We start from the raw sequence: 143716 nt of genomic DNA, 5'->3' as shown, positions 1-143716 counted from the left end.
TGTTGGAGAGTGGTCCCTGGTCAAGTGGTTCCTGGTCAAAATAAGGTTGGGAACCACTGGCATATACATACAGACAGAGCCATCTATCCTATTCCTTCTCTATAAGTCTTGTTTTCTCTCTTCCTTCTACCATCATTACTTCTTCCTTCCCCCTCAGCCTCCCTTTCCTTAGAAGCAGTCTCTCCTTTGGAGACCTCTCTGGTTGCCTAGAGAAATTCCTCTCCCTCCCATTTTTGGTTGAATGACCAATACCTTTTTTCCTTAAAGAGCGGTCTGCTTCTCATCCACTTCACTTCTTCCTTCTTCTCCTCCCTTGGAACAACATGCCCTCACTATGTAAACTGGCCCCACCTCATCAGCCTAAATCTGCCCAAGGAGGTGCCCAATCTGGCCAGAGGAAGCTTTTCACTGGGAGAACCTGCTGGCAGGATAAGTGCTCCAGGCCTCCCACTCAACTTCAGCAATTGATGGGTTCTTCTAACCTGCTGGGCAGGATTAGCCCTGTAAGAGAACCCAGGTTTCCAAAACCCAAATGTCTTCACAGGGTTCCTACTTTTTTCTCTTCTCAGCCCCCATATCTCAACTTCAGGTTGCCAGTTTAAAAACTGGACAGGGCTCCTGTTCCTTTCATTGTGTACAATAGGGACTTTTAGCAAGTTGGAGATAGCTTATCAGCTTTCCTCAGGGCATGTAAGACATATCTGTTTCGACAGGCCTTTGATCTTTGATATTGCTGTTTTTAAATTGTTTTTAAATTGTGTTAGATTTTAGCCTGTTCTTGTAAGCCACTCCGAGCCCCAGGGGAGTGGCAGCATATAAATTTGAATAATAAATAAATAAAAATAAATCAGTGCTGCTTCTCATGCCATCAGATAACACATTCAGGTTGAGTATCCTTTATCCAAAATACCTGGGACCAGAAATATTCTGGATTTCAGATGCTTTGGGGGTTTTTTGTGAATATTTCTTTTGCATATACGTACATGAGATATCATGGAGACAAGATCCAAGTCTAAACACAAAATGTGTTGCCTTCCCATGAACAAATAGGAATTCATCAGAAATTCTGTATAACATAGACAAGAATCGATGACAACTGTGTGTAAGAAGATAAGGGAAATATCTATGAGTTAATTAAAAATGATGACAACTACAATTTTAATGTCAATCAGAGGGTGTGTGGGGTCATACATACATACATACATACATACACACACACATATTTATAAGACCCCACACACCCTCTGATTGACATTAAAATTGTAGTTGTCATCATGTTTAATTAACTCAGAGATATATTGTTCTGTGAGTGTGAGTGTGTGTGTGTGTGTGTGTATACGCACACACATACACACACATATACATACTCACAGAACTATATATATATATATATATACACACACACACACACACACACACACATACTCACAGAACTATATATATATATACACACACACACACACACACACACACACTATTCTGTGAGCTTGTTCTGTGAACTTCCACACAGTGACATCATGAACAAATTGACTTGGAACAAAACACATTTCATTTTGATTGAGCTCACCTCCGAGTAAATATGCATGAAATGGGAACCACCTAAGAGAATCTCTGGGGCAACTTGACATTTTGTATCATAGCTTGAGCAAATTATGCAAGGCAACTGTTGTATCACAGTGGTTCTCGAGTCCAACTTACAACTGTATAAATCTTCATTATTATTATTGTTTGAAACACAACAAGATGAATCCACAGCAGACACTCTTCTGGCTGTTGTATTGGATCACACATATGGACACTTCCCAAGCGTCTAGATCTGTGTGATGTATCAGAAAAATTATTATTATTATTATTATTATTATTATTACTATTATTATTATTATTTGTACTCTTACGCAGGTCAGAATTTTGTACTGACCTCAGACAAAAACCAACCTCCTCTCTTTTTGCTCCACGAATATGGCAATTTACTGGGTAGTACAAACAACAACAACAACAACAAAACTTTATTTATATCCCACCCCATCTCCCCGAGGGGACTCAGTAATGTGGGAGAGTGGGAGACAAGTATATCCAACTATGTTCCCATAGCTGGACTTGCAGAATGGATGTCATCTGCCATAAGGCTCCAGACAGATCCCAGGAGATGCATCCAATTATAAGGATATAGGTACAACTTTATTTCTAGTCCCTTGCTCTCCACCAGTAACATTAGCATTTTGGGGAAACTGCAACAAATAAAAACTGGATTTGGGGGTATGAGATGGCAAACATTTCATCATCCTATCATAAAACAGAATTGGAAAAGACCTCAAAGGCTATCCAGTCCAACCTCATGCTGCTATGCAGGAACACACAATCAAAGCACCTCTGACATATGGCCACCCAGCCTCTGTTTGAAGTGCTGTTGGAGCATGTAAAAATCGGTTGATATTTGTGTGTGTTGAGGAGCCCCCGGTGGCGCAGTGGGTTAAAGCACTGAGCTGCTGAGCTTGTTGATCGAAAGGTCACAGGTTCGATTCCAGGGAGCGGCGTGAGCTTCCGCTGTCAGACCTAGCTTCTGCCAACCTAGCAGTTCGAAAACATGCAAATGTGAGTAGATCAATAGGTACCGCTCCGGCGGGAAGGTAACGGCGCTCCATGTAGTCATGCCGGCCACATGACCTTGGAGGTGTCTACGGACAACGCTGGCTCTTCGGCTTAGAAATGGAGATGAGCACCACACCCCAGAGTCAGACATGACTGGACTTATTGTCAGGGGACTACCTTTACCTTTTATTTGTGTGTGTTAATTGAAAATGCAAGGCACAAAGCTGATTGGTTGGGCCACACCAAGGAACTAGCTGAGCTTGGGAATTTTGGCAACAGTTACATATTCAGGCTGCTAGCTGTGCCTGCAAACAGTGAGAGAGACTGATTTCATTCTGAGGTGCTAAAAGAAGGTCTCTCGAATGGACACAGAAAGGACCATTTTAAATCTCTCTAAAAGGACATCGTGTGAGTCAGTGTTGCTCTGCATTATGAAGAGTAAACTTCTTATTCTTTATTATCTGTGTGTCTCTGGCAAGACTGTGTGTGGACTTTTCAAACGTGGATGATTTTCGCATGATTTTCATTTCATCACAGACTCCACCACCCTCCCAGGCAGCCTATTCCATTGCTGAACATCTCTTACGATCAGGAAGTTCTTGCTAATCTTTAGTTATTGAACTTTGCAATATGGCTCTCAGCTGAGGATCTTGGCCCAAATCCATTTGGCAGCTCATGATAGATTCTCATAAAAACAACAGCAACAAGCTTAAAACTTGTCTAGCCAAGAAAAATATAGTGTTCATCTCCTCAAGATAACTGTAGAGAGGATGTAAAGTATGAGTAGATCTTTTTTATATTTTCTTTTTAGGATGTATTCGCTGTTGTTAGAAATTTATTTTTCTTGTTTATTAATGCAGTATCACCATGACGCCTACATTTCCCACCGCTTTCTCAACCCTGGAACTCAAGGAAGCTTGCAAAAGTTAGAACAAGTCATAATAGTTAAAACTAATGGACTTGTACAACTGAGGAAAAGGAGGCATTACATTGCTGCCAGGAGTGACAGTGGTGGTAGTCATTGCAGATTATCTGATATACTGACTTTTGCAAGGAGATAGAGCCTTAATCGTAAAGATGAATCAGTAAATGCATTTCATGAAGGTTGCTAATGAAACAGGTCTGCCATGTTTTTCTGCACCTGGTCTGACTCTTGCCAATCCAAGCAATATAGCAGTGTTTCTCAACCTGGGGGTTGGGAACCCTGGGGGGGGGGTTGTGAGGGGGGCTGTGAGGGGGTTTCAGAGGGGTCGCCAAAGAGGGGTCGCCAAAGACCATCAGAAAACATATATTCCTGATAGTCTTAGGAACCCCTTTGGCAGAGAAGGCTGAAGACCTCTCCATCTAGCCTTCTCTTCCTTTTTGGAAACAGATCGTAAACCGTCCCACCAAAAGCCCTCCTCCACTGTGATTGGCTGGCCTCTCAGCCAAAGGGAGGGTTGTTTCGGATATGCTCAATGCATGGCAGTGTGGTCCATGCTACTCTGCTGCTGGGTATGCATGCCCAGTGTGGAACACATCTCACCACGCTAAAACAGTGGATGTGGCTCTTAATGAGACATGCCGCATTATCACAGGGTGTCTGTGCTCTACACCACTGGAGTAATTACACTGTCTAGCTGGTATTGCACCACCTGACATCTGCCGGGAAGTAGCAGCCAATAGTGAAAGGACCAAGGAAGTGACATTTCCAGCTCATCCCTTGTTTGGGTATCAGCCAGCATGTCAACGACTTAAATCAAGAAATAGTTTTCTAAGATCTACAGAGACACTTGTCGGAACACCCCAGCAAGCGAGAGTCCAAAAGTGGCAGGCTCAAACCCAGAGCCTCAATCAATGGCTGATACCAAATGAGAGACTCCCCACTAGGCACACAGAAGACTGGGCGACTTGGAAGGCACTGAACAGACTGCACTCTGGCACCACGAGATGCAGAGCCAACCTTAAGAAATGGGGCTACAAAGTGGAATCCACGACATGCGAGTGCGGAGAAGAGCAAACCACTGACCACCTGCTGCAATGCACCCTGAGCCCTGCCACATGCACAATGAAGGACCTTCTCACAGCGACACCAGAGGCAGCAACACCAGAGGCACTCCAAGTGGCCAGATACTGGTCAAAGGACATTTAGTCAACTACCAAGCTTGCAAGCTTTGTGTTTTGTCTGTTTGTTTGTTTGTTTTGTTAAAAATGTAATACAACTGTCTGGTTGCTCCTGACATGATTGATAAATAAATAAATAAATAAATAAATAAATAAATAAATAAATGGCAGTGCGATGCAATTTTCCTAGTTTCCAACAAACCTCACAACCTCTCAGGATGCTTGCCACAAATGCAGGTGAAACATCAGGAGAGAATGCTTCTACAACATGGCCATACAGCCCGAAAAACCTACAACAACCCAGTGATTCCAGCCATGAAAGCCTTCGACAATACATTGAAGACAATGCCAAGTTCTGCATCAGGGATCAAGGAGAAATCAGGAACCTGGCCTTGGCAATGGACCAGGGTTTTGTTGTAGTTACAGATAAACCGGTTTCGGAGACCTGCAGAAGCTTTGATCTCTGCTCAGGTATTGTGTCGGCCACATTCCTTGAATGTATTCCATCAAAGACATTTGGCAATTGGTTGCAATCAAAATGCAGGCAGCAAACAGAGCTGGCCAACCCCAGCTAATCAAAGGCAATCAGAGAGTGAGAGCCAGCCCTTGTTAACCAATTAATCCTTGAATGCTCGCTCTTGGTTATTGTCCTTTATCTACCAGTCAGTCCTTTTTCTCCAGCAGTTTACATGCCACTTCTCCATGCAGTGAGAGTATTCATATTTTTGATCTTTGGAATCTTATGGAGAATTGTGTCATCATCAAAGTCATATTGGATGGGACTCAGACTTACATGTTCAACTGGATTGTGGGGTATTCTAAACCCCCTGAAGGCACCAGGTCTTACCTGATATTCGAAGCTAAGCAGGCTCAGGCTTGATCTGCACTAACATTTAATGCAGTTTGAACTGCATTATATGAGTTGACACTGTCCATATAGTGCAGTTCAAGCTGTATTACATGGCAGTGTAGATCCAGCCTACGTTAGCACTTTGACGGGAAATTGCCAAGGAATATCTGGGTTGTGGGAAATATTTCAGAGGAAAGCAATGGTAAACCATCTGAGTATTGTTGAAGGCTTTCATGGCTGGAATCAGTGGGTTGCTGGGAGTTTTCCAGGCTGTATGGCCATGTTCCAAAAGCATTATTTCTGACGTTTCGCCCACATCTATGGCAGGCATCCTCAGAGGTTGTGAAGTCTGTTAGGAACTAGGCAAGTGGCGTTTATATATCTGTGGAATGTCCAGGGTTGGAGAAAGAACTCTAGTCTGCTTCAGGCAAGTGTGAATGCTGCAATTTACCAACCTTGATTAGCATTGAATGGACTTGCGGCTTCAAAGTCTGTCCCAGGCATGTGGACAATTTCAACAGAATGGTGGATTCTTGGAGTTATTAACATAAAAAGCAACTTTTTATGCTTCTGGAACATGACTATGCAGCCCAAAAGTCATACAGCAACCCAAAAGCAACTTTCCTAAACTTGGGATGTTTTTTTCCTCATAATGAATGCACAGAGAAGTGGTTTTAGCAGGCCAACTCTGAATGTGAGTTTGTTCAACACAAGTCCTTTGCTTCTACTGTTTTGCTTCAGCTTTCTTTTCTGTGGCCATATTTCCTGTAGGAAAAGCAGCCGCACCCTTGATGATCTTCCTCAATGGAAAATTGCTTTCCAAGACCATTTTTAATAGTTCTACAACAACACTTGTTAAACCCTCAGAGTCTTCTGGCTTACTTGTTTATTGGCTCAATTTGCCGCAGCATGCCTAGCAGGCAATCTACAATGAATGTTTAATGTGTGGATAGTCCAGAGCATTATGCTGCAGACTGACTTCAAATCAAACGTATTCTGGAGTAGCTGTGTTGACAATGCAAGAAAATACAACACAATCGAAATCCATAAAACAGTGATGCCTTTATTGACCAATCAAAATGCACAAAATACATCACACAGGCTTTCAAAGCTTGACTGGCTTCTTCAGTCAGGCAAAGATGTTTTTTAAAAAAGGAGAAGAAAAAGGACCGTGTTAGAGTCAAAGGCCTACATTTTGTCTCAGTTGTTACTTCTCTTCTCAGTTAAGACTGGAAGGATATAAATACAAGCCATGTTACTATTATCATTAGTTGTTAATATTGTACAGAAGGAGGCAACCAGAAACCACTTCTGAATGTGTTTTACTGTGCCCTCCCCAACCCCCTGACAACGTAATCCAAGTGATAGTGATAGAAGATGAGATGCTCAGGTTGGAAGCCATTCAACCAGTTAGTGGGAGAGAGCGAAAGATAAATACATGTAGCATTGTGTCTAATAATGCAACTGGGCTCAAGGTGAAAAAATGTTCAGCTGTTGACATGCAGAGAGATGAAAGGAAAGTCCAAAGCTGAACAACACTTATAATGAGCTTGCAAAATTTGAGCAGGGTGGTAGGTGGTCTTTCATTCATAGACTGTCCATAAGTAGCGTTTCTCAAACTAGGGGTCGGGACCCCTGGGAGGAGGTTGTGAGGGTGTGTCAGAGGGGTTGCAAAAGCCTATCAGAAAACACAATATTTCTCTTAGTCACAGGGGTTCTATGTGGGAAGTTTGGCCCGATTCTATAGTCGGTGGGATTCAGAATGCTCCTTGGTTGTAGGTGAACTTTAAATCCCAGCAACTACAACTCCCAAATGTTAAGACTTATTTTCCTCAAACTCCACCAGTGTTCACATTTGGGCACATTGAGTATCCGTGCCAAGTTTGGCCCAGATCCAGAGACGTGGATGTAGGTAAACTACAACTCCAAAGCTTAAGGTCAGTGCCCACCAAACTCTTCCAGTATTTTCTGTTGCTCATGGAGTTCTGTGTGCCGAGTTTTGTTTGATTCCAAGGTTGGTGGCATTCAGAATGCTCTTTGGTTGTAGGTGAACTATAAATCTCAGCAACTACAACTCCCAAATAACAAAATCAATCCCCCACCAACCCCACCAGTATTCAAATTTGGGCATATTGGGCATTTGTGCTAAATTTGGTCCAGTGAATGAAAATACATCCTGCATATCAGATATTTACATGACAATTCATAACAGTAGCAAAATTACAGTTATGAAGTAGCAATGAAAATAATTGTATGGTTGGAGGTCACCACAACATGAAGAATTGTATTAAGGGGATATAGCATTAGGAAAGTTGAGAACCACTGTCATAAATCAAAGCCAACTCAATTGCAAATTGACTACAACAATGTACTCATGATGTGCTTCAGTCAAATATTCCTTTCATAACAAACCACCCTTCATGGAAAGGTGCATTTTAGTGACCCTTTCCAGCACACCTGCCGTTTCCAAATACTTCCCTAGTCTGAGTTGATGGGAAGGCAACTCAACCCAAGGCTAATCTGATCATTGTATGAGAGTGGCCTCTATCTAACATCACTTATATTATAGGCAGTTAAATGGGGCAGAATTTGTGCGATTGCATTCAAGCATTGCTTCTATAGTCCTGCTCAGTTTCTAAGAAAAGACTTACGATGTCCATCACACAAACATTCAGCTGGATAGGGGCTTACTCCACATGACCTCTTAAGGTACCATTTCAATGCTCCTGGCACTGAAGGAGAATCAGGGGGGCAGCCCACTTAAAAGGTGGGTCTTGGAGGTGATCTTGAGCATTGGACGATTGCAGCAAATTTCTTACCACAGCCACAACACGGAGTACTAAGCGCCATACAATCATGAAATTTCTAACTTGCAGTGACCAACCAAGGGTGTTACAAAAGTGTAAGTTGCACACACGCCATAGTAACTTCCTAAGAAGATACTAGTGCCTAGTTTTTCAGGTACCATGAAACTCTTAATTGGAACACAGTTAACTACCTCTGAAGAATGGGATATCAGATCCAGGAACCCTTTAAACACTGCAATTCCTGACTCTGAGATTTCTATCAGATTGTGGGTGTCCTGAAGTAAGAATACTTAAGCCCTGACCAAAGAAAAAAATTTTGACAGCCAGTAACATTCCAGTGATGTGTTTCAGCGGACTAAAGGGTGGCACAAGGCAGAGGTTTAACTATGGGAAAGAGAGCAAATTAAGGACATAGTCCCTCAAATAAGAATTCTGGCACCAATGAAGTCTTGCAACAGTCTCCAAATTTCTAACATGGCAGAGAGTGAGACACTCAAAATGGTTCATACCTAGACCTTTTCCATTTGCTGTGCTTGCATTCCCTCAGTATCTTTGCCTGATCCTTTCCCCCCTGAATACTGAAAGTTACTGCAATGCTTGACATTTTGGGGACTGAAAGAAAAAGAGTGGGATATTATTTATTGTTGTTGTTAGGCTGAATTCTCATCTAGATAAGACTTCCCCTCATTTTGCCCCATAATTATACTCCTGGCAGAAGGGTGGCAGATCTTTCCCACCCACCCGCACCCATCAGATAATGGGAAGAGATGAGTGAAGTCTATGCATCTTTAACAAGAAGCCAATTTGTATTGAAATGGAAATCAAAACTCTTTCACCCTCAAGATGTACTAAATTATGTTACTTAATCAACTTTCTCAACTGCCACTACCTGACTCTGTTTCTCCAAAGATTCCCATTGGCCAGGAAAATTTAGGGATATATATATATGGTATTCCCCTGACATTAAGTCCAGTTGGGGGTTGGTGTTCATCTCCATTTCTAAGCCAAAGAACCGGCATTGTCCATAGACACCTCCAAGGTCATGTGGCCGGCATGACTGCATTGGTAGAAGCTGGGGCTGATAGTTCTACCATTGGTAGAAGCTGGGGCTGATAGTTGAAGCTCACACCACTCCCCGGATTCGAACCTGCGACCAACAGGCTCAGCAGCTCAGCAGTTTAACCCACTGCACCACCGGGGGCATATATACACACACACACACACACACACACATACAGACACAGATACATGCATACATACAGATATACACACGCACATATCCATACATATATATATATATATCAAGTGTTTTCATCTTTGCTAAAACCGCAGGTTCAGGTGTCCAACATGTTAAGCTTTCCAGAAGGCTGAATGTTAGGAATTGTGGGAGTTGAAGTCTAAAACAGGGAGGGCCCAAGTTTGCCCATGCCTGGTTTACAGCCTGGCCACATTTACAGCAGCTTACCACCAGGCCCGTAGCCAGGATTTCGTTTCGGGGGGGGCTAAAAAATTTTCAGGGGGGGTTTCGGGGGGGGCTGAGTTTCGGGGGGGGCTGAGTCTGAGTGAAAGAGGGTCTAGCCTAGCAAACCTTTTGTATCATTACCCCAATACCCCCATACATATGGGATATATTGAGAATGGTGATCAAATCATGATATTAATAAACATAACAGTTTAAAAATGCACCAGTAAGGCCTTTTCGCGAACCACCATGAGAATTTCGGGGGGGGGGGGGCTGAAGCCCCCCGAGCCCCCCCCCCCCCCCTGGCTACATGCCTGCTTACCACCATTGGTTGATGAGCTCTGTTTTATCGAGTCTTATATTGGTACTGGTAATTGATTATATATATTTTTGGTGCTAGTAATTGACTATATATATATATAGAGAGAGAGAGAGAGAGAGAGAGAGAGAGAATTACAAGCACCAAAAAATGTACAAATGTCAGAAGAGGAACATATGCTAGGTGGTAGAAACACAATGGACACTTAGGACTTTAACCCACAAGCAGGGGGAAAGTGGGGGGAATCATCTAACTTTGTTCCCTACCCCTTTTCTTTGTCTTCTGGAATGGTCATCCACCCCTACATCCTTTCCCCCCTTTTCTGCCCATCTTTCCCTGTTTTAAGCTGTTTGAAGTTGAGTAACAGCCAACTCCCAAAGATGGACATTTGGTTCCATTTCCATGCACTGCAGTCAGACCAGAAGTACCCTCACATCATGTGTTGGCTTCTGTGGGACTTCTGTGGGACTCCATTTCTGCAGCACATGGAAACAGAGCTAAATGTTGATTTGATGATTTCGTTAGAAAATTAAGACTCTTACTACATGACTGCAAAAGGTATTTCCTTCACAACATCAGCAACATAAACAAAACACAAACATGTATTTCAGCAGGTCAGAGGAGGGCTCTGCGGTGTTTGCCACTTTTCTCTCTGCACTGTTTTCTGCAACAGATGACAAGATGGGTTAAGTGCAGGGCATGACCATTGCAACCAGCAATGAATCATCACTTCCTCTAGGATTCTCCCTGCGGCCAAGGGAGTGTTTCTGGGAGGGAACGTAGCTGGATTCCTCTCTGCAGCCACAGGCCAGACGCTGTTTCTAAAATCTGAGAGACACCTGATCCCACTGTCCACAGGCAAAAATGTCTCCAAAGGAGAGCCTGCCAAACATTTCACCTTCTAGGTCAGGAAAGCTCAAACATTGAGTGAAACAATCCTGGTGCCCTCCAGATAGGATGAGTTGCATCAAGCCCAGTCAGGATAGCTGCTGCCATGTTGTTGGGGGATGATAGAAGTTGTGGTCCAGCACTTCTCAAAGGCACCAGGTTGGGATGAAGCACCAGATAATTCTTTTTGGCATCTCTTACTTTTTACTTTCTAGGTAATCTGGCTGGAAAGTAAAGCTCCTAGGTGTTCATAATAATAATAATAATAATAATAATAATAATAATAATAATAATAACAACAACACTTTATTTATATTCCGTCCTATCTCCCTAAGGGAACTCAGGGTGGATCACAGTACACATAAACAGCAAAAATTCAATGCCTTTTGGACAGAAAGGAGCGAAACAGACAGAAAGGAGGCATGTTGTGTCAACGTCCAACTTTTTGGCGCTTTGGAAGTTGTGCTTGAATCCAGCCACGGTGGGTGCTGTCACTCCATCCTCTATGACAAAGAGCCATTAGGACTTCCTCCTTCCTTTTGGTCACCGGACATTTTCTGATCTTTTCCTTTTATGGTATCGTAAAATACCTCCCCCGCATTTTAGTGGTATCTAATTTCTCTACTTAAAGCTCGAACTGCTCAGGTAAACCATGAGCTGGGCTGACAATCGGGTGCTCACGTCGACCTGGGGCTTCAAACTGGAAACCTTTTGTTTGGTAGATCTGCTGGTTATTTACGAGCTGTACTAAAGCCCAGCCTTTTAAATTGAGGCCCTTTATTTGAGGGCAAGAAAGCTTATGTCTGATATGGCTGTCAGGTATCATTTTTAATAAGGACTATACTTGAGAATGGAAAACTTTTCCTTTTCTAGAAACAGTACGATTATTTATTTATTTTCTCTTCTGCCTTTCTCTCATATAAGGACTCAAGGCGGCTAACAGCAACATGGCACAATACAAATGCAAAAATACACAAACGTTAAAATTCAACCAAATATTCTGTGTCAGCAAGCATTAAAAACAATAATACAAGTAAAATAGTGGTTTAAAAACTACATTTACAAATCCAGCATAGTGTAGCCGTTGAACTATTATTTGACTTGCTATTGAAACCCACTGAGTGACCTTGGCAAGCCACACACTCTCAGCCTCAGAAAGGCCCATGATAGATCCGCCTTATGTTGCCATAAGTCATTAATGACCTCGTCATGGAACGACAAAAACAATCTGGACAAAATGCCAAAAGATCCCATATTTTGACGTGTGGGTGGATCATAAAGACAAAAATAGGTGCATTGTGTTAATTCATGAATGTGGGCAATGTTAATTTTACAGAAGAACACATGGCTATAGCTACATCACCCAGAAATTATTGCTTGTATTTCATTTGGAATTTAGGTACAGTTGAAACTTGTTAGTAGCTACTAGGCATGTGCAATCCATTTTAAAAAAATGGTTCTAAACTGGCGCTTCATTTCTAAAGTTATTTCCGAATTTCAGGCGTAAAACTTTCAGAACGCGAATGAAACTTAAGATTCTTGATTCTTCGTAAGTACTTTGTTAATGGCAGTCGTGATTGCGCAATAGGGAAGACTTCACTGGCAGCGGGGAAACTTCAAGGACTCCTCTTTCCCTCATTTTTGAGCTATCCTGATGAAACTTATTACAGTGGTAGAACACATTTATGACTGTTAGCCCACCAAATTTCAAAATGTTTGACGTATTCATGGATTTTTGGCATTTTTTTTACGTTTTAAAAAACATTGTTTTAAAAAAAATCAAGAAGAGCTATCTCCTTGAATTTTCTATCCAAGATAAGAGGGGATCATGCCCCACCCCCCAACTAGTAACTAATTCCAGATTGTAAATTCTGCAGTATCGTACACTCAAAATAATAAACAACTCGTTCTATCATTTTTTTCCCCAAAAATATATGCATATCAACCAAAATATTTGAATTGTTGTGTGGTTCTGCATTTGACAAAAATGTGCGGATGTGCACTTGCCTGCAGCAAGCAGGATCAGGGCATGCATCTTTCTGGGTTACTTTTTTCTCCCTCTCTTTCTGTTGTTCTCACAATTTCTTCTTTCCTGGTGGTATTTCCTTCCCCAAAGGGAGGCTGCAATTGACTCTTTTCTCTTCTTCCTGTCCGCATGCACTGAAAAGGCTGGCAGGAAAAAGCTTTTGGCTCACTGCCGCAGATGCCGGACTCAAAGGCTAGGAATAATTCAGAGCCTGTGACAGTCGAAGAGGGAGGGCTGCAGAGAAGCCTTTCATTTTCTATCCCCACAACAAGTGGTTTAGGAAACCCAACAAATTTTAACAACCGGTTTGGATGAATCAATGCAAACTGACTGAATGACACCACTGCGCTTACTGCTGTTTTGATAAACTGGTGACACTGCTGGAGAGCCAAAATGCTGCTCTTACTTTCCATTTGTTTCAATTAGGGTGGGGGATCTCGGACCCTGCATGTGGAGCCACTCTCTCGAGGCCTTTTGGATGCCTCCTTCCTCATGGTTCAACTGTCTGGTGGTTTCCCGACACTCATATGGGCTTTTCCAATACTAAAAGACTAAAACAGTTTTTAAAAGGCTTAACAGTTGGCAGTAAGAGCTAAGCAGAAAAAGATTTATTTTTTTTGTTGTGTCATGAGTGACTTGTGAAACTGCAAGTTGTTTCTGGCGTAGGAGAATTGGCTGTCTTCAAGGATGTTACCCAGGGGGCGCCTGGATGTTTCACCATCCTATGGGAGGCTTCTCTCAGACCCCCACATGAGAAGCTGGAGCTGACAGATGGAAGCTCACCCACTCCCCAGATTCAAACCTCTGACCTTTTGGTCAGCAGTCCTGCTGGCACCCATTGAACCACCGGCCGGCTCCATAATGCCAAACAACATCAGAGTGTAGTCAATATTGATCTACTCACATTTGCATGTTTTGAACTGCTAGGTTGGCAGAAGCTGGGGCTAACAGCGAGAGTTCACCCTACTCCCTGGATTTGAACCTGCAACATATGTGTGTTTGCATATGTGTGTGTGTGTGTGTGTGCGTGTGTGGTTTTGTGCATGTAATTTGTAATGTAATTTTTGGTTTTTGTCTTTTTAAGTTCCTTCTGCTGTGTTTTTCAATGTTTTTATGAGTGATGATCACTCGTTGGCCTGATAGGTGTATTGTGTCCAAATTTGGTGTCAGTTTGTCCAGTGGTTTTTGAGTTATGTTAATCCCACAAGCGAACATTACATTTTTATTTATATAGATGTCTGACTTTTGGCACAGAGTCCCTTAAGTAGCTCTTAGCATTCACAAAAAGTCAACCAGTCATTTAAAACAGAACCAAGGAAGGAAGGTCATGAAGCAAAAAGGAAGAATGTCGAGTACAAAAACAGTGGATTTCAACATATTGGACCTGATAAGAAAAGTGATTCCAGAGCTTTGAGAACTTTTCATTAAACTGAATCCAAAGAGCAGATATCTCTGGATAATCTACTACTTCCATTGTTTTTGTGTGTCACCACCCACACTGGTGTCTTTCACGTTCTGCCTTTTCTAAATAGTTTCCTCTGTTTGGTTATTTCCTATGGCACGGGGAAAGTCTCACTGCTCTGAGGAGAAGGTAGGCAAGGCAAGCAGCTATGTCGACCATTGCTGTGAAGGCCAAGGCCCACAATGCCACCTGCTTGTCAGCTTGCCCTGCCACGACACATTCAAGCGCCTTGGGACATGTCTGCGCTCCTGGAAGACACAAGAAGGTGGCTTCAGACACCGATGGGACCTGCAGAAGTATCACAACCCAGAGGAAGCACACCTCCATCGCCAAGAGGAGAATGACACAGAAGACAAAGGCCACTGAATGCCAGGTACAAGGAGTCTTGGACTCCAAGGGAGTTGGGTCAGTCTTGAAGGCAGTCATGGCAGGTGTTGGAGCAGGTCCTGCCGCAGTTTTGATTCCAGCAGCCATATTTTGACTCAGGCCAATGCTATCCATCAGCTCCTCATTCACTACCCTCGCAACCTTCCTCTCATGCTTTTGCCCAGCCCTTATGAGCTTCATGAGTCCCACCGGGAGAAGGGCAGCCAGAAAGGCAAACCCCCACATGGAGGACACCGGTGAAGAGAAGCGCTGGTTGAAGCAGAGGGCACTGCAGAATGGCTGGGTGTTGACATCTGCCAGGGTCCAGTTGCAGGCCAGGTCAGGCTGGGCAGAGGACCAAGGTCCGTCAGCAATAAAAAGGGCTACCAGACGAAGACCCAGAAGGAGGTACCAAGGGGCTAAGCCTTGGCCACCAGATCCACCTCCAGGGAGTGCCATGGCGGGCTGAAGCAACCGAGCCAAGCCAGCAACAACAGCAGCCATCTGGGGAAAAAAAAGGAGAAAACAGGATAAGGCAGTGTTTCTCAACTTGGGGGTTGGGACCCGGGGGGGGGGATTGGGAGGGGTGTCAAAGGGGTCACCAAGGACCATCAGAAAACACAGTATTTTCTGTTGGTCATGAGGTTTCTGTGTAGAAAGTTTGGCCCAATTCTATCGTTGGTGGGGTTCAGAATGCGCTTTGATTGTAGGTGAACTATAAATCCCACTAACTACAACTCTCAAATGTGTTCATATTTGGGCATATTGAGCATTTCTGCCAAGTTTGGTCCACATCCATCATTGTTTGGGTCCACAGCGTGGGCACGAACCCAACATACTTTGGATGGCTGATCCAAATGTAAGGAACGTTTCAAATATTTAACCATAGCTATCATGTCTCACCTTAACCATCTCATCGCCAAGGCAGAAATGTTGTGATGTCGTAGGTTCATACTGTATAGATCACCCTTGGGCAAACTTGAGCCCTTCATGTGTTTTGTACTCCAAGTCCCACAATTCCTAACAGCCTCAGATCCATTTCATTCCCCTCACAGCCGCTTAAGCCAAAGACCATCAGAAAACACAGTATTTTCTATTGGTCATGAGGATTCTGTGGGAAGTTTGGCCCAATTCTCCCATTGGTGGGATTCAGAATGCTCTTTGATTGTAGGTGAACTATAAATCCCAGCAACTACAACTCCCAAATGTCAAGGTCTATTTTCTCCAAACTCCACCAGTGTTCACATTTGGCCATATTGAGTATTCATGCAAAGTTTGGTCCAGATCCATCACTTTTTTGAGTCTACAGTGCTGTCTGGATGCGCACAGACGACATTGTCATCAGCATATTGGAGTTCTATAACAAATATTATTGTAACCTTGGTTTTGGCTTTCAGTCTGCTGAGGTTAAATAGCTTGCCATCTGTCCAATAGATGATTTCCATTCCGATGGGCAACTTCCCATCAACAAGATGAAGTATCATAGCAATGAAGATGGAAAATAAAGTTGGGGCAATAACACATCCCTGTTTGACACCTGATTCTACCTTAAATGGGTCTCTTTGGGAACCATTGCTGTCCAAGGCTGTTGCCATCATGTCATCATGGAGGAGCCACAAGATGCTCACAAATTTGTCAACATATGTCAACAGAGGACTTGAAAGCACATATACAAAGAAGATGGGGGAAGTTGTGGTCATTCAGATGCTGTTGAACTGCAACTTCCATTAGCCTTTGAAGTCCAGCATTCTTAGGAAAGGCAAATCATTCAAATCTCAGGTGCAGGAGCATATTTTAGGGGAGCTGGGGTTCCTCCTCTGTTAGAGAAACAGAAGTGCTTTGAAAGTGCCGAACAATGGGATTTTTTCAGCGTCACCTCTTTAGTGAAGCAGCTTGCCAGGGCTTGTTCCTCTTTGATTCTTGATTTTATTTTGATGTTCTTATCTAAAAACTTCCACGGTTTTCAGACCAGAGGTATTTAAGGGATCAGGCAGGGATTGTCTTTAGCAATTACAGCATTTGTTCCATGATTTTTTAGATATTAACTCATGCAATCTTGATCACTGGTGGGACACTTCAACACAAGATATTTTTCATAAGCATGATACTATCTCGCTGCCAGGCCAGGCACTTATTATCTCACTATTGTAATCCTCATCTGAATTTTCCAGTCTCTCCCTGCCTTGGTGTGTTTGGCTCCGCTTTGTGTTCCCCGCCTTCATTTCCATCTGGAGTCCGGACTCCAGATTCCAGACAGGCCTCTGTGCCAAGGCTATTCTTTAAAGAGATTATTTCTCTTACAAAGAAAACAGACCTGCCTATCTCCAAAGGAAAAAACAACCACAACGAGAGATCGGGTTCCTTGTATCTTTCTGTCTTTCCTGGAAAAATAACCACCAACGCCAGGGAGTTCCAGAGTTTTCTCCAAAATCATCATGAGCAAAACCTCAATATCTATTGGTTCCCAGGCTTCTGCAAAGATTATTCCACCTACTTCTCCTGCATTTGTCCACTTATAGATAATATCTACTCTTTTATAAATGCAAAAAAAAAGACATAATGCCATTTTTGGGGGGATCAGGAGCAACTTGAGAAACTGCAAGTCACTTCTGGTGTGAGAGAATTGGCCGTCTGCAAGGATGTCTGCATTCCATCTGAACATGAGGAAGAACTTCCTGACTGTGAGAGCCATTCAGCAGTGGAATTCTCTGCCCCAGAGTGTGATGGAGGCTCCTTCTTTGGAAGCTTTTAAACAGAGGCTGGATGGCCATCTGTCAGGGGTGATTTGAATGCAATATTCCTGCTTCTTGGTAGGGGGTTGGACTGGATGGCCCATGAGGTCTCTTCCAACTCGATTCTATGATTCTATGACATTGCCCAGGGGATGCCCAGATGTTTTACCATCCTATGGGAAGCTTCTCTCATGTCCCCACATGGGAAGCTGGTACTAACAGATGGGAGCTCACCCTGCTCCCCGGAGTTAAACCGCCGACCTTTCGGTCAGCAGTCCTGCCGGCACCCATTGAACCACCGGGTGGCTCCATAACGCCAAACAACATCAGAGTGTAGTCAATATGTCAAAAGCCATTAATACAGAAGAAGTAGGAGGGTGTTGCAGCAGTTTGCTTTTTCCTGAGTCTACTGGGAAGGGTAAAATTCCCTTCCATAATGGAAGGAAGCTGAAGACAAAGGGAGAAAATGAGAGGAGAGAGTATTTTGAAAGCTGGAAAAAGTAGGACAACAGAGAATTGATTCACTGTCACTGTTGAATGACTGCCAAGTTAAGGCATTTATAAGATATGCTTTGTAGTCATTCAACAAGTTATGAAAATAGCTCAATGAATGCTCAAGAAACAAGAAATGGGAGCTGTAGCTTGGTGAGGACTTATAGTACTGTCTGGATGAGAAGGCTAGGGACCTTGTAAAACTACAATTCTCATGGTCACATACTATTGAGCAATGGTGTCAAAACCTCATTCATTCTACAGCGTGTGCGCCAGAAGACATTGGATTGTTTTGTTTTGTTTTTCGTGTCAGGAGCGACTTGAGAAACTGCAAGTCGCTTCTGGTGTGAGAGAATTGGCTGTCTGCAAGGACATTGCCCAGGAGACACCCAGATATTTTGATGTTTTATCATCCTTGTGGGAGGCTTCTCTCATGTCCCCGCATGGGGAGCTGGAGCTGGAAGAGGGAGCTCATCCATGATCTCCCCAGATTCAAACCTCCGACCTGTCGGTCTTCAGTCCTGCCGGCACAAGGGTTTAACCCATTGCGCCACTGGGGGCTCCTATTGGATTGTCATGCCCTCGATGGATTTAGTTTTGGTGAAGGATAGATATGGTTAAAAGCAGGAGGAGGATTTCACGGGAGTGATGAAAACTCTGGATACCTTGTAAAACTCAGTGACCTGGGACAGAGCAGTTGCATGAAAAGTCCCACCCAAAGAAACAAAGCAAGAGCAGCAAATGTTTGTGCAAATGAGACAGCATTGGGATAGGAAAGAATTTTGCAGAATTCCACAGCTCCATAACAAGGGAAAGAGAATATTTTTCTGCCCTGTCCTGAGTAATAATTCCATCACTTGCTTTCACTACATTATGACCCTTTTTCAGAAAGAAAAGCAAATTACCTCGAGGGATAAAATACTTTGGAAATGCTGTTTGGAGTGTCCCTTGCTTCTCCTTCCACAGCCTCTTTTCCTTCACCTCTTAGGATGCATCGTAAGTAAAGGTAAAGGTTTCACCTTGACATTAAATCTAGTTGTGTCCAACTCTGGGCGGTGGTGCTCATCTCCATTTCTAAGCCGAAGAGCCGGCATTGTCAGTAGACACCTCCAAGGTCATGTGATCAGCATGACTGCATGGAGCACTGTTACCTTCCCGACAAAGCGGTACCTATTCATCTACTCACATTTGAATGTGAGTAGCTCACCCCACTCCCCGGATTCAAACCGCCCATCTTTCAGTCAGCAAGTTCAGCAGCTCAGTGGTTTAACCCGCTGCACCAGCGGGTGCATCCTACACTGTAGAAATAATGCAGTTTGACCTCACTTGAATTGTCATGGCTCAATACTATGGAATTACGGGAGCTGTAGTTTTTTGTGGTCTTTAGCCTTCTCTGCCAAACTACAGCTCCTTAGATTGCATAGCATTGCACCAAGGCAATTCAAGTGGTGCCAAACTGTATTCAATTTACTGTCCAGATGCAGCCTTACTTACCACTTCTTAAAACTATCAAATCCAGCCAGTGGCTGTTTCGAAATCTGCATAAGTTGCCAGATCTATTCTAACTGTTTGCAAGCCTCTTGATAAATATATAGTATGATAAGAATTGAAATCCGCCTCCCCGTGTTATTTTATTTACCTTTTGTCTTCTTTTAGGTTTTCTTGCTGTCTTGTTGCTCCTCTTGTTGGTCCACACTCTTCGCTTTCACGCTGCTCTTCCTATCTGGTGCTGCCTGATGCAGAAAAGGGAAACTAACTTTTTGTTCCATCACACCAGAAACTCCCTGCACACTCACACAAAATGCAGGCCAACCACTCAGAAACAGAAAAAGCTGAAATGAAACCCCCAAGACGCAGGAACAGCTGCCAGCACTACCGCCTCCTCCCAGCTGTACATGAGCTGTCACCATCCCACTACACACAGAGACACAAACACACAACAATCCCCCCTTTCATTAGATTTCCCCTCTCTCCTTCCAATAGCCTTTATTCGAGATTGGCTGGACTATAGCTCCCATCCTCCCCACAATGAGGGTAATCTTTCTCGTTAGGGGGACATACCGTATATCAAGAAGGCACCAATTATCACCCAGCAAGAGGAGAAACCTGTACAAAAATTCAGAATATCTGAGTCATGTGTCATCCTGATTTACGATGCAGTTCCTGTCCATTGTACGAATTTTAGCCAACACATTTCTGTTAAAACTTGTAGAATGGACAGGAACTATCTTGTAAATGACATGTTCCACTGAAGCCCCATATAACCTGCCATTATAATGCAGATTGAACTTAATTATATGTCAGACTCATACAATCCAGTTCAATCTGCATTATATGAGTCTACAGTAATCATATAATGCAGTATCAAACTGCATTATATGGCAGTATAGTTGTGGGTGTAATCTGTGTGCAGAGACCGGAGTTTGAATTATCACTCTGCCATAGAAACCCACAGGCATGGAAACTCACAGCCCCCCAAATACACTGCCATAGAATGCAGTTTGAAACTGGATTATATGGCAGTGTAGACTCATATAATATGCTAATAATATGTGCTAATAATATAATATATTGTATATACATATATTATTGATAATATTATAATGTAATACAATATAATATTAATAATAATACAATATAATAATTTTATATTTCATATTACATGTAATATTACTAATAATATTACAATATAGTAGTATAATACAATATAGTAATATATAATACTAACATTGTGCTATGCTAACAATATAATATATTGTATGCACATTCTAGGGAAGTAATGCTACCCCTCTATTCCGCTTTGGTTAGACCACACCTGGAATATTGTGTCCAATTCTGGGCGTCACAATTCAAGAGAGATATTGACAAGCTGGAATGTGTCCAGAGGAGAGCCACTAAAATGATCAAGGGTCTGGAGAACAAGCCCTATGAGGAGCGGCTTAAGGAGCTGGGCATGTTTAGCCTGAAGAAGAGAAAGCTGAGAGGAGATATGATAGCCATGTATAAATATGTGAGAGGAAGCCACAGGGAGGAGGGAACAAGCTTGTTTTCTGCTTCCCTGGAGACTAGGACACAGAACAATGGCTTCAAACTACAAGAAAGGAGATTCCATTTGAACACGAGGAAGAACTTCCTGACTGTGAGAGCCGTTCAGCAGTGGAACTCTCTGCCCCGGAGTGTAGTGGAGGCTCCTTCTTTGGGAGCTTTTAAACAGAGGCTGGATGGCCATCTGTCAGCGGTGATTTGAATGCAATATTCCTGCTTCTTGGCAGGGGGTTGGACTGGATGGCCCAGGAGGTCTCTTCCAACTCTTTGATTCTATGATTCTATGATTCCATGATTATACATATAACTTGTAAGCCACTCTGAGTCCCCTTTGGGATGAAAAGGGCAGCATAATAATAATAATAATAATAATAATAATAATAATAATAATCCAGTTCAAACAGATAATGTGGATTATCTGCTTTGATAACATTGATTACATGGCAATGTAGAAGGAGCTTGTGCTGTGCAAAGCCAAGAGTGATCTCTATGTGAAGGCATCCTGTTGATCCTGTGGTACCAATCCTATGTGTAGCCTCATCTACACCGCCTTATAATGCAGTTTGACACTGTGTTATATGATCATTGTAGGCTAATATCATGCCATTCAATGCAGTTTAACTGCGTATATAAGTCTGTTATATAAGCCAGTAGAATGTTAGGAATTGTGGGAGTTGAAGTCCAAAACACTGGAGGGCTGAGTCTGCCTGTGCTTGGTTTGTTGTTGTTGTTGTTCGTTCATTCAGTCGCTTCCAACTCTTCGTGACCTCATGAACCAGCCCACGCCAGAGCTCCCTGTTGACCGTCACCACCCCCAGCTCCTTCAAGGTCAAGCCAGTCCCTTCAAGGATGCCATCCATCCATCTTGCTTGGCTTACCCTGACCATATAATGCAGTGTAGATGGGACCCGACTTTACCCATGAGAAAGCCTAATTAAATGCAATAGGATTTATCAGTCACAAGACAATACATTGAATGCTATGTTACTCAGATAGAATATTTATTTTTCACAGTTAGTACCAATAGCTATGTTTGTAGTTGAGTGCCTTCATGACATTTACGACTTATGGTGACCCTAAGGTGACCCTATTATTGAGCTTTCTTAGATTTGTTCAGGAGTAGTTTACTTTTGCCTCTCTCTCAGGCTGAGAGAGTGTGACATGTCCAAGGTCATCCACAGCTAAGTGTGGATTTGAACTCTGATCTCCTGAGTCATATTCCAATGCTAAAATCACTATATCACTCTGGCTTTCCAACATATAGTAAAAGTAAAGATTTCCCCCTGACATTAAGTCCAGTCGTGTCCAACTCTGGAGGTTGGTGCTCAACTCCATTTCTAAGCCAAAGAGCCGGCGTTGTCCGTAGACAATTCCAAGGTCAAGTGGCCAGCATGACTGCATGGAGCACCATTACCTTCCCGCTGGAGTGGTACCTATTGATCTACTCACATTTGTATGTTTTCGAACTGCTAGGTTGGCAGAAGCTGGGGCTGGCAGCGGGAGCTCACACCGCTCCCCGGATTTGAACCTGCCACCTTTCGGTCAACAAGTTCAGCAGCTCAGTTCTTTAACCCACTGCGCCACTGGGTATATGTATTATCTATTTTCTGACATAGATATGGGTGAAATTTCATTCTCCATCTGCGGATCTGAAGAAGCAGACTGATGATCGATATCTACAAATGCTAAAATGAGTTTGTCTTAGGGCCTTTCCACATAGTTATATAACCCAGAATATCAAGGCAGAAAATCCCACAATATCTGCTTTGAACTGGGGTATCTGAGTCCACACTGCCATATATTCCAGTTCAAAGCAGATAATGTGGGGTTTTGATTCAACTGTGTGTAAGGGGCCTTATAAGTGTTGCTTGATTCCTCCCTTCCTCCTTCCATTTTAGAGTTAACACAGATTCCCTTTGGTGTTTTTTTAACCTTTGAAAAGAGCACAACAATGTGAAGAATGTTTCCTGGAGCATTAAGGCACATTCCTTCCACTTGCAGGCAGCAAGCAAACATTATGCTCCCTTTTCAGATCCTTCTGGAAAATAGATTCGTAGCATAGGCTGGAGCAAAAGTGAGGATTCGGTGCATTTGTGGGACTCAATCGCTGCAATTTGTGGACTAGACTAATAATAAGACCTAACTGCGATGCTTCTTTTAAGAAGGTGAAACCCTATAACCCCCACCCCACCCCCAGGATGGTTTTCAGTGAGGCACTGGGAGGCAGAGGAGACAGAGATATGAAAACCCTTTATTTACAAATAGAGAGATCTGCCGGTAGCAGTAAAAAACAGAAGTGCCACCCCGAGATGCAACTCAGTTGGGGCTTTATAGGATTTCCAAGGACATTTCACACCTCTTACATCACCCTCAACAAACATCCTCCTTCTCATGCTTCTTTCTTTTCATCTTCCATATAGGAGCCACCAGTGGCACAGTGGGTTAAACCCTTGTGCTGGCAGAACTGAAGACCAACAGATCTCAGGTTCAAATCCAGGGAGTGTGCGGATGAGCTCCCTCTGTCAGCTCCAACACCCCATGCGGGGTCATGAGAGAAGCCTCACACAAGGATGGTAAAACATCAAAACATCTGGGCGTCCCCTGAGCAACTTCCTTGCAGATGGCCAATTCTCTCACACCAGGAGCAACTTGCAGTTTCTCAAGTCGCTCCTGACATGAAAAAAAAACCCTTCAATATGATACCTTTGATCAGTAGTTTTGTCAAAACAGTTCAAGTAAACAATTCCCCCACAATTTCCTGATTACAATCATTCAGTATATCAATATACCACCTGGGCCTTTTCCGTTCCTTTGAGGCACCCATTTGGTCCACTCCATCAAACACTATTTTTGTTTGAACTGTCTAACATCTTGTGAGTTCTTTGGCTTGATGTTCCCAGACCTTCAATTGATTCCCTTTTGCATATCTAGAGAAGGTGATGGACTGTTTATTGCTGGGTTCTGTTTCCTTGTTTGTTTTTTATTGCCCTACCAGCCTGTGTTTTGTCATAGTGTACTTCTTCAATTGATTCCTTCTAAGGCTATTTATTTAATCAAACGTATTCTTCATACTCTTTTATTCATACGCCAACCTTAAAAGCTGTGGCATAGACATCGAAAACTGGGAAGCCCTGGCCCTTGAGCGCCCTGGCTGGAGGTCAGCTGTGACCAACAGTGCTGTAGAATTTGAAGAGGCGTGAATGGAGAGTGAAAAAGAGAAACGTGCAAAGAGGAAGGCATGTCAAGCCAACCCTGACCAGGACCACCTTCCATTTGGAAACCGATGCCCTCACTGCAGGAGAACATGCAGGTCAAGAATAGGGCTTCACAATCACCTACGGACTCACTGCCAGGACACCGAACTTGGAGGACAATCTTCCTCAGACAACGAGGGATGGCCTAAGTAAGTAATTTATTAATCAAATTGAATGTAAATAAAGTCCTTGTTTCTTGTTCCCTTCACTAATATATTAGTTAGGATGTACTCTGGGTGCAGAGACCAGAGTTTGAATTATCACTTTGCCATGGAAATCAACTGGGTGATCTTGGACAAGTCACAGCCCCTATCTACACCACCATTTAATGCAGTTTGAAACTTTTAGTGAAATATTTATTTATTTATTTATTTACGACATTTATATGCCGCCCTTCTCACCCCGAAGGGGACTCAGAACGGCTTACAAGATATATAAAATATATTATATTATTAGCATAGTACAATATCAGTATTAAATATTACTATATTGTACTATACCATTATAGTGTAATATTATTAGTAATATTAAATGTAATATAAATATATAATTATAATATCATATTATTATTAGTAGTATTATATTGTATTACATTATAATATTATAAATATTATATATATATATATATATATATATATATATATATATATAATGTTATTCGAATAGCACAGGAGACCAATAGACCAATATATCTTTTTGAAACCATCTATCAGATAGATAGACACTTGTTTGACCGAGATGCAGTTCTTAAAAACTCCTAATGTAATCGATTGATTTAATTCATCACCCATTTGTTTATGTTATCAGTTTGGTTCCATTGATTCCATATTTTATGTACTTGCCCATGATGAAAAGAGAAAACAACCCTAGCACACAGCAGACATGATAAGGACATAATAGAAAATGTCTGGACTGTTATTAATAGTGTTCCTGGTCTCCATTCTGACAAGATTTGGCTCCGAAAGAAAGATCCGACAAGGAATAATGTGCCCAAACTAGATCCTGAAGGGGCATTATCCTTGGAGGCTGAGATTGGACCCCATAATGAAGCCGCAGCGGATACTTGGATATACTCTCCAATTGTCCCATGCCAATTTTATATAGATTGTAGGCAGGCCTGTAGCGAGGGGGTGGTTTTAGGGGTTCAACCCCCCCCCCCCCGAAATGTTTCAGATTTTTTAAAAAAACCTGGTTTACTCATGAATTTTAACTGGTTAACCAAATCCCCCTGCTAAGTCTATGAGATGCAAAAAAAATTAAGAGTCCCTCCAGAACTGTAAGCACTATCTCACGCAAATATTGACAATTTATTCACACTGTCATTACTTGCAGCAATAGCCGATGTAGTGAAGCAACCAAGTTGGGTGTGTGTGTGTTGAATGCTCTCATTAAGGAGGCCAGACTTGGTGGAGGTGGTTGACAGGGGCGGAGCTGCAGGCTATTGAAGGTTGCTCTGCCTTCTGCTGTGCTCTTTGCTTCAGCGTGAGCTAGGAGGCAGGTTTCAACACCCCCCCCCCCCCAAATTTTCAACCCTCCCCAAAATTTTCAACCCGCCCCCCAAAATTTTCAATCCCCCCCCCCAAATTGTCAACCCTCCCCGAAATGTTTTTCTGGCTACGGCCCTGATTGTAGGTCCCATTTGTACTCTTTTAGGGGACAATGTACTAGCGGTTCCCTAAAATATCCCAAGTTCTGATCAATACCAGCTTTTAAACAGAGGCTGGATGGCCATCTGTCAGGGGTGCTTTGAATGCAATATTCCTGCTTCTTGGCAGGGGGTTGGACTGTATGGCCCATGACGTCTCTTCCAACTCTTTGATTCTATGATTGGCATAAACTCATTCCAGTATCTAGGAGATATTAAGAAAGCAACAGGCGCAATACAAAAACTGAACAGTAGATGGCAGCAAACACTTTCTCCTGAAAGTAATGGGCAAAGTAAAGAGTGATGAGAACAGGAGGGTAAAACAGAGAGAGAGATAAATTATTCAGGATTATTGAGGGATGGTGCCAATCTGAGTCCATCCCACCAGGGCCTCTTTTGCCCAGTATGGTATGAAGGGATTTGCAAGAGGATGAACTTACAGGCCCAAGATGGACAATAATGGAAAAGTCAGGGACAAGTGTATGGTCCATTCAATCCAGTTCAAAGATATGTGTATTCCATGGCACACAAGCGTCCTCCTAATCCAGGCATGGGCAATGTTGGGCCCTCCAAGTGTTTTGGACTTCAACTCCCACCATTCCTAACAGCCTCAGGCCCCTTCCTTTCCCCCCTCAGCCGCTTAAGCGACTGAGGGGAGAAAGGAAGGGGCCTGAGGCTGTTAGGAATGGTGGGAGTTGAAGTCCAAAACACCTGGAGGGCCCAACTTTGCCCATGCCTATCCTAAACTATGGCAAGTGCATACTTTCAACATCTATATCCCTTCACAGAGTGGACATCTCTTTGGAAAGTGAAACTTTTGTGTTTTAAAGCCGCCGAAAGTTTGGGGAAGTTCTTTCTTTTGGCTGGCATCACCCAAAATCCCCCAACTGGCCATGGCTGGCTGGAGGAACTCCCCCAAGTCCCGATGCAGCTTGAGCACTGAACATAGGAGGACATTTCCAACCACACCTCTCCCTGAAATGAGTCCACAAGAGTGTTGTGTCACCTTTGGGCTCACAAGTGAGCAGCAAAACATATTTTTCGTCTGCAAATAATCCCAGTGTTAGTGAGTAGGTAGAATGAGGTAAGTGTAGACTTTGGACTTCACGGTCAAATACAGCCACCAGACATGGGAATGTCTATTGCCTCATTTGATTCCAAATATGGTCAGTCAGTTCTTGCTGTGCTTGCGGGCAATCCTACCCTTGCTATTGGGAGAAATTGTGTAGACAATCCATGGTTAGTCAGTGCATCTCAAGGGTTGGAGGAGTGATTATCTTCTTCTAGGAATCACTCTCTCATGTTTATTCCCATTGCCTATAATTGTCTTTTAATTCCCTTAAGACTCTCCAGGGATGGGTTGCTAATGACGGAGGGTGAATCTGCACCTCAGTTTGACCCCACTTTAACTGCCCTGGCCCAATGTTACGGAATCTCGGGAGTTGTAGTTCTACAAAGTCTTTAGCATTCTTGGCCAATGGGTGTTGATGATGCCGCATTAAACTACAAGTTCCATGTTTACATAGCATTGAGCCCTGGTAGTTAATGCTGGATCAAACTACATTCATTCTACAGTGTAAGTGCGTCCTGAATAGAATCATAGAATCATAGAATCAAAGAGTTGGAAGAGACCTCGTGGGCCATCCAGTCCAACCCCCTGCCAAGAAACAGGAATATTGCATTCAAATCACCCCTGACAGATGGCCATCCAGCCTCTGTTTAAAAGCTTCCAAAGAAGGAGCCTCCACCGCACTCCGGGGCAGAGAGTTCCACTGCTGAACGGCTCTCACAGTCAGAAAGTTCTTCCTCATGTTCAGGTGGAATCTCCTCTCTTGTAGTTTGAAGCCATTGTTCTGTGTCCTAGCCTCCAGGGAAGCAGAAAACAAGCTTGCTACCTCCTCCCTGTGGCTTCCTCTTACATATTTATACATGGCTATCATATCTCCTCTCAGCCTTCTCTTCTTCGGGCTAAACATGCCCAGCTCCTTAAACCGCTCCTCATAGGGCTTGTTCTCCAGACTCTTGATCATTTTAGTCGCCCTCCTCTGGACACATTCGTTTGTTAATATCTCTCATGAATTGTGGTGCCCAGAATTGGACACAATATTCCAGGTGTGGTCTAACCAAAGCGGAATAGAGGGGTAGCATGAATTCACTAGATCTAGACACTAGGCTCCTACTGATGCAGGCCAAAATCCCATTGGCTTTTTTTGCCGCCACATCACATTGTTGGCTCATGTTTAACTTGTTGTCCACGAGGACTCCCGAGAACTTTTTCACAGGTACTGTTCTCGAGCCAGGCGTCCCCCATTCTGTATAGCACTGAGGCTGGATCTGCATTGTGCTATATCCGAGGATCTGATCTCAGATTATCTTATCCCAGATTATCTGACAGTATAGACTCATATAATCCAATTCAAAGCAGATAATCTAGAATCAGATCCTGGGATATAGGGCAGTGTAGGTCCAGCCTGAGTTGAGCGTACCAATGTATATTCTGAAGGGTAACATTGTAGGTAAGAATTTGAAGAAAATTCAAAGGCTATCTAGTCCATCCCCTGATATAGATAGATACAGAAAACCCATAGTTTAGGGTTCCATTTTTAAAATAATGCTGTCATTGTATTTTAATGCTGTTTTTCTGTGTATAGTGAAAAGAAATGATGTTTGGGTTGTTTTGCCTTTTGCAATACAGCCGGCCCTTCACTTTTACGGGTTTGGATTTTGCAGGTTTGGTTATTCACTGATTTTATTAAAATGTTTGTTTGTTTGTTTGTTTGCATGTTTGCAAGTTGCTTCTGGTGTGAGAAAATCAGTGGTCTACAAAGACGTTGCCCAGGGGACACCCGAATGGGCTACGATCCTGTGGGGAGGCTTCTCTTATGCCACTTTATCACAGGATGTCTACGTCCCACACCACTAGAGAAATTATACTGTTTAGCTGGTATCGTACCACCTGACATCCACTGCGAAGTAGCACCCAGTAATGAAAGGACCAAGGCACTGACATCTTTGGCCCATCCCCTGTTCGGATATCAGCCAGCACAACAATGCCTTAAATCAAGAACAGCTTCCTAAGATCTACAGAGACACTCACAGAGACATCTCAGCAAGCCAGAGTCCAACAGTGGCAGGCTAAAACCCAGCACCTCAATCAGTGGCTGAGACCAGATGAGAACCTCTCTCTCAGAAGAGTGGACGACCCGGAAGGCACTGAACAGACGGTGCCCTGACACCTCGAGATGTAGAGCCAACCTTAAGAAATGGGGCTACCAAGTGGAGTCCATAACATGCGAGTGCAGAGAAGAGCAAACCACAGACCACCTATTACAATGCAACTTGAGCCCAGCCACATTCACAATGAAGGACCTTCTCACAGCGACACCAGAGGCAGCAACACCAGAGGCACTGGAGCTCCCGGTGGCACAGTGGATTAAACCCCTGTACCGGATTCACAGGTTCAAATCCGGGAGAGCGTGGATGAGCTCCCTCTGTCAGCTCCAGCTCCTCATGTGGGGACATGAGAGAAGCCTCCCACATGGATAACACATCAAAAAACATCCAGTCATCCCCTGGGCAACATCCTTGCAGACAGCCAATTCTCTCACACCAGAAGTGACTTGCAGTTTCTCAAGTCGCTCCTGACACAACCAAACAAACAAACAAACAAAACCAGAGGCATTCCAAGTGGCCAGCTTCTGGTCAAAGGACATTTAGCATAATGCCAATTTTTAAAAAACTTTGTGTCTTTAAATGCATTTTAACAGTACCCTCAACTTGCTTCTGACAAGATAAATAAATAATTACATTTAAATGTTTTCTCTAGGTACCTCTGGGTCCTCCAGTGTGATTATATGGCTAACATCTGGTGGAAGCTGACCATAAACTCATGCTAGGAATCAAGAGATCCCTAGGTAAGTGTTCTCTTGGGTAAAAAAATATATAGCAGTTTTTTAATGTGTGGGTTTTTCCTTTTCATGGGGTTCCTGTATCCCTAACCCCAATGAATATGGAGAACTGGCTGTGATATATTTTTAGCAAATACCACTATTTAAAACTGTGTACGCCGCCTTTGTTCCCCTTTCAGGAGAAAGTCACTCTACTTAGTGGCAGAGGCACAGAATTCTTTTAAAGATTAATCCACCCATTTCGCCCTCCAATCTCCAATAGGTATGAGGACAGGTAAGGGAGGCACACTTTCTTCAAGCCATAATATGGAAAGCACCCCTCACCCACAGATTCCCCATAGAGGCTTTGGCAGGCAGAGTCCTGCCCCTTTTCACTGCAGGAGGGAAATTCCTGCATTGCACAACCCTTTCTCTCAGCATGTCCTATCTATTGCAATTCTGGGCATTTCGGTCTAGTAGCACGGATTTGGCTAGCAAACAAAAATGTACAGACGGACGGCACTCTTTCCGGTGCGACTCATGAGTCCCTCTCAGAGGCTGTGAAAAAAATATATCCCTTACCAAGTTAGGATTTTTTAATGGTTCGGAAGAGAATCTATGACATTATCAAATCCTTTCTATCCCCCAACACAGACCCCCCATGCGAGTTGAACTACAACTCCCACCAACCCCAACTCACCTGGAAGAGCTGGTAGTGGTTAAGGGGAGATGTAATGCAACCTCCCTGGAGTGGCTCATTGGACCTCTCAGTAAAACAGAAAACTGCAAAGACTCTGTCACAAGCCAGTAAAGGTGGTCCCAGTAGTGGTTGGCACACTGGGTGCAGTGCCTAAAGACCTTGGCCTGCACTTAAAAACAATTGGCGGTGACAAAATTACCATCTGTCAGCTGCACAAGGACACCCTACTTGGATCTGCACTTATTATTAGCCTATACATCACACAGTCCTAGACACTTGGGAAGTGTCCGACATATGATCCAATACAAAAGCTAGCATAGTGTTGTGTATCTAAATAATAATAATAATAATAATAATAATAATAATAATAATAATGGCTGTGGGATCAGGCCTTTGCAGACTACACTGACTTGCTGGCAAAGTTACGGTTTTAATGGACTATGATGGACTGCTTTTAGGATTACGACTGAATTTGGCGTTGTATTCTATTGTTTTTCTATTGTTTTAGACTGTTTTTATTATATTATGTATTTATGCTTTTATTGTGGACACTATGCTGTGCCAGTTGTTAGCTGCCCTGAGTCCCTCTGTGGAGGTGAGATAGGACAAGATATAAATGCCCTATATAAATAAATAAATAAATAATAATAATAATAATAATAATAATAATATGCTTAATGTAGACCTCTAGCAATACCTATTTTATCCTGTCTATAATGTTGCAATGCAGAAATGCTTCTTCTTTAATCTCAAGGGCAGATTTCAGAGTGATGGATTTCCCTTTGGTATGTAAAGGGATATTGTGGTACCTTTGATATGATCTACTCCATCAGATGCATGGAGTGAAGTGCCTCTATGAGCATGCTCTATGTGACTAGTAATAGAAATGCAAATTTATAGCTATGTTGACCTGGTGACAAGTTCAGTTTTAACTAATGGCCACAAAGATAGGAGCAAAGATGTGAGTAAATAACTGTATGAGTGGCAGAAGGAGTTATTAAAAGGTATTTTAATGCTGTGTAACGCTGGCTGGGAATCAGGAAAGAGATACAATAAACTGGCCAAGGAAACTTCCTGAGGCTGGGATGTTAACTAGTGTTATAATATGAATTTGCCCCTTCATCACCACACCCACAAGTTTTGCATGTCTGTCCATAAGCACCCCAGCCCATGCATCTCATGAAGATGAAATTAGTTTACAAAAGCTTATGTTATCTCAAGTTGATCTCAATATGGAGGGTTCTTTTGCATATTGATCTGGATTAAGACAACTCATGTAGTTGTATTCCAGGTTGGGTGTTTTGTTTTTAAAATCAATTTTTAAAAATAGTTAAACTAATTTAGTAGCTTCATTTAGAATTATAGAGTTGGACCTCATGGGCCATCCAGTTCAACTCCCTGCCAAGAAGCTGGAAAATCACATTCAAAGCACCCCTGACAGATGTCCATCCAGCCTCTGTTTAAAAGCCTCCAAAGATGGAGCTTCCACCACACTTGGGACAGAGGGTTCCACTGCTGAACAGCTCTCACGGTCAGGAAATTCTTCCTAATGTTCAGGCAGAATCTCCTTTCTTGTAGTTTGAAGCCATTGTTCTACATCCTAGTCTCCAGGGCAACAGAAAACAAGCTTGCTCCCTCCTCCGTATGTCTTCCCTTCACATCTTGATACATGGCCATCGTGTCTCATCTGAGCTTTCTCTTCTGCAGGCTAAACATGCCTAGCTCTTTAAGCCGCTCTTCATAGGGCTCCAGGCCTTTGATCATTTTAGTCGCCCTCCTCCAAGGCAGGATAGAGGGGTAGCATGACTTCCCTGGATCTAGACACTAGACTCCTATTTATGCAGATCAAAATCCCATTGGCTCTTTTTGCTGCTGCATGACATTGTTGGCTTATGTTCACCTTCCTGTCCACGAGGACTCAAAGATCTTTTTCACACATGCTGCTGTTGAACCAAGCATCTCCCATTCTGTATCTTTGCATTTCATGTTTTTTTCTGCCTAAGTGGAGTATCTTGCATTTGTCTCTGTTGAACTTCATTTTGTTAGTTTTGGCCAATCTAATCTGTGAAGATTGTTTTGAATTCTGCTCCTGTCTTCTGGGGTTTTAGCTATCCCTTCCCAATTTGGTGTCGTCTGGTTAGCTTGAAGTCTGACCACTCTGAGCAAAGGACCAGTTTGTTTTTTTCCTCTCTCCCCCACAGAACTTAATAGAGAACTCTCCCAGACAGTAATCCTAGAACCATTAAACTCCTAAAAGGAAGCATGGAATAATGAAGTCAAGAGTACCACTAGGTATGTACAGAGTGTTTTTCCACCATCATAGCCAGCATCATGAGTTATAGATGGCTGTTTCCAGAAGCTAATGTTGCTTGGCTTCAAGACCAAAATAAATAACACAACTTCTTGTTTTTAGGAGATGTCATACCAGCCCATCCTTCTTAAGGCCATTAGAAGGTATGTTTCTCTCCTCTCGGCTCAAATATTTCTGCCATTTCCAAAGCCAATCCTATCATCAGACCCAGTCAGGCAGACCCCCCTCAAAAAACTTATTTCTGACTTCTCTGTACTGTGTTGAATGTCTTACTAGCAAGGATGGGAAAAGAGGCTTCTGGGATTTCCTGCTTCCTGTGCCAAAGTAACTTGGCCAGCTTTGGACACTTTGCACTGCGTCTACAAGGAGGGGAAGGGAAGGACACCGTTTCCTGCTGTGCCTCGGGCGGCAAAGTGTCTTGTGTTGACTGAAACTGGTTTTCAGTTTCCACTTGCTCTTTTAAATCCCAAATGTGTGTCTCATTCCACATGCATATGGTTCCATTCATTAAGGAGTGGAGTGAAAACCCTTCTTTGAGACCAGACGGACCCGGAGACTTGTCTGCCTCCCCGACTCCTCTTTGGTTTTCCAAAGCAGCCAGACGTCCCAGTCCTTTGCCCAAGTCGAGCCCACTGGGAGCCCCTCCAAAACCTCAGAGGTTCTGGTCACCTCCTTCATGTGCGCAGTCTTCCACAGGGGCTCTTTGTGCGCACTCATTCATCCGGTATGGACCACTTTTTGGACAAACACCTTATGGGGAACCCTGTAAACAAGTCGCCAACAAGAGGAGCAGTCAGTTCGGAGCTAAATCTGGACACCTCCCTCTCCCTGCCCTATTTAATTGCTATCATATGTCTGTGTGCCTATATGTCTACCTCTTTCTCTCTGTCTAGATGTGGTCACAGAGGGGCAAAATGAAGGCACTGACAAAAACAGTGTGAACTCTTGTTGTCTTTGTGTGCCTTCAAGTCATTCCCGACTTATGGCAACCTTAAGGCTAACCTATCAGGGGTTTTCTTGGCAAGATTTGTTTAGAGGGGATTTGGTGTTGCTGTCGTCTGGGGCTGAGAGAATGCAACTCACTCAAGGTCACCCAGTGGATTTCCAGGGCTGAATGGGGATTTGAACCCAGGTCTCCAGAGGTGTAGCCCAACAAGCAGGTCTAGTATAGTCACCATGCTAACGCCTGGATACAAATTATCACCTCCCTTAAAGCAATCTCCTTTCACTCCCCAAATTTCTATCAGTGCAGTAACACTAAATTTAAATAACTTAAACTTGAGGGTTGATAAAAAATAGTTTTAAGTATCCAAAGTAAAGGGGCAGGAAAAGTTACCAAGGGAACATGAACTTGGCAAATATTCAAGGTGTGAAAGATTTTTAATATTTCAAAACATTTGGGAAGTGAGTAACTGCACTTGGGAGGCAAATTTTGTATTTTGCAACCCATCATTGCGATACCAATCAATATAGAGTGATGTTTATGTGTTTTCTTTCTTTCTCTCAAGGACAAGTTGAGTATCCTTTATCCCGAAATTCAAAAAGTGTCTACAAGGGTGGCTGACATAGAGACACCATTGCTTTCTTGTGGTTCAATGTAAACAAACTCTGTTTCATGCACAAAACTAATTAAAGTCATATATATAAAATTATCTTTAGGTGATGTGGCTTTAGGACACACACACACACACACATATATATATAATATTTTGTGTTTAGGTTTGGGTTCCCCATCTCAGTGTGTATATAGAAATATTTCAAAATCTAGGGGTTTTTTTCGTATCAGAAGTGACTTGAGAACATTCTGCAAGTCGCTTCTGTTGTGAAAGAATTGGCCATCTACAGAGACGTTGTCCAGGTGATGCCTGCATGTGTTGCCATCCTTCTGGGAGGCTTCTCTCATGTCCCCTCAAGCTTGGGCTGACAAACAGGAGCTCACCTCATCTCACAGATTCAAACTGGCAACCTTCAAGTCAGCAACAAGGGTTTAACCCATTGCACCACTGCAGCTCTTTCAAAAACTGGTGAAGCAATCCAAAATCTCAAAGCATTTTGGAGAAGGGATATGCCAATTGTAGAGTTGGCCGTCTATATCCACAGATTAAACCATTCATGGCTTGAAAGCATTCTTTTTTTTAAAAAAACCCACAAATATATCTAAAAGCAGACCTTGACTACCATTTAAAAAAACACATTATATAAAATGAGACTCAAGGATCCATGGATTTTGGTATCCACAAGCTGCTGGAACAAAATCCCAGTGGATACCATAGACCCACCGTATTTATATATACCATCTTTCAAATTTCTCAGATTGGTTTACACATAGAATATATACAGATAAACTAAAAATCAGATTTACATTATCATCATCATCATCATCTTGATTTTTAGGCCTCTTCCTAGATACTGTATGTAAAATGGCTAGAAAGTTTCCACATGTATATATTGGTAGACTTTCAGATAGTACACTTTTATTTCGATTTTAATATGTTTTCTTCATGCTTAAAATATATTAATTTAAACACGACAGTAAAATACCCAGATTTTTGTAGTGGTAGATGGCATATGTCCTGTATCTCAGAAACTAGAGCTGATAGTGAGAAACTGGTGCCATTTTTGGAATCAGCAGGTGAAATACATCCAGAAACAGGTCTAACATTTGGAGCACCAAAATATTTATTACCCAGGGTTGCTGTTGTTATTACACTATATAACAGGATTATTGTTCCTGTGCTATAAACGTCATTTCCTAATTAGTTCTATCATAAAAAAATGAGCGCCCGGATAATGGAACAGTACCGGGAAAAGCTTACTAAACTGCAAAAACATTGTTTTTGTGGGACATCCTGCAGCACGTTTTGCTATAGTTTTCAATGAATATCTCATCCAGTCTCAACCAATTCAACATAGTTTGTGGCAGACACAAAAACAAAGTTTCTGGTGTAGAACAACGACTTTCAAAAGTAAGTACTACACAATTAAGCAGGAAATAACACTTTCATGCTAGGAATAGAACATTTTCAAATTTTGTTACATAGTGTTATTATTGTTATTGTTAACAATAATAACACTATGTAACAAAATTTCAAAAATTTTATTGTTAACAATAAGTCCCTCCGGGGAGAGAGGGAGGGGTATAAATAGAGCTTTTATTATTATTATTATTATTATTGGAAAGTGTTCGACGTGTGATCCAATACAACAGCCAGCAGTGTCTGCTGTGGACCCACCTTGTTGTGTTTCAAATAATAATAATAATTATAATTATAATTATAATTAATTATAATTATAATTATTTGTGCCATCGAATTTAATGCGCACCTGAATTTTCAAAACCCTGAAACCAAAATAAGTATTTGCTGACAAAGGTAATGTGCAGCAGGAAAAGCCGCTCTCTTTGTAACATACCTATTACAGTCGCTAACCCTAAAACAAAAGAGTTAGAACACCAAAACTTTCAGCAGTGGAAAAGAAAACTCTATGCTGTGGAATGAATCCACTTTAATTGTCTTGGTTCAATGCTATGGTGCAGGCATGGGAAAACTTTGGCCCTCCAGGCGTTATAGGGGCTGTAGGTTTTTTACAAGGCCTTGAGCATTCTCTGACATAGAGTGCACACCAAACTACTGTTATGAATTGTAATGTAAATATCTGATATGCAGGACATATTTTCATTCACTGGACCAAATTTCGCATGAATATCCGATATGCCCAAATTTCAATACTGGTGGGGTGGGGTGTTGATTTGTCATTTGGGAGTTGTAGTTGCTGGGATTTATAGTTTACCTAAAATCAAAGAGCATTCTGAACTCCACCAATGATGGAATTTAACCAAACTTGGCTCACAGAACTCCCATGACCAAAAGAAAATACTGGGATTGGTGAGCACTGACCTTGAGTTTTGGAGTTGTAGTTCACCTACACCCAGAGAGCACTGTGGACTCAAACAATGATGAATCCAGACCAAACTTGGCACAAATATTCCATATGCCCAACTAGGAACACAGATGGAGCTTGGGGGAAATAGACTTTGGCATTTGGGAGTTGTAGTTACTGGGATTTATAGTTCACCTACAATCAAAGAGCACTCTGAACCCCACGAACGATAGAATTGGGGCAAACTTCCCACACAGAACCAATAGAAAATGACCAATAGCAAACACTCAATATGCCCAAATGTGAACACTGGTGGAGTTTGGGGGAAATAGAACCTTGACATTTGGGAGTTGTTGTTGCTGGGATTTATAGCTCTCCAACAATCAAAGAGCATTCTGAACTCCACCAATGATAGAATTAGGCCAAACTTCAGAGACAGGAACCCCATGACCAACAGAAAATATTGTGTTTTCTGGTGGTTTTGGCGACCCCTCTGATACTCTCTCACAACCCAACCAGGGGTCGCGACCCCCAGGTTGAGAAACACTGTTATAATGATGATGATAATGATGATGATGTATTGTCGAAGGCTTTCATGGCCGGAATTACTAGGTTGTTGTAGGGTTTTGTTTTTTGGGGGGCTATATGGCCATGGTCTAGAGCAGTGGTTCTCAACCTGGGGTCCCCAGATGTTTTTGGCCTACAACTCCCAGAAATCCCAGCCAGTTTACCAGCTGTTAGGATTTCTGGGAGTTGAAGGCCAAAAACATCTGGGGACCCCAGGTTGAGAACCACTGGTCTAGAGGCATTTTCTCCTGACGTTTTGCCTGCATCTATGGCAAGCATCCTCAGAGGTAGTGAGGATGCTTGCTACATCTGAGGATGCTTGCCATAGATGCAGGCGAAACGTCAGGAGAAAATGCCTCTAGACCATGGCCATATAGCCCGAAAAAACCTACAGCAACCCAATAATAATAATAATAATAATAATAATAATAATGGTCAGCACAATAATAATACTTCCAAACTTCTCTTAGCTAATCAGGCTGGAAGTTGTAAACTTTTTTTCCCAAACCTCTATACTAGGGAGTCTTACAAGTTGTAGTTTCCCTTACGAGTTGTAGTTTCCCAAGGTCTTCAGCCTTTTGGGCTTAAAAGAAAACTTTTAAGGAGGGAGATCACTTTCTAGAGGACCCAGGCAACCATCCCCTACATTTCCTTTCCTGGTGGAGAGAAATAATAATAAGCCCTTCTGGATTCCTGACTTCTCATGGGTCTGGCTGTTCCTGCTCTGACTTGCAACCCCCCCCCCCCAACCCTTCCTCTTCCCAGATCAAAGGCTCTTTCCTTGGCTCTTTGCCCTCCAATGGCAGGCGCCTGGATTGGCGGGGGCGTCTCTCTTTCTCCAGCCACCGGCTCGAGAGGGAAAGGAAGGGCTTTGGGACTGAGTCAGAGGCAAGAGCGAGTGGTTGGGCACTCAGCCTTTCAGCCTGGATCATTGGTAGCAGAAGCAGGAGCTGCCGCAGAGATGCTCGCCTGCCTTTTCCTGGGACTCGGGCTCTGCGCCTTGGCCTGGAGGGTCGCTCAAGGGGAGCCCCTGACAGGTAAAGTGGCCCAGGGGACTTTTGGGGAGACCCCTTTGAAGATTAAGCAGTCATGGGCAAAGTTGGGCCCTCCAGGTGTTTTGGACTTCAACTCCCACCATTCCTAACAGCCTACTACAGCTCCCAGAAGGTCCCCAGCCTGCATTCGCAGGCTGGGGGCTTCTGGGAGCTGTAGTAGGCTGTTAGGAATGGTGGGAGTTGAAGTCCAAAACACCTGGAGGGCCCAACTTTGCCCATGCCTGGTCCAGAGGGACAAGAAAGGGGAAAGTGAATGGGAAAGGAGCGAGTGAGAATGATGAGTGAATGAATGAATGAGTGTTAGTTCCATCCTTCTGTACTTTGCTCGTCCTTTGAGTGGGAGATGGCATGAGACAAGCTAAGGGGCATCTACACTGTAGAATGAATGCAGTTTGACAATAAATTAAATTGCCAGGGCTCTATAATAAGGAGTCGTTACGAGTTGTAGTTTCCCAAGGTCTTCAGTCTTTTGGGCTCTCTACTAGGGAGTCTTGTGAGTTGTAGTTTCCCAAGGTCTTCAGCTCTTTGGGCTCTCTACTAGGGAGTCATGTGAGTTGTAGTTTCCCAAGGTCTTCTGCCTTTTGGGCTCTCTACTAGGGATTCTTACGAGTTGTAGTTTCCCAAGGTCTTCAAACTTTTGGGTTCTATGCTAGGGAGTCTTGTAAGTTGTAGTTTCCCAAGGTCTTCTGCCTTTTGGGCTCTCTACTAGGGATTCTTACGAGTTGTAGTTTCCCAAGGTCTTCAAACTTTTGGGTTCTATGCTAGGGAGTCTTGTTAAGTTGTAGTTTCCCAAGGTCTTCTGCCTTTTGGGCTCTATACTAGGAAGTCTTGCGAGTTGCAGTTTCCCAAGGTCTTCAAACTTTTGGGTTCTATACTAGGGAGTTTTGCGAGTTGTAGTTTCCTAAGGTCTTCTGCCTTTTGGGCTCTCTACTAGGGAGTCGTTACGAGTTGTAGTTTCCCAAGGTCTTCAGCCTTTTGGCCTCTATACTAGGGAGTCGTTATAAGTTGTAGTTTCCCAAGGTCTTCTGCCTTTTGGGCTCTCTACTAGGAAGTCTTGCAAGTTGTAGTTTCCCAAGGTCTTCTGCCTTTTAGGCTCTCTACTAGGGAGTCTTGCAAGTTGTAGTTTCTCAAGGTCTTCTGCCTTTTCGGCCCTATACTAGAGATTATGAGTTGTAGTTTCCCAAGGTCTTCTGCCTTTTGGGCTCTCTACTAGGGAGTCTTGCAAGTTGTAGTTTCCCAAGGTCTTCGGCCTTTTGGTATCTATACAAGGGAATCCTACGAGTTGTGGTTTCCCGAGGTCTTCTATATCTCCCACTGTATTTCATGACCGGAACACTGGGTTGCCGTGAGTTTTCTGGGCTGAATGGCCATGTTCCAGAAGCATTCTCTCCTGGCGTTTCGCCTGCATCTATGGCATCTATCTGAGGATGCCTGCCATAGATGCAGGCGAAACATCAGGAGAGAATGCTTCTGGAACATGGCCAGGCCATTCAGCCCGGAATAGTCACAACAATACATCTCCCACGTTTCCATAGTAGTTCAAGTGCTCCTAAACTGTGTTAATTCGACAGTGTAGATGCACCCCTAGAGTCAGTCTCTAAGGACTTCGACAGGTGCAGCATTCCTTATCATTGCCGCCTTTCATAAGAGGCCGAGCGCCATTAGATAAGCCTGACGGTGATGATGCACTCTGCACATGCCCCGGAGGGGCCTCGCCTGCACACGCGCTGAGGGCTAAGCCCCGCCCCCGCCGCCTGGGTCTCAGCCCCGCCCACTTCTGACGCAACGCCAAAGCAATCAATGGGGAGGGGAGTCCTCTGCGGTTGGAATGTTCATGAATGCGAGGCCACGCCCCCTCCGCGAAGCCCTCTTCCTCATTGGCTGACTTTGAGAAAGGGGCGGGGAAGAAAGGTTTCTGATTCCTGCAATTGAGAAACTTGTTGGGAACTAAAGGATAAGAAGGGAGGGGAGGGGGGAAAGAGGGGGAGGAGGAGGAGGAGGGGGTGACGTATGCGTCATGCGACCCACACAGTGACTCACTCGCCCCCCCTCCCTCGCTCCCCAGTTTCTGGGCCTCGCGCCATCTGTTTGCTGGCACGAGGGCATATTTTCTCAATGAAGTCACTTGAAAAGGGAAGGAGACCTAATCCACGCCCCCTCGGGGCTCAGGAGTTGCCTTTGGGGGTGCACTACAAGTCCCAGAATCCCCCCAGGCAGCATGGTTGCTCTTGGGAGTTATAGAAAGCTGAGAGAGTTGGTGGACTACAGCTCCCATCATCCCCCATCAACTGATGAGATATTCTTACAGTTATAGTCCACCCAATGAAACTTCCTGACAACTGTGAAGCTTCCTTTTTGGTGAACTGCAACTCCCAACACTCCCTGTCAGTTGATGGGGGATTCTGGGAGTTGTAGTCTACCTAGAAGAACTTCCCACCAGAACTGAAAGACTTCCTTTCGGTAGGACAACATCTCCCAGGATCCCAACATGGGGGATTCTGGGAGTTGTAGTCCACCAAAAGGAACTCCCCCTGAGAGAGTTCCTTTTGATGGACTACAGCTCCCAGCATCCCCATTCTGGACAATAGGCAGAATTCTGGGAGATTATGGGAGTTGTAGTCCACCAAGAGGAACTCTCCCTGAGAGAATTCCTTTAGAGGAACTACAGATCCCAGCATCCCCTATTCTGGACAATAATCAGAATTCTGGGAGTTGCAGTCCATTTGATGGACTACAGTTCCCAGAACCCCCTATTCTGGAAGATAGTCAGAATTCTGGGATTATGGGAGTTGCAGTCCAGCAAAAGGAACTCCCCCTGAGAGAGTTCCTTTTGAGGGACTACAGCTCCCAGCACCCTCATTCTGGACAGTAGTAGGGATTCTGGGAGTTGCTGTCCAAAGGAATTCCCTCTGAGAGAGTTCCTTTTGAGGAACTACAGATCCCAGCATCCCCCATTCTGGACAATAGTCAGAATTCTGGTGGATTCTGGGAGTTGCAGTCCACTAAGAGGAAACCCCCCTAGAGAGTTCCTTTTGATGGACTACAGCTCCCAGCACCCCCTATTCTGGAAGATAGTCAGAATCCTAGAATGATGGAAGTTGCAGTCAACCAAAAGGAACTCCCCCTGAGAGAATTCCTTTTGATGGACTACACCTCCCAGCATCCCCTTGCTAAATGATAGTATATTCTGGTGGTTATCTATCTAAAGGAATTCCCCATTAGAGCCAAGAGAGATTAATTTGGTGGATCACAATAGAATTCTGGGGGGATTTTGGGAGTTGCAGTCCAAAGGATTTCCCCCTGAGAGTTCCTTTTGATGGACTACAGCTCCCAGCATCCCCTTGCTAAATGATGGTATATTCTGATGGTTGTCTATCTAAAGGAATTCCCCATTAGAGCCAAGAGAGCTTCATTTGGTGATCACAATAGAATTCTGGGGGGATTTTGGGAGTTGAAGTCCAAAGGAATTCCCCCTGAGAGAATACCTTTTGATGGACCACAGCTCCCAGCATCACCTTACTAATTGATGGTATATTCTGGCAGTTTTCTACCTAAAGGAATTCCCCATTAGAGTCAAGAGAGCTTCTTTTGGTGGATCACAATAGTCAGAATTCTGAGGGATTCTGAGAGTTGCAGTCCACCAAAAGGAACTTTTCTTCAAGCTCTCCCTCTCCTCCACCCACTCACCCACCATGTGATGCTCCTCAGCGGTGACCCCTTTTCTGCTCTCCTCCTGTTGCTGCTTGGGCCTGGTTCGGGTTTCGAAACACGACACCCCCTTCTCACTGACGTGGCCCCTCTGAAAATAGCCCCTCATGTCATGGGGAGGGGGAGAGAAGAGGTCCGCCTGTGGGCTACGTGCAGTGGGCCCACATTTATGGGATTTCTTTCCTCCATCCTAGTCCTTTTGTTCAGCTGCCCATCCGCTTCATGTCCCAGCTTGCTGTTTGTTTACTTCTCTTCTTACACGCTTCATTCATTTCTTCATTCCACTTCTTTCTTCCCATTTTCTGAGTTGCTGCCTTTCTGCCCATTTTGTTTCTGGATTTCATCCAGTTGAGCTCCTTAAAGTCATTTCTGATTGATGGCAACCCAATAATGAGCGGTGTGAGCTCCCGCTGTTAGCCCCATCTTCTGCCAACCTAGCAGTTCAAAAGCATAACAATGTGAGTAGATCAATAGGTACCGCTCCGGCGGGAAGGTAACGGCACTCCATGGAGTCATGCTGGCCACATGACTTTGGAGGTGTCTATGGACAACGCCGGCTCTTCGGTTTAGAAATGGAGATGACCACCAAACCCCAGAGTCGAACACAACTAGATCTTTACGATTACCTAATCGTATAATGTTTTTAGGCAAATTCTGTTCAGAAGAGGTTAACCGTAGCCTTCCTCTGAGGCTGAGAGAGTGTGACAGCCAAGTTGACCCAGGAGTCATCTACACTACCATATAATCCAGTTCCTGAATCCAAATTACATGGTCCTGTGAACTGGGATATGTAACAGTGTAGACATAATCCAGTTCAAAGCGGATAATCTGGATTAAATAGTAGTGTAGATCAGGCATAGGCAAATTTTGGCCCTCCAGGTGTTTTGGGCTTCAACTCCCACAATTCCTAACAGCCAAGTTGACCCAAGAACCATCTACACTGCCATATAATCCAATTCCTGAATCCAAAATGATCTGCTTTGAACTGGATTATGTAACAGTGTAGATATAATCCAATTCAAAGCAGATAATCTGGATTGTATAGTAGTGTAGATCAGGCATGGGCGAACTTCGGCCCTCCAGGTGTTTTGGACTTCAACTCCCACAATTCCTAACAGCCTACCGGCTGTTAGGAATTGTGGGAGTTAAAGTCCAAAACACCTGGAGGGCCAAAGTTCGCCTGTGCCTGGTGTAGATTCAGCCTCAGTGGGTTTCATGGCAGAAAGGGTATTCGAAGCCTGGTCTCCCAGGATGTATCTGCACTATATAATTAATGCAGTTTGGCACCACTTTAATGGACATGCCTCAATATTTATAGCACCAGCGCTCTTTGGGAGAGAAGGCTTTGAAAAACTACCAGGATTCCCTAGGTTTTGAGGCATGGAAGTTAAAGTGGTATCAAACTGTGCTAATTCTGCAATGTAGATGCCTCTGAAGTCCTCAAATGAACCAGTTTAGCCTGCTGCACCATGGTGTTAAAACTCTCATTTCTCTTTTTTCTTTCCCATCAGCTACTGCCTGCCCTGGAGGCCAATCCTGGAGTCTTGATTTGGAGAAATGTATGGATTGCGCTGTGTGCCGATTCCAGAACATGAATGACTTCTGTTCTTCGTGTGAGTGGCTACCACCAAACCATCATCCCCTGGGCATGTAGAAGAGAACGCTGAGAGAAGACATGATGAGGACCATGTATAAATATGGGAGGAGAAGTCATAGGGAGGAGGGAGAAGGCTTGTTTACTTCTGCCCTTGAGACTAGGATGCAAAACAATGGCTTCAAACTATAGGAAAGGAGATTCCACCTGAACATTAGGAAGAATTTCCTAACTGTGAGCGCTGTTCAGCAGTGGAACTCTCTGCCCCAGAGTGTGGTGGAGGCTCTTTCTTTGGAGCCTTTTAAGGAGAGGATGGATGGCCATCTGTCAGGAGTGCTTTGAATGCCCATGATTTCATGGCATTGAAACATGGTAGCTAAAGTGAAGTCAAACTGGAGTAATTCTATAGTGTGGATCAGCCATGGGCAACTTTGGTCCTCTTTGTTGCTTTGGACTTCAACTCCCATCATTCCTAACAGCCTCAGGCCCCTTCCTTTTCCCCCTCAGCTGCTTAAGCGGCTGAGGGGGAAAAGGAAAGGGCCTGAGGCTGTTAGGAATGATGGGAGTTGAAGTCCAAAGCACGAGGGCCAAAGTTTGCCCATGCCTGGTGTAGATGCACCTCAATTTTCAAGAGTTGCTGTACCATGCGTGGGGTGGGTATTTACAACATGGATACATTTGGCAAAGGGACGATCGAATCCGAAATGACGCACATCTCTGTATAAAAATGGAATTTTTGAGTCCTGAGTGTTTTTCTCTTTTTGTGTTTCCGTTCATATGGGTACACACCCAATTCATGACGTCTGGGTTAATTCCTTTGGCCCGACAAATCAAATCCACATGTTGAAAGGGGGGGGGGGCATTCATTCTGTCTGTCTCAAAAATCAGAGCTGGAGATACTTTATATGTGAGTGCGTGTTTGGAACATGTGTGTTTTGTGCCTTTGAGTTGCTTTTGGTCCATAGCAACTCTGGGAAATCTCTCATGTGGTTTCCTTGGCCACGATTTGCATTGGCAAAGTGCCTTCGCCATTGCCTTCCTCTAAGGCTGGGGAAGTGTGGCTTGCCTAAGGTCACCTAGTGGGTTTCCTTAGCTTAGTTAGGATACAAAACCAGATCTCCAAGAGCCCTAGGGTGCCTCTACACTGTAGAATGAATGTGGTTTAACACCTCATTCATGGTCGTGACTCAACGCTATGAAATCACACTGGTTGTAGTTGACAAGAGAAGAATTTGTAAAGCTACAGCTGCCAGGATTCCATAGCATTGTGCCATGGCAATTAAAGTAGTGTCAAACTTCATTAATTCTTCAGTGCAGATGCTCCCCTAGTCCATCTCTCAAACCACTGGCTCTCACTCTGTGTGTGTGTGTGTGTGTGTACCCAGTGGTGCAGTGGTTTAAACCGCTGAACTGCTGAACTTGCTGACTAAAAGACCGGTGGTTTGAATCCGGGGAGTGGGGTGAGCTCCCACTGTTAGCCCCAGCTTCTGCCAAATTAGCAGTTCGGAAACATGCAAATGTGGGTAGATCAATAGGTACCGCTTCGGCAAGAAGGTTATGGCGCTCCATGCAGTCATGCTGGCCATATGACCTTGGAGGCGTCTATGGACAACGCTGGCACTTCGACTTAGAAATGGAGATGAATATCACCTCCCCAGAGTCTTACACGAGTCTTACATGGGACTTAATGTCAAGGGGAAACCTTTACCTTTGTCAAAGGCTTTTATGGCTGAATTCACTAGGTTGTTGTGTGTTTTCTGGGCTGTATGGCCATGTGCCAGCAGCATTCTCTCCTGATGTTTCACCTGCATCTATAGGTCAGGCATCCTCAGAGGTTGTGAAGTCTCTCACAACCTCTGAAGATGCCTGCCATAGATTCAGGTGAAACATCTGGAGAGAATGCTTCTGGAACACGGCCATACAGCCCCAAAAACACAACAACACAATCTTTACCTTCCCTCTCTGTCTCTCTATATAAAGAGACGTGCGTGTGTTTGTGTTCCATTTTTTTGTAGTGGAAGATCTACCCATTTTTGGTTAAAAGTCTGGCAGGAAACACCGTTTTTCAAAAATAATGGATCTATGGAAATCTGGTTCAGATTAAGAGACTGGCTAGGCAGGTTGAGAAGAGGAGTGAATATATTTGGGGTTCATTTTTTGGGCACTCCACTGAGTTTAACCAATTTCTCTCTATTCCAGGTAGAGACCCTCAACCTCCAGACACATTCAATTTGTGGCTTTTTGTGGGAGTGCCCTTGGCAGCTGTCTTTCTGATGAGTCTTATTGTGGGCATAGTAACCTATGTCCGCTGTCGGCGGCGGGAAAAGTTCACCAGTAAGTGCTAATAGATTCAAGCTTCGGGACCAAAGCTCCATCTCCTTCCCAATGATTATGTAAACTACATTTTTAATAACTGTTCTCTCTTTTGCAATGTTTGCAGCCCCCATTGAGGAGACCGGAGGACACTCCGCTCAGGAATCGCTGATACACTGAAGGTGAGGATGGGTGTTTCTGATCTTAGGCTATAGTTTTGTCCTGCCCTGACCTTTCATTGGTTAACTGAACATTACACTTTTCCTATTTTTAAAAGGAGCCAAGTTGTTGTCAAAAACCTCCCAACACATTGCAACATCTCTATGCCTTCTCTTTCCTGTTCTAGTACACACCAAAATGTTGTTGACCCCTGTCCATTTGTAGAAGACATGTTTGTTGGCCTGAGCATTAATTGGCATGACTGATCACAGCAGAATGTTTTTCCCCCTTTTGACACAGTGTATGCTAAGTCCCAAAGCACCGAGTGAGTGAAAAGGTTTCCAATCATGAAAGTAAATCCTATTGAACTCAAGAGGACATACGTGGGAATAAAAATATAGGCTTAGGAAATATCTACACCAAAGATTGCCAAACTTTGGTCCTCCAGGTGCTTTGGACTTCAGCTCCCACAATTCCTAACAGCTAGTAAACTGGCTTGGATTTCTAGGAGTTGAAATCCAAACTACCTGTAAGACCAGATGTTGAAAAACAATTATCTACACTATTGATTCAATGCAGTTTGAGACCACTTTAACTACCCTGGCTCAAAGCTATGAAATCCTGGGAGTTGTAGCTTGCCAAAGTCTTTATCTCTCTCTGTGAAAAGTGCAATTGGCTCACAAAACTGCAGCTAAAATCGATGTAGTTAACTTTCTACTTAAGAAATTTTGGGGAATCTGGTTTCCTCAGGTCTACTCCAACACTTTAAACCAGGGGTCCTCAAACTAAGGCCCGAGGGCCGGATACGACCCTCCAAGGTCATTTACCTGGCCCTCACTCAGGGTCACCCTAAGTCTAAAATGACTTGAAAGCACACAACAACAATAACAATGCTATCTCATCAGCCAAAAGCAGACCCACACTTCCCATTGAAATACCAATAAGTTTATATTTATTAAAATTGTTCTTTATTTTAATTATTGTATTGTTTTTAAGTGTTTGGGGGGGTTTTTTTACACTACAAATAAGATATGTGCAGTGTGCATAGGTATTCATTCATGTTTTTTTCAAATTATATAATCTGGCCCTTCAACAGTTTGAGGGGCTGTGATCTGGCCCCCTGTTTAAAAAGTTTTAGAACCCCTGCTCTAAATCATTAGTTCCCATCCTTTGATCCTCCGGGAGGTTTGGACTTCAACTCACTGGACTCTTGGTTGTTGGCTGAGATGGCTGGGGCTTCTGGGAGTTGAAGTCCCAAACTCAGAGTACCTACAACTTGGAACAAAGACTACTAAACCAGTGGTTCTCAGTCTTCCTAATGCCATGACCTCTTAATCCAGTTCTTCATGTTGTGGTGACCCTCAACCATAACATTATTTTCATTGCTACTTCATAACCATGATTTTGCTACTGTTATGATATTTACTGTTATGTAAATATCTGATATGCAGCATGTATTTTCATTCACTGGACCAAATTTGGCACAATTTGAATACCGGTAGGTTTGGGAGGGATTGATTTTGTCATTTGGGAGTTGGAGTTGCTGGGATTTATCGTTCACCGACAACCAAAGAGCATTCTGAACTCCACCAATAATGGAATTGAACCAAACTTGGCACACAGAACTCCCATAACCAATAGAAAATATGGAGGTTTCTGGTGGACAATGACCTTGAGTTTGCGAGTTGTTGTTCACTTACATCCATAGATGACTGTGGACTCAAACAATGATGGATCTAGAACAAACTTGCCACAAATACTTAATATACCCAAATGTGAACACTGGTGGAGTTTGGAGAAAATAGACCTTGACATTTGGGAGTTGTAGTTGCTGGGATTTATAGTTTACCTACCATCAAATAGCATTCTGAATCTCACCAATGGGAGAATTGGGCCAAACTTCCCACACAGAACCCCCATGACCAACAGAAAATACTGTGCTTACTGATGGTCTTTGGTGACCCTTCTGACACCCCCTTGCAAGCCCCTCAGAGGTCCCGACCCCCAGGTTGAGAAACATTGCTCTAAGCCATTCTCACTCAAATATATAAATCACAATGGCAGTTCTGGCTGGGGGTTATGGGAACTGTTATCCAATACACATGTTATGGCATCCTCTGAGTGACATATATGCATGTAAGTTGACCTTACGTCCATATTTATGGACATATTTCAAGGAGCAAGTGCCTGGCACTTTGCACTCTTTCTGAAATGTAACACCCCTAAGTAAGTCCAGTTTTTTCCCACAACCTTAGTCCTCTCCTTTCATATTCCTCCTTTTTTCCTCCCTCTTTTGCAGATCTTTCCCGCAACATTTCAAACGAAAGAAGAAATGTCAACTTTCATTACCTCTGGCTTTTCCTGAAGATACCAGGAGGACATTTTCCTCTTCCCTGGAGTTCAGGGCCTTGCATTCATTTGCGCTCATAGATGGGCACATGAGAAGGTGATGCTCTGTGAGGGCAACTGCTCCGGTGCCTTGTAAACATTTCAGGAAAAACAAGACAAAAAGTATTGGTGGTCCCTTTTGTAAAGGCACATCAGCCTTCCCCATCAATTTTTTTTTTTTTTGGCTTCTGGGAAGGAGCAAAAGGGATCAGTTAAATCTTCCAGGATCTAATGCCTCATACTGAGGTGCTTGATTTTTCATAACTGGGATACAGCTGTAGGGAATCTTGCAGCTCCCACATCCTGGAAGACCACAGATGCTGCTGTGACATTTCCCTTTGGGGAGCAGCTTAAAGCAAATATAAATGTGATTTCCTCCATGATTTATATACAGCTGGCCCTCCACATGAGTGGGTTTAACTTTTGCAGGATTATCCGGAAGTTGACCATAGCTAGAGATTCCTAGTGAAAACATTTCTCTGGGGTCCTTCAGCACAAGACTATAGTCAGTGCCTGATGGATGTTGACATTAAAGTCATGATAGAAGACCTAGAGCAGTGGTTCTCAACCTGTGGGTCCCCAGATGTTTTGGCCTTCAACTCCCAGAAAGCCAAATAGCTTGTAAACTGGCTGGGATTTCTGGGAGTTGTAGGCCAAAACACCTGGGGACCCACAGGTTGAGAACCACTGCTCTAGGTCTTCTATCATGACTTTAATGTCAACATCCACCAGGTGCTGTCTCTAGACTTGTGCTGAAAGACAAACACTTCTGTAGATGTTTGTAGGTCATCAAGTCCATGTCCGTAGTCACCATCTGGTGAAAGTTGGCCATAGAGTTACAATAAAGGACCTAGGGATTCCTAAATAGGTAATCTCTCTTGAGTATTTGTAGGGCCTCCAGGTCTGTGGTCAATGTTTGGTACAAGTTGACCTTAGAGCAGTTGTTCTCAACCTGTGCATCTCAGATGTTTTGGCCTTCAACTCCCAGAAATCCTAACAGCTGGTAAAACTGGCTGGGATTTCTAGTATTTGTAGGGCCTCCAGGTCTGTGGTCAACATCTCATAGATGTTGATCTGGTAGAAGTTGACCTTAGAGAAGTGGTTCTCAACCTGGGGGTCCCCAGATGTTTTTGGCCTTCAACTCCCAGAAATCCTAACAGCTGGTAAACTGGCTGGGATTTCTGGAAGTTGTAGGCCAAGACACCTGGGGACCCACAGGTTGATAACCATTAACTCAGAGATTCCTAGTGAAAACACTTCTGTAGATGTTTGTAGGTCATCAGGTACATGTCCATAGTCACCATCTGGTGAAGTTGACCATAGAGTTACAATAAAGGACCTAGGGATTCCTAAAGAGGTTACCTCTCTTAAATATTTGTAGGGCCTCCAGGTCTGTGGTCAACATCTGGTAGAAATTGACCTTAGAGGACTGGTTCTCAACCTGTAGGTCCCCTGATGTTTTGGCCTTCAACTCTCAGAAATCCTAACAGCTAGTAAACTGGCTGGGATTTCTGGGAGTTGTAGGCCAATATACTGGGGACCCACAGGTTGAGAACCACTGCCTTAAAGTGACACTGGCGAACCTAGAAATTTCTCAAGATATGTTCTTTCAGTTTTAAAAAAGTGTTTGTTTTTAATTGTGGCTTTTCCACTTTTGCGTGGGTAGTGTACCCCAACCCCAAACAAATGTGGAGGGCCCATTGTATATATTTAGAGAGGGAGAGAGAAATAGTGTGTTAAGGCTCTCTAGGGGCCCTTTTGACACTACACAGCGATAGCACTATGGTTCCACTGTAAACTGCATTGGCTCCATCCTGTTGAAATTCTGACACTGGCCATTGAGAATTCTCAGTCAGGAAGCCTTAGTGGAGGCATGGGCCAACTTTGGCCCTCCAGATGTTTTGGACTTCAAACTCCCACAAATCCTAAGCTGCTGGGAGTTGAAGTCCAAAACACCTGGAGGGCTGAAGTTTGCCCATGCCTGGCTTAGCGGCTCCTCAAACTACAACTCCCAAGAGTTTATAGGGGAACCATAATGTGACCCCTGTGTAGTGTGACAGAGTCCTGGGAGAAGGACAAGATGAGCCACTTGTGCAGTTTTCTCTTTGCAGCGGCTGGGCCATTGTGAAGTCGGAAAAAGAAAGGTCACAAGTTAAATAGGAACTACGTTGATGTGAGTTCCCCCCTCCTCCTGCTCCTCTTCCTCGGTGCTCATGCAGAGAGGGTGCTATTTATGTCTTCAACTATCATAAAGAGAACTTTTAATTATCTAAGTGTGTGTTTTCCAGGCATGTCAGAATGAATTAGAGTTGGTGAGTTTAAAATAAAGTTTAATTCTTGATGAAACCAGAGGGTGTTCTATTTTTATATGCAAATGTGGTGGAAGTTTTCACTCCATGCCTTTCAATGGCATTCGACAAACACTAGCATCTTATGCATTGGCAAGTTCCCTTCTACTTGTAAGTACAGGTAAAGGTTCCTTCTTGACATTAAGTCTAGTCGTGTCCGACTCTGGGGGGTGGTGCTCATCTCCATTTCTATGCCAAAGAGCCGGTGTTGTCTGTAGACACCTCCAAGGTCATGTGGCCAGCATGGCTGTATGGGGCGTCGATACCTTCCCACATAAGTGGTACCTATTGATCTACTCTCATTTGCATGTTTTCGAACTGCTAGGTTGGCAGAGGCTGGGCCTAACAGTGAGAGCTCACCCTGGTCCCTGGATTTGAACTGCCGACCTTTCGGTCAGCAATTTCAGCAGCTCAGTGGATTACCCCACTGCACTACCAGGCGTTTCTACTTGTAGTAGTGCTTTTTTGGCCAAAGCATAATTGCATTTGGTTCTGCAATTTCTTATTAAAAGGGATTGAGGGACAGCTCATGAGAAAAGCCTGTGTTCAAAAACCCCAAAGGCTGTTGCTCATCCAATCAGACATTATAAGCCTCCATAGATAAAAGGTCTGACACAACCCAGCAGCCTAGTTTCCAAGCTTAACCACTATGCTATGTTAGAAAGAACTAGGAGGTGATAGGGCCTCTGCAAGGAGTAGATAGCATAATGCTGACAGGGGATAGGGAAAAGGCAGAACTACTGAATGCATTCTTTGTTTCAGTCTTTTCATAAAAACAAAGTCATCTTCAATTTCAGCAACATGGAGCGAATGAAGGATTGGGGGAAATCCAACCCCAAATAGGGAAAGAAGTCATTCAGGAATACCTAACTACTCTAAATGAATTCAAGTCCCAAGGCCGGATCAACTACATCCAAGAATATTGAAGGAAATAGCGGAAGTTATTTCGGAACCACTGGCAATCATCTTTGAGAGTTCTTGGAGAATGATCAAGGGTCCGGAGAACAAGCCCTATTTTATCTATCTATCTATCTATCTATCTATCTATCTATCTATCTATCTATCTATCTATCTATCTATCTATCTAACTAACTGTTATGTCAGGAGCGAACCAAACAGTTGTATTGTATTTAAAAACAACACACAAAGTTTGCAAACTTGGCATTCTATTAAATGTCCTTTGACCAGAAGTGGCCACTTGGAGTGCCTCTGGTGTTGCTATAAGAAGGTCCTCCATTGTGCATGTAGCATTGGAGTAGGTGGTCTGTGGTTTGCTCTTCTCCACATTCGCATGTGGTGGATTCCACTTTGTAGCCCCATTTCTTAAGATAGGCTCTGCATCTCGTGGTGCCAGAGCGCAGTCTGTTCAGCACCTTCCAAGTCGCCCCGTTTTCTGTGTGCATAGGAGGGCGTCTCTCATTTGGTATCAGCCAATGATTGAGGTTCTGGATTTTTAGCCTGCCACTTTTGGACTCTCGCTTGCTGTGCTGTGGTGTTCCAGCGAGTGTCTCTAGATCTTAGAAAACTATTTCTGATTTAAGTCATTGGTGTGCTGGCTGATACCCAAACAGGGGGTGGCCCCGTTGCTACTTCCCAGCGCATGTCAGGTGGTGCAATACTGGCTAAACAGTGTAATTTCTTCAGTGATGTAGGGCGCAGACACCCCATGATAATGCAGCATGTCTCATTAAGAGCCACATCCATTGTTTTAGTGTGGTGAGATGTGTTCCATACTGGGCATGCATACTCAGCAGCACAGTAGCAAGGGCAGATGTCTTCACTGTATCTGGTTGTGATCACATAGGGATCACAAGCCCTATGAGGAGCAGCTTAAAGAGCTGGGCATGCTTAGGCTGCAGAAGAGAAGGATGAGAGGAGACATGATGAGGGCCATGTATAAATATGTGAGGGGAAATAATAGGGAGGAGGGAGCAAGCTTGTTTTCTGCTGCCCTGGAGACTAGGAAACGTTACAATGGCTCAAAACTACAGGAATGGAGATTCCACCTGAACATTAGGAAGAACTTCCTGCCTCTGAGAGCTGTTCAGCCATGGAACTCTCTGCCCCAGAGTGTGGTAGAGGCTCCTTCTTTGGAGGCTTTTAAGCAGAGGCTGGATGGCCATCTGTTGGGGGTGCTTTGAATGCGATTTTCCTGCTTCTTGGCAGGGGTTTCCCACCATTCCTAACAGCCTCAGGCCCCTGAGGGCTCAAGTTGACCCATGCCTGTTCTACATCCTCTGTTTTCTAAGATGTGGTTTTTTTGTCAAAGGCCTTTTCAAAGCAATCTCACAAAATCAAAGATCTGCTTTAAACAAACCCTCCACAAATGAGAGGTTGTGGGATTTCATCTCGCCTGGAACCATTTCCTCCGGCTCCAGATGTATGAAGGACAACAGTGGCGATTCATGTGGTTAAGGAAAATATACTCTGACCATGTTCAACTCATTCACAAGTTCCATGGTGGAAGGTCATCATTTACTACCAAACTCGTTGACACTCATTTCTGTTAATCAGAATCACAACATTAAAAGAGACCCCTGGGCTCATCCAGCCCAACCTCATCCCACTATGCACCATCAAAGGACTCCCAACAGACGGCATCCAGTCTCTATTTAAAACCTTCAAAGGAGACTCCGAGACACTGGATTTCACTGTTGAACAGCTCTAACCATCAGAAAATTCTTCCTAAATCACTTTCATGGCCAGAATCACTGGGTTGCTGTGAGTTTTCCGTGCTGTATGGCCATGTTCCAGAAGCATTCTCTCCTGACATTTTGCACACATCTATGGCAGGCATCCTCAGAGGTTCTGAGGTCTGTTGAAAACTAGGCAAGTGAGGTTTATATATCTATGGAATGACCAGGGTGGGAGAAAGAACTCTTGTCCACTCGAGGCAAGTGTGAATGTTGCAATTGACCATCTTGATTAGCGTTTAATGGACTTGCAGCTTCAAAGCCTGGCTGGTAAAGAGCAACACTGAAAAAATGGGAAATTCAAACAAGAATGAATCAGGGCCAGCTAACACCTCCCAACAAAGGAGCCCCCCAGGCAGTAAACAGGCAGGCTTTGAACCTGCAAGGCCATTAATCAAGGTGGCCAATTGCAACATTCACACTTGCCTCAAGCAGACAAGAGTTCTTTCTCCCACTCTGGACATTCTACAGATGTATAAATATCACTTGCCTAGTTTCCAACAGACCTCAATTGGTTGCTGCGTGTTTTTCAGGCTGTAGGGCCATGTTCCAGAAGCATTCTTTCCTGACGTTTCGCCCACATCTATGGCAGGAAGCCTCAGGGGTAGAGGATGCCATAGACCCCTCAACCTCTGAGGATGCCTGACATAGATGTGGGCAAAACATCAGGAGAGAATGCTTCTGGAACATGGCCATACAGCTCGATAAACGCACAGCAACCCAGTGATTCCGGCCATGAAAGCCTTCGACAACAGACCTCACAACCTCTGAGGATGCCTGCCATAGATGTGGGCAAAACATCAGGAGAGAATGCTTCTGGAGCATGCCCATACAGCCCAGAAACTCACAGCAACCCAGTTCTTCCTAATGTTTGGCTGGAATCCCCTTTCCAGTAGTTTGTACCCATATCTCTGGGTCTTGTCTCTGGAGCAGCAGAAAACAAGCTTGCTCCATATTGAATATAAGATTTCAAATATTTAAGCACAGCTATCATGTCTCCCCTTAACCTTCTCTTCTCCAGGCTAAACATATTGAGTTCCTTAAACTGCTTCTCATAGGGATTTGTGGTTCTCAGCCTTGAATCATTTTGCTTGCTCTCCTCTGGACACGCTCCAGCTTGTCAATGTCCTTCCTGACATGTTATGGTGGGAAACCGGTGAGATAATGGGTACTTCCAATTTCCTTTGATGAGAAGGGAAATCTGAGAGTGCAGGAAAGGCAATACCATACAGGTGGTTTCCCACCTTCTCAGATGTGGCCTCGAGGCACTCCTGATGCGTCTCCTTTTTTGCAGGTCTGAACCCAGCCAATCCTCAGATGAGAGAAAGCATAGGCTGCCAGCGGCTATTTCAACGGCCGGGATGCCAATGACAAAACCAAACAATTGCCTTTGTGGTTTCTGACACAAGCAAAAACTTAGCTGAAATCCCAATGGTTCATAAATGATAACCAACATGCAATTACGTTGAGGGAAGGCTTGCTATTTTTTTCTTTTAGATCAGACATGGTACCTTTGGCCCATGAAGCCTCCCTGTCTGTGCATTTCAATGGCTGCAAACTCTTCAAAGTTCAAGAGAAATTTACACTCAGAGAGGGGATCTTGCTCCTTCCCATAGTCTAAGGTGAAAACAAAAATCTGCAACTTCTCTTAGCTTCTTCTTTTGGAAAAGCATAACCTTTTCAGAGATCATAACCTTTTGGAAAACCAGGAATCTCCATAACCTTTTGGAAACATGACCCTTTTGGAGATTAATTGGCATCCACACTATTTGGAATAATCATAACCTTTTGGTAAAGTATGATTTTCCTGAGAAGAGTTAAATACTAGTTTGAGTGAATCTTCTCCTTAGTGGTAAATATCCAATAATAATAATAATAATAATAATAATAATAATCTTTATTTATACCCCGCCACCATCTCCCCGATGGGGACTCGGCGCGACATACATGGGGCCAAGCCCGGACAACATATTACAGCAAAAATAAAACCGAAACATGAACAACAAGCAACATAATCAAAATTACATGAGAAAAAAAAGAAAAAAATGAATACAGTAACAAAATAACATTACAATAAACACAAACACAGTGACAGTTGGAGGGCCATATGTATTCATGCAAGGCAAATTAGGCTTCTCGGTTGTTAGACTGATATACCTGGTTATCTCTCTGAACTGTTAGGAACAAAGAAATGCCAATGCACAAAATATACAGCAGGTCCTCAGAAGTGTTCTTTCAGTTGCCCAAAAAAAATCTAGGTAAAGGTAAAGGTTTTTCCCTGACATTAAATCCAGTTGGGTTAGTGCTCATCTCCATTTCTAAGCTGAAGAGCCAGCGTTGTCCATAGACACCTCCAAGGTCATGTGGCCAGCATGATTGCATGGAGCACTGTTACCTTCCCACCAGAATGGTACCATAGACACCTCCAAGGTCATGTGGCCAGCATGACTGCATGGAGCAGCATTACCTTCGTGCCAGAGCAGTACCTATTGATCTCACATTTGCATGTTTTCAAACTGCTAGGTTGGCAGAAGATAGGGCTAACAGCGGGAGCTCACACTGTTCCCCAGATTCAAACCTGCAACCATTCAATTAGCAAATTCAGCAGCTCAGGGGTTTAACCCACTGTGCCATATACTCCCCTATAAAAATATTTCTTTTGAATCATGCTCTCAAGAGAGAAAAAATAAGTAGTCTTCGTTAAAAGTAACATAGTTAATTTACTTACAAACTTTATGTATTGAGCATACAGGTACATTTTTTATTGGTTGAGAGTTTAAACAGTAATTTCTCTAAAGCATTCTGTTTCAGTCTCTTCTTTGTTGCATGCAGGCTAACACTCGTTTCAATCTAATACAGTGCTTCTCAACCTTCCTAATGTTGCAGGCTCTTGTGGTGACCCCCAACCATAAAATTATTTTTCATTGCTACTTCATAACTGTAATTTTGCTACTGTTATGAATCGTCATGTAAATATCTGATATGCAGGATGTATTTTCATTCATTGGATCAAATTTGGCGCAAATACCCAATATGCCCAAATTTCAATACTGGTGGGGTTGGCAGGGGGGTTGATTTTGTCATTTGGGAGTTGGAGTTGATGAGATTTATAGTTCACCTACAATCAAAGAGCATTCTGAACTCCACCAAGAATGGAATTGAACCAAACTTGGCACACAGAACTTCCATGACCAACAGAAAATACTGGAAGGGTTTGGTGGGCATTGACCTTGAGTTTTGGAGTTGTAGTTCACCTACCTCCAGAGAGCACTATGGACTCAAACAATGGTGGATCTGGACCAAACTTGGCATGGATACTCAATATGCCCAAATGTGAACACTGGTGGAGTTTGGGGGAAATAGACCTTGACATTTGGATGTTGTAGTTGCTGCGATTTATAGTTCACCTACAATCAAAGAGCATTCTGAATCCCACCAATGGGAGAATTGGGCCAAACTTCCCACAGAACCCTCATGACCAACAGAAAATACTGTGTTTTCTGATGGTCTTTGGCTTAAGCGGCTGAGGGGGGAAAGGAAGGGGCCTGAGGCTGTTAGGAATTGTGGGACTTGAAGTACAAAACACCTGAAGGGCTCAAGTTTGGCCAAGGGTGATCTACACAGTATGAACCTACGACATCACAACATTTTTGCCTTAGCGATGAGATGGTTAAGTTGAGACATGATATCTGTGGTTAAATATCTGAAACGTTCCTTATATTTGGATCAACTATCCAAAGTATGTTGGGTTGGTGCCCACAATGTTAGCATTGAAATCAGCAATTCCCAAATGTGGGCCTTCCGGTTGTTTTGGACTTCTAGGTCCCAGGAGCCCCAAACCAACACTCTGGAGCTTGGGGAGCTGAAGCTCAAATATCTGGAAGACCAAAGTTTCAGAAACAGGAGGCTAAGAGCGGTTTTATTTTCTTGGCCACTTGAGCAGTGATATGACATAACGGCTGGCCAGGCGGCTGCTGGCAGAAGTCGATTAGTTTGTTCCAACCGGTGTTAGACTGATATGTGTCACTGGTTTAATGTGCTGCTCCTGACCTTGCCAACATCCTGTCAAACCACTTTAAAAATAAACAAACAGCACAGAGCCCTAGAAGACCGCCACAGCTTAATGGCCTATAGGTAAAATTCACAACCATTTCCAACATGAGATGAGGTGTGAGTTTTTCAAGTTGTATGCAAGCATTTGAAGACAGTGAAGTGGCTTAAGCACTGGATTCTATCTCTGGAGACCTGGATTCAAATTCCTACTTGGTCATGAATCCAGTTTGACTTTGGGCAAGTCACACTCTCTCGGCCATGGAGGAAGGTACTAATAAAACCTCTCCTGAGCAAATATTGCCTGGAAGTGATAGGTTCATTTTAGTATCACCATGCTCTCGGCTCCGCCTTTGTCTCAACCACGCTTGGCGGGGATGAGGGACGAGTCCCCCCCCCCCCCGCCTATGGTATTTGCTCCCCGGGGAAATAAGGTCATTGTCATCCCTCCTCACCTTTAGAAAAAAGGTTAAAACGTGGCTGTGGGACCAGACCTTCGGGCAATCAGGTTAGAGGACAATTAATAATGTTTGACTATGGCATGGAAGAGGATTTGGATAAGTTAAGTGGAGTATTCATTAGTAGATGGCTAGCTAAACAGCCACCAGACGACAATAGCTAATCAGAGTGTAAGTATACTGTTTTAATCTTTATTTATTAATGTTAATGTTAATTGTTAATTGTTATATTTGTTATTCTGTATTCTGTATTTTATGATGCGGCATTAAATTATTGCCAATTGTAAGCCGCCCTAAATCCCCCCATCGGGAAAAAGCAGTCAATAATTAAAGGACCAAGGCAGTGACATCTCTGGCCCATCTCCTGTTCGGATATCAGCCAGCATGCCAACACCTTAAATTAAGAAACAGCTTTCTAAGATCTATACAGATACTTGCAGGAACACCTCAGCAAGTGAGAGTCCAAAAGTGGCAAGTTAAAACCTGGAACCTAAATCTATGGCTGATATGAGATGAGAAACTCCTTCCTGGACACACAGAAGACTGGGTGACTTGGAAGGCGCTGAACAGACTGCGCTCTGGCACCACGAGATGCAGAGCTAACCTTAAGAAATGGGACCACAAAGTGGAATCCACGACAAGCAAGTGCGGAGAAGAGCAAACCACAGAACACTTACTACAATGTGGTCTGAGCCCTGCCACATGCACAGTGGAGGACCTTCTCACAGCAACACCAGAGGCACTTGAAGTGGCCAGCTTCTGGTCAAAGGAAATCTAGTATAATGCCAAGTTTTTAACTTTGTTTGTGTTTTTAAAAATACATTATAACTGTACCCTCAATTTGCTTCTGACATGATAAAAAAAGTATCATTACAAGTCAGAAACAAGTGGAAGACTAACAACAACAAGAACAACAACATATCTGTGCGTAAAAATGTACAGGGAGCACCTACAAAAGCAAGTGCCAGGCCTTGCTTAGAACTCTGCAAATCCATTCTTTACTTTGAGGTTGGTTTTCCTCTTGCGCCCACAGAGAGTGCGTATTTGTTGAAGTTTCTTTGTCTCAATGCTAATCATTCCATTTATTTTTATCATCCCCCTGCCAACCCCTTTTCACTTGTCTTTCCTCTTCTGCTTGTCACATTCAGTCGGAAGACAGCTGAGTGGGAGGGAGCAAAGGAGGAGGATCCTATGGATTGAGAAAGTTTTTATGGAAAGGATTTAAACAACCTGTATGGCTTTCTCCTTTAATTTTGCCTCCTTGACTTGGGGTGACATTCCCATGGCCTGCCAGCACTTTTCTGCTTGCATTCTTTTTTTAACTTTGCCCAAATCTCTTTGTTCTCTTCAGCCTCTTGCTTCTTTTGTAGGGTTCTCCTCCCCCATAACTTCCTTCTCCGCCCCCCTTCTCTCCGGGTGACTCACTCTCCCTTTTCTTGAGCTTGCCCTTATGGCCCCGCTTGGCTGCACATTCCTGTCGCCTTAGTTCATACCAGCCTGTCCAGGACACCACCCAGTGAGTCATCTGGAGGTGGTGGGGCAATGTACGGCTGGAGGGGGAGAAAAGGAATATTAGCTTGAGGTATGCCTCTCTTTGGGGCACTGCTGCTGCGAGGGATCTCATAAGACCCATAATCACACAGACCACATTAGAGAACCACTGGGTTTGCCAGCATGAAAACTGGAGACGGCACCTGTACCTTTAAGGGGGGGTTTTCAACAGGTGTTCCTTGAGATAGAACCAAGTAACAAGCATGTGTTTATTTATTTACTGTATTTGTATACCGCCTTTCTCGACCAATCGACAACTCAAGGCGGTTTCCCTCAAATCAGTACACATAAAAACATAATACAAATTAAAACATTAAAACAGTATAATCATAGAATCAAAGAGTTGGGAGACACCTCATGGGCCATCCAGTCCAATACCCTGCCAAGAAGCAGGAATATTGCATTCAAAGCACCCCTGACAGATGACCATCCAGCCTCTGTTTAAAAGCTTCCAAAGAAGGAGCCTCCACCACGCTCCGGGGCAGAGAGTTCCACTGCTGAACGGCTCTCACAGTCAGGAAGTTCTTCCTCATGTTCAGATGGAATCTCCTCTCTTGTAGTTTGAAGCCATTGTTCCTTGTCCTAATCTCCATGGAAGCAGTAAACAAGCTTGCTCCCTCCTCCCTGTGGCTTCCTCTCACATATTTATACATGGCTATCATATCTCCTCTCATCCTTCTCTTCTTCAGGCTAAACATGCCCAGTTCCCTAAGCCGCTCCTCATAGGGCTTGTTCTCCAGACCCTTGATCATTTTAGTCGCCCTCCTCTGGACACTTTCCAGCTTGTCAACATCTCTCTTGAATTGTGGTGCCCAGAATTGGACACAATATTCCAGATGTGGTCTAACCAAAGCAGAATAGAGGGGTAGCATTACTTCCTTAGATCTAGACACTATGCTTCTATTGATGCAGGCCAAAATCCCATTGGCTTTTTTTGCCGCCACATCACATTGTTGGCTCATGTTTAACTTGTTGTCCACGAGGACTCCAAGATCTTTTTCACACGTACTGCTCTCGAGCCAGGCGTCCCCCATTCTGTATCTTTGCATTTCATTTTATCTGCCAAAGTGGAGTATCTTGCATTTGTCACTGTTGAACTTCATTTTGTTAGTTTTGGCCCATCTCTCTAATCTGTCAAGATCGTTTTGAATTCTGCTCCTGTCCTCTGGACTATTGGCTATCCCTCCCAATTTGGTGTCGTCTGCCAACTTGATGATCATGCCTTCTAGCCCTTCATCTAAGTCATTAATAAAGATGTTGAACAGGACCGGGCCCAGGACGGAACCCTGCGGCACTCCACTTGTCACTTCTTTCCAAGATGAAGAGGAAGCATTAGTGAGCACTCTCTGTGTTCGTCCACTTAACCAATTACAGATCCACCTCACCGTAGTTTTGCCTAGACCACATTGGACTAGTTTCCTTGCCAGAAGGTCATGGGGGACCTTGTCGAAGGCCTTACTGAAATCCAGGTACGCTACATCCACGGCATTCCCCGCATCTACCCAGCTTGTAGCTCTATCGAAGAAAGAGATCAGATTAGTCTGGCATGACTTTTTTTGATAAATCCATGTTGACTATTAGCGATGACTGCATTTGTTTCTAAGTGTTTGCAGACCACTTCCTTAACAATCTTTTCCAGAATCTTGCCCGGTATCGACGTGAGGCTGACCGGACGGTAGTTGTTTGGGTCGTCCTTTTTTCCCTTCTTGAAGATTGGGACCACATTGGCCCTCCTCCAATCTGCTGGAACTTCTCCCGTTCTCCAAGAACTCTCAAAGATGGTTGCCAATGGTTCCGAAATGACTTCCGCTAGTTCCTTCAGTACTCTGGGGTGTAGTTGATCTGGCCCTGGGGACTTGAACTCATTAAGAGCGGCCAGGTATTCCTGGACGACTTCTTTCCCAATTTGGGGTTGGATGTCCTCCAATCCCTCATCCACTCCATCTTGCTGAGGTTGAAGACTCTCTTTTTGTTGGCTTATGTTGAACTTGTTGTCCAGTTAAAACACAACAAGAGCAATAAAAGCCACATCATTAGCATCTCCTTATTATCAAGAATGGCCCAGTTCCATCGTCAAGTCGTTCGATTTTCTAGATATTAGCTACTCTGCATTTGTAAACGCTTGCTCAAACAACCACATTTTAACCTGCCTCCAAAACGTTAAGAGGGAGAGAGCTGATCTAATCTCCCTAGGAAGGGTGTTCCATAGCCGAGAGGCCACCACTGAGAAGGCCCTGTCTCTCATCCCTGCCAAATGTACTTGTGACAAAGGCGGGACTGAGAGAAGGGCCTCCCCAGATGATCTTAAAGTCCGGAAACAGGAAAAGTAACACCAATCGAGACATCAGGAAACAGCAAAAGTAACACTAATCGAGATGCTCCTGAAAAAGGGGCTTACATTTTACAGTTTACATCCCCTCCTTTGTACAAACTTATAGGAACCCTCCTGTTTGAATTCTAGTGAGACAGTGTGGGATAGAATCATAGTCATAACATTGGAAAAGACCGCCGAAGAAGACAAGGGATAAGGCCCTGATTTAATAAGAAATTAAGAATAGAAGGTTTGATTATTAAACAGCAATAGTATGAAGAATAGGTCCAATTAATAAATAGCCTTCTTCTTCTTAGGCAATCCCTCATAGCCTGAAGATGATGGTCCTCCAAGTGCAGTGTCTTGGCAGTGGGTCCATAGGTGGCTGTGGAGCCCTATTCTTGATCCGCATGTTCTCCCACAGTAAGGACATCGGTTTCAGACAGAAGATGGTCCCAATCAGGATTGGCTTGGTGTGCCTTCCTTTTGGCACATTTCTCCCTTTTGCCCTCTATTCGTGTCTCTTTGAATTCTGCAGCACTACTGGTCACAGCTGACCTCCAATTAGAGTGCTCCAGGGCTTCACAGTTCTCGGTGTCTATGCCACAGTTTTTAAGGTTGGCTTTAAGTCTCTCATAAGAAAAGCACTCCCAACAGATGGCCATCAAGCCTCTGCTTAAAAACTTTGAGAAGGAGACTCCGCCATGCTTGGAGGCAGCATAATCTTTTGTCAAATAGGTCTCACCATTAGAAAGGTCTTCTCAATGTTTAGGCAGAATCTCTTTTTCTAGAATTTGAATCCATTGCTCCATGTAACATCAAACAAGCATGCCTCTTCTCAATGTGACATCCTTTGAAATATTTAAATATGGCTATCCTATGCTTGGAGCCCCTGGTGGCACAGCAGGTTAAACCGCTCAGTTGCTAAACTTGCTGACTGAAAGGTCGGCAGTTCAAATCTGTGGAACAGGGTGAGCTTCCGCTGTTAGCCCCAGCTTCTGCCAGCCTACAGCCCAAAAACATACAAATGTGAGATCAACAGATACCCCTCCGGTGGGAAGGTAATGGCACTCCATGCAGTCATGGCAGCCACCATGACCTTGGAGGCGTCTACAGAAAATGCCGGCTCTTCAACTTAGATATGGAGATGAGCACCAACCTCCAGAGTCGGACACCTTTACCTTTACCATCCTATGCTCTCTCAGCTTTCTTTTCTCCAGACTAAACATACACAAATAAAATCATAGGTAAAGGTAAAGGTAGTCCCCTGACATTAAGTCCAGTCATGTCTGACTCTGGGGTGTGGTGCTCATCTCCATTTCTAAGCCGAAGAGCCAGCATTGTCCGTAGACACCTCCAAGGTCATGTTGCCGGCATGACTGCATGGAGCACCGTTAAATAAAATCATGCAGAGGAAGAAAAGCGATGAGTTCAGATCGTAGGTCTGAATCGTTCTTGGGTGCTTAAGATGGTCTTTGAGGGAGGGTCAAATCAGACTGAAAAGCAATGAAGTAAATGGGAACAAAGGCAGTAAAAAGAAAGACGGTGGAATTGTATTTTTCTTTTGACAACAACAAAGCACCTGCTTTTGTGCAGAAGTATTAGGTACTATGGTATGGAGACACCACCTTGACCTGTGCTTCAGGCAGGAAAAAGTCTTGGGCTGGTCCTACTGCTCCCCAGCTTACTTCAATTGAGGAATTTTGGTCTGGAAGTATTTTGTCTGTTAGCTCCGTCTACATTTTAATTAAAGTTTACACCCACACATATTGGATTTTGCAGATTCAGTGGCTGATCAGTTTACAGCACCAAGGATGAGCATGTTTAAGTTACATAGAGCTATGCCGTGTGCTGCATTTTCAGAACTATGAACGTGACTTAGCACAAGATGCCTTCTCTCACCTGGGATGAATGAGAATACGCACTTGTGTGAAACAACTCCAAAGTGTTTATTTATGCTACACAAAGTCCAACAAATTGACTATTAGAGCTGTGTCCTGGCCCTTGCAGATCTGTGTGCAAAAGGGAATGGTGAGCATTCTCCTACAAAAAAAAAAGATCTAATTCCTAGCATTCCTTGGCGGAAGGCAGTGTCAACTGAGTTGGCTTCTGCCATTTCCTGACTGGGAACTGCTCAAAAAAAATAATCTGATCAGGGCAAGGAGGTATTGTGCCGTGGGTTCCTGTCCCAAACAGAGCCAGCTAACTCCAAATATTTAAGGAGACATTGTCCAAATAGTCTACCACTGGGTTTTGTAGAAACATGGCTCACACTATTTGAGCGTGCATCTACACCAGGCATGGGCAAATTTGGCCCCTCTAAGTGTTTTGGACTTCAACTCCCACAATTCCTAACACCCTCAGGCCCCTTCCTTTCCGCCCTCAGCCGCTTAAGCTGGAAAGGCTTGATGGGAATTGATCTTGAGTTTTGGAGTTGTAGTTCACCTACATCCAGAGAGCACTCTGGACTCAAACAAAGATGGATCTGGACCAAACTTGGCACGGATACTCGATATGCCCAAATGTAAACACTGGCAGATTTTGGGGAAACTAGACCTTGATTTTTGGGAGTTGAATTTTCTGGGAAATTGTGAATAAGGACTTGGCTGGACCTGCCTTCATATCATATGCCGACCCCATGAATTTCACAGGCAAGGAGTAGTTAGAGGTGGTTCTGCCACTTCCTTCCTCTGAAATATAGTCCACAGCACCCAGTTATTTACTGGTGACTTCACATACAAATACAAACCAGGACTGACCCTGCTTAGCTGGAGTCTTCAGGTTCTACCACTTTACTTTGGACCTCTTTTAGAAGCATGGCGACTTCTGTATGTTCCACTGTGCTTTGGGGAAAGCAAATTTGGCTGGAATCAATTAAAAATATAATTGTACAGGAGCTGCATGAATCCGGTTTTGCAATAATTTAATAAATAACTAGGGAAGGAGGAGGAGGAGGAGGAGAAGGTGAAGATTAAAGAGACGGAAATTCAAAGACGAGGATGCCCAGACGGATAAAGTCATGGGGAAGGAATGTGGAGCTTTTGCCTGTGTGTGTTCCCTGGAAGGTTGGAGCTACCCAGCCGGAACAAGACAAATGAATCACAGATTGAGGAGAGGAGAGACTGAGCGGAAAAAAGAAAGAAACTCAAAGAGTCAGACACAAGAGAATGAGATAGAGAGAGATTGAATGAACCCAGGCATTCTGGCTCAGAGTGTTGTCTGTCTGCATTTGGTGTCTGTGCCACCCGTCCACCCACCATGCATTGATTGGTGCCACCTCAAACACTGGCATACTATGGTCTCCTCCTTGGAAACCTTTTCTAATAAGGGAGCTTGGAATCACCCTTTTGTGTTCATAAAAAAAAAAAACTTTTAAAAAGTCCAAAGAACTTGTTCTAGTCCAAAGGCAATGAGCCAAACAGAAAGAGAGTGGGCAAAGGCCCAAGCAAGGATTGTTTGAAAGAGGGAATGAGTCAGAGAGGAAGAAAAGAGGGAGGCTTGTGGCCCCTTTCCAGAATGGAAGCGGGGGTGGTATCGGGAGAAGAATCGGCACTGTTACGCTAGCAATGTTCTTGCACCCTTAACAGCTGAATGCCAGGGAGAAATTCAATAAATGTGAAGGAATGGCCCACCAAAGTCCCTTGGGTACAAACCCTTCTCAATGAGTGCATTTACACTGTAGCATGAATGCAGTTTGACACCACTTTAACTGCTACAGCACAATGCTATGGAATAATGTGGCTTGTAGTTGGGGGTTTTTTTGTGTGTGGTTTTTTTTTGTCGTGTCAGGAGCAATTTGAGAAACTGCAAGTCGCTTCTGGTGTGAGAGAATTGGCCGTCTGCAAGGATGTTGCCCAGGGGACACCCGGATGATTTGATGTTTTATCATCCTTGTGGGAGGCTTCTCTCATGTCCCCGCATGAGGAGCTGAAGCTGATAGAGAGAGCTCATCCGCCTCTCTGCAGATTCGAACCTGCGACCTGTCGGTCTTCAGTCCTGCTGGCACAGGGGTTCAACCTACTGTGCCACCAGGTTGTAGTTGGGTGAGGCACCAGAAACTCTTTGGCAGAGAAGGCTAAAGACCTTGTAAAACTACAACTCCCATGATTTCATAGCATCGAGCTATTTCATGGCATGGCAGTTAAAGTGATGACAAAACAGCATTCATTCTACAGTGTAGATCGGGCCTGGGCAAACTTGGGCCCTCCAGGTGTTTTGGACTTGAACTCCCACAATTTCTAACAGCCTACCAGCGGTAAGGAATTGTGGGAGTTGAAGTCCAAACCCCTGCTACTAGACAGGCTCCTTCCCTGATGATATTCTGCAGGAAATTAAAGACTTGGTTGTTCAAGAAGGCGTTCGAACAAGAAGTGCAATGATTGGTAATGACTATAGGAATGGAACAATGATACTGGATTGTGGTTTGGACGATGAGACGACGCTGAATGGTTTTCGTAGTAATGACGATGTTTTTGTATAATGCTGGATTGTGAATTGCTTTTATACTGTGTCTTGAATTTTGTTCTTTCTATGTTGTACACCACTGTGAGTCGCCCCCGGGCTGAGAACAGCGGTATATAAGCAAAGTAAATAAATAAATAAATCACACTAGAGAGAAAAATCCACTTAAATCTGGTTTCTGCCTTCTGCAGAATTCTGGAGTTTGTAGCTTAGTGAGGCTGTTAAAGGCTCCTCCCTCAACTACAAACCCCAGAATTCTGCAGGAGGCAGAAACTGGATATTAAGTGGATTTTTTTCTCTAATGTGATGAGGATACAGGAGGGCCCAAGTTTGCCCTTTTTTTTTTTTTTTGCTCTGTGTCAGGAGTGACTTGAGAAACTGCAAGTTGCTTCTGGTGTGAGAGAATTGGCCGTCTGCAAGGACATTGCCCAGGGGACGTCCAGATGTTTTGATGTTTTACCATCCTTGTGGAAGGCTTCCCTTATGTTCCCGCATGGAGAGCTGGAGCTGACAGAGGGAGCTCATCCACACACTCCTCAGATTCGAACCTGTCGGTACAAGGGTTTGACCCATTGTGCCACTGAGGGCTCTCAGTTTGCCAATACCTGATGTAGATGCACCCTCGGCTGACAAAAGCTACTTAGGTTGCCATATTTTATTCTGGCAGGCCTCCTGTGACTTCGCTTAGTTCCCTAAAAAGCAAGACCTTCAACAGAGGAGGCTTCTTTTCATCCCCAAGTCAGAAAGAAAATGAGAAAACGCTGGTTTTTCTACCTGTTGCAAGTTAGAGATACAAGAGCTTCGGTGGAGGAAAGAGTGGCAACTTGTTAAAACTTCTCTAACAACTTATCTGCTTTATGTATAAAGCAGAGATGCTACTGAAAGGTTTCAGCTTGGGAGAGAACTCCACCATGAAGGTTGCCAACTTTTTAAAGGCACTGTGCTCCTGCTCCTTTAAGTCACTTCATTTACAGCCATTTATCAGTTCATAGTGCCATGCTATCTTTTTTTAAAAGCACAAACCACTTCCTGTGTATTAAAAAGACACAGCTGTTGTCAAAGGCATTGGTCAGCTGGCACGCTCTGCTACAAGAGCAGTGCATATTCATTCCCAGTGTGCCTCCCCCTTCCAGAAAGAAGTGGCTATCATCTTTCCAGTCCTCAGTGGTATGGATAATTCCTCCAAAATATGCAAAAAGGCTTCTCATTATGGATTTAAAATAGTTCTCAACCTTCTAAAACCACAACCCCTTGATACAGTTCCTCATGTTGTGCTGACCCCCAACCATAACATTATTTTTGTTGCTACTTCCTAACTTTAATTTTGCTACTGTTATGAATCGTAATGTAAATATCTGATATGCAGGATGTATTTTCATTCAGTGGAACAAATTTGGCACAAATACCCAATATATCCAAATATGTATACTGTTGAGGTTGAGGGGATTGATTTTGTCATTTGGGAGTTGTAGTTGCTGGGATTTATAGTTCACCTACAATCAAAGAGTATTTTGAACTCCACCAATGATGGAATTCAACAAACTTGGCACACAGAACTCCCATGTCCAACAGAAAATACTGGAAGGATTTGGTAGGCATTGACTTTGAGTTTTGGAATTGTAGTTCAGCTACATCCAGAGAGAACTGTGGACTCAAGCAATGATGGATCAAGACCAAACTTGGCACAAATACTCAATATGTCCAAATGTGAACACTGGTAGAGTTTGATGAAAATAGACCTTGACATTTTGGACTTGTATTTGCTGGGAATAATAGTTCATCTGCAATCAAAGAGCATTCTGAACCCCACTAATGACAGAATTGGGCTAAACTTCCCACACAGAACCCCCATGACCAACAGAAAATACTGTATTTTCTGGTGGTCTTTGGGGTCCCCTCTGACACCCCCTCGCAACCCCCCGGGGTCCCGACCTCCAGGTTGAGAAACATTGTCTTAGGGAATCAGTGTGGTTTGACTCTACTTTAGATGCCATGGCTCAATGCTATGAAATCCTGGGAGTTGTAGTTTAACAACATCTTTAGTATTCTCTGCCAAAGAGTGTTGGTGATTCAGTTAATTACAACTCCCAGGATCCCACAGCTTTGAGCCATGGCAGCTAAAGTAGTGTCAACCGCATTGATTCTACATTGTAGATTGACCCACCAACCACACCAAGTCATTTTGATGCATGAATCAGAAAATCCTTCTCCTCGGTGATAAAAACACAACAATAACAAAGCAGATCAGAGCAATAACAACACTTAAAACCTACTGAGGCAGCTGCCTCACTCCAGCCAAGGGTAGATTTGGCCACAGTGGTTGTGCTTAACCACAATTTCATTTTCCCATGATTTCTCAGAATGATAGTGGATTGAGAACATTTTGGGATATTTTATTGTGGACGGGAGATGGAATAAGAGAGAAGATTTTCAAAGGAAGTTGTAAACCATGTATTATATTCCCCCCCCCCTTTTCCCGGTCCACCCGCTATCCCAAGGATAATAATCCTTGAGAGTGCTTTTACACTGTAAAATTAATGCAGTTTGATACCACTTTAACTTGTGTGCTTCAAGGCCACAGCACTCTGAGAGGTATACTTTGGTGAGGCACCAGCACTCTTTTACAGACTAAAGACCTTGTAAAATTACAACTCCCAGAATTCCATAGCACTGAGCTATGGTGGTTAAAGTGGTCTCAAACTGCATTAACACTACAGTATGATGCACTCTGAGTTACTCATAAGTTAAACAAACTCAGAGGTTTGTTGTAGAGATAAACAGGAATTATCTCTGGATCCATTTACACTGTCATATAATGCAATTTGAAACTGCATGGTATGGTCAGTGTAGATCAGGCATGGGCAAACTTGGGTCCTCCAGGTGTTTTGGACTTCAACTCCCACAATTCCTAACAGCCTTGGGTCCTTTCCTTTTTCCCCCTCAGCCACTAAGCGGGAGTTAAAGTCCAAAACACCTGGAGGACCCAAGTTTGCCCATGTCTGGTGTAGACACATTTAATACAGTTTAACTGCACTGAACTACATTATATGAGTATACACTGACCATATAATACAGTTTCAGACTGTATTATATAGAAATTTAGATGTGGTCTCTATGTTGCCCCCAAGTTCCTTGGAGAAAAAGTAAATTAAAGGTAGGAAAAAATAAATAAACAAACATGAATTCTATTTGGATCAGCTCAGAGGTATATTTCCTGGAGAAGAACGTAATGCCCATTGCATGGCAGAAGCCATATTTCTGGCAAGACGTAATGCATATCAGCTTGAGTAGTGGTAAAATGATCTGAAGTCCTTAAAAGGCCGCCCTTTAGATATTAGGTAGTTAATACAAAGAGAGTGAGCATGTGGTCCTATTTCATGGTGTCTGCTGCCACCTTATGACTGTCCTATGCAAAACTCTGTGCCCAAAATAAATGCACAGATGGCTCCAGAATTGTACATCCTCCAATCAACGCAAAAGGTACCAACATTAGGCTTCAGCTTCTCACATTTTTCACTGGAAATATGAATTTAATACGCCTGTTTCTCAGCAAGTAGAACAATGTTTGTTTGCTTGCCTTTCTTGCCACCTGCACTCTTTGCAAAGCATGGAAAGACCTTTCAGTTGAGTTACATCATGCCAGGTTGTGGGAACTTACTTTAGGAAATACGACTCCCAGAATCCCCCAACCATGGCTGAGAGTTGTATTAAAATTCTTACTATGTCTGATGTTCATGATGGTAATGGGGTTGAGGGTTTTTCTGAGCCTGAGTCTGTTGGCACTGGGGATGAGGGTTTTCCTGGGCTTGAGTTAAGCCCAGGCGAGAGGCCCAAGATGTCTCATGAACCAAGTGTTCAGATTCACAAGGTCACATTCCTGGGAGAGGCCCTCAACAATCTTTCTCTGAGAAACAACTGTCTTCTGAAGATGATTTCTCAAGTGCAGAATTTAATGAGAGTGAAGATAAAAAGCAAGACTTGTAAACAGAGACAAAGTTCTCAGCTGCAAGAAAAGAGAGATAAGAAATCATTATCTGGTTATAAGAGCAAGAGAAATGCTTTCCTTTCTGTTCTGGGGTCAGGAGAAGCTTTATATTGATACAAGGGAAAGAGTTAGCTCAGTCTCGTCAATATTGGAATTGCATGACGGCCTTGTTTCCAAGTGTTCCTAGTTTCATGTTCCAAGTTTTGCCAAGATTCTGTTCTATGTATTAGATTTTCATGCTGCCATATTCTATGGATTTTATACCTTTGGATCTTGTGTTTTACCTTTGTGCCTTGAAGTTCGTGGACTATCTTTTACCTTTGGACTATACTGTTTTTACAATTATTACTGCTTTGCTCACATATATTCTTCAATAAACTGCTTGCTGATTTTAGCAAGTTGGTGTGGTGTTTAAGGACAGAAGTGTTCCTGCTCTGGAATACAACATGTGGTGTGATATATATATATATATATATATATATATATATATATATATATACTCTCTGCTTCACATCAAGTCGAATTCCAGACAGAAAAAGAAATTCTGATTGTCTCTCTCCAACATGGCAAACTATGGTTCCCATATAGTGTTGACTATAGATCTCATAATCCCTTGTCAGTGGCCATGTTTTCTGAGGTAACCCTCTTAATGTTTGCGGGACTATAGTTCTGAGCATCTGCAATAAAGACGGATGGCTGGACAACAGGTCTAGCCCAGGCAAGGCCGTGAGGGACAAAGGACACACACACTCTCACAATCAAGGCAGGACAGGGGGAGGCTACCACTGTATATTAAATATTGGTTTGCTGTCACCAAATTATTATTAAGGTTTCTTTTGCTGCCATCAATTTATTGTTTCATAGGCCACCTCCTTCACTAGAATGTTTAAGAAGTCACACAAGCTCTTCGGGTGAAATAAAACAAGAATATTATATTTATTTTGTTATTGAATAATAAAGATGCATAATGGTTTCAATAAAATGACAGGCTTTACTTTTACAGATAATTGTCTTTTAACTTGAGTTTATTGAAAGCAAAGTTCCACACACAGGAATACAAACAGGTTATTTTGAACCTTTTGAATCCTCTTTCCACACCAGCACTCTAAAACTATAGAGGCCTACTATATTTCTTCTCCTTCTCCCTGAAGGCTATAACTATATTCCTCAAAGAGGTATCTTTCTAACAAACAGTTCCCAAAACTCTCCCATCCTTCCTTCCCCTTCAAAATTTCTAACCAACCCTTCAAACACCAAACTCCCAAATGACTAAACCAGAGGTCCTCAAACTTTTTAAGCAGAGGGCCAGGTTACGGTCCCTCAAACTGTTGGAGGGCCAGATTATAATTTGAAAAAAACATGAATGAATTCCTATGCACACTGCACATATCTTATTTGTAGTGCAAAAAAAAAAACCACTTTAAAACAATACAACAATTAAAATGAAGAACATTTTTAACAAATATAAACTTATTAGTATTTCAGTGGGAAGTGTGAACCTGCTTTTGGCTGATGAGATGAGATTGTGGTGGTGGTGGTGGTGTGCTTTCAAGTCATTTTAGACTCAGGTTGACCCTGAATGAGGGCCGGGTAAATGACCTTGGAGGGCCATATCCGGCCTCCGGGCCTTAGCTTGAGGACCCCTGGACTAAACTATGCCTACCGTAGCTCCTTCCTTTCCCTCTGGCTCCGCCCATCTCCGATTGATAAGCAACTCCCTCCAATTTAACCAGCCAATCAGACTGCACTTCCATCTATGAGGCTTCCTGATTCCTAGGCTTTTTTTACACTAGCCCTGTAAGGTAGGCCAATCCATTACAGTAGCCCTCATTGTTGGTCATATCAGCTGGGGATACTGGGATTTGCTATTCAACAAGAGCAACACAATTGCCTCTTATGGTTTTAATCAACTCTAGGAAAGTTTATTAATGCAACATGACTATACACACTGAGCTAGAAATAACTTCTCAGCTGGGATATGCAGAGTTTCACTGTAAATTTCAACCAGGTAGGCTGCAGTTAAAAACCCAGAATCCAAAAAAGAAAGAAAAGAAATGTTGCCCAGAATGTGTAGTGACTTGGCAGTCTCTGAATTGAGGTTGTCCTCTTTCAAAAAGAAAGCTGGGCTTTTTTATTCCATTAATAGCAAGCTGACACACAGGCATTTCCCAAGCAAAGACTACTTGCATTGTCTTTGTGGAATTGGAAGCCAGTTTACTGGTGCCAGTTTCTCTTTAGCTCGTCGGAAAAGGGTCACTAGGTTTTGGAATAGTGAACAATAGCTTCTTATGCAGATACTGCAATCATTTGGATTTGAACAGCTTCTCCAGTTAGTTTCTATGCATTAGTTTCTATGCATTGTAATTGTGAAACCCAGAACTTGGAAAAGTTACTTTTCTCAAACACAACTTCCAGAATCCAACTGTTTTCCCTAACTTTTGTCAATGACTTTGTTATACAAAATTCATCCCAACCACAATAAAAGTTTAGCCTAAAAATCCTTCGGGAGATGCTAGCGGGGTACAAATAAAGTTTAATAATAATAATAATAATAATAATAATAATACTTGTTAGTGCAGAATAACCTTTACCTTTACCTATATATTTCCAAGCTCTAGAAGCAAAGGAATTGCCTAAATCCCCACCCCCACACACATGTCCATTGTTTAGTACTTTTTGAAACTGAATGCCCTTCTCTGAATGGTGAATAGGAGATGAAATATTAGAACACAATAAAAGGCCTGTTCGTTTTCCCTGCTGCAAACGACAGGTAAAACAAGCCACCCATAATAAGGCAAAATGATGCCAAACCAACCAGATAAAGCCCCATTTCTTGCAGGAGAGAGACTGAGTCACTCTTGTGATCAGATGAAATGCTTTCCTGAGCATCAAACCAAAGGGGAAGGTCACAACGCTGTGCTCCTATCCACCATTCGCAGGTCTTCCTCTGAAGCAAGGTCAACCAGGGAGAGGCACAAAAGAAACTACTGAAATTTTGCAAGTAGGTATTGGATACTATCATAAAGATAAATGATTTTCATAGCAAACCAAGCACTTGAATTCCGATGAGATGCCAGTATAATGAAACTTACTTTATATCATATGATGAGGTGACAGAACTGGTTGGAAAAGACAATAATGCTGGAGAAAGTGGAAGGCATGACTAGACAAAGGCAAGATTGATTTATATATAAATTGAAGTCGCAGCTCCAGGTCAGGAAGATTTGAGTAGTATTTCAACTCTCTCATTAATAGGATCGCCATAACTCGGTCTGATTTAATGGGAAACAACAACACCCTTGCCTATTTAGAAATGAAATCCTACTGGGTGCAGCTCTATAGGGGACTGCAGGCCAAATAGCAAATCCAAAGGACTTGGATAAACAGTAATTTTTATTTGTTTCAGGTTCGTTGTATTTCACCCTCTGAGATGATAGTATTAATTCTCGTGCCCTTCCTCTGCGTCGGAGTATCGGGAAGCCCAGGTAAGATCAAGGAAGAGGGTATTTGTCACAAAATAGCATTTTAAACACAGGAATGATGGAAATGAGAACGACAGTGTCAAGATTTAAAAAGAGAATGACACTGTCAAGATTTAACCTGGAGTTGCAGTAGGTGGGAGTGACTTCTTAGAACAGTGTTTCTCAACCTGGGGGTCGGGACCCCTGGGGGGTTGTGAGGGGGGTGTTGGAGGGGCCACCAAAATCCATCAGGAAACACAATATTTTCTGTTGGTCATGGGGGTTCTGTGTGGGAAGTTTGGCCCAATTCTATCATTGGTGGGGTTCAGAATGCTCTTTGATCGTAGGTGAACTATAAATCCCAGCGACTACAGCTCCCAAATGTCAAGGTCTATTTCCCCCAAACTTCACCAGTGTTCACATTTGGTATTCCTGCCAACTTTGATCTAAATCATATTGAGTATTCCTGCCAAGTTTGGTCCAAATCTATCATTGTTTGAGACCACAGTGCTCTCTGGATGTAGGTAAACTACAACTCCAAAATTCAAGGTCAATGTCCACCAAACCCTTCCAGTATTTTCTGTTGGCTATGGCAGTTCTATGTGCCAAGTTTGGTTCAATTCCATCATTAGTGGAGTTCAGAATGCTCTTTGATTGTAGGTGAACCATAAATCCCAGCAACTACAACTCCCAAATGACAAAATCAATCCTTCGCCCAACCCCACCAGTATTCAAAGTTGGGCTTATTGGGTATTTGTGCCAAATTTGGTCCAGTGAATGAAAATACATTATGCATATCAGGTATTTACCTTACGATTCATAACAGTAGCATAATGACAGTTATGAAGTAGCAACGAAAATAATGTTATGGTTGGGGGTCACCACAACATAAGGAACTGTATCAAGGAGTTGCGGCTTTAGGAAGGTTGAGAAACACTGCTGTAGATTCTATTTCATACTCACCTCTGAGTATACCTTGCAACATCCTTGCAGATGGCAAATTCTCTCACACCAGAAGTGACTTGCAGTTTCTCAAGCCCCTCCTGACACACACAAAAAAATAAACCTGAGAGTATGCCTTGCCTAAGAAAACTCTATGAAATTGATAAGGTTGCCATAAATCAATAGGTAGAATGAAGAGTACATTCACCATGATTGATCAGACTCATTTTAATAAAACAGCTTCAGGAGCAGGTTATAACATGGCAACCTGAATCCCATTAAAAGGCAGCAGACGACTGCGGTTTTGATTATACTGCATGTCGTGGATTAAATTATTGAAAATTCCAATATCTCGGATGATAATTATCCCCTAACTTCTAAGCTTCTTTGTCTTTTGTTAGCTGCCAAGATTGTACTTCCTGCAGGAATCCCATAATCCAAACAATTAAAGCGTAACAGATCAAAGTTCTGGAGAGTGCCAAAACAGAACAATTAACCGAAGAGCCAGCTCTGGCTCCCAGACTGAAAGGGTGGGGAAACCAAATACTAATAATATAATCTCCATTTATTGTGTACTGGAATGCACAGTGTAATTATTTAGATTTCAAAAGATTATTATTATTTATAATCTCCTTGTCTGAAATCTTCAAAGATCGAAACTTTTTTTACTGCCAGCTCCCACTTCCACTGTTAACACTCCAGCTCTTTCGTCTCTCCAATCCTCAATTTCTCTCCAGATTCATTCCCTGCTTGGTCATTATTTGTATTATGTGCAGTGGGCATAAGCAGCTGGCAGCAAAAGGTTTTGATTTCCCACCATTTTGCAGAACCTCAGTCTCTCTTTCCAAGTTTTCATCTCATACACAAGACAAACAGTGAATGAATGAGAAACGAGGCTAGAGAGAGATGCGAGGCTTGCAAAAGACACGTGTATATCTACTAAAGGTAACGAAATGACACTTATGCAGGTGAGATGCACAAATGCCAGCAGGTTCCTCATGATTGAACAGAAGCGTTCAATGTATTGTCAAAGGCTTTCATGGCCTAAATCACTAGGTTGTTGTAAGTTTTTTGGGCTGCATGACCATGTTCTAGAAGCATTCTCTCCTGATGTTTTGCCTGCATCTATTGCAGGCATCCTCAGAGGCTGTGACCTCACAACCTCTGAGGATGCCTGCCATAGATGCAAGCGAAACGTCAGGAGAGAATGCTTCTAGAACATGGCCATATAACCCGAAAAACTTACAACAACCTAGTATTAAACAGAAGGATTTATGTTTTAAACTTGAGTCCCAAATCCAACATATTTCCTTGTACACATGCAAAAAATAATAATTCAAAATACGGAATGCTTCTGGTCCCCGTTTTTTGTAATAAGTAATTAACAACAGTTCCAATAGATCTCACTACCTCTGAGGATGTTTGCCATAGATGCAGGCGAAACGTCAGGAGAGAATGCCTCTAGACCATGGCCATATAGCCCGAAAAAACCTACAACAACCTAGTGATTCCGGCCATGAAAGCCTTTGACAATACATAATTAACAACAGTTGACACTGTAGATAGATCTTAATTAATTACACCGTTTCCTTCTCCGAGTGGTGTAATGGGTTAAACCCTTGTGCTGGCAAGACTGCTGACCAAAAGGTCGGCAGTTTGAATCCAGGGAGCAGGGTGAGCTCCGGCCTGTCAGTTTCAGCTTCCCATGCAGAGACATGAGAGAAGCCTCCCACAGGATGGTAAAATATCCGGGCGTCCCCATGGCAGATGGTCAATTCTATTACACCAGAAGCGACTTGCAGTTTCTCAAGTTGCTTTCTGACACAGAAAAAAAAAAAACCCAACCTTTTGCTCATCTTTTTTTTATGGATCCAGCCCTGTCAAGGCTTGCCTCTTTCTCTGGAGAATTTGGTGGAGACAGTGGAGAATATTTTGATCATTCAAGTAATGAACTGGATGGCCCCATGACGGCCCTGAAAATAAGAGCAAATGACAGATACCTCTTAAGGTATGTATATCTTTGAACACTAGGATTGACAGGAAGAGACTATTGAAGATCCTGAGGTTTCATTGTGTGTTTTATTTATCTTTTAAAACTTTGAAAATAATTATATACTGTGCTGGTTTTCATTGTTATTTGATTTCACTGTGAATGTTTTTAAATTGACTGTCTCTTGGTGCAGCCCTGGGTTTCACTTTGGGAGAAAGGCAGCATAGAAATTTGACAGACATCACCTTGTCACAAGAGGTGGAACACAGACATTAGCAAGGGTGATGTTTAAAGGGTCAGGCCCTAGCAGTGCTGTTAAGTATCACACATTAAGCATCAACAGCCATGCAAGCAAAAATAAAGTCTAACACAAATTAAGTTCACATACACTTTTCAATGCAGTGCTCTCACCCTGAGATTCATTCCCATTCACCTTGAGGACCAGAGAGGTGCATCAAGCACCTGAAATCTGCAAAACATAACTAGTATTCTTCATTAGCTCCTTAGGCTGGATCCACACTGCCATATAATCTAGATATTTATTTTTTTGTCGTATCAAGAGCGACTTGAGAAACTGCAAGTTGCTTCTGGTGTGAGAGAACTGGCTGTCTGCAAGGATGTTGCCCAGGGGACGCCCATATGATTTGATGTTTTTATCATCCTTGTGGGAGGCTTTTCTCATGTCCCTGCATGAGGAGCTGGAGCTGATAGAGGGAGCTCATTCGCCTCTCCCCGGATGTGAACCTGCGACCTGTCAATCTTCAGTCCTGCCGTCACAGGGGTTTAACCCACTGTGCCACCTGGCATATAATCTGCATAATCTGTTTTGAACTGGATTCTGTGAGTCTACACTGCCATATAATCCAGTTCAAAGCAGATAAACTGGATTTTATATGGAAGTGTAGAAGGGGATTAAAATAATCCCGATTATCTACTTTGCTCTAGATTATATGGCAGTGTAGACTTATATAATCCAGTTCAAAGCAAATAATGTGGATTATCTGCTTTGCTAATCTGGATTATATGGCAGTGTAAAAAGGGCCTTAGTTAAGTTGACTAGAACTTTTCCACATTAACGATCCGCTACTTAAGGTACATCTAGACTTTAGAATTGATGCAGTTTGACACCACTTTTAATTGCAATGGCACTTTTGATTGCAATGGCTTCTTGGAATTTGTAGTTTTCTAAGGCACCAGCATTCTAAGGCAGAGAAATCTAAAGACCTTGTAAAAGCATAGTTTCCATGATTCCATAGCATTGAGCCATCAGATGCCGCTGAACAGCTGCATTTCTGGTAGAAAACAAAAAGTACAGCTGTTCCTCCACATTTGCGGGTTTAACGGTTGCAGATTTGGTTATTCACAGCTTGGATTAAAATGTTTTCTCTAGGAATCCCTACATCCTGCAGTGATTCTAGGGTGAACTTGCACTGGATGCTGACCATAGTGGCACACTAAAGGGCCTAGAGATGCTTAGACAAGATACTTCTCTAGACATTTGTAGGTCCTCCAGAAGAATTCTATGGTCAACTTTGTGTCACACTAAAGCCACCTGATACCATTTCTCTCTCTATTCATTGCAGCATTCAGGTTCGCTATGGAGACTCATGGTCTGTCACCGAAGGCAGTACTGTGGGTAACCCGTCTGGCATGGAGCTGTACCACGGAGAAGGATTTATCCAAGTCACGGGGCGTTTTGGGAACTATGTGGAGTACCTCGCTTTTCGGACCAACCTGGGACGCGTCTTTGCCTTCGGGCCCAGCTTTGGTCCCGGGATGGGCTTCGAAGCTGAGCCGATGTTCCCAAACACCATCCTGCGCTTCATCAGTGGTCGCTCAGGTTCTTTGGTCAACTCTCTTGGGTTCCACTGGGACCAAGACCAAGAGATCGGGGCCGGGAATCAATCCTCCCTTTCCACAGAGCTGTCTGCAATCACAGCCACTTAGGTGACAGAAATGAATAAACACACCCAATGTTCACTTCTAGTTGTGTCATGCAATCTTTACTCTGGATCTGGATAGGGCAATGGTGAATCAAGAATTACCAAGGAATGAAATTATTGGAACTAACAACAGGTTGGTTTGAACCTGTATTTATTTACTTATTTCAAACATTTATACCCAGTCCTTCTCAACTCCCGAGGGGGACCTCAGGGTGGCTTACAACTGGCAACAATTTGATGCCGCACATACAAAAACAAAATATAACAAGGCAATTACACAATGAATAAAACATTAGGTTGAAATCAATTAAAAACATTATTATCAACCGTATAGCCATTTCCAAGTCTGATTCAGCATCCAAAGACCCAATTCAAAGCCTGCTGCCCAAATGCCTGGTTCCAGAACCATGTTTTAAGTTTCTTCCTAAAGGAAAGGAGGAATGGAGCTGACCTAATTTCACTGGGGAGCGAGTGCCACAGGTGGGGGGCCACCACTGAGAAGGCCCTGTTCCTCATCCCTGCCAAACGTACTTGCAAAGTTGGCGGGATCGAGAGTAGGGCCTCCATGGACAACCTTAGACCCCGAGGCGGGACGTAGAGGGAGATATGTTCGGACAGGTAAGTTGGGCCGGAACTGTATAGGGCTTTAAAGGCCAAGACCAGCACTCTGAATTGTGCTCAGAAATGGACCGGCAGCCAGTGGAGCTGACACAGCAGGGGGATGATATGTTCCCTGTATGTTGCTCCAGTAAGTAATCTGGCTGATGCCCGTTGGACTAGTTGGAGCTTCCAAACAGTCTTCAAAGGCAACCCCACATAGAGTGTGTTGCAGTAATCTATTCGGGATGTAACAAGAGCATGGACCACTCTGACCAGATTAGACTTCCCAAGTTACAGGTACAGCCGGCGCACTATTTCTACATGCTTTCTACATCATTTTTCAATAAAACTTCATTCCATTTTTTATTTTGTTGATAAACATTTAGATCAGGTGTAGGCAAACTTTGGCCCTCCAGATATTTTGGACTCCCAACTCCCACAATTCCTAACAGCCTCAGGCCCTTTCCCCCTCAGCCACTTAAGGAAAGGGCCTGAGGGTGTTAGGAATAGTGGGAGTTGGAATCCAAAATACTTGGAGGGCCAACTTTCTCCCATGCCTGATTTAGATAACTGCAAACACTTCAGATTGTATTTCGAAAGGAAATCCAATGGTGCCATCTCATGGTATGAAGTGCTACCTACAAATACCATTGTGCCATCTGAGCACTACAACAAAATATGGCTGGCATTCTTTTATCAAGGGGCAGGTTGAACATCCCTTATGGAGAATCCAAAACAATCCAAAAGTTTAGTATAGCTGCCGAAGTACCCTAAAGGAACCAGATCGCACCTCATTTCGGAAGAACTTGGAAAAGTTCCTTGTTTTGGTCTCCAACGTTCAGAACCCCCAGCCAGTTTGGGAACTGTAATCCAAAAGACAAAACTTTTCTGAGAGTTGATGTCCAAAAGGAAGGCATTTTCAGGGAGTGGTAGTCCAAAATAGAACTTTTGAAATTCCTAGGATACTGGGTTCTGGTACACCAAGCAAGCTTTCTGGGAGTTGCAGAGCAAAAAAGAAACTCCATGGTAGGTTGTTGTAGGTTTTTTTGGATTATATGGCTATGTTCTAGAGGCATTTTCTCCTGACATTTCGCTTGCATCTATGACAAGCATCCTCAGAGGTAGTGAGGTCTGTTGGAAGTAGGAAAATGGATCCACATATCCGTGGAATGACCAGGGTGGGACAAAGGACTCCTGTGTGCTGGAGCTAGGCGTGAATGTTTCAACTGACCACCTTGGGTCAAAAAAGAAGCACCATTAAAGCCTTGGCAGACTGTGCAAAAAGAATCTGCGAACCCCACCTCCTCCAAGATGAACTGAACCACCTCAACTGGGCTCTACAGGCCAATGGAGACTCCACCTCAGACATCAGAAGGGTAATACTGGAAGGGTTTTGAGGGCTAATATCGATCTTGAGTTTGGGAGTTGTAGTTCACCTACATCCAAAGAGCACTCTGGACTCAAACAATGATGGATCTGGACCAAACTTGGCATGGATACTCAATATGCCCAAATGTATACACTGGTGGAGTTTGGGGGAAATAGACCTTGACATTTGGGAGTTGTAGTTTCTCTAGAGCAGGCAAGGGCAAACTTGGGACCTCCAGATGTTTTGGACTCCAACTCCCACCATTCCTAACAGCCTCAGGCCCCTTCCTTTTCCCCCTCAGCCGCTTAAGCGGCTGAGGGGGAAAAGGAAGGGGCCTGAGGCTGTTAGGAATGGTGGGAGTTGGAGTCCAAAATATCTGGAGGGCCCAAGTTTGCCCTTGCCTGATATAGAAGTTCTTCCAGGGATCTCTTCCAAATCCACCCGGCAGCAATGGTCCCAAAGCGAAAGCGAAAGCTGGGACGGAAAAGGAGAGCCGGGGAACTCCGCCATCTGTGTAGACTGGGCCCGAAGCGATGAACCTGGAGCGCTTCTACACGGAGCAGGTCTTCCTTCCCGGGGACAAGGAGTGGCGGACGGGGAGGGACTTCTTCCTGGTCAAAAGCGCCTTGGGGAAGGTGTCCCAATGGGCCTACGAAGCCAGCACGGGGCTCTTCCCCGGGGAGTCCGTCCCGGTCGGCAGCTACGTGGAAGGGCTGCACCTCCAAGCGGCGGGGAGTTCCAACGGCTTCGACTTCCTCCTCCCGGTGAGATACAACCCGCACCTGGCGCCGGTGAGCGGGGGGCTGTCGGAGGCTCCTCCCCGGGCCAAGCAGGCGCTGCCCACCTACATCTTCCGCGAGGAAGGGCTGCCCATCTATCGCTGGGGCTCCAAAGCCCTCGTGGACCTGGAGGCGCTGGGCGAGACCTACGTGAAGATCCACTGCCATCGGCAGGAGGCGCGCCGGAAGGATGTAGACGATGAGACCGACTTGGACAAGTTGGAGGAACTGGAAGTAAGGACTGGCATTCATTCCCTGCTTTAGAATCATAGAATCATAGAGTTGGAAGAGACCTCATGGGCCATCCAGTCCAACCCCCTGCCAAGAAGCAGGAATATTGCATTCAAATCACCCCTGACAGATGGCCATCCAGCCTCTGTTTAAAAGCTTCCAAGGAAGGAGCCTCCACCACACTCCGGGGCAGAGAGTTCCACTGCTGAACGGCTCTCACAGTCAGGAAGTTCTTCCTCATTCATGTTCAGATGGAATCTCCTCTCTTGTCGTTTGAAGCCCTTGTTCCATTGCGTCCAGGGAAGCAGAAAACAAGCTTGCTCCCTCCTCCCTGTGGCTTCCTCTCACATATTTATACATGGCTATCATATCTCCTCTCAGCCTTCTCTTCTTCAGGCTAAACATGCCCAGCTCTTTAAGCCGCTCCTCATAGGGCTTGTTCTCCAGACCCTTGATCATTTTAGTCGCCCTCCTCTGGACACATTCCAGCTTGTCAATATCTCTCTTGAATTGTGGTGCCCAGAATTGGACACAATATTCCAGGTGTGGTCTAACCAAAGCAGAATAGAGGGGTAGCATTATATTAATAAAGCTTAAATAAAGTCATATTATTAATATTAATATACAAGTAATATTATAAATATAAAATACGTAATATTATATTAAATAAATATAAAATAAGTAATATTAATATTACTTATTTTATATTAATAATATAATTAATATGATTAATATAATTTATTAATAAATATAGTAATAAAGCTTAAATAAAGTAATTTTATTAATATTACTATATAAGTAATAAGTAATATTATAAATATAAAACACGCAATATTATATTAAATAAATATAAAATAAGTAATATTAATAATATTACTTATTTTATATTAATAATATAATTAATAGGATTAATATATTTTATTAATAAATATTAATAAAGCTTAAATAAAGTAATTTTATTAATATTAATATAAAAGTAATAAGTAATATTATAAATATAAAATACGCAATATTATATTAAATAAATATAAAATAAGTAATAATAATAATATTACTTATTTTATATTAGTAATATTAATAATATAATTAATACCATTTATTAATAAGTATTAATATTAATAATGCTTAAATAAAGAATTATTATTCATTTATAATAAGTAATATTAATATAAAATAAGTAATATTATGTTATTAATATAAAATAAGTAGTAATATAAAATAAATATCAAATTACTTATTTTATATTAATAACATAATAACATTACTTATTTTATATTAATATTAATATAAAATAAGTAATATTATTAATATTACTTATATTAATAATTAATAATATAGGAAACTCAAGGGATCACTGTCCAACATTAGTACCAAAAGGGTTACCAATCAGTTTTTGGTCAACTGGTTTGGCCATTTTGGGTGCTGATTCAGAGAATTGCATTGGATAGACCACATCAGCTCTAGTTTCTGATACAGAACATATGCCATCCAGTAGTTGCCATTTGCTCGTCCAAAGAAAACCATATTTGATAATAAGCCTTGGCACTATAAGAGGGTTTTGCAAGACTAGTCGCTCTTGTTGCAATGGTGTTGTAATAGGCAACATTTTAGTTCTTGCGGACCACTGGTGGTCCATGGACCACAGGTTGGGAACCACTGCTGTAGAACGAATGCAGTTTGACACCACTTTAATTGCCATGGCTCAATGCTGTGGAATCCTGGGATCCCAACACGGTTTGCAAAAAACCTTGTGAAACTACAACTCCCAAAATTCCATTGACCCATGGTAGCTTAAGTGGTGTAACGCTGCATTAATGCAGATGCTCCCAACAGGGTATATCTCCTGCCCGAGGTGGGGAATGTGGGTGGGGGTGTATCTACACTGTAGAATTAATGCAATTTATAGCCACTACCAAAGCTCCCTTTGCGGGACCCAAAAACCTTCTCTTTTTACAGGAGAGCCACAGTCACCACAATTTGGACCCTGAACAAATCTTGAAGGACTTGCACCGTTGTGTTGAAACTGCCTTGAATCCAGGTAGGGTCACAGGAAATTCACACAGCAGAGTAGCATCTCCCATAATCCACAGACATAGAAGTCTCGCCATCTGGTGACTGGGATACTCTGGGCATACTAGGTTTTTTTTTGCTCAAAGTGAGAAAACATGTAACCCTTCAAAAGAAGCTCAGGTTGTCACTCTTGTTCTGAAAGTGTATATTTAAATACCAAAGGGAGCAGGTGCATCTACATTGTTGAATCAGTGTGGCCTGAAACCACTTTAACTTCCATGGTTCAGTGCTGTGGAACCCTGGGAGTTGTACTTTTGTGAGACATCAGTGCTCTTTGGCAAAGAAGGTTAAAACCCTTGCAAAACTACAACTCCCAATATCCCATAGCATTGAGCTATGGCAGTTAAAGTGGTGTAGAATTAATAATTTTTCATTTGCGGTGGTGCAGTGGGTTAAACCCTTGTGCTGGCAGAACTGCTGATTGATAGGTCAGCAGTTTGAATCTGAGAATGGGTTGAGCTTCCTTTGTCAGCTCCAGCTCCCCATGTGGGGACATGAGAGAAGCCTCCTACAAGGATGGTAAAACATAAAAAAAAACATCTGGACATCCCCTGGGCAACGTCCTTGCAGGCGGCCAGTTCTCTCACACCAGAAATGACTTGCAGTTTCTCAAGTCACTCCTGACATGAAAAAAATAAATTATTTGTCACTAATGGGGAAAAACTTTATTTTTTAAATGACTTTCCTAACATGTGGTTTTGAAATGTTTAGAAAGTTTGTTCTTAACTCTTTTTATCTTGCTTTTTCCTCCCAATTTACCAGCATATACCCATCCTCGGCAAAATGGTGAGTCCAAAGAAAATGAAATAAGTCATGCTATTTTCCAGTTATTTCCCATTCAGAGATTCTTAAATTAACGCTGCAATTTCCTCCTGCCTTTCCCAACCTAGACCCAGTATTCCAGCGAAGACTCTTCCCTTCCCGAGTTCCCAAGATAGACCATCACATAAGAGGTGAACTTATTTATTTGGGGGGAGTAAATTGCCAAGTACATGAAACTTTGACAAGTACAGTATACGATTTTCTAGAAGCTGAGTCGCATCTTAAGCATTTCCACCTCAAGAAACACTGTAACAAAATTAAGGTCATATTAAATAAGCAAAATCCTTATTCCTGGAATAACATTTCTTTTCTTCATGATAGAGGGTTTCAGACTGGAGGCCTTGGATCTGGATGGTCCAGCCATCCAACTGACCTTCAATGATGGCTGTGACAATGTCCCAGTGAGGCTGGTGCCTGCCGTCCTGGGGGCCTTCAAGCTCTCCAACCAGTGGTTACGGGAGGACCTCACCCACCTTTCCGACTGGTGGGACGGAGACCTGACCAACGAAAAGGCCAACTTCCTCCGGAAAGCCAGAGTGGTCCAAGAACTTGGGCCTGAGCTGGTCTCCAAAGGTGGATATTGGAGGTAAGCAAATAAATCTAGTCGTCACAAATCCAGAAATGATTTCACAATCCAAAGCTGGCTGACTGAGTTGGACCACTTCCTGTGTTTTGCTTTTGAAAATTAAAAGAGATTCCATTTCAAAGCAGATTTTCATACTCTTAAGATGAGAAATTTTCAGTGGAGTCATAAGAGAACACAAGAGCCATCCAGTCCAACTCCAGTCTGAAATGTACAGACACATAATTGAAGCACTCCTGACAGATGGCCATGCAGTCTCTGCTTAGAAACCTACAGAAAAGGAGACACCCCCCCATCACCTTTGAAGGTAGCATATTCATTGGCCAAAGAGCTTTCACTATTAAGTTCTTCTTAAAGTTTAGATAGAATCTGTTTCCTTGTACTTTGAATTCATTCAGCAGCCATTCTTAGGATTTATGTATTTATTTATTTATTGTGTCAGGAGCAACCAGACATTAGTATTACATTTTTAACAAAACAAACAGACAAAACACAAAGTTTACAATCTTGGTAGTTGATTAAATGCGCTTTGACCAGTATCTGGCCACTTGGAGTGCCTCAGGTGTTTCCACAAGGAGGTCCTCCATTGTGCATGTGGCAGGGCTCAGGTTGCATTGCAGCAGGTGGTCAGTGGTTTGCTCCTCTCCACACTCGTATGTCGAGGATTCCACTTTGTAGCCCCATTTCTTAAGATTGGCTCTGCATCTCATGGTGCCAGAGCGCAGTCTGTTCAGCACCTTCCAAGTTGCCCAGTTTTCTGTGTGCCCAGGAGGGAGTCTCTCATTTGGTATCAGCTATCAGCCATTGATTGAGGTTCTGGGTTTGAGCCTGCCACTTTTGGACTCTCGCTTGCTGGGGTGTTCCAGCGAGTGTCTCTGTAAATCTTAGAAAACTATTTCTTGATTTAAGTCGTTGATGTGCTGGCTGATACCCAAACAAGGGATGAGCTGGAGATGTCACTGCCTTGGTCCTTTCACTATTAGCTGCTACTTCCCGCCGCATGTCAGGTGGTGCAATACCAGCTAGGCAGTATAGTTTCTCCCAGTGGTGTAGGGCGCAGACACCCCGTGATAATGCGGCATGTCTCATTAAGAGCCACATCCACTGTTTTAGTGTGGTGAGATGTGTTCCACACTGGGCATGCATTCTTAGGATGCATCTACTCTGTAGAATGAATTCTTAGGCTGCATCTACTCTGTAGAATCAATGCAGTTTAACACCACTTTGTCATTTCTCAGTGCTATGGAATCTTGGGAGTTGTAGTTTGGGGAGGTACCAGCACTCTGAAATCAACTACACCTCCGATAATTCATGGCAGTTAAAGAGATCACAAACCACATTTATTCTACAGTGTAAATATTCTCTTGGGCTCTAGTCCTTTGCACACTTACCCAGAAGTTAACCCCACTGGAAACACTGGGATTTCACTTCATAGCAGTCAAACATGTGCTGTTTGACTTTCCTTAAACTGCAGTAGCTGATTGCAAATGCCATGTTCTTATAGTCTTGGTCTGGTGTTAGGTTCTGTTTTAGCCGCGTGGAGACTCGGCTTCTTGAAGATATTGATGCAGATGGGGGACACCGAGGGGAAGCTCTGCGGATGCTGAAGTTTATCAACACGACAAGATGGACACCAGAATATGGCAGCATCCTGACTTCCTACCACCTCAAGGTGAGCTTGCTGAGCAAACAATATTACTAGGAATCTTGGGGCTGATAAAAGCAAAAATCTAACAATGCTCTAGAGCAGGCATTGGCAAACTTGGGACCTTCAGATGTTTTGGACTTCAACTCCCACCATTCCTAACAGCCTCAGGCCCCTTCCTTTTGCCCCTCAGCCGCTTAAGCGGCTGAGGGGCAAAAGGAAGGGGCCTGAGGCTGTTAGGAATGGTGGGAGTTGAAGTCCAAAACATCTGGAGGTCCCAAGTTTGCCAATGCCTGCTCTAGAGCCTTGGGAATCATGAGGTGTAGACAATTCCACAAGTCTGCCTAACATTTCCCTCTTCTCTTGTAGACCATCCTATTGTGGTGTTGTGAAATATATTCTCAGGCGCCGCAATGGGAGACGCTCCTGTCCTCAATCCAGACCCTTCTGAGGCTCCTAATCCACACCCTCAGCAAGGGGAACCTCCCTCACTACTTCTTGGCATCTGTGAACCTCTTCAGCAGGTGCTACAAATCCAGCAATGCTATCTACAGGCCTTTAGGCTTGGAGGCCCTCCGCCGTGAGGCTGAAGTGATGCTGACCAACACCATGCGATACCTGATGCTGGATTCTGAACCACAACACGATGGTGCCTATGAGGAGATGATGGCAGCCCTTCGGATGTTCAAGGAAGAACATAAGGAAGATCTGGAGGAACTGAAAAGAATGGAGGATGGACATATGTACGAGAGCGTAGAAACGGTCAAGTCAGGAGAAGCTTAGGAGAAGAGCATCAGATTGAGAGGAGCACTCTTGTTTCCCAAGAGTGCTCCTCTCAGTTTCAATTTTTCAAGTTTCCCTGGAAAGATGATTCCAATCCTTACAAGGCAGAGGGACCAAAGCTTTAAATTGTATGGAACAAACCTGTCTAAAATACCCATAGAGTGGGTTCAAGTAGGCAAAACTGCCCTGGACAGCTCCTCCTTGTTTCCTGCTGCCATCAGGTTCGTATGTGAGGCTCTGTATGAATAATAGAATCATAGAGTTGGAAGAGACCTCATGGGCCATCCAGTCCAACCCCTGCCAAGAAGCAGGAAAATTGCATTCAAAGCACCCCCAACAGATAGCCATCCAGCCTCTGTTTAAAAGCTTCCAAAGAAGGAGCCTCTACCACACTCCGGGGCAGAGAGTTCCACTGCTGAACAGCTCTCACAGTCAGGAAGTTCTTCCTAATGTTCAGATGGAATCTCCTTTCTTGTAGCTTGAAGCCATTGCTTTGCATACTAGTCTCCAGAGCAGCAGAAAACAAGCTTGCTCCCTCCTCCCTGTGACTTCCTCTCACATATTTATACATGGCTGTCATGTCTCCTCTCAGCCTTCTCTTCAGGTTAAACACGGCCAGCTCTTTGAGTTGCTCCCTATAGGGCTTGTTCTCCAGACCTTGATCATTTTAGTCACCCTCCTCTGGACACATTCCAGCTTGTCAGTATCTCTCTTCAATTGTGTTGCCCAGAATTGGACACAATATTCCAGGTGTGGTTTAACCAAGGCGGAATAGAGGGGTAGCATGACTTCCCTGGATGTAGACACCCCTATTGATGCAGGCCAAAATCCCATTGGCTTTTTTTTGCCGCCGCATCACATTGTAGGCACATGTTTAACTTGTTGTCCATGAGGACTCAAAGATCTTTTTCACACGTACTGCTCTCGAGCCACGTGTCCCCCATTTTGTATCTTTGCCTTTCATTTTTTCTGCCTAAGTGGAGTATCTTGCATTTGTCTGTTGAACTTCATTTTATTAGTTTTGGCCCATCTCTCTAATCTGTTAAGATCCAATATGGTATGGTGGCTACAGCAGGCTTCTTCAATGTGCCCCCTCCCCAGTATTAAGACTCCCATCATCCCAGCCAGACACAGGGCACCTAAACTCGAGTTTCCACTCAGCCAAAAAGCTCACTGAATGAATTTTTCCATTATTGCCCTCAACATAACATATGAAGCGGAGTTTCATAAGAAACAGAAAGGTATTGTGTATTCTACCTTTTAGCGTCTTGAAGGAAAAAAGGAATAAAGTTGTAAACACATGAAATCAAATTGTCCATTTCTCAATTTAAAAAAGCAATATTTTAATGCACATAATCTGAATTATTTACAAATTATCCTGTGACATAACAAGTATTCTGATGTAACAACCAAATGCTTCTGCTTGCAGCAAAAATGGGTGGTCTACTGTTCTCTTCAATGATACAATACACATTATTTGGAGAAGTGACTCTTTTGGATTACAGCTACCAGAATTCCTCCTCCCACAACAATACAGCCTAGTTAACCTCTCCAAACCTCTACCATAATTGTAAACATGTGCCATTCATTCCCAAACAAGCATGCTATGGAATAAAGTTTCAGAGGCATTTTTCTCCTCAGTGGAACTGACTAAAGGCAAGTCAATAATTGAGCTGCTTGTTTATCCCCAGAGATAACTGGCAAGGTGACCTGCTTTATACAGGTGTTTTTATCCATACTCAGGTTTTTTAAAAAAATATATGCAATTATCTACAAAGAAGAGAAAAGAGAAGTTAGTACTAGGTGAAGGCAAGGGAAAAGGCCCGATAACCGAAGTTGGTGAAGACGTCAATGCAGTGGCTGCTTCCGGCTGCAGTCAGGACCTGGGGATGGAGAAAGCAAGAAAGACATTGTTCAATAGTTTGAAGACTCCTGAATCCCCCTCCACTGCCCCAGGGACATCCCTCTTCTTTCAGATCTTTTACATCTGGGCTGCTGTGAGCTTTCCAGGCTCTATGTTCCAGAAGCGTTATCTCCTGACGTTTCACCCACATTTGAAGCTGCAAGGCTAACTCAATGCTAATCAAGATGATCAATTGCAACATTCACACCTGCCTCCAGCAGACAAAGACTTCTTTCTCCCACTCTGGACATTCTACAGATACAGAAACCTCACTTGCCCAGTTTCCAACAGACTACACAACCTCTGAGGATGCCTGTCATAGATGTGGGTAAAACGTCAGGAGAGAATGCTTCTGGAACATGGCCATACATCCTGGAAAACTCACCACAAACCAGTGATTCCAGACATAAAACCTTTGACAATGCATCTTCTACATGTCTCAGTTCAAATTCCAAATTCACATTTTTCAAAATGATTGTTCAAAATTGCTTATGAACACCATCAAGGAGATTCTAAATTCCAAAAGCCTCCTCCCTTTTACAGGACACTATGGCTGTATGAGTCACTGTGGCACAGTTGTTCCTCATGTAAACCTATGCAAGGCTGAACCATTTACCACACTCTGGGTATTTGGTATGGACCCTGAAACTGTTATCTCTTCCTAAAATGACGACAACATCCAAAAAGGATGAGTAAGGAAGACTGGAGAGGTGCCTGGTTAAGCCTCTAGCCAGATAAGAAATGATTGCAACAACCTGAGACTTCTGGGTGAACTCTGCAAACTCAGCAGTGATGTGATAATCTCTTTTCTGGATATGGGAACACAGCCAGACACATCTCAAACCTTGTATACTCTGATTAAACCAGTGGTTCTCAACCTGCGGGTCCCCTGGTGTTTTGGCTTACAACTCCCAGAAACCTCAGTCAGTTTACCAGCTGTTAGGATTTCTGGGAGCTGAAGGCCAAAACATCTGGGGACCCACAGGTTGAGAACCACTGGCACAAGCCATGGAATAGCCCTGCAGGACTGGTGGCTTTGAGGTTCTACAGCAAGTCTTAAGAGAGAGATGCTTTGGGTATTTTGGAGGGAGGGCATACCAACTTCTGCAAAACAAAATGACATGCATATATGTGTGTAGGCTACTAACAGGATGCCATACGACCTCCCACTTTTTCACATACGATTCCCAATTTACAACGTACCTTGTGCTCTGGCGATTGTTCATTGATGGAAAGAGAGTGGACACAATGCAGCATGCAAGGGATTTGGGCCTTCACTTCCCCGCTGATCTGTAAATGGTTGATGGTTGGGCTGTGGCCAGCGGAAAGGATCTGTGGGAGATATATTCAGGTATGGGGAGGGGGGGGGGGGGAGAGAATTACTGGAAATATATGTGAGATACAAGGCAAGTAAAAGGCAATTCCAAGCATGAAAGAGTGGGAAGGGCAGAACTTGGAAAAGCTACACTTTGGTCTCCCCCAAATGGCATCGAGAGTTGAAGTCTTTTTAAAAAGTATATTTCCAGAGAATAGGAGTAGGGGAAAATGCTGCATGCTCCTTGACAACCCAAAAGAGCAAGAGTGGGAGCAATTTAGGAATTAAAAGACGAAAGGACAGTGAAGACTGGGACCAAGAAAGAAGGGACACTAGATGAGGCATGGGTAAACTTTGGCCCTCCATGAGTTTTGGACTTCAGTTTCCACAATTCCTAACAGCCTGCCTGCGATATAGATCTTTAGTCAGGAAGACAATGCTCCACAATGCAATAAGAAGAGGAGAGAAAGGGAGGGAGGGAAGGAAGGAGGGGGAAACAAATCCTGCCTTCGGGGATAATGGATCATGACCTGTTAGGATCACTGACCATCAGGGTATATAGATCATAAACTGTTAGGATCACATCCTAATTGGGGTAGCAGAGTTTATCTGGTAATGGATGACCGCTGGTCATGTAGATATTTTTTGTTTGATGCTTTCAGCAGATAATGATGCAATCTGACTTCTTTTTAAAGATACGTTTTGTTTACTGATAACTTCATATATTTAAAGATACAGGCACATTTCTTGCCGAAGGTTAAAGACTTCAGTAACGATTCAGAGTTTGCATCTTGAACTATAAGTTTCTTCATAAACTATGTTACTTTATAGGTAAAGGTAAAGGCTTTTTCCTGACATTAAGTTCAGTCGTGTCCGACTCTGGGGGTGGGTGCTCATCTTCATTTCTAAGCCAAAGAGACGGTGTTGCTCATAGACACCTCCAAGGTCATGTGGCCAGCATAATAATAATAATAATAATAATAATAATAATAATAATACTTTATTTATACCCCGCTACCATCTCCCCAAGGGACTCGGTGCGGCTTACATGAGGCCGAGCCCACAATACATCAACACAAGCAAAAAGAAACACAATACAAGGCAATTAAAATAAATCTCATACACAAATAGCATAAACATTAAACAAGGTACAGTGCACATTTAAAATCTATGCATGACTGCATGGAGCGCTGTTACCTTCCCGCTGGAGCGGTACCTATTGATCTACTCTATTGATCTACAGAATGAAGACAGAGGGGAGCAGAAGACAGTTCCATCTTGTCTTTACTAATAATATAATATAGTGTATTGTATATATATTTATAATATTATAATGTAATACAATATAATACTAGTAACAGTAATACAATATTATAATTATATATTTACATTACATATAATATTACTAATAATATTACAATATAATGGTATAGTGCAATATAGTAATATATAATACTGATATTGTACTATGCTAATAATATAATACATTGTATGAAAATATCTCTTGTAAGCTGCTCTGAGTCCCCTTCGAGGTGAGAAGGGCGGAATAGAAATGCCATAAATAAATACTCAGATTTGCATGTTTTTGAACTGCTAGGTTGGCAGAAGCTGGGGCTAACAGTGGTAGCTCACACTGCTCTCAGAATTTGAACTTGTGTCTTTTGAGTAAGCAAGTTCAGCAGCTCAGTGGTTTAACCCACTGCGCCACCGGGGGCTCCAATGTTGCTTTATATAGCTCTCTTTAGTAAGAATTTACTTTCAAATAAACACAAGCCTCATCAGTTTCTAACTTCCTAACATGAGTTTTCACACTCTGACAGGCTTTTATAGTCAAGCTCATTCAAAGTTCAACACACTTCTCTAACAGCCATTCCCTAACTGTCATCCTGTTTAAACCTGAACATTCTCAACAGTCACCAAGTCAGTCACATAACCTGCAGCTCCTCTCACTGCTTTAAGGCATACAGAGATAAGGAAACTGCAAGTCAAATAAGACATATACTTCAGGTTATAAAATGACACATTGCAAAACAGACAATCATCATATAGAGGAGGCTTGAGAAGGTTGCTTCCCCCAACAGACTTACCAGGTCCTGGTAGAACATGACTTGCTGCTGGCACTGGGGCAAGGGAAAGATCGTTGTAGGGGTAACGGACCGCAAGTGCCACAGAGTGAGCGCTGGCCCCCCACCACACACCTACAGGAAGGAAAATGGAGCAGTTGGGGACCCAGGCATGTAGCCGGGGGGGGGGGGGGGAGGGGTTTGGGGGCTTCAGCCCCCCCCCCCCCGAAATTCTCATGGTGGTCTGCGAGAAGGCCTTATTGGTGCTTTAAACTGTTATGTTTATTCATATCATGATCTGATCACCATACTCAATATATCCCATATGCATAGGGGTATTGGGGTAACGATACAAAAGGTTTGCTAGGGTAGACCCTCTTTCGCTCAGACTCAGCCCACCCCAATCAAACTCAGCCCCCCTCCCCCCGAATCAAAATCCTGGCTATGGGTCTGGCTTCACCTCAGGATGACCAAACCCTCAATCAAAATCATAAACAACCAATGAGCAACTGTATAGCTAGCTTAGACCAATGAAATGATTTGTCTTTGGAAACCAATGACAATGTATATTCAATTTACTGCTAAAAATTATAAAACTCTGCAGCCCCATTGGGGGTTGCGGCAAACCCTTGATTGCATTGCTGTGTGCATGTTTGTTGATATTACTATGGCCACGCAATAAAGCCTTCGTAGTAAAAATCCAACGTATGGCCTCCTCCTTGCACAGCTACATTGGGCCATTGAGGGGACTCCTAAGCTTGTGCATTTGGAGTGTTCCTACATCAATGCCCCTTCACTCCCACAACCAGGCATGTAGCCGGGGGGGGGGGGGGGGTTGAGGGGCTTCAGCCCCCCCCCCCCCAAATTCTCATGGTGGTTCGTGAAAAGGCCTTACTGGTGGATTATTTAAACTGTTATGTTTATTCATATCATGATCTGATCACCATGCTCAATATATCCCATATGCATGGGGGTATTGGGGTAATGATACAAAAGGTTTGCTAGGGTAGACCCTCTTTCACTCAGACTCAGCTCCCCCCCCCAACCCCCCATGAAAAAAATTCAGCCCTCCCCCCCCCCCCCCCCCCGAATCGAAATCCTGGCTACGGGCTTGCCCACAACCTCCCACTTGCAGCCAAGTTATTGAGTCAGAATATGATGACACATATTGTCTCCTCAATTCCTTTGCTTGTTCTACAGATTCAGAATCCTCAGCTTCCCAAATTTCTGAGACTGTATACATCTCCAGTTCCTTGCCTTCAACATCAATTTCAGAAAAACATAGGCAGAACAAGGTTCTCCAAAGGAGGCAGCATGAAGGTCAGTGATGCTGGCTGGGCCCATTAGGCTACTCAAGCCCAGGAACTGAGCATTCAGGATGGATGACTGCTAGCCCAGTGCACCATGGGATATCTTGCAATTCTCGTTCAATGACAGAAATCGGGCACACTTACCATCCAGTCGGAGTCTGTTGCCAGGCAACGGATCCACTTCCCATTCTGCGGCCGGTTGCATTCCTAAGGGAGTTGAGATGAGCGTTAAGGGAAAATGCCCAGAGGAAATTGGCTCTCTGATTGGTTAAGCAAGGATGTCAAGCCCAACGCATGAAGACTCTGATCAGAAATGAGTAATGCTCCATTTCCCCTGAAGGCTTGTGTTGTTTTGGTAAAATGTGATGTTACATATGTGAAATAATTAGACTTTGGATGAATTGCATACTCCTCTCATTCTCTTTCCGTAGCAGAAATTTCATGTTAAAAGACTATTTCATAAATAATTGAAAATACGAAAGCAGATGGACAGGTGCGGGATTAAAAATCACGAGGAAGAACAAATCTCTTGAGTTGCAGGAAGATGGAGGAGAATAATCATACCTCATATTTATGCACCTCAATGGACTGGACTTGGCTTCCAGTACGTAAATCTGAAAAACAGAAACGTAATATATTTATTTAAATATTCTTAATCTTTCTGTCAATAAAAGCACTCAAGGCAGACACAAAACCTCCTTCCTCTTTCCAACTGTGTAGCTTTCCATCGTTACAACTCTAGCATATGGACCAAAGGAAATTAGGAAGTATTTTATAAGGCAATTAACAAATGTGTAATTGTGGCATCTGTTGCACTTGTTTGCCCCCAACATTCTGGAAGCAGCTTCTAAAATCATATTTGTAGAATAAATATCAAATTTCTCAATACATTTCAAAGCATCTTGTGTGTGTATGTTTTAAGGTTTTAAGGCAAGGACTACTCAGAGGTGGGTTTTGTTAGTTCCTTCACATAATGAAGTAAATGTCAAATCTAAAACACAATTCTTTAAAAGTAAAATTAGTAAGTGTAGGTGTACTGGCAATTACCAGATAATCGAGAATGACAGCTTAGATTAAAGGTTCACCTCTTTCACTATCTTCCTAAATTCCTGCATGTTCAGCTTTGGCAGTCTTTTCAGTTATGGAAAATATTTGTTTTTGTCCCCAACTCCTAAAATTATGTAGCCATCATGTTCAGTTGTAATCCAAAAAAGTTTTTTTCCCAGGCTCTGTATGTAGCTGGCTCCACAATACAGGCAACCCCCAAGTCATGAACAAGATAGCTTCTGTAGATTTGTTCTTAAGTTGAATTTATATGCAAGTCAGAGCAGGTACGTTTTTTAAAGTGTAACTTCAGCCATAGACACACAAACACAAACCAGAGAAGGGTTAACACCCCTGTGGTGTTTGTTTTGCAGTCTGTACCCCTGTTCAGAAGATTTCACCTCACTTTCCCTGTGATCACTGAAAATTTTGGCTTACTGTAGAAATAAGGATTGGAGTTAAAGCTTCAGTGGAGACTCCTTTTCCCCATGATCACTCTTTTAGGAATGCATTTCCCTTTCCCTTCCTAGGGGTAGATTTCTCTCACTTCCTGTTCTCTCACCCCCATTCTTAACTATGAGTTGTTTGTAAGTCAGATATTTGTAACTCTGGGGCCACCATTGACAAGGCTCTGCCTGAACAGAATCACGATTTAAGGAATTCTTCAGGAAAGTGCAGTACAGCCTCTGTAGCTCATTCTAAAGGACCTGGAAGCATATACATTTGAATACAAACTTCCCAAGATACAGAAGCATGTAACTAAGAACCTCATGAAAGACTGGGAAGAAACCCCAAACCATAGGTCCTTACCCCAAAGCCGAACAGTGCCATCCTCGCTCCCTGACAAACACTCCCGGAGCTGTTCCCGAAGAGCCAGGCAGTGGATGTAATCACGGTGACCCTGAAATTCATGCTGGGAGCAAGGTAGAGCAAAGGAAATTAAAAGCCGCCATGCCAGCGGTGGGGCTGATTAAACAAACAGGTCATGGAGATAACACTGTGGTGTGAGAAAACAACTAGGTGGACCTGATCTAAAGCAAAACAGTTTTGGAATTTGATGCAAAAACTACTGCAGAAAAAGTGGGTGACAAATGCTTTCAATTTTGCAGAACTGTACAAATTATGCTCGGAGAGGGAAAGCAAAACAACTCCATAAAGTCCTGGGAACCATGTCTAAAGATTATTTAAAAAGAAAAAAGGTACACAATTATGGTCATAGGGCTTCAAATAAGTTTGAAAGAGGAGAAATTTTGCCTTAAAAATTATCTAGAATCAACAAATAGTCATACCATTCCAGCTAGAATTGTTATCTTAGAAAACAGTCACGACACAGGTCCAAAGTACTGAATGTTTCCAGAGAAGACCAAAGGGGAGTGAGGGGATCGGATAGTACTATTGTATTGCACTATATCTTGAGTAAGATATGCAATATCTGCAGTACAATTGTGGAAATACTCAGTTTTTTTTAAACCAGAGAAAGAGGTGTAAACAGAACTATATGGAGGTGCTGAGTGTTCACTGAGGAAATGGTTGCAGCATAGCATATGCTTGGCTGGGGAAGGTTCCTATATAGTAAGAATGTGGGAAATATTCCTGTTTATACCACAATGAGAGGAAACTACAGATACAATCATCACACACCATTCATTATCTGACTTCAGGTCCAAAAATACTACAAATTTACATCAGAGGATCTAGAGATTGTAACAAAAGCATCCTCTCTAAGAATTTGCTAGGTTCTCTAACTTAGCTCGATGGAAACTTCCAAGGGAAGCATATACCAATGACTACTTCTTAAACTGTGAGTCCCGACCCCAAATGAGGTCCCCTTAGCTCAGTGTTAAGCTTGTGAAAAATTTGGCAACTGCAACTTATTTACAAAGTGCAGTGTTTACAGTGAATTCTGCAGAATATGCTTTAGCTGTACTTAACAAAAAGGAAAAAACAGTGTGTTTTAGTAAGCCTTGGAAATATTGATTTATTATCAGTGAATGTTTGACTTTTATACCTTTGGGGAGATAAAGCAGGATATAAATATATGGAGGAGGAAGAGGAGGAGGAGGAGAAAGAGGAGGAAGAGGTAGTAGTAGTAGTAGTAGTAGTAATACCTATGTATCTGGAGTCACGTAAAAATTTCTTGGGTGGAAAGAGGTTGCGAGAGGAAAACATTGAAGAAGCCCTAATATAGAGAACCTGAAACATTTCTAGAGAGAACATTTTCTCCCAGGTCTGGGTATGTTAAACTGCTAGTATGGGTTCCATGATTACAGGGCATTGTGATATTATATCATTGTAATAACCTGAAACTCTCAAAATTTAGTTTTTTCAAAATAATTTTTTACTTCCCGAGTATGGAAAAAAAGTAAATACACAAAAAACCCATTATCTGCTGAGAAGGTTGACAGGCTAGGCCCCTTTATCCAGATTTAGTAACAAAAGATTAGACCAGTTTGAATTTGTGCAAAAACTAAGAGATATGGAACATCTTCTCCACAAATTGTCCATCTCAGGCTCCAAGTACTCACAGTAAAGGTTCCCGATTCTAGATCCATCATGTGAATAGAACAGTCTCCACCAGCCATTAGAAGACTATTATCCTGAAAGAGGAAAACAACAGTGAATGTGAGGCAGCCGAAGAAGCCATGCTGAAACCTTCCCATCCTGCACCATTGTGGTTGTTACCTTGAGGTTCAGCTGAAGGCTGTTGATTTCTGGCACCTCTAGGCTGCTCCTGAAAAGAAAATGAAAGAGGTATAATGAATCAGGACATCTATAAAAGGAAAGAAAAAGAGCAATGAAGGAGGAATGTGAGTTATACCCATAAGGTGGCCTTCTGCTCCAGGCTTCTTTGCATCCCTAAGATACACAGAAAATAGATGTTATGAAACAACAGAAGAGGTCAAGAGAAATATAGTGAGGTGACTGTCAACCAACCCCTTCCTTACCTTCTTCACAATTTCACTCCAATTCCAAGCCTTGACTTCACCGTTTCCAGCACTTAATAGCTGCCGGTCTGTGGAAACCATGGCATAGATGGGACCATCGTGGGCTACAGAAACAAGAAGTGGACTTTATGGTGAACTATGCATAATAACCCCCTGAGATGACTCAAGGGATATCCTCAGCCTACCAAGAGCAATCAGCAAAAAAACTGCATTACTCAGAAATGGGGAGTCCCATGATGAAGTATACTCTGATGCCAAATTGAAAAAGCAAAGTATTCCCCTGGCCTCATGTGTCTTCTCTTCGCTCTAAATTGTTAAAATTAGGGTTGCAAGGGAAATGATGCCAACCCCAAACACACCAAGTCTTCTATGCATTTGTTCAATGACATCACAGCCTGACACACCAGGCCTTGGGATGTGATTTAAGAGAAATATGCTTGAGAGTACCATAAACGAGCAACAAATAAATACAGTCGGCCACATCTGCAGGTTTGACTTTTGTTTTTGATAACTAGAAAATTTGATTACTGGATAACTAGGAATCTTCTGTCAGAAGATTACCACACACACTGGAAGATCTAGAGCAGTCGTTCTCAACCTGTTGGCCCCTAGGTGTTTTGGCCTACAACTCCCAGAAATCCCAGCCAGTTTACCAGGTGTTAGGCTTTCTGTAAGTTGAAAGACAAAACATCTGGGGACCCACAGGTTGAGATTCTAGTGATTCTTGAGTGTCCTCTGAGGTTATATATAATATATATATAATTTGTAGTTTTTCCACTTTTACAGGGGTGCTGTGCACCTAATTCAGAGTGTCAAGCTCATTTTCATTAGGACCACATCAGCCTTATGGTTGCCTTCAAAGGGCCGTTGAATCCATGGATGGAAAATGTGTGGCTACAGGGGGCCAACTATATTTTTCTTACATAGTGGTCAGTACTTTTTAGTTTTTACCCAATTAGGGTCCCCAGAAATTACTGAGCGACAACTCCCATCACTTCTGTAATAACCATAATAATAATCATCATCATCATCATTAACAAAATCATGATCTGTCAACTGAAAAAGGCCACCTTACTTGGATCTGCGCACATCATTCAAAAATACATCACACAGTCCTAGATGCTTGGGAAGTATTCAACTTGTGGTTTTGTGATAGGAAATCCAGCATATAGATTTCATTTGCTGTGACATACTATGATTTTGTGTCAATAAAATAAAATTATAAAAAGTTATATCTTGCCCCATCTTCCAATATGGGACTCGGAGCAGCCAACAACATAAAAGGCAAATATTAAATGCCAATAAGTACATTGACCATTAGCAGTGCGGACTGGGGATAATGGGAATTGCAATACAACAGCACTTGGGACTCCCAGGTTGAGGAAAAATTAAAGGACATTTTAAAGTGAGACATGTATTTATTTATTTCCCTGCTTGGTGGGGACGAGAGACAGGGCCTTCTCGGTGGTGGCCCCTCGGCTGTGGAACACCCTGCCTGCAGATATCAGATTGGCCCCCTCCCTGCTGTTGTTTCGGAGGAAAGTGAAGAGCTGGCTGTTCGAACAAGCATTTGATTAAACAGTGTAATTGAACATAAGAATACAGAATAATGGATGACGAGACTGGATTTTGATTTTACTGTTGAGGCAGTAATGATTGTTATACTGATGTTAATGATTTATGTGATAATTGTTTTTAATCGCCCTATACTTGTTTTGTGATATTTTGTACTGATGTTGTTCACCGCTTTGAGTCGCCTGAGGGCTGAGAAAAGCGGTATAGAAATAAAGTAAATAAATAAATTTATATCCCGCCCTTCTGAACCCCGAAGGGGACTCAAAGGCAACAATTCAATGCCATATATTAATACATGGCAAATAAACAAAAACATTAAAACCAAACCCATTAAAACATAGCACTAAAGCATCAATTAAAATCACATGATCCATTATGTATCATATCCACAAGCCTTGTATCTAAATTCAAACCACATTCCACTGACTAAACGAACTGCAGCCTTCCAGGTGTTACTGTATTACAACTGCCATTAGCTCTAGTTATGATGATTATGATGAGGAACATAGGAGTTGTAGTCCAGTATCTGGAGAGCCACATAAAATGACATGGTGGGTCAGATCTGAACAGTCACAAACATGACAGGAATTGCTTGGATTCACCGGACCATAATGATCTACCTGTAAAGGAAACCACTGGCTTCTTGCTCTCTTCCTTGGCCTCTGAACTCAGTGCTGCTGAAAGGCTGTAAAGAGGAGGGAAAGACCGTGAAATGTAACTTGTAATCATTTCAAATTAATGTCTCACCCAAAAACACCCTTTGTGTTAAGAAAGCACTAGCTACCTGAATATGGCAATCTCTCCATAATTGTTCCCAGCCGCTAAATACTTTCCACAAGGCGAGACGCTCTGGGAGTAGACGGTCATGTGCAGCAGCTCAAGGGATCGCTGGATATTCATCTGGCAAAAGGTGGGATGAGAAGTCAGGTCAGTAGTACCACCCTAAATATGCTAGTCTTCACTGGTTTGGCGAAGTGAACAAGATCAAGCCTGGAGATCTCTAGTGTTTGGAAACAATCCGGCCTGTAATTCTGGAGAGTGGCTGTAAATTAGTATGGACAATATTGGGATAAATGGATCAATGAAGAGTTTCCTATCTTCTTGAATTTATGAAGGAAGGATGCTTAAAACTGTTACTGAGTTTTTGTTGTTCATTCGTTCAGACACTTCAGACTCTTCGTGACCTCATAGACCAGCCCACGTCAGAGCTCCCTGTCGGCCGTCACCACCCCCAGCTCCTTCAGAGTCGAGCCAGTCACTTCAAGGATATCATCAATCCATCTTGCCCTTGGTCGGCCCCTCCTCCTTTTTCCTTCCTTTTTCCCCAGCATCATTGTCTTCTCTAAGCTTTCCTGTCTTCTCATTACGTGTCCAAAATACTTCATCTTTGCCTCTAATATCCTTCCCTCCAATAAGCTTTTCTTCCTGAAATATGGACTGGTTGGATCTTCTCATGGTCCAAGGCACTCTCAGAATTTTCCTCCAACACCACAGTTCAAAAGCATCTATCTTTCTTCGCTCAACCTTCCTTATGGTCCAGCTCTCACATCTGTAGGTTACAACGGGGAATCCCATTGCTTTAACATTGCTAATGTGATGTCTCTACTCTTCACTATTTTATTGAGATTGGTCATTGCTCTCCTCCCAAGAAGTAAGCATCTTCTGATTTCCAGTCTGCAGTCTGCATCTGCAGTAATCTTTGCACCTAGAAACACCAACTCTGTCACGGCCTCCACATTTTCCCCTTCTATATGCCAGTTATCAATCAGTCTGGTTGCCATAATCTTGGGGTTTTTTTTAATGTTTAACTGCAACTTAGCTTTAGCACTTTCTTCTTTCACCTTGATTAGAAAGCACCTGGGGAAAGTGGAAGGCAAAAGGAAGAGGGGCCGACCAAGGGCAAGATGGATGGATGGCATCCTTGAAGTGACTGGACTGACCTTGAGGGAGCTGGGGGTGGTAACGGCCGACAAGGAGCTCTGGCGTGGGCTGGTCCATGAGGTCACGAAGACTCGGAGACGACTGAACGAATGAACAACAACAACAAGAAAGCACCTCAGCTCCTCCTCGCTTTTGCCCATCAAAGTGGTATCATCTGCATATTTAAGGTTGCTAATGTTTCTTCCAGCTATTTTAACCCTGACCTTGCATTCATCAAGCCCTGCATGATGTGTTCTGCATACAAGTTGAATAGGTTGGGTGAGAGTATACAACCCTGCCGTACGCCTTTCCCAATCTTGAACCAGTCTGTTGTTCCATGGTCAGTTCTTACTGTTGTTACTTGGTCCTTATACAGATTCCTCAGGAGAGAGATAAGGTGATTTGGTATCCCCATACCACCAAGAACTTGCCACAAATTATTAGGATCCACACAGACAAAGGCTTTAGAATAGTTACTGAGTCTACCTACTATTAAAATACCTTTGCTTATGTGTCGTAAGATGCTTTAAGTCAGATATAGGCAAACAGCCCTTCAGGTGTTTTGGACTTCAACTCCCACCATTCCTAACAGCCTCAGGCCCTTTCCTTTTCCCCCTCAGCCGCTTAAGCGGCTGAGGGGGAAAAGGAAGGGGCCTGAGGCTGTTAGGAATGGTGGGAGTTGGAGTCCAAAACATCTGGAGGGCCCAAGTTTGCCCATGCCTTCTTTAAGTGAATTGTTCCAATTGGTTTTTTGGACTTCAATTCCCATCCATCTTGGCCAACAGTCAGGAATCCTGGGAGCAAGAAGTCCAAAATACCTGGAGGAACAAAATGAGACACTGTTGCTTTAAGTGAATTCCTGTCCAAAGATACTAATAATTTCAAAAATTAAGAAACCATATCCATTTATTCACGCCTTCCCCGCAAACCAAAAGAACCACAGAATTGATTTGTTCTCCAAGAAGATTCAGAACCAATTCCAGAAAGCATTCTTCACTTTCTATCTCTATGGGCAAGTAAGGAAAGAGAAGCTTCCACGAGCGCAAGGCATCACGGGAGTCGTAGTCTTCCCAGAGCCATATCCTACCAGAGGGCGGGGAAGAAGCGACAGTTGGGACTACATTTCCCAAGCTACCTCGCGGTGGAGTTACATTCCGTCACGTGACTGAAAAAAGGCATTTTGTTGCTACTTTCCTACGCCGCTTCGTCCCCGGCTTCAAAGAGAGGGCTCCTCCAACCAGAAGAGAGTCGTAAATCGTATTTGCACGGTAAGAATGAGAAAAGCCTTGCCTTATCATACAGCGCATGCGCACAAGAGACCTGTAGGCCCACATCCCCCTTCCTAGGCTAGGCCCTCTACTAACCGTTGGTGGCGCCGCGTTTCCCTCCTCTGCTTGACGCATGCGCAGAGAAGCAACGCGCTTCAATGGCAGGGAAAGCCACGCCCCTTCTGAGGATAGACACGCCCACCGTGAGGGGAATGTATGAAGTCGGTGTTGCTAGGGCTCTCTTAAAATGGCCGCCTGGAGCGCAAAGCACTCTGGGATCTCTATTGCTTGCCTTTCTGTGGGCGTGGGCCTGGATTAGTAGGCCCAAGTCAGGCCAGGGCAGAGAGGTCTTGTCCTGAATTGCCCTCAAAAGGCTTGCCTCCTAATGTGACCTTTTTAGACCCTGAACCTTGGAAAGAAAGACATGACAAGGATACATTCATAATAGATCAAGGAAGGCTATGAGAAAGGTTGCATTACGGGAACTGTGCTGGTACGGCTGTAAAGATAGTCCCCTGACATTAAGTCCAGTCATGTCTGACTCTGGGGGGTGGTGCTCATCTCCATTTCAAAGCCGAAGAGCCAGCGTTGTCCGTAGACACCTCCAAGGTCATGTGGCCGGCATGACTGCATGGAGCGCCGTTACCTTCCCGCCGGAGCGGTACTTATTGATCTACTCACATTTGCATGTTTTCGAACTGCTAGGTTGGCAGAAGCTAGGGCTGACAGCAGAAGCTCACGCCGCTCCCCGGAATCGAACCTGAGACCTTTTGATCAACAAGCTCAGCAGCTCAGTGCTTTAACCCACTGCGCCACCGGGGGCTCCAATAGGGCCAATGACCCATCAATGATTATGTTGTTTAGTTCCGCCCCTTTTTCTGGGTTAAGGAGGGGGAAAGGGGGGCCTGTAGTCAGGCCTGTAGCGAGGGGGTGGTTTTAGGGGTTCAACCCCCCCCCCCCCCTGAAATGTTTCAGATTTTTTAAAAAACCTGGTTTACTCATGAATTTTAACTGGTTAACCAAATCCCCATGCTAAGTCTATGAGATGCAAAAAATTACAGAGTCCCTCCAGAACTGCAAGCACTATCTCAAGCAAATATTGACAATTTATCCACACTGTCATTACTTGCAGCAATAGCCGATGTAGTAAAGCAACCAAGTTGGGTGTGTTTGTGTTGAATTCTCTCATTAAGGAGGCCAGACTTGGTGGAGGTGGTTGACAGGGGCGGAGCTGCAGGTTATTGAAGGCTGCTCTGCCCTCTGCTGTGCTCTTTGCTTCAGCGTGGGCTAGGAGGCAGGTTTCACCCCCCCCCCCCCCCGCAAAATTTTCAACCCCTCCCGAATTTTGTTTCTGGCTACGGCCCTGCCTGTAGTTCAGTTTACACAGAGAAGCCTTTCATACAGGATGTGAATCAGTTCCACCTGTAGAAAGCTTCGTCTTTTACAGCTTTGCTGGGGGATCCAGTCCCACAGCTCTACCGAGAACATCAAGCAAAAAGTGGGTGCTAGAAACAATATCATACGAAAGCTGACTGGCACAACCTGGGGATCACAACCAGATACAGTGAAGACATCTGCCCTTGCGCTGTGCTACTCTGCTGCTGAGTATGGATGCCCAGTGTGGAACACATCTCACCACTAAAACAGTGGATGTGGCTCTTAATGAGACATGCCGCTTTATCACAGGGTGTCTGTACCCTACACCACTGGAGAAATTACACTGCTTAGCCGGTATTGCACCACCTGACATCCGCCGGGAAGTAGCAGCCAATAGTGAAAGGACCAAGGCAGTGACATCTCCAGCTCACCCCCTGTTTGGGTATCAGCCAGCATGTCAATGACTTAAATCTAGAAATAGTTTTCTAAGATCTACAGAGACACTCGCTGGAACACCTCAGCCCTGACACGACAAATAAATACCGAGAACTACAGCATAGCCTTTGTTGGGGAATTTAGTTCCACAACTCTACAGCCAGCTCTTTGCTGGAGAAATACAGCTCCACGGTTTTTCAGCCAGCCTTCACTGGGAAACAAAGGACTTCTTTCCTCTTGAAAATCTACACAGAGACTTTGGCCTGGTAAGGACCTCTTGCGGCAGCCATAATGCAAATTGGAACCGAGTATAGGGGCCCCACGCCAGCAAAGCCTAAATATAGATTGCTCAAGAAGGGGTCAAGGATTTCCCTTATAGAAGGAAGAAACAGTTTATGAAGAAAGTTGCCTGTCCCTTGTGGACAAGATTTAAGCAAGCCACCAGTTGATTCAAAGCCTTGAAGTATTTGTTTGATTTATTAAAGATTTAAGTAACAATAAAAACTTTGTTGAGCTTTCTAAGTCTTTAAAATAACTTTGTGTGGAGAAATCCAAACGGCCTCTCAGCCGAGGCACCCCCGGCGTCCCGTTGGGCATTCAGAAAACACGTCCTGTCTACAGACTCTTTCGCAGGCCCAGCGCGTGACAGCATAGGAACAGTTTTTGTGGACCTTATGGCAGCCCATGTTATGGTGCAACATGAAACCAAACCGTAGCTAATAACAACAGTCCACTGTCCATATATTATTCTTTTCCTCTTCTAATCATTGCAGTTTATCATTGTTTCAGTGGGCTAGGTGTTAGGTGTCCTCCCTTCCTTTTCCTCTTCTCCAAACACACCATTTATGCCATAACATTAGTATTCCTTGAAGCAAAACAGGCATTGCATCCGAACATTAAAAAAACATACAGCACTAAAATAGCCCACTCAGTCCATTGCAAGCATCAACTGTTGTTTGGATCAAGTGTGACCTATTCTGGTATTATGCCTTAATGTTTTACAACCATCAGCAGTGAAGGATACGGTAACAGTCCAGCCAGAAAAGTTATGTACTTGCAAGTGTTACTTCACTTGTTTTCAACTGAAGTAAGACAACATCAAGGCTCCTTCTACACTGCCATATAATCCAGATTATCAAAGCAAATACTCCACATTATCTGCTTTGAACTGGATTATATTAGTCCACACCTTCCGTATAATATAAGTCGCCCTAAAGGGCTGAGAACGGCGGTCAACAAATGCAGCTAATAAATAAATAAATAAATAAATAATCCAATTCAAATTATATAATCTGGATTTTATATGGTAGTGTAGAAGGGAGCCGAGTCTCTTTTTAGAGAGAAAAAATTGGGTATTAATAATTATTATAATAATGACTATACTTGGTGTGTATGGATGCAAGTTCTTAGGCTCCTTCTACTTTCATATAAAATCCATATATATATATGCTTTGAACTGGATTATATGGAAGTGTGAATGCAACCCAGTTCAAACCAGATAATGTGGATTATCTGCTTTGATCATCTGGACTATATGGCCATGTAAAAGGGATCTTACATAAACATAAGGTCAAGTCTAGGGATGGGAAGCATTGGCTCTCCAGATGTTGAACTCCAATTCCCATTAGCCTCACCTAGCAGGGCCAGTGGTCAAATATGATGGGGAGAGTTCAACAAGATATAAAAGGACTTCCAGTGTTTCTCATTTTGGCCAAACCTTTGTGGTTGAAAATGAGGTTTTGAATTGGAGATGCTGGGCCATGAATTTAATACATTTCTGAGTCTATGTGAAATAATCAAGTCAATTTAAGTTATTCCTTCTTTTCACACCCAAAAACTTCAGTAAAGACTAGCATTACCATAAATCTCCTAAAGTGCACAGCTCTATAGGATCACCATGTATTCTATATTCAATAGAAGACTGGTTCAACCAGAGAGGTGGGCTGTGGTGGAGCACTTGGTGGGCCAACCTGGACATGGCGTGTTATTTAGGAGCACAGAAATGCTGGACCACTTTGGCGGCTGCCATGTCGAACGGCACAGGGAGACCATTGAAGTCCACATGCATGTGGACAGTTTGAGCAGAGGGGAGGAGGCCATGGGGAGGAGCAAAATCTGGGTACCAGTATTAAGAGACCCTAGGATTGGGACAGTGAATGAAGAGGAGCTCTCAAAAAAGGGGGAGTTCCAGATGGGAGGCAGACAAGGCTAGTTAATCACTTCCCAACAGGGGATTCCCTCAGCCAGGAAGCAGCCAGGCTTTGAAGCTGCAAAGCTATTCAATGAAAGAGCTATAGATCCAGGCAGGAGGCCGACTGCGTTGGATAATACAGAACATTGGATGAGTGAAGGTTGGATAAGTGAGACTCTGTATGCACACCCAAGATTAGGTAAGATGAATGACAAAGAATTAATTATGGCCAGCATTGCCAAATTTGACAATTTGAGGGCATGTTTATCATACCTCTGTAGGAGAAGAGAAACTTATTTTAACCATTTCCTCTCTACCTTTAACTTCACAGATGGATCCAACACCTGGTGACCCATCGGCCGCATTGCTTCCATCCAGCCCACCCCAGCGCTGCTCCCTTTTATCTGGGAAGAGGGGCTGGAGCCATGGCCGTGCCTCCAGCTGGCAACGAGACATGACACGCAAAGGGACATGGTTCAGGACAAACCAAGGAGTGGTGAACTTCAGTGGTACACAACGATCCCGGTATGTGTATGACATGAAGCTATTTCCGGGATGGATCTATCTTATTGGATGGATTAGGAAAAGAATGGCTTCTGAATAGTGCTCGCTCTCCTGGTATTTATGAACCTATATAGCTATATGAGAGCTTTGCAAAGATTTCATGTTGACGACACACTTTTGTAGACATGCATCAATTTGCAACACAGTAATTCAGTTTTGCTTGCAAATCAGAGGTTAAACCAGGCATGGACAAACTTGGGCCCTTCAGGTGTTTTAGACTTCAACTCCATTCACCATGATATCACTAGTGGTATCCTTCCTTCTATGAGAGCAACAAAAAAATCCCTACTTTCAGGGATGGGCAGGGTATGTGTGAACAAGGCTAGATCTCCACTACCATATAATACAGTTTGAATCTGCATTATATGGTCAGTGTTAACCCATATAATGCAGTTTAACTGCATTGAATTGCCAGCTACAAAAAGATCTTGATGACCGGAAGGTTGGCAATTCCAGCCACAGGTTGGGTTGAGCTCCCACCATCAGTTCTAGCTTCTGTTTACCTAGCAGCTCGAAAACAGCAATGTGAGTAGATAAATAGGTACCGCTTTGGCGTGTAGATAAAAGACATCTCTGAAGACATGCCGGAAATTTTATCAGGAAGGCGCCCATGGACAACAGGCTCCTTGGTGTGGTCGAGCACAGCCTCCAGATGCTGGAGATGAAAAAAAGAGGGAAGCCTTGCCTTTGTTTATGTACTGTCTGTCTTTGTTTCCAATTGTATAATGACATTGAATGTTTGCCATACATGTACTGTGTAATCTGCTCTGAGTTCCCTTGAGAAGTTAGAGCGGAATATAAATAAAGTATATTTTATTGGTCTACCCTGACCTTATAATGCAGATACAATTGCATTATATGGCAGTATAGATAGAGCATGAGGAGTTATTCAGCTATTTTGCTCCTAAGTATAAGGAAAAGGAAGATAAGGCAGCTTTTGGGAAAGGGAAGGAGAGGGTTAACATGGGGAGAATTGTTGAAAAAGGAAGGCCTTGCAAACCTGTGGTTTTTATGAGCTACAAGGAAGGGAGGACTGGCTATTTTAATTTTAGCAAAATAAAAATACGCCAGTGGTTAGGATGTTTTTTTTCACACTACACAATTATAGCACTTTGATGGTGTTTTAACCATCATGACCCCATCCTATGGAGTCCTGAGATCTGTGGTTTTGTGAGATATTTAGAATTCTCTGCCATGGAGCTCTAGTGCTTCACTGTAACACAAATCTGCAAGTTGCAGCCATTGCAGTCAATGTGATATCAAACTGCCAAAATTTGATCGTGCAGATTTGTGTGGTGTCTGTGTGTGTGTGTCAGAAGCGACTTGAGAAACTTCTCCCAGAGGTGCAATGGGTTAAACCCTTGTGCTGGCAGGAATGCTGACCAAAAGATCAGCGGTTCGAATCCGAGGAGTGGGGTGAGCTCCCATCTGACAACTCCAGCTCCTCATGAGACACAAGAGAAGCCTCCCACAGGATGGTAAAACATCTGGGCATCCCCTGGGCAACATCCTTTTAGACGGCCAATTCTCTCACACCAGAAGCGACTTGCAGATAGTGCAGATGAGAACAAGGAAAGGGAAACACCTAACTCTTGAATGCAACTCCCTCTTCTTCTTTTAGGTGCCGCCCAGGACCTCTCACTTTCAAACGCCACTTGGAGCACAGAGATCAGTAAGTCAGAAAAGAATAGAATATGAAGGGGAAATGATCTGGATAGAAAATATGTTTTATGGTGACAGTGGTCTATAGTTCTTCTTTGTAAACTTTCTTCTTTTGTATACAGCAGAGGGTCCCAAACTTTCCCATGGAACCCTAGGGTTCCACAAAAGTATCATAGGAGTTGCATGAAAAATCTTACAAATCAAATTTAAAACCGGTACTAAGTAAAACCACACGAAACAAATTACTTGATTTAGAATCTCCATAAAGCTATATTTTGTGCAACAGCTATTACTAAGAGGTATATAATTGCTAGCTAAATGTTTAAACATCATACATAGTCAGATTTCCACGTTTATTCCATGTTTCTTTTCTTTTTCTAATTCTTTCTTGTGCAGTTTTTGAGATTAAAGACATTTTGGATCTTGGGATAGCCATAAAATGTTAATGAAGATGTAGCTGAATTAGCACAAAATGATCTGTATATGTTTTAATTGAAGATATCAAGGGTGGAGTTAGGATTCCATGGACAATAAATATCTTCTGAAATGGTTCCATAACATTGCTGGCACTGCTGGCATGATTATTAGAATCCCATGGTCTTGTTTTTCCATAGATTTTTTTAAGCTGGTAAAATACTATCCATCTTTTAGAAACAGATTAGACAATATTGACAGTACTATACAGCAAATGTAATCACCCACCGCTACACTGAATTTGAAAGTAATCCTTTTAAACACTTCAACATAATCAATTCTTACGCTGCATGCTGGACCGTACTTATAAACCTAATGGGACGTTTCGTTTGGCTTGATGAGCCCAGAGCATCAAGCCAAACGAAATGGTGTACTAAATTGATGTTGTTTTCTCCATTTCAAAAGGGAGCCCAATTCCAAGCACTTCCTCTCAGAGGACAAGATGGCTGCCCGCTTCAACTCCCTTAGCTTGGAAAACGACCACATCTACAGCACCAATGGCTTCCCTATCCACGACGAAGACCCCCAATGGCAGCAAGCCTATTCACGCCTGAAAGAGCTACAACAGAGGTAGTGGCAAATCATGGTGACCGAGTGATTTGGAAAATTGAGTTAAGGGAAACCAGAAAGACTTCTATCACATGGGGTGCATCTATACTACAGGTGTCAAATTCAAGGCCCACGGGCCAAATCCAGCCCACCATGTCATTTTATGTGGCCCTCCAGATGCTGGACCACACCTCCTGTATTCTTCATAATACAGGAGGTGTGTATTATACAATATCATAATACAATATCGATTCTTACTATGCCCATGCTTGGGTTAAATCAACCCCTTATAAGAGATACAGACAAATCACAAATTGTAGTAACAAAATGTATGGGGAATCAACATATCTCATGTAAACCCTTCATTTTAAAAAGATATGTGTATTGTTTAGAGTTGATGGGAGTTGTGATTAGAGTAGATGGGAGTTGTGATACAGTAACATCTGGGAGACTGCCGTTCATTCTGTTTAGTCAGGAAAGTGTGGTTTGAATTTAGATACAAAGCTTTTGGATATGATGTCTGACTTGAAAATGTCCTTTAGCCTTTCCCCAACCGCAGAGTGTTGTTGGGTTTCAATTCCCATTATCCCCAGTCTGCATGATGGATAATCAAAAGTGATGGGCATTGCTGTTCAGTAGCACCTGGGGACCCAAATTAGGTAAAAACTAAAGAGCACCAACCACTATGTAAAAAGAATTATAGTTTGTTTGTTTATTTATTTATTAACTGTATTTATACCCCACCCTTCTCAACCCCATAGGGCAGTGGTTCTCAACCTGTGGGTCCCCAGATGTTTTGGCCTAAAATTCCCAGAAATCCCAGCCAGTTCACCAGCTGTTAGGATTTCTGGGAGTTGAAGGCCAAAATATCTCAGGACCCACAGGTTGAGAACCACTGCCATAGGGGACTCAAGGCAGCTTCCATATATAGGCCACACTTAGATGCTAAAAACACACATAATAAAAACATAAGCATTAAAAAATAAAACCTTAAACCAATTATTTAAAATCACACAATCCTATATCGTAGACCGTGGCCATTGCAATTTGTCATCGCACTATTTCATATTTTCTTATTGCACAGGTAGATTACTCATTTAACCTTTTCCTAAAGGTCAGGAGGGAGAGGGCTGATCTAATTTCACTGGGGAAGGAGTTCCACGGCCGAGGAGCCATTGAGAAGGCCTTGTCTCTCGTCCCCACCAACCGCGCCTGCGAAGGAGTTGGGACCGAGAGCAGGGCCTCTCCAGACTATCTTAATCTCCTTTCCAGCTCATAGAGGGAGATACATTTGGCCTTCTGTATCCGTGGGTTCTCTGTCCATGGATTCAGCGGCCCTTTGAAGGCAACCATAATAAGAGTGATGTGGCCCTTAATTAAAATTGAATTTGACACCCCTGATCTACACTGTAGAATTAATAGTTTGACACCACTTTAACTACCACAGTTCAATGCTATATAGGACCGTGGGAGGCACCAGCATTCTTAGGCTCTGCCAAAGAGTTCTAGTGCCTCACCTAACTACAAATCCCAGGTTTCTATAGCATTGAGCCATGATCAAATTGTATTATTTCTACAATATAGATTCACCCACATAATCTTTTCCATCCCAGGCTCTCCCAAGACAGAGCACAGGAAGAAACCTGCTCAGATGATGAAGATGAGCTCAACAACGTTATTGTGGACGGAGAATACATCATGGGCGAGTGCCCCTTTCTGACGCACCCTTCTCTCTTACGAGCCGGACTTGGAGAAGTCGGTATTACAGCCGAAGAACTGCTTCTTTCTCTGTAAGTATAGATGTGAGTTTGGGAAAGAAGAGCAAATGCATAAAAGTTGGTAATTTGTGTCAGTCACCACTTCTTTCTGTCAGAAATATTAAAAATTAAGCAGGTATTTTAAATTACAAAAAATTGAGTCAAGCACTGAAAGCGCTTATAAAGAGGTGTGCCTGTAGCTTAGTAGGCCTCTGTATTAGTTTGCCTCAGTGGGAGAGGCCTCACAGTGTGAGGTAGGCCTTAGTCTGTGAGAGAGGCCTCTGTGTGAGGTAGGCCTTAGTCTGTGAGAGAAGCCTCTGTGTGAGGTAGACCTTAGTCTGTGAGGTTAGCCTCGGTATGATGCCTCGTGTGTGAAGCTCCAGTGTGAAGGTTGAACCTTGTAAATAGTACAACCATATTATTTTGCTAAGAAAGAGATAACATTGGTCTGTGTGTTTTTGTTCTTTTTATCACTTTGGGCTTCTGGTGCTGGGTCACGCTGCTGCTAATAAGTTACCCTGCTATGCATTTATAAGGAAAGTCTTTTTTTATTGAAATGTTTAGTATATACAAAAAAAAAAAAAAAACGGGGGGGGGGGGGGAGAAAGAGAAAGTGCTACAAAAGAAACCCAAACCAAATAAAAGAAAAAGCAATTTAAAGAGATTTAAGGAAAAATATTAGAAATCATTTAAAAAAAGAAGAAAAAAGAGAAAAATTGTTGAGTTTCTGTACGTCCAGTCTTTTTTCTTTGCTTGTTATGTCCTTCTATCTTACCCTTTTTAAAGATAAGAATTATATGTATATATGTGTGTGTGTGTGTGTGTGTGTGTATATATATATATATATATATATATATATAAGCAAATACATTGTACTTTCTCCTTTCATATTGGATTCTTCAGTGTGCGGTAAGTTGTTATTTTCTGGTTAGATAATTAAAGTTTTCTTCTCTTCCTTCATGTAGGTTTTAAATAGTTGCCAGTTCGTCTTTTTCCTTGGTGTTCCTTGATGTATTATTAGGAGTTGGGTCAATTCATCCATATTCATCATGTCCATTATTCTTTTGTTACTAAGCCCACTCGCCCAAGCCTTTCTTTCCTTCCTTCCTCTCCTCCAGGAATCCTTGTACAGAGGTTGTCTTGTGGAGCCCTCACAATAAGTCAAGCTTACACACCATTCGGACAATGATGGGCATCCCCTCTTCCGCAAGTGCCTCTGTAGAGGCCCAGCAAAAAGTGGTGGGAGCAGAAGAGGAAATGGAAGTATGAAGCTTTGAAGCCGCCAACCATGTCTTCTCCCATGGCCACTCAGGCTTCCAACCAGCAGCACCATATTTAAGCGAAAACTAATGATGTCCATCGATATAACACCCTTGGTTTTCAGTTCCAGTTCTTTGATTCTGCTTTTTGCTCTCTTGTTATGAAGCATATAAGCAATCTTTTTATTTTGCGTGTGACTGTTGTGTGCTTTCCGACTCTTCTAATAAGAGGCCATTAAAAGCTAAATGTGCAACAGTGGTGTCAGGTGGTGCTAGAATTTTCCTTGCAATATGTCCTTTTAAAGACATTTCAGAATGGATTTTTTTTTGCTCTCACCTTTTCTACTTTACCAAAGGTGAGGTTTTAACTTGCATCTAAAAGGAAAAAATGTTCAGTATACAGTTCTCTTTTCACTTCTGACTAACAATAAAAGCTTTCTCAACTTTCTACACCCACCACAATCCCTAAGCATACCTCTGCACTGAGGAATTAATGCAGTTTGGTACCACTTTAGCTGCCATAGTTCAGTTCCTATGAAGTCATGGTAGCTGTAGTTTTAAAAGACACTCAGCCTTCCCTGCCAGTGGGTGGTGGTGCCTCACAAAACTACAAATCATATGATTTCATAGTATTGAACCATGGGAGTTAAGGTGGCATCAAACTGCATTAACTCTACAGTATCGATCAGGTATGGGCAAACCCAGGCCCAGAGACCGGATGTGGACCTTTGGGCTCTTTTCTCAGGCCCTCCTCTCTCTCACCATCCTATCCTTCCATCTTTCCTTCCTTACCTCCCTCTTTCTGCTTCCATCCTTCCTTTCCTTCCCTTCCACCCTTTTATCCTTCCTTTCTTCTCTCTTTCTTTCCTCTCTCCCTCCATTCCCTTCTACCCTTCCATCCTTCTCTTCTTTCCTCCCTTCTCTTTTTCTCTTTTTCCCTTCCTCCTGGGGGATGTTTAGGATACATGAAGGTAGAGGGGCAACATGAGAACCATTTTTCAAGATGTCAAAGGGTGTCCCATTGAGGAGGAGAAGGGAGAAACCTGACTTTCTGCTGCTCTAGAGACCAGGGCACAAGGGAGTAATGGGTTCAAATGGCAGGGAAAGAGATTTATTTATTTATTTAGAACATGTATATCCCGTCCTATTCTCGACCTCCGAAGAGGGACTCAGGGCAGCGACCAGTAGGCAAGAATTCAATACCAATCTATATAAATAAAAATGTAATGTTCATTTGTGGGACAAACATAACTCAAAAGCCACTAGACAAATTGACACGAACGTTGGACACAATACACCTATCAGGCCAACAAGTGACCATCACTCATAAAAACACTGGAAAATACAGCGGAAGAGACTTAAAAAGCCAAAAAATGAAGAAAAAAATACATTGCAACTCATGTGCAAAACCACATATGTACACAAACACACATATATACACATATACACAAATATATATACACATGTGCACACACAAAACACATACACTGAAAGGGGGAAGGAAAGAAGGAAGGAGAGAAAGAGGGAGAGAAAAAGGGACAGAAGGAGAGAAGAAAAGAAGGAAAGGTAGAGAAGGAAGGAGAGAAGGAAATAAAAAAGTGAAAGAGGGAAGGAAGGAGAGAAGGAATGAAAGAGAAAGAGGGAGGGAAGGAAGGAAGGAAGGAAAGAGATAAGGAAGGATGGAACTAAAGAGCAAAAGAAGCAAGAAAAGAAACAGAGAAGGAAGAAAGAAGAAGGGAAAGAAAAAGAGGGAAGGAAGGAATGAGGGAGGGAAGGAAGGAGAGAAAGAAAGGGAAGAAAGGTTGGCCACAGCAACGCGTGGCAGGTACAGCTAGTACAATATAAAAACAGCAATGAAATACACAATTACATAAAATGCTTATAAATATACATTGAAAACACTTCGTCAGGTTTAAAACATCCTCCAAATCAGTCCAAATTATGGTCCATAAAATCTCAACTTCACCAATAAAATCCATCTATTCTACAAACGCTTGCTCCCACAGTCAGGATTTAAGCTCCTTGCGAAAAGTCAGGAGGGAGGGGCAGATTTAACCTCCTAAGGGAGGGAGTTCCACAGCTGGAAGCCACCATGGAAAAGGCCCCATCTCATCCCCACCAAATGCAACTGCGATGGAAATCAAATATAATGGTAAGGAAGAATTACAAATATAGGGCTAAAAACAGTAAGACAGGGGGAAAAAATCACTTTGTATGAATATTTTCAGACAGAAGCTAGTTTTGCTTTTGGCTTGACAATACCAATAACATTAGAGGAGACATTGTAAGCAAATAACCATTAGAAGAAAATTAGGGAGGATTTAGCAGGGCTCTGTGAGTTGGAACATATAATGGGAAAATTCATTACAGAGATCCAAATCTTTTCCGTCTTTCCTTCACTTTCTGCCTCCAAAAGAGAAAAGGGGAGGAAAGGACAGGGAGGGGGCTTGGGGAGAATCCCCTCCCTCCTGGCCCGCCCACCCCACTCCAGCCCACCATACGGCCCCCAAGTTAGAAGGTTTGCCCATGCCTGGTGCAGAGGCACCCTTAAGTAGTGTCATCCCAGAAGCCATCAAGAGTGTAACCGGGCAGCACCTTGGAGAAAGAAAAGACCAAAAGAAACTGGTTCGTATCTAAATTTCTTTATTGAATAGTGGTGTCTTCCTTAATGTTTAATGCCATTAGCAGTGGGTTAAAACAAGACTTTTAATTATGTACATAATTCATTTATGTGTATATAAAATAATTCATGAAGCCGACATATTGCACAGTCAGAAGGTCCCCATATTGAAAGATAACAGAAGGAGAGTTTTGACCCCTGTTGCGCCCACCCTTTGGGGAATGAATCATAGGGTGGAGCCCAGGGATCGTTTCATGGTCCTCATTTGGAGCAGACACCTCCCTGCTTCTGATTAGTTCCTAAGTTTCAGGAAGGGAGGATGGGCAGACACGGAGAGCAGCCCAAACACAAGTCGCATGGAGGGCTTGCCAAGAGATGCTTTCTTCAAGCATCTTTCTCTGAGGACATGGATGCACATAGCTATTCTCTGCACGACCTACGGGGCTGATCAGGAAGAGGATGGGACAATCCTATGGAGGATGATGGGAGAGGAACATCATCCCAGTTCCTAACCCAGGCACAAAGTCTTATCTCCTGAACCCCATTGTTGAGCACAAGCAAGGTGAAGAAAATGGCAAAAATTCCTAGTATTGCTAAGTTGAGGCATCTTCTGTTGGATTTACCCAGTTTCAGCTTATACTTTGCTGTGACAGGCATAGGTCTAAAGCAGGGAATTATTGCCACCTGGTCAATAGCCACCTTGTACATCTCCTTAAAGGAACCCAAACAATGGGTGTGTGTGTTGCAGTAACATGGCAACACGGGGCAGGGATGTGAGAAGTAAAACAAAACGAGAAGAGTCTATACAGGCAAAATGGCGGAGGATTTAAGGGGAAGAGAACTACACCTCTAACTCATCTGTATCCCACATCCTTCTAGTCATCTTGTTCCCATTCATTTCAGTAGTTTATTTTTACTGGTCCTCGATGTGCTCCATTCAACACTCCTTCCATGAACAGGACTCACTACCTCCAAAAAAAGATCTCAATGTTTCTGTAGAGTTTTCTGCACCAACAACTCAATTTTTCCCAGTATCTGGGGCAAGAGGAGTGCAATTCCTATGTTTCGGGACATCATTCACATAGATTCCTGTGCCCACCCCACTCCTCACCATGCACACACAAAACAGACAGCAACTACTTTTTAAATCCATTCAGTCTCCCACAGTCTGCTCTTTTGGAAAATTGGGGGCCGAGGGGAAGGAGGTGAGGAGGAGGAAGAATATAGACAGGGAGAGAGAGAGATTGCCCCTTCAGCAGCATTTCTTCACCGAAGGTTTCTTTTTGGGTTTGTTGATTTTGACGACTTCGTTCTGCTGTTGGAGACGTGCCAGGTTTTCCTGTTTGGTTCGGAGCACCATGGCCGTGATGGCGTTGAACATCTACAGGAAGAGAGGGAGACACGAGGAAAAGGAATGATTGAACAAGTCCATGTGAAAGGGATCTAGGAGTCTTAGTAGACCACAAGCTGAACGAGAGTCAACAGTGTGATGCGGCAGTTTTAAAAAGCCAATGCAAATTGTAGGCTGGATCGATAGGAGTACAATGTCAAGATCAAGGGAAATCACAATCCAATTCTATTCCACTTTAGTCAGGCCTCACTTGGAATATTGTGTCTAGTTCTGGGTACCACAGTTCAAGGAGGAAATGGACAAGCTAAAACTTGACCAGAGAAGGGAAACCAAAATGATTAAAGGTTTGGAAACCAAACCCTATAAGAAGTGGCTTAAGGAGCTTGGTACCGTATATACTCGAGTATAAGACGAGTTTTAAAGCCCCCTTTTAAAGGCTGAAAAAGCCCCCCTTGGCTTATACTTGAATTAATTATTTTACTCTGTTATTGTTTTTATTACATTTATTACTTTACTCTATTTATTATTGTTATTACATTTATTATTTTTCTCTATTAACTATTACATTTATTATGTTTCACTATTTGTTATTGTTAGTACATTTATTATTTTTCTCTATTATTGTTATCATTACATTTATTATTGTTCTCTATTTATTCTTATATTACATTTATTATTTACTCTTATTATTATTACTACATTTATTATTTTATTCTATTATTACATTTATTATTTTACTCTATTATTATTGGAAGGATGTGTAAGCACATTTACAATGAAGAAGGTTAGAATAATTGTTTAATCAGAGTTGGACAATCTTATCTTAAATTACAGCTATATGTAAATATTAAAATCATTTAACCTAATGATGCCTCAATTAATGTAATTTTATTGGTATCTATTTTTATTTTGAAATTTACCAGTAGCAGCTGGATTTCCCACCCTTAGCTTATACTCGAGTTTTAACAATTTTTCCTGGAAAAATTAGGTGCCTCGGTTTATATTCAAGTTGGTTTATACTCAAATATATTCAGGTATATTCAGCTTGGAGAAAAGGAGGTTGAAAGGGGAACATGAGAGCCTGTGTAGATATTTGAAAGGATGCCACATTGAGGAGGGGGGAAGCTTGTTTTCTGCTTCCCTGGAGACTTGGGACATGGAGCAATGGATTCAAATTGCAGGAAAAGAGATTCCACCTAAACATTAGGACGAACTTCCAGATGGTAAGAGCTGTTCACCAGTGGAACACGCTGCTTTGGCATCTCCTTCTCTGGAGGTTTACAAGCACTGTCTGGATGGCCATCTGTCGGGAGTACTTTGATTGTGTTTTTCCTGCATGGCAGAATGGGGTTGGACTGGATGACCTTTGTGGTCTCTTCCAACTCTATGATTCTATGATTTCTTATATGCAGAATTGAAAAACTCAATTTTTGGACTGAAACTCCTAGAATTCCTGGGAAATTCTGGAAGAAGGTAGTCCAAAACAAGATGATTTTTTTTAATGCTCCCCACAACCAAAGACTTTTCCAAATCATTGCTTCCCATATAATTCCTCGTAATCATCCCATGCAGTACCTCTTCAACGTTGAGATTTTCCTTGGCGCTGGTCTCAAAGAGCCGCACTCCCATCTGATCACTGAACCGCCGAGCATCGGCTGTCTCCACCTGTTTCCGGGATGGGTCCTCGCATTTGTTACCCACTAGAGATGGAGACAAAAGTAGATTGGAAGAGAAGGAATGAAAAGGGTCCAACAATTTCCAGTATTACAGAAAAACATACTACAGATGTAATGGCTGTAACAGCCAATCAGATGTGTTTGGTCAACATGGAAGCTGAAATCCAAACAGCCGGAATTTTGGAAAGACATGACTTTTAGAGACCATAACCTTTTGGAAAACCAGGAATCTCCATAGCCTTTTGGAAGTGTGATCCTTTTAGAGATTAATTGGCATCCATACTATTTGGAATAATCATAACCTTTGTAAAGTATGGTCTTCCTTTTTAGTGGTAAATATCCACTAGTATTCATCCAAAGCAAATTAGGCTTCTCAGTTGTTAGACTGACATACCTGGCTATGTCTCTGAACTGCTAGGAACAAAGATATGCCGATGCACAAAATATATAGCAGATTCTCAAAAGTGGTATTTCAGTTGCCCAAAAACATCTATTCTCCCAGAAAATGTATTGGTTTTTAAATCATGCTCTCAAGAGACCAAAAATAAGTAGTTTTCATTTATTTACTTACAAACTTCATGTATTGAGCGTATGGGTACATTTCTTATTGGTTGAAAGTTTCAACAGTAAGTTCTCTAAAGCATTCTGTTTTAGTCTCTTCTTTGTAGCATACAGATTAACATTTTCTCCAGTGTAATACATAACTGGACATAGACTCAATAAAGACTGACTACTCACTACATCATACTGGCTCTACCAAGTGCACACTAATACGACTGACTTCATAAACTGTACTGACTTCTAAACTGTACTACTTCTGATGCAAACTGGCTTCTAAAAATGGAGTCTCAGTCTGAATAGTCCCAGATCTAGTCACATGGTCTGCAGTCCCTCCCACAACCTCAAACAACATAGAGTTAAGGGAAGACTGCATATCAATATATACATTCAATATAGTAAACAATCACAATTATATAAACAACAAATAACTAGTATAGGAGGCTTGTAGAAGGTTGCCATTTCCAATACGGAATGCTTTGAATTGTGGATAGCGGTCTGACTCAAGGCTAAGAATCAGTGAAACAGAAATCTTGCTAATCTGTCTTCTCTAACTTTGAAATAATAATAATAATAACATAATAACAACACTTTATTTATATTTCACCCTATCTCCCCAAGGGAACCAGGGCAGATCACAGTACACATACATGGCAAACATTCAATGCCATTTTGGATAGACAGGACAAAGACAGACAGAACAGAAAGAAGGTATGTTGTGTTGACATCCAGCTTTTTGGCACCTTGGAGGTTGTGCTTGAATCCAGCCACAGGGGGGTGCTATTGCTTCATCCTCTATGACAAAGACCATCAGGACTTCCTCCTTCCCTTTGGTCGCCGGGCATTTTCTCATCTTTTTATTTATAGTGTCATAAAATACCACCCCCGCTTGTTTTAGCGGTACCCAATTTCTCTACTTACAGCTCAAGCTTTTTTAAAGTGCTTAAGTAAACAGTAAGCTCGGCTGACAGTTGGGAGCTCACACCAACCTAGGGCTTTAAACTGGCAACTTTGCATTGGAAGATCTTATCACTGCTGGTGATTTACCAACTGTGCTAAAGCCTGGCCTTATACACACAATTTCCTGTAATTTGGTGTAATTAAACCCCAAAATATCTTGGTTCTTTCATCATTTTTATTATCAGCTAGCATTACCAATCTTGGCAAAGCGGAATGTCATTTTTTCTTAAAATTCTTGATGTTGCCATGTCCAGCAATGACATGGTAAGTTGGACTATACTGGGAAAGCTAGCAAAATGCATGCTTAAAAATAAAAAATTATTGGAGCATGTCAGATTTGAGAGAGAAGCATATTCCGCCCAATAGGTGCCACTTCGCTAAATGCATGGCTCCAAATAGCTGCAGAGCAAAACTCAATTGCATATAGCTGCAATAGAAGTCCTCTCCATGACCTGAAAGACTGAATGCATCAACAAGAGTCATGGCAGACTCTCAAGTACCATAATTAGGTAATTCTGGGATGCCTCTACAAAACAAATGGCAAGTTCAGATGATTAAAGTGGCCCATTTTTATCTCCGTATGCACAACTACATGGGGCACACCATCACAATCTTCCTCCAGAAGATTATCGGCCTTTTCTCCCCTTTTATATTAACTTGGAAGGCTGCAAGGACAGGAAAACTCAGCTGACATGTTTGCATCTGATGTTATGTTGTTATGGCTTGTGCTGGTAGAAGGAACTGCTTGAAATTCAGTGGCAATTTTGCCTTAAACCAGCGTTTCCCAACCTGGGGGTTGGAACCCCGGTGGGGGTCATGAGGGGGTTTCATGGGTCACCAAAAACCATCAGAAAACATATATTTCTGATGATTTTAGGAATCCTTTTGACACAGACGGCTGAAGATCTCTCCACCTGTCCTTCTCTTCCTTTTAGGAAACAGACTTCAAATCTTCCCACCAAAAAGCTCTCCTCTGCTGTGATTGGCCGGCCTCTCAGCCAAGGGGAGGGCTGTTTCTGAGACTCCAAGCAGAGAGGGGAGAGCAGGCATGCTAAGCGCATGGCAGCATGGTGCACATGTGCAGGAGAGGGAGAGCATGTGAGGCTGGAGGGAGGCTCGTGCCAGTGAGTCACCAAGACATGGGGGTTCTGTGTGGGAAGCTTGGCCCGATTCTATCGTTGATGGGGTTCAGAACGCTCTTTGATTGTAGGTGAACTATAAATCCCAGCAATGACAACTCCCAAATGTCAAGGTCTATTTTTCCCAAACTCCACCAGTGTTCAAATTTGGGCATATCGAGTATTGGAGCCAAGTTTGATCCACATCCATCATTTTGAGTCCACAGTGCTCTCTGGATATAGATGAACTCATTTTTTTTTTTCATTTAGGCGATCCCTCGTTGGACGAGTAAGATGGTCTTCCATTATGGATTTCCTTGTGGGTCCGTATGTGGCTGTGGATGAACTACATGAACATGTATATGAACTACAACTCCAAAACTCAAAGTCAATGCCTACCAACCCTTCCAGTATTTTCTCTTGGTCACGGGAGTTCTATGTGCCAAGTTTGGTTCAATTCATCGTTGGTGGAGTTCAGAATGCTCTTTGATTGTAGGTGAACTATAAATCCCAGCAACTACAATTCACAAGTGAATGAAAATAGATCCTGCCTATCAGATATTTACATTACGATTCATAACAGTAGCAAAATTACAGTTATGAAGTAGCGACGAAAATAATGTTATGGTTGGTGGTCAGCACAACACGAGGAACTGTATTAAGGGATCGCGGCATTAGGAAGGTTGAGAAACACTGCTTTAAACAATAAAGACAGGGGGTCATCGGGGGCAGAAAAGTCTGGCTCTGGTGCTGCATGCAGCCTGCATGTTCCCTGTCACTGCTCTAAATGAAGATTTTAAATCTCAAATGATCTAATCCAGGTTGTCCCAGGATCATCTGCACCCACACAAACCTGCCTAGGCTTTAAGATTAAGCACAGACACTCAATCTCACACACTTGTCGATGCAATCTAGTCTGTTTTCAGATACAAAATATATCCTTTCCTGTGGTGACCCCAATTTTATGAAATATCCTTCTTTGGGTTGTATTGCATGATGCCCTCATTCCTTGTTTTCAGTACCGGTTCATTCAAGTTGCTTCTAATGAAATATAGGGTCATCATTTATATTAGATGGGATTTGTAGTACCTGCACAGACCACTGAAACCCCCACAAATGATGGACAAGGACCATATTTGGCTCATGAACGCCCCATGACTCACTTCACATCCTGGTGCGGATTGGGGAAGAACAGATCACGGATGTTGGGATTTGCAGTATCTTCACCCAATACAGCTCCAACTTCAACAGACCACTGCAACCCTCACGAATGACAGGCCTGAATCAAACCCAACATGGCCAACTACAAATTGTGGCAGGGTTTGCCCTGGGAATCTGGGAGTTGTAGTTCACCCTTATCCAGAGAGCACTAAACCCAACTGATGATGTATCTGGACCAAACTTGGCACACAGACCCAACATGGCCAACTGCGAATACTGGCAGGGTTTGGATGTGATTGCCCTGGGAATCTGGGAGTTGTAGTTCACCCTCATCCAGAGAGGACTGAACCCAGCCAATGATGGATCTGAACCAAACTTGGGGACATCGCTGGGTCCCCAAACTAGTCTTCTATAAAGCAGAGATACCGGGGATACAGTGCTTTCACCCAACCTGGTATAATGACCATGGTGAATCATGGGAGGCTTTCCACTTCTAAGTTCCAATATATCATATTGGAACAACTGACTCAAGAGTTCCAAAATAACAGTCATTAAACATAGCAACAACAACAACAACAACAACAACAACAACGGGACTCAGGGCAGTTTACAAGAATAACAAAATGGCAAAACCAAATAGACAATTCAAACAAAACATAGAATGAAATAAACTCAATATAACTTATAACAATCAAACAATAATTAACTCAGTGAACATAAAGGATGGAAAATCATACCAATCGATATACAATACCTTAAAAGCAATGTAGTATAACATAACATATTATAGGACAGAAGAAGTGAAAACAGATGTACCACTCTGAGTTACTCACCCAAAATCTTGCAGACGCTGTCACAGTTTTGACCGATCTCATGCAGCCAACGCTTGACATTCACAAAGGACTCAGCGTTCGTCACATCATACACAATGATGACTCCGTGAGTGTTACGGTAATAGCTGCATCCAAAGAACAAGACACCATAACAAACCTCTCACCTTTCATTGGGAGACCAACAAATCATTGTTTCCGCTCTGAATGCCAAGCTATCTACATTTTCAAAGATATATTCACTGACTCCTAACCATTTCTATGGCGGTACCCTCAAGATGTAGTCTAGCCAACTAAAATCTGGATAGCTCCCTTTCACAGAAGTTGAAGAGTCCCATGTGAGCCTCATTTTCTACTACAAGAACACCCAGTTACTCCCAGTTCTGCCCCAGACTTACGTGGAGGTGATGGTGCGAAAGCGCTCCTGTCCTGCAGTGTCCCAGATCTGCAGTTTCACACGCTCTCCATTTATAACTAATGTGCGAATTTTGAAATCTACCCCAATTGTTGTGATGTAGCTGCCTGGGGGAGATGCAGAACAAGAAAGAGTTAGAACAGAGAAACCTTTGCAAGGAGTGCTGTAACTTAAAAAAAAAAATGATTTCAATTCTATTTTAATTTTAACACTCATGACACAAATATTGATTTGATTTTTAAAATGTTATATTCAAAAGTAAAGATAAAGGTTTTCCCTTCAATTAAGTTTAGTCGTGTCCGACTCGGGTGGGTAGTGCTCATCTCCATTTCTAAACCGAAGAGCTAGTGTTGCCCGTAGACACCTCCAAGGTCATGTGGCTGGCATGACTGCATGGAGCGCCGTTACCGTCCCGCAGAAGTGGTACCTATTGATCTATTCACATCTGCATGTTTTCGAACTGCTAGGTTGGCAGAAGCTGGGGTTAACAACAGGAGCTCACCCCATCTGTGGATTCGAACTGCCGACCTTCCGATCAGCAAGTTTTAACGCTTAGCGGTTTAACCCACTGGACCACCACAGCCCCGTTATATTCATATGCATGTGTATTTGCCCTGTTTTCTATTCTATTATATTGTGATGTCATTGTTAGCTGCCTTGAGTCCTTATGGAGAGAAAGGCAGGATAAAAGAAGTAAGTAAATAAATAATAATAATAATAACAACAACATTAAAATGCCAGCAGTGATACTAAAACAAATTAAGCAATTAAAAATAAACTGGAGAGGTTAGATACAATAAAAACTACAAACTTCTGGGTGATATTAAGTTACAGAAACAGATCATCTATAACTTTTGGGATCAAACAGCAATTGATCTCACTGCAACCTTTTATCATGGAAGAAGCTGGATTAGAAACAGAATATAGAATTCTATGACTTTATAGACCAGGGATGGGTAAACTTTGGCCCTCCAGGTGTTTTGGACTTCACCTCCCACAATTCCTAACAGTCTACTGGCTATTAGGAATTGTGAGAGTTGGAGTCCAAAACACCTGGAGGGCTGAAGTTTGCCCATACCTGATCTAGACTGAGCCTAGAATAATTCACTAATGGCTTTGGCCAAGTCTCTCATTCTGTCTGTGCTAAATGGTAGCAATCTCTCATACAAGCCTGGAAAACTGACTTTGTATTTCTGTGGTTCCCAACCTTTTTTCACCAGGGACCATTTTGACCAGAGATTGCTTTGAGGGACCACTTTGACCAGGGACCACTTGACCGAGGACCACTTTGCGCAGAGATCACTTTGACCAGGGACCACTCTGACCAGGGATCACTCTGGTCAGAGACCACTCTGACCAGGGACCAGTTTGACCTGGGACTACTTGACCAGGGACCACTTTGAGCAGAGATCACTTTGACAAGGGACCACTTTGACCAGGGACCGCTCTGACCAGGGACCACTCGGACCAGGGACCACTTGACCAGGGATCACTCTGATCAGAGACCACTTGGACCAGGGACCGCTTTGATCAGAGACCACGCTGACCAGGGACAACTTTGACCAGGGATCACTTTGAGCAGGGACTACTTGACCAGGGACCACTCTGACCAGGGACCACTCTGATCAGGGACCACTTTGACCAGGGACCACTCTCCAACATTAGTACCAAAAAAGTTACAAACCACTTTTTGGTCAACTTTAGATTCGGTTTGGTTATTTGGGGTGCTGATTCAGAAAATTGCATTGGATAGATCACATCAGCTTTATTTTCTGATACAGAATATATGCCATCCAATAGTCACCATCTGCTTGCCCACAGAAAACCATATTTAATCATCTAGAGCCGTAGCCCACAGGTTGGGAACCACTGCTGTAAGAGGAGAAGCCTAGAATCCACTAGCCGGGAGGTAATTTGAGATTTGTAACCAAGCATTGATTTGAGAATCTGTGAAATATACTCTCAGTAACACAGCATACATTGTTTACAAAGAATCCATTTCTACATAGCCATTTGGCTAATTGAAGATATGGTTTCAGTTTGCTTCCGAAACCAAACCAAACAAAACCCGAAGAGGTGAGTCAACCACAGCAGTTGTCTGCAAACTGGGGAAGGGAGGAAAGGTTCTTTATAGGAATAGTTCATGTTGTAACACTTTTGAAAAGCTGCTCAATCTATAGCTGGCAAGGGTCTAGCAAATACAATTTAATTTGAGTGGAACAGGCAATTCTGTAGCCATAATGCACAGAAGAACACTAACCAAATTAAGTCATCTTTCTTCCACTGATCTTTATTATTTTCCTAGAATTGCTTCCAAAAACCCAGTTTTAAGCAAACGCTTGTGTTGCCAGTGAATGCTTTGAGCTGACATTGCTGCAGGAATATTGCAGCATACCTGGAATGAGTAGAAGCCAAAAAAATTCAGATTATTCAGAGAGTTACAAAGCAGATTAGTTACTTACCGGAAAAGGTATTGTCTGCAAAGCGGAGTAATAGGCTACTTTTCCCAACCCCTGGGGGGGAAAAAAAGACAAGAACAGAGTCATATAAATTTGAATAAAGTACAGTCCTTATCATGCTTTTTTGTCATGTCATGAGTGACTTAAGAAATTGCAAGTCGCTTCTGGTGTGAGAGAATTGGCCGTCTGCAAGGACGTTGCCCAGGGGGACGCCCGGATGTTTTGATGTGCTACCATCCTTGTGGGAGGCTTCTCTCATGTCCCTGCATGAGGAGCTGGAGCTGACAGAGGGAGCTCATCTGCGCTCTCCCCAGATTTGAACCTGTGACCTGTTCGTCTTCAGTCCTGTCGGCAGAGGGGTTTAACCTACTGTGCTATCAGGGGCTCCTCTTATCATGCTGCATGACACTCATTTATTTTTAATAGTCTCAGATGAGAATATAATCATCTCAGGGAAAAAAAAGGAGCTCCTGGCTCCCCACCCAAAGCAAACATTGCTGCATATTTACTCAAGGCAGCCACTCCCAGCCAAAACCATTGTGTCCCATTCAGGAGAAGAGAAAGAGTGGCAAGGGATTATGGCGAAAACGGCAAGGATTGCAGATTACCCCACGTGACTTCACTCAAGGCTATCTTGAAGTTTGTTGGGGAGGAGATGAGAAAAACAGAAGAAGACAGTAGTCCCTTTATGTTGAATAATTTACATACCCATGATCTTGCTTATAAATAGGACTGGGGTATGCAATAAGAAGGAAAATGAGCAGAAAACAAATGCAGGCATGATTGTACTAGGCATGAAGTAATGGGGCCATACAGCATGCACAATTCTTATCCGTCACGTGTTGACATAACCCTGGGAAGGGATCAGGTCTTTCTTCACTCTGGGTTATTTTGCTGCAGAGATAGCTGAAAGTTTGCCCCATTCCCCAGCTTTCCTCACTGCAGCTGCAATGGGAGGCCAGCCAAGGCTGAGTCTCCAAAGCCAATATGAAAGAATGCGCCCCATGTACCTTTCTTGGCTGTGCGCTGGGAAGTCGGTGAATTCATATCCTGTTTTAAAAGCACATGCACGCACCAAGGTTTCCAATGCTCAGCTCATCAAAAATTGCAAAACAGATCTTGGCCCTTCAGGGGGGAAGCTGAGAAGGCTCCTACATCTTTCACTATTTTTTTACAATAATCATATCCCATTAATGGAGGGAAAGGTGAACTAAAGGCTTGGGATTTATGCAAAGTAATGATCTCAGACACAATTATACTTGGCTGTCCATTTATAGTAGACTCCCAGTGAACCAGAACTCAAAAAACCGGCACCTTCCCCCCCCCCCAAAAAAAAAACAAAAAATGGCATGTTCATGTTTTTATAATGAACTTGCACTTTAAGATCTAGCCCATTGGTGTGGCTGGAACACCACCACCATCTGTATTGCTGCTATCCATGTGGTTCCCCACCCCCATTTACGTACTGTCCCTGTTACTTCTGTGTAGCGGAGGGGGCAAGAAGGGAGGTGGGTTGGAGCCTGCGAACGAAAATGGGATAGGGAGGGAGGGGGAGGGGGAGAGAGGATGTTGGCAAGAACCAAAAAATCTAACAACGAGCAGAGTAGAAAGCAATCTCTTGACTATGGATGGCGGCATGGAGGGGGGGAGGTCTTCCACTAGCCGAGGGGCCCCCATAGAGGTCATGGTGGGAAGGAGGAGATGCGGAAAAAGGAGACCTCAAATTCGGCCTAATTCGGAACGCTTATCCATATTAACAACCCCCAATCGGTCTCCTAAGGTAAATTGGTGTAACCAGGTGAGCGGACCCTCCGGCTTGAAGGTGGTGTTGTTGAACGCCAGATCTGTCAACGGAAAAACGACCTGGATCCAGGATCTAATCCTGGAGGAGCGGGCAGATCTGGCGTGCATCACGGAGACCTGGTTGGATGAAGCTGGGGGCGTAAATCTCTCCCAGCTTTGCCCTCCAGGTTTCTCCGTGCAACACCAACCAAGAGCCGGAGGACGGGGAGGCGGGGTCGCAGTGGTCTATAGAGATTCCATCCATCTGACCAGGAGCCCCATCCCGCAGACCACAAATTTTGAATGCGTCCACCTGAGGGTGGGTGACCGGGACAGAATAGGGATTCTGCTAGTGTACCGTCCACCTCGCTGCACTACAGTCTCCCTACCTGAGCTAGCGGGGGTGGTCTCGAGCCTGGCGGTGGAGTCCCAACAGCTCCTTGTGCTGGGGGACTTCAACATCCATGCCGAGGCAACCCTCACAGGAGCGGCTCAGGACTTCATGTCCGCCATGGCAACCATGGGGCTGTCCCAACGAATAACTGGCCCCACCCACTGTGCTGGACACACATTGGACTTGGTCTTCTGCCAGGGATGGGAGCAGGGTGGCGGTGTGGAGGAGTTGTCTATCTCTCCGTTGCCATGGACCGACCACTTCTTGATCAGATTTAGGCTCACTGCGCCCCCTAACCTCGGCAGAGGTGGAGGACCCATTAAGATGGTCCGCCCCAGGAGGCTTATGGATCCGAATGGATTCCTGACGGCTCTTGGGGATTTCCCCGCCACCTCGGTAGGTGACCATGTCGAGGCCTTGGTCGCTCTCTGGAATGGGGAGATGACCAGGGCAATTGACAGGATCGCTCCGGAACGTCCCCTCTCGAGTAACCGAGCTAAACCAGCCCCTTGGTTCACTGAGGAGCTGGCAGCGATGAAGCGAAGGAAGAGGGTACTAGAGAGCGTGTGGCGCTCGGACCCAAGCGAGCCAAATCGAACACGGTTTGTGTCCTTTCTAAGGGCATATGCCGCGGCAATAAAAGCCGCAAAGAAAACTTTCTTTGCGGCTACTATTGCGTCTGCAAAGAACCGTCCGGCGGAGCTGTTTCGGATTGTCAGAGGTCTTTTAACTCCCCCTACCTCAGGTGGGAGCCCTGACAATTCGGCCACGCGCTGTGAAGCATTTGCTCGGTTCTTTGCAGACAAAGTCGCTTTGATCCGCTCTGAGCTGGACGCCACATTAAGTGCAGTCTCTGTGGATGTGACACAAGCACCTGCTTGTCCTATTTTGTTGGATTCTTTTCAGTTTGTGAAGCCCGAGGATGTGGACAAGACACTTGGAGGAATGAGGCCCACCACGTCCATCCTAGACCCCTGCCCATCCTGGCTTCTGAAGGAGGCCAGAGGGGGATTGGCCGAGTGGGTAACGGTGGTGGTGAATGCCTCCCTTCGGGAAGGCAAGATTCCAGCGAGCCTAAAACAGGCTATTATAAAGCCGCTGTTGAAGAAGCCATCACTGGACCCCACCAAATTCGAAAACTTTCGGCCTGTATCCAATCTTCCCTACTTGGGCAAAGTCATGGAAAGCGTGGTGGCCTCACAACTCCAGGTATTCTTGAGAGACACGGATTATCTGGATCCGGCACAGTCTGGTTTCAGACCGGGACATGGTACCGAGACGGTCTTGGTCGCCTTAGTCGATGATCTGCGCCGGGAGCTAGACAGGGGGAGTGTGTCCCTGTTGGTGCTCCTGGACCTCTCAGCGGCCTTCGATACCGTCGACCACGGTATTCTTCTGGGGCGCCTTGCAGAGATGGGTCTCGGGGGCACTGCTTTGCAGTGGCTCCGGTCATTTCTGGAGGGCCGTACCCAGAAGGTGTTATTGGGGGACTCCTGTTCAACACCACAGCCTTTGACCTGTGGGGTTCCTCAGGGTTCCATCCTGTCCCCCATGCTGTTTAACATCTACATGAAGCCGCTGGGTGAGATCATCCGGAGTTTCGGGGTGCGGTGTCATCTGTACGCAGATGATGTCCAACTCTGTCACTCCTTCCCACCTGCTACTAAGGAGGCCGTCGAAGTCCTGAACCGGTGCCTGGCCGCTGTAATGGTCTGGATGAGGGCGAACAAACTGAAATTAAATCCAGACAAGACAGAGGTACTCCTGGTCAGTCGCAAGGCCGAACAGGGTATAGGGTTACAGCCTGTGCTGGACGGGGTCGCACTCCCCTTGAAGGCTCAGGTTCGCAGCTTGGGTGTGACCCTGGACTCGTCGCTGAGCCTGGATCCCCAGGTTTCAGCGGTGACCAGGGGAGCATTTGCACAGCTCAGGCTCGTGCGCCAGCTGCGCCCATATCTTGGGAAGTCTGACTTGGCCACGGTGGTACACGCTTTGGTCACATCCCGCCTCGACTACTGCAACGCTCTCTACGTGGGGCTGCCCTTGAAAACGGCCCGGAAGCTCCAGCTAGTCCAGCGCGCGGCAGCCATGTTGTTAACAGGAGCAGGGCGTAGGGAGCACACAACGCCCCTGCTGTCCCAGCTCCACTGGCTGCCGATTTGCTACCGGGCCCAATTTAAGGTGCTGGTATTATCCTACAAAGCCCTAAACGGTTCCGGCCCAAAATACCTTGCAGACCGCATCTTGGCCTACGAGCCCACGAGGACCTTGAGATCATCCGGGGAGGCCCTTCTCTCGGTCCCGCCTGCCTCACAGGCACGCCTGGCGGGGACGAGAGAGCGGGCCTTCTCGGTGGTGGCCCCCCGGCTGTGGAACGCCCTCCCTACTGAAGTTAGACAGGCGCCCTCCCTTATGGCCTTTCGTAAGAGCCTGAAAACATGGCTCTTCGAGTTGGCCTTCAACTGAGTGCTATATCTTGGCATTGATAACCGGAATGGATCACGACTATGAGACTGACTATGACCCAGGATACGACGAAGCGGATTTTTAGTATAAGTATATGTCAAGTAGCAGTAGTATGTTATGTATTGTTCTGATTACTGTAAATTGTCTTTTCTATGTTGTTGTTCACCGCCACGAGTCGCCCCCTGGGCTGAGAGTGGCGGTAAATAAGTGCAAGTAATAAATAAATAAATAAATAAATAAATAATAAACACTGTGGGTTGCTGTGAGTTTTCCAGGTTGTATGACCATATTCCAGAAGCATTCTCTCCTGACATTTCACCCACTTCTGACAGGCATCCTCAGAGGTTGAGGGGTCTGTTGGAAACTAAGTAAGTGAGGTTTATATATTTGTGGAACGTCCAGAGTGGGAGAAAGAACTCTTGTCTGTTAGAGGCACATGTGAACGTTGCAATTTGACGCCGTGATTAGCATTTAATGGCTTGCAATTTCAAGGCCTGGCTGCTTGCTGCTTGGGGGAATCCTTTGTTAGGAGGTGTTAGCTGGCCATGATTTATTCTTGTCTTGAATTCCCCTGCTCTTTGACTCTTGCTCTTTATTTACTGTCCTGATTTTAGAGGGTTTTTTTTAAAAAAAATAATGGTAGCCAGATTTTCTTCATTTTCATGGTTTTCTTTCTGTTGAAATTGTCCGCATGCTTGTGGATTTCAATGGCTTCTCTGTGTAGTCTGACATGGTGGTTGTTAGAGGGGTCCAGCATTTCTGTGTTCTCAAATAATATGCTGTGTCCACGTTGGTTCATCATGTACAGTGGACCGTTGTTATCTGCTGTGGTTTGGTTCCAGGGTCCAGGTTGGTTCATCAGGTGCTCTGCTATGGCTGACTTCTCTGGTTGAAGTAGTCTGCAGTGCCTTTCACGTTCCTTGATTCGTGTTTGGGCAATGCTGCGTTTGGTGGTCCCAGAGAAGTCAGCCATAGCAGAGCACTTGATGAACCAACCTGGACACAGCATATTATTTGAGAACACAGAAATGCTGGACCACTCTAACAACCATCATGTCAGGCTACACAGAGAAGCCACTGAAATCCACAAGCATGTGGATAATTTCAACAGAAAGGAAGAAACCATGAAAATGAACAAGTATTTAAAAACTCTAAAAGTATAACTGTAAATAAATAACAACACTCAAACACAGGGGAACTCCAGACAAGAAACAATCAGGAACGGCTAATCACCTTTCAACCAGGTACTAACTAGCCACACCTAAAAACTGTCAGGCCATCAAATGCTAATCAAGGTGGCCAATTGAAACATTCATACCTAGCCCCAACAGACAAGAGTTCTTTCTCCCACCCTGAACTTTCCACAAATATATAAACCCAATTTTCCTAGTTTCTAACAGACCTCACAACCTCTGGGGATGCCTGCCATAGATGCAGGTGAAACGTCAGGAGAAAATGCTTATAGAACAGGGGTCCTCAAACTTTTTAAACAGAGGGCCAGGTCACAGTCCTTCAAACTGTTGGAGGGTCAGATTATAATTTGAAAAAAAAAATGAATGAATTCCTATGCACACTGCACATATTTTAATTGTAGTGCAAAAAACACTTAAAACAATACAATAATCAAAATGAAAAACAATTTAAAACTAATTTAAATTCATTAGTATTTCAATGGGAAGTGTGGACCCGCTTTTGGCTGATGAGATAGGATTGTTGTGTGCTTTCAAGTCGTTTCAGACTTAGGTTGACCCTGAGCTGGGTAAATGACCTTGGAGGGCCGTATCTGGCCCTCGGGCCTTAGTTTGAGGACCCCTGTTCTAGAACATGGCCATATAACCCGAAAAACCTACAACAACTCACTTATGCATTTTGTACAATTTTTTAAAATGACATTTTCAAATAACCTGGGCAACACTGGGTACCCAAGCTAGTATTAAAAACAAGTCAACAGGGGAAAGGACAGAAGAATTCAGAAAGTTACAATAGCCTCTAAACCAGTCGTTCTCAACCTGTGGGTCCCCAGGTGTTTTGACCTACAACTCCCAGGAATCCCTGCCAGTTTACCAGCTGTTAGGATTTATGGGAGTTGAAGGCCAAAACATCTGGGGACCTACAGGTTGAGAACCACTGCTCTACACCCAAGTAGGGCTTCACTTGTTTTGAAACAAGTGAATACATATATAGGTTATTGTTCTAAAAGGAACGGTGGTGAGTTAGGGTTAAAATAATTATATAATGATTCTTGAAATTATTCAGTAGCTGTACAGATATGCACATTTCACTTTACTGTTTTGATTATTTATTATGAGTTAACATGTTCTTTTTAGGAACTTCACCGCAAAGTTGACAATAGAGTTGCGCCAGAGGATGCAACGATTCCTAAAGGAAACACTTCTCTTGACATTAGTGTGATTGTGCGGCCAACTTCCTCATAGAGTCACGCTGGGGGTGCACCCTGAATATGTTGAAAGACCATCAAATGTTGTGTTATGTGAGGAAGAACTAAACGGAAAAGTTTCTTTTGGACTTCAGCTTTCAGAATTCCCCAGCAAGGCTGGGCTTTCAGAGCAGTAGTCCAAAAAAGGAACTATTCCAACTCAAGGCGTACCTTGGAAAAGGTAACTGGCTGGATTGTGTAGCTTCAACAGCGCAACAGTTTGTGGCAGGACTCACTGTATAGGAATCAGAAAGCTTCCCAGAGGAAGCTGGAAAAGATCAAGGCAGCTGCTCTCCATCTCTGCTCATCCTTTTATCCCATTTACTAGCTAATTTTCTTGCGGATTACAAAGCAGAGAAGCATGAGAATACGGGACAGAGAAAGGCAGCCTGCAGCTGTATGAACCCCTCCTTCCTATATGTTTCCAAAGGAGACTTCAATTCCCATATTATTTTTAAGTAGGAAGTATTACATAATAGGTAGAATATTGGACTACAACAGGAGAGTCCCAAGTTCAAATCCTCCTGCAGCCATGGGTCACCTTGGGGAAATCACTACCTTTCATCCTAAGCTTCCTCAGTTCAAAAACCTCCAGAGAAGGAGACTCCACTAGACTCCCAGGCAATATATGCCAGAACTGGAAGAGACCCTCAAAGGGCATCTAGTCCAACCTCCTTCTGCAGGAAGACACAATCAAAGCACTCGCTCAGGGTGAAACGACTTGAAAGCACACAACAACAACAATCCTAGCTCAACAGCCAAAAGCAGGCCCACATTTCCCATTGAAACACTAATAAGTTTGTATTTGTTAAAATGGTTCTTCGTTTTAATTATTGTATTGTTTTTAAGTGGGTGTTTTTTGCACTACTAATAAAATATGTGCAGTGTGCATAAGAATTCGTTAATTTTTTTTTTCAAATTATAATCTGGCCCTCCAACCGTTTAAGGGACTGTGACCTGGCCCTCTGTTTAAAAAGTTTGAGGACCCCTGGACTAGACGATGGAATCGGACAATGTTTTTTAACAAAGATATGCTAATGATGTTGATTTTTATTGCTTCTGTTGTGGTTTTATATTGTTTTTATATTTTACTAGCTGTCCCCTGCCATGTGTTGCTGTGGCCCAGTCTGTGTATATATTTGTGTATATGTGTATATATGTGGTTTTGCATATGCGTTGTAATGTATTTTTGTAGGTATTTTGGCTTTTTAAGTCTCTTCTGCTGCGTTTTTAATTGTTTTTATGAGTGATGGTCACTCATTGACCCGACAGGTGTGTTGTGTCCAAATTTAGTGCAATTTGTCCAGTGGTTATTGAGTTATGTTAATCCCACAAACGAACACTACATTTTTATTTATATAGATTATGATATTATATGTACTGATTTGTTGTAAACTGCCTTGAGTCGCCGACAGGCTGATAAAGGTGGCAGACAAATACAGAAAATAAATAAACAAACATTTGAAACTCCATGATATGGTCATTGTAGACCATGCATGGGCAAACTTAGCCCTCTGAGGGGGGAAAGGAAAGGGCCTGAGGCTGTTATGAATGGTGGGAGTTGAAGTCCAAAACATCTGGAGGGCCCAAGTTTGCCCATGCATGGTGCAGATCCATCCTTAAAGTGCAGAGTTCCCACCAGGAAGCATTCCAAGGGTTACTACTGTTGAACAGAAGAGGGGAAATGAGATCAGAAGTGGAAGAGTACTGGAAGGTTTCACAAAAGCACACACTCACACTGAGAAGGGCACTAAGAGGAAGAAGATCTTGGCCCAGCCATTGGAATGAACAGCTGCAGGAAGCCCGCTTTCCCCCTTTCCTCGCCTCTCCATCCCGGCTCCAGCTCTCCTTTGCCCTATGGCCCCCTGTGGCAGCAGGAAAGGCGCCAATGCTCTGGCCGGAACAGCCAACAACAAAAGATGCACCAGGCCTCAATTCCCGCAAACTCCGCTCCTAGGGTGAATCTCCACTATGGAATTAATGCAGTTTGACACCACTTTAACTGCCTTGGCTAAATTATATGGAATCATGCAAACTGCAGTTTTGCTTTCTGGTGCTTCATCAGTCCCAGGATTCCATAGACTTGAGCCGTGGCAGTTAAAAGTAGTGTCAAACTGCATTAATTCTACAGTGTAGATGTACCCTTAGCTTTCCTGCTGTAGCTTCCTAAGTACAGGGTTCATTTCATAGAATCACAGAATCAAAGAGTTGGAAGAGACCTCATGGGCCATCCAGTCCAACCCCATTCTGCCAAGAAGCAGGAATATTGCATTCAAATCACCCCTGACAGATGGCCATCCAGCCTCTGTTTAAAAGCTTCCAAAGAAGGAGCCTCCCCCACACTCCGGGGCAGAGAGTTCCACTGCTGAACGGCTCTCACAGTCAGGAAGTTCTTCCTCATGTTCAGATGGAATCTCCTCTCTTGTAGTTTGAAGCCATTGTTCCGCGTCCTAGTCTCCAGGTAAGCAAAAAACAAGCTTGCTCCCTCCTCTCTGTGGCTTCCTCTCACATATTTATACATGGCTATCATCTCTCCTCTCAGCCTTCTCTTCTTCAGGCTAAACATGCCCAGCTCCTTAAGCCGCTCCTCATAGGGCTTGTTCTCCAGACCCTTGATCATTTTATGACTTGTGTACAAACACACACAACCAGCATTCCACCCTTCTTTGATTTGAATTACAGCAAGCTTCTTGGAAAACAGTTTACGTCCAAGAAGTGGAATTAAAAACAAATGCATGCCGATGATGATTAGTAGCCCTTTCCTGTTCTGTGTCAGAATTTCATATCCATTCATGCCCCAGGTTTCACAACAAACACTTGGCCTGGATCCCTTTTAAAATGGTTCTCTTTTTTTCCCAAATGTTTTCAGACACTGACGAAGGACAGGATATCCTGGTTACGAAAAGTACAGAGGATCTGGAAAGATGGGGCTTCTCCTGATTAATGCAATCTTCCTCCAAAGATTACAACTCTTATTATCCCCACCTTTTGGCTGTGGATACTCAGCACTGTTTAAACCTCTGAGGGTGCCTGCCATAGATGCAGGAAAAACGTCAGGAGAGAATGCTTTTAGAACACGGCCATATAGCCCAAAAAACCTACAACAACCCACTGTTTAAACAATTTGGGGCAGGAACAATAAAGAAAGTACAAGCCAATTCCTTCCTTCTCTCTGTTTGGAGAAAGAGCCCACTCAATTCAATTGAGGGTGCAACTACAATGTAGAATTAGTACACTGGGTTGCTGTGAATTTTTCAGGCTGTATGGCCATGTTCCAGAGGCATTCTCTCCTGACATTTCACCCACATCTATGGCAGGCATCCTTAGAGGTCATGAGGTCTGTTGGAAACTAGGACAGTGAGGTTTATATATATCTGTGGAATGTCCAAGGTGAGAGAATCGTCTATCATGGCCAGCTAACACCTCCCAACAAAGGATCACCCAGGCAGCCATCAACCAGGATTTGAAACTACAAGGCCATTCAATGCTAATCAAGGAAGCCAATTTCAACATTCAGTTTGGGGCAGGGGCAAGCAGACAAGAGTTGGGTTGATGTAAGTTTTTCGGGCTGTATGGCCGTGTTCTAGATGCATTCTCTCCTGACATTTCGCCTCCATCTATAACAAGCATCCTCAGAGGTTGTGAGGTTTCTTTCTCCCACTTTCTGCAGATATATAAACCTCTCTTACTTCGTTTCCAGTATACCTCACAAACTCTGAGGATGCCTGCCATAGATGTGGGTGAAACATCAGGACAGAATGCTTCTGGAACATGGCCATAAAGCCCAGAAAACTCACAGCAACCCAGCGATTCTAGCCATGAAGGCCTTCGACAACACAGAATTAATACAGTTTGGCACCACTTTAACTGTTGTGACTCAATGCTAATGAATACTAGGATTTGTAGTTTGGTGAGGCCCAGAACTCTTTGGCAGAGAAAGCTAAATGCCTTGTAAAACTACAACTTCCATGTTTCTATAGCACTGAACCATGACAGTTAAAGTGGTATCAAACTGCACTCATTCTACAGTGTAGCTGCACCCTGCAAGGATACGATTCATATGACCTTTCGGACTACAATTCCCAGCATCCCTCATCTATAGTTCAGCTAAGAATGGGAACTGCAGTCTTACACCTTCTGAGATATAAGGCTGAAAATAAAAGTACAATTTCCAAAGTGAAAGTGAAAAGAGATTGCTTTAAGCGAAAGATGGGAAACTTATGATTCATCATCTGAAATCACATCTTATTTGATTATTGACCTTGCTGGCTGCTGGGAAATGGAGTCCAATGACATTTATAGGGTCAGAGGTTCATAATAACGATGGCTCAGCAACTTTTTATCAGGTGCTTAGGCCAAGAAAGCTAGCTTCTGGCCAAGGCCTTTGGGTGCATCTACACAGTAGAATTAATGCAGTTTGATACTTTCCATAGCTCAATTATATTGAATCCTTGGAAGTCCTTAGCCTTCTCTATTAGTGTGTTGGTGCCTTACCAAACTACAAGTCCCAAGATCCGACAACACTGAGTCATGGCAGTTAAAATGGTATCGAACTGCATTAATTCTACAATGTAGATGCACCCTTAAAACACAAAAGGCCAGGTATGAATATACCTGTACTGCCAGGTACTGAATGGCATCTCCAGGAGGGGCTTGACAAAGGCCTGTTTTGAGCAGCACTGTTGTTTTCCAATGGCTTTAGTCTCAATTCCTCCTTCTCAGAGCACAAAGCAGCTTAAGAGAACTTAGAAACCACACTTCCCTGCCCTAAAAAGCTACCGTGGTTCCTCCGGGCTGCAGCTCTGACACTACAGGTTGCCGCAAAGGATGCCGGGGATCCTTAAAAGAAAATCCATAAGTGCAGGATTCACATTACAAGTCACAATCCAAGCAGAATATATCTGGCAAGCTTTCATAAAACAACTCTTTATGCCGAAACAATGGACATCGGTTGGGGAAACAGAACCAAGAAGAAACAAGGGGAAAGTTGAACCATAACAGATCTGCCAGTCCAACCTGTTCCTCTCAAAATAGTCTACAACAAAATCCATTAAAGCAGAGTTTCTCAATCTAGAGGTCGGGACCCCGGGGGGGGGGGGGGGGGGGGTCGCAAGAGGACGTCACTAAAGACTATCAGAAAATACAGTATTTTCTGTTGGTCATGGGAGTTCTGTGTGGGAAGTTTGGCCCAATTCTATCGTTGGTGGGGTTCAGAATGCTCTTTGATTGTAGGTGAACTATAAATCCCTGCAACAACAACTCCCAAATGTCAAGGTTTGTTTCCCCCGAGGGTGTCAGAGGGGTCGCCAAAGACCATCAGAAAACACAGTATTTTCTGTTGGTCATGGAGGTTCTGTTTGGGAAGTTTGACACAATTTGATTGTAGGTGAACTATAAATCCCAGCAACTACAACTCCCAAATGTCAAGGACTATTTCCTCCAAACTCCACCAGTGTTGACATTGGGCATATTGAGAATTCGTGCCAAGTTTGGTCCAGATACATCACTTTTTTTGAGTGCACAGTGCTCTCTGGATGTAAGTGAACTACAATTCCAAAGCTCAAGGTCAATGCTCATCAAACCTTTCCAGTATTTTCTGCTGGTCATGGGAGTTGTGTACCAAGTTTGGTTGAATTCCATCGTTGGTGGGGATCAGAACTCTCTTTGGTTGTAGGTGAACTATAAATCCCAGCAACTACAACTCCCAAATGACAAAATTCCCCCCCCCCCCAACAGTATTCAAATTTGGGTGTATTGGGTATTTGTGCCAAATTTGGTCAAGTGAATGAAAATACATCCTGCATATCAGATATTTACATGTTGATACATAACAGTAGGAAAATTACAGTTATGAAGTAGCAACGAAAATAAAGTTATGGTTGGGGATCACCACAACATGAGGAACTGTATCAAGGGGTTGTGGCATTAGGAAGGTTGAGAAACACTGCATTAAAGATGGAAGAAATGTGGGCAGGTTAGATCAGGGATATGCAAACTTGGGCCTTCCAGGTGTTTTGGACTTGAACTCCCACAATTCCTAACAGCCTTAGGCCCCTTCCTTTTCCCCCTCAGCCGCTTAAGCGGAAGGAAAGGGCCTGAGGCTGTTAGGAATTGTGGGAGTTCAAGTCCAAAACACCTGGAAGGCCCAAATTTGTCTATGTCTGGTGTAGATGCATCCTGCAAGTGAAAGAGGAAATCCACGCAAACTTACCCGAGTCCCCAATGATGAGTAGTTTGAACAAGTGGTCATAATCCTTGGCAGCCATTCATATGCTGGGCAATTCCTCCTCCTTTTTTTTTTTTCAGTCTCAGGGCTTTTCCACGCTTCCCAGTGGGAGAACTCGGCCTCAAAGCCTCATGGCACTTAAATGGGGCACAAAATCAAGCATGCCAAGTCTGGTCCGCATCAAGATCCAGGATGTTGGTTTCCCCAAAAGGTTTCCAGAAGGATATCTATCTCAAGTCTCCAGGAATGTGATTTATTATTATTATTTTCCAGTCTTTAGGGTCAAGATGTTCGCTCCTTCTTTCCAGTGAGCTTCCTTTAAGGTCAAAGAGGTCCAGACAACAAGTTTCGTCCTATGTCAACAACTGAGTTTGTTCTCTCTAATTCAGACAGAAACAATGTCTTCCTGCAAAAGTAACTTCTTCAGGCGTAGTAGAGTTTATTCAAATCTTGTCTTTTTCATTCCCTGGAGGAAAGGGAGGAAATAAACCCACAGGAAATGAAAACATAAGAGGCAGGCGATGGTGATACTCGAATTCCTCCCGAAGGGATTTGGTTGATCCAAAGTTTTGAAGGATTCAGATGGACAAAAAATAATAATAATCCCAAAATACAAACAAAATAAGCACAGATTTGGAGGAAAATAGGGAAGAGTAAGGTGTTGACCTCTTCCAAAAGATATTTTTAAAATGCAAATAATATATAGGATTCAAGCAAAACTCCACCAAAAAAAAAATTTACAAATTGTGCCGAAAAAAAGAGAAAAAAACTAATGGACAAAATTCCAAAATAAGCACAAATTTGGAGGAAAATGGGGAAGAGTAAGGTGTTGACCTCTTCCAAAAGATATTTTTAAAATGCAAATAATATATAGGATTCAAGCAAAACTCCACCAAAAACAATATTTACAAAATGTGCCAAAAAAAGAAAAAGAAAAAACTAATGGACAAAAATTCCAAAATAGAAACAAAATAAGCAGAAATTTAGAAGAAAATAGGGAAGAGAAAGGTGTTGATCTCTTCCAAAAGGTATTGAGAAATGCAAAGATATATCTCCAGGATTCAAGCAAAACTCCACCAAAGAATATTTTTAAATTGTGCCAAAAAAGAGAAAAAAACTAATGGACAAAAATTACAAAATAGAAACAAAATAAGCACAAATTCAGGACAAAATAAGGTAGAGTAAGGTGGTGACTTCTTCCAAAAGGTATTTAGAAATGTAAAGATATATATATATCTCCTGGATTCAAGCAAAACTCCACCAAATAAATTTCCAAATTGTGCCCAAAAGAGAAAAAGAAAACAATAATAATAATAATAATACCTAGAGAGGAATAAGGCAACCAAAGGGTCAGCAAAGGAGGGAGTTTCCTGCTCAGCCAAAAGGGAGGAAGGAACAGCAAGGAAAGGAAAGAAGGAAGTGGAAGGGAAAAAAGAGAGATTCAAGGAGGAGGTCCCCAATGCATGGCGGTGGGAAGGTAAATAGGCTTTGGCTGGGCTGCTCCTCCCTGGTCCTTCTTTCCTTCCTTCTGCTGGACGTTGGGATCTGATGGCCACACAGGCTTGGCTTCCTGGAAGCCTGGATGTCCCTTCTCGGCCACCGCCTTCTCCTTCCGCGATCACGCCGAAAGACAATCCTCCCCAGCTGGAAGGAAGCAAGAGAGCAAGGGAGGGAGGAAGGAAGGGCGGGGGCAGAAAGGAGAGCAGTGGGCGGGGCTTGGCCCGTCGTGGGCGGGGCTCCGAGGCCATGATCAATGGTTGGTGGGCGGGGCTTGCGGGTGGGGAGAATGAAGAAGGGGCGGGGCTTTAAGGAAAAAAAGATTCCTCAGGTTGGGATTGTGAGTCATCGGACTCCCAAGTTAAAGGGGAAGTTATAAGTACATAGGGTTGTTGTAGGTTTTTTCGGGCTATATGGCCATGTTCTAGAGACATTCTTTTCTGACATTTCACCTGCATCTATGGCAAGCATCCTCAGAGGTAGTGAGGTCTGTTGGAACTAGGAAAAAGGGTTTATATATCTGTAGAATGTCCAGAGTGGGACAAAGAACTCTTGTCTGCTGGAGCTAAGTGTGAATGTTTCAACTGACCACCTTCAACTGACCAAACACGAATCAAGGAACATGAAAGGCACTGCAGACTACTTCAACCAAAGAAATCAGCCATAGCAGATGGTGCGATCGCACCACCTGACATCCGCCGGGAAGTGGCAGCCAATAGTGAAAGGACCAAGGCAGAGACATCTCCAGCTCATCCCCTGTTTGGGTATCAGCCAGCACGTCAACGACTTAAATCCAGACATAGTTTTCTAAGATCTACAGAGACACTCGCTGTAACACCTCAGCAAGCAAGAGTCCAAAAGTGGCAGGCTCAAACCCAGAACCTCAACCAATGGCTGATACCAAATGAGAGACTCCCCCTTGGGCACACAGAAGACTGGGCGACCTGGAAGGCACTGAACAGACTTCGCTCTGGCATCACGAGATGCAGAGCCAACCTTCAGAAATGGGGCTACAAAGTAGAATCCTCGACATGCGAGTGTGGAGAAGAACAAACCACTGACCACCTGCTGCAATGCCACCTGAGCCCTGCCACATGCACAATGGAGGACCTTCTTGCGGCAACACCAGAAGCACTCCAAGTGGCCAGATACTGGTCAAAGGACATTTAATCAACTACCAAACTCACACGTTTTGTATTTTCTCTGTTTGTTTGCTTTGTTCTGTTAGAAATGCAATATAACTGACTGGCTGCCCTGACACGAGAAATAAATCAGCCATATCAGAGCACCTGATGAACCAACCTGGACACAGCATATTATTTGAGAACCCAGAAATGCTGGACCACTCTCACAACCACCATGTCAGGTTACACAGAGAAGCCATTGAAATCCACAAGAAGCATGTGGACAATTTCAACAGAAAGGAGGAAACCATGAAAATGAACAAAATCTGGCTACCAGTATTAAAAAAACTCAAAAATTACAACAGCACAACAACAGAGAGTAAACAATCAGGCACATCAAATCACCTCTCAAAGAAAGATTTCCCCAGGCACTTCCAAGCCATTAAATGCTAATCAAGGTGGTCAGTTGAAACATTCACACCTAGCTCCAGCAGACAAAAGTCCTTTGTCCCACCCTGGTCATTCCACAGATATATAAACCCATTTTCCTAGTTCCAACAGACCTCACTACCTCTGAGGATGCTTGGCATTGATGCAGGCGAAACGTGAGGAGAAAATGCCTCTAGAACATGGCCAAATAGCCTGAAAAACCTACAACAACCCAGTGATTCCGGCCATGAAAGCCTTCGACAATATAAGTACATACATAGAATGAATGGGTTCCAGGGCCTTTCCATACAGCCATATAACCCAGAATATCAAGGCAGGAAATTCCACAATATCTGCTTTGAACCGGGATATATGGCAGTGTGAACTCAGGATAATCCACACAGCTGTATAATCCAGAATATCAAGTTTAAAATCCCACAATATCTTTTTTGAACTGGGATATATGGCAGTGTGGACTCAGTTAACCCAGGGGCCTTCCACACAGCCATATAACCCAGAATATCAATGCAGGAAATCCCACAATATCTGTTTTGAACTGGGATATATGGCACTGTGGACTCAGGTAAACCAGGGGCCTTCCACACAGCCATATAACCCAGAATATCAAGTTTTAAATCCTAAAATATCTGCTTTGAACTGGGATATATGGCAGTGTGGACTCAGATAATCCAGGGGCCCTCCACACAGCCATATAACTCAGAATATCAAGGTAAAATATGCTTTGAACTGGGTTATATGAGTCCACACTGTCATATAACCCTGTTCAATATGGGTTAGCAATAAGCAAAGATGCTACAAGATCTCTTTGCGTATTGCCATTCCAGACTAACATGGTTTTGTCACTGGATTCCAACCCTTTTAGCAGATTAAGCTCTAGAATGAACTATGTAGCCAAATTTGAAAAA

The 143716-nt window shown here is 43.3% G+C and overlaps 6 protein-coding genes and 1 long non-coding RNA gene across 8 annotated transcripts; 4 read left to right on the top strand and 3 right to left on the bottom strand.

Annotated features, from left to right (window-relative positions):
* Positions 1 to 11877: 11877 nt before the first annotated feature.
* On the bottom strand, positions 11878 to 20119 carry LOC132779362 (uncharacterized). Its single transcript, XR_010910123.1, has 2 exons — positions 19736 to 20119; positions 11878 to 15376 (listed from the first exon to the last, which is right to left on the bottom strand). It is a non-coding gene; the product is annotated as an uncharacterized lncRNA (long non-coding RNA).
* An 18111-nt stretch (positions 20120 to 38230) lies between these two features.
* Positions 38231 to 50947, top strand: TNFRSF12A (TNF receptor superfamily member 12A). 2 transcript variants are annotated; one of them, XR_010910122.1, is made up of 6 exons: positions 38231 to 38421; positions 43659 to 43760; positions 45941 to 46075; positions 46182 to 46236; positions 48513 to 49684; positions 49820 to 50947. XR_010910122.1 is itself a non-coding variant. In XM_060780240.2 (5 exons), the coding sequence occupies exons 1-4, from the start codon at positions 38346 to 38348 to the stop codon at positions 46232 to 46234; spliced, it is 366 nt and encodes a 121-aa protein (XP_060636223.2). In that variant the 5' UTR covers positions 38231 to 38345; the 3' UTR covers positions 46235 to 46236; positions 48513 to 50947. The 2 variants fall into 2 exon arrangements, 1 of the variants encoding a protein (XP_060636223.2); XM_060780240.2 differs by having other exon boundaries at positions 48513 to 50947.
* A 22374-nt stretch (positions 50948 to 73321) lies between these two features.
* LOC132779361 (zymogen granule membrane protein 16-like) lies at positions 73322 to 78831 on the top strand. Its single transcript, XM_060783053.2, has 4 exons — positions 73322 to 73459; positions 73865 to 73943; positions 76737 to 76869; positions 78435 to 78831. The coding sequence occupies exons 2-4, from the start codon at positions 73889 to 73891 to the stop codon at positions 78796 to 78798; spliced, it is 552 nt and encodes a 183-aa protein (XP_060639036.2). The 5' UTR covers positions 73322 to 73459; positions 73865 to 73888; the 3' UTR covers positions 78799 to 78831.
* Positions 78832 to 81184: 2353 nt separating this feature from the next.
* Positions 81185 to 88987, top strand: LOC132777783 (uncharacterized). The gene is made up of 7 exons (XM_060780237.2): positions 81185 to 81776; positions 83730 to 83811; positions 84606 to 84629; positions 84734 to 84796; positions 84987 to 85251; positions 86770 to 86920; positions 87263 to 88987. The coding sequence occupies exons 1-7, from the start codon at positions 81297 to 81299 to the stop codon at positions 87674 to 87676; spliced, it is 1479 nt and encodes a 492-aa protein (XP_060636220.2). The 5' UTR covers positions 81185 to 81296; the 3' UTR covers positions 87677 to 88987.
* A 7-nt stretch (positions 88988 to 88994) lies between these two features.
* Positions 88995 to 103213, bottom strand: THOC6 (THO complex subunit 6). The gene is made up of 13 exons (XM_060780238.2): positions 103116 to 103213; positions 100616 to 100731; positions 100452 to 100516; positions 98257 to 98360; positions 98130 to 98167; positions 97994 to 98042; positions 97837 to 97908; positions 96122 to 96224; positions 94832 to 94881; positions 94412 to 94474; positions 92982 to 93092; positions 90783 to 90911; positions 88995 to 89559 (listed from the first exon to the last, which is right to left on the bottom strand). The coding sequence occupies exons 1-13, from the start codon at positions 103152 to 103154 to the stop codon at positions 89476 to 89478; spliced, it is 1023 nt and encodes a 340-aa protein (XP_060636221.2). The 5' UTR covers positions 103155 to 103213; the 3' UTR covers positions 88995 to 89475.
* Positions 102884 to 113541, top strand: HCFC1R1 (host cell factor C1 regulator 1). The gene is made up of 6 exons (XM_060780239.2): positions 102884 to 103019; positions 107354 to 107547; positions 109208 to 109258; positions 110128 to 110292; positions 111885 to 112061; positions 113147 to 113541. Exons 2-6 carry the CDS (start codon positions 107354 to 107356, stop codon positions 113295 to 113297), a joined length of 738 nt encoding a protein of 245 aa, XP_060636222.2. The 5' UTR covers positions 102884 to 103019; the 3' UTR covers positions 113298 to 113541.
* Positions 113542 to 115913: 2372 nt separating this feature from the next.
* LOC132777782 (ras-related protein Rab-35-like) lies at positions 115914 to 141434 on the bottom strand. The gene is made up of 7 exons (XM_060780236.2): positions 141064 to 141434; positions 139726 to 140206; positions 126439 to 126489; positions 123960 to 124083; positions 123565 to 123689; positions 118834 to 118958; positions 115914 to 117288 (listed from the first exon to the last, which is right to left on the bottom strand). Exons 2-7 carry the CDS (start codon positions 139778 to 139780, stop codon positions 117160 to 117162), a joined length of 609 nt encoding a protein of 202 aa, XP_060636219.1. The 5' UTR covers positions 139781 to 140206; positions 141064 to 141434; the 3' UTR covers positions 115914 to 117159.
* Between the last annotated feature and the right edge of the window lie 2282 nt (positions 141435 to 143716).

Source organism: Anolis sagrei, chromosome 6, assembly GCF_037176765.1.
Source record: "Anolis sagrei isolate rAnoSag1 chromosome 6, rAnoSag1.mat, whole genome shotgun sequence".
Classification (NCBI taxonomy): domain Eukaryota; kingdom Metazoa; phylum Chordata; class Lepidosauria; order Squamata; family Dactyloidae; genus Anolis; species Anolis sagrei.
Note: the sequence above shows the minus strand (reverse complement) of the source record. Positions and strands in the feature narration are given on the sequence as shown.

Bases quoted from the DNA above. Each gene is read 5' to 3' on its own strand.
- TNFRSF12A (XM_060780240.2), top strand. From the start codon at position 38,346: ATGCTCGCCTGCCTTTTCCTGGGACTCGGGCTCTGCGCCTTGGCCTGG. The intron at 43,761-45,940 runs GTGAGTGGCTAC...TCTCTATTCCAG, and splicing joins GAATGACTTCTGTTCTTCGT to GTAGAGACCCTCAACCTCCA. The intron at 46,076-46,181 runs GTAAGTGCTAAT...CAATGTTTGCAG, and splicing joins GCGGCGGGAAAAGTTCACCA to CCCCCATTGAGGAGACCGGA.
- LOC132779361 (XM_060783053.2), top strand. From the start codon at position 73,889: ATGATAGTATTAATTCTCGTGCCCTTCCTCTGCGTCGGAGTATCGGGA. The intron at 73,944-76,736 runs GTAAGATCAAGG...TTATGGATCCAG, and splicing joins CGGAGTATCGGGAAGCCCAG to CCCTGTCAAGGCTTGCCTCT. The intron at 76,870-78,434 runs GTATGTATATCT...TATTCATTGCAG, and splicing joins AATGACAGATACCTCTTAAG to CATTCAGGTTCGCTATGGAG.
- LOC132777783 (XM_060780237.2), top strand. From the start codon at position 81,297: ATGAACCTGGAGCGCTTCTACACGGAGCAGGTCTTCCTTCCCGGGGAC. The intron at 84,630-84,733 runs GTGAGTCCAAAG...TTCCCAACCTAG, and splicing joins TACCCATCCTCGGCAAAATG to ACCCAGTATTCCAGCGAAGA. The intron at 84,797-84,986 runs GTGAACTTATTT...TCTTCATGATAG, and splicing joins GATAGACCATCACATAAGAG to AGGGTTTCAGACTGGAGGCC.
- THOC6 (XM_060780238.2), bottom strand. From the start codon at position 103,154: ATGCGTCAAGCAGAGGAGGGAAACGCGGCGCCACCAACG. The intron at 96,225-97,836 runs GTGAGTACTTGG...CCTTGCTCCCAG, and splicing joins TAGAATCGGGAACCTTTACT to CATGAATTTCAGGGTCACCG. The intron at 90,912-92,981 runs GTAAGTCTGTTG...TATCTCCCACAG, and splicing joins TCATGTTCTACCAGGACCTG to ATCCTTTCCGCTGGCCACAG.
- HCFC1R1 (XM_060780239.2), top strand. From the start codon at position 107,354: ATGGATCCAACACCTGGTGACCCATCGGCCGCATTGCTTCCATCCAGC. The intron at 109,259-110,127 runs GTAAGTCAGAAA...CCATTTCAAAAG, and splicing joins CACTTGGAGCACAGAGATCA to GGAGCCCAATTCCAAGCACT. The intron at 112,062-113,146 runs GTAAGTATAGAT...CCTCTCCTCCAG, and splicing joins GAAGAACTGCTTCTTTCTCT to GAATCCTTGTACAGAGGTTG.
- LOC132777782 (XM_060780236.2), bottom strand. From the start codon at position 139,780: ATGGCTGCCAAGGATTATGACCACTTGTTCAAACTACTCATCATTGGG. The intron at 124,084-126,438 runs GTAAGTAACTAA...CATCTCCCCCAG, and splicing joins TGCAGACAATACCTTTTCCG to GCAGCTACATCACAACAATT. The intron at 117,289-118,833 runs GTACTGCATGGG...CTCTTCCTGTAG, and splicing joins AAAATCTCAACGTTGAAGAG to ATGTTCAACGCCATCACGGC.